The sequence below is a fragment of the Cydia fagiglandana genome, chromosome 19 (genome assembly GCF_963556715.1).
Source record: "Cydia fagiglandana chromosome 19, ilCydFagi1.1, whole genome shotgun sequence".
Lineage (NCBI taxonomy): Eukaryota > Metazoa > Arthropoda > Insecta > Lepidoptera > Tortricidae > Cydia > Cydia fagiglandana.
Genome location: NC_085950.1, coordinates 13,316,565 through 13,438,460, shown reverse-complemented (window position 1 = coordinate 13,438,460; position 121,896 = coordinate 13,316,565). Strand labels below are relative to the sequence as shown.

The following is a 121,896-nucleotide window of genomic DNA, read 5'->3' as shown; positions in this document are numbered from 1 at the left end:
TCTGGACGGCCAATGAAGGCGAGCCAGAGCTGAGAGTCCTGCGGGTCCCCTTGGGGTCCACTCCGACCGACGAAGACACGCCGGAGACGGAGACCCTGACCGACTCTCGGGAGCACTCGGGTCCGTGGGGTCGTTACTCCCCAACAGCTCGCCACAAGCTGCCCTGCGGGCTTATTATTATTATTATTATTAATACTAGAAATAAACATAAGCTCGCAGTGCCCTTCACACGGCTCCATAAAATTAAAAAATCATTCATGGGTAATTGTGTAAGATTTTATAATAAACTTCCAAACCATATTACTGAATTAGGGTCATTCCATGTGATTTCAACAAATTTGAATTAAAAAGTGTGCCGCATGATTCTAGATTTGCATAAAAAAAATTGAGGATATATTTCATGGTGGCAGAAGTGCTGAACCACCACCAGTTTATTTTTTTTATCTTTTAATTTCCAAGTTTTGCCCATTCGAAGTTAGCAGTGGGGTCAAATTCATGCTTGTACAAAATCAGACCTAAATTTTTTTCTATAAAAGGTAACGAAATAATTATTACTTTTTTTGATTAGGTAAGAAATGTGGATATTATACTGTATGACAAAATTTATCTGAATTAACTACAAAAAAAATGGTGACCACCCGAAGTGTACACCTAATTGGTCAATTATTGCAATTTTAAATTGGTTCTTGTGCCAATCCTGGTGCATATCAAATATTACTTTTTTCTGAAATATAAAGTACTTGCCGTGTTCATCTTGTAAAATTAATATAATTGTGTTAGATCAATTACTTCTAATAGAAAAATATAAGTGAAAATTGAGAAATTCGAAAAATGCTCGTGTTTGACTCTAAAAAAATCCATGTGGAAGATAAAATAAAAATTTGATTGTAGTCAGCAAATATAGCTGATATCTTCGTTAATTAGATTTAGAAAAAAAAGTTTTGTTATTTTGCCTATTTTTTGAATTTTTTTGTAGCAGGGCCAAAGTTTTATTTTTTTTTTATTTTCCCGCAAGTCGACGTCTAGCGCCTATTTTGCGTGACGCGCTTTGGTAATTTAACAAGTAAGAAATCATGTATGGGAACTGGTAGACCGGGCTATGAAATTAAGTGGGTTCTTATTAGAATTTGCAGGTAATTTGTTGAGCTGTTAGATATAAAGTTCATTTTGTTGCCTGTGGTTACAGTCAAAAGTAGGGTAAAGTTTTTTTTGTTTTGGATATCAATATGCCAATTGTAAGACATTAAACCCTCAGACTTTTGCTTAGTATTTCAAATCAGCCGGCGCTACGTTATGGTTCGTATAGACGTTACATTTTTTTTTAACGGTAATTTTTGATGAACCATCTACCTATATGGAGCAACCAGCTGGTAATGAAATAATATTAAAGTATGTTTACTGAGAAAAAGCATCGACGGCTTGAAGCAAGCATGTCATGTAAAATGTAAAAGTTTACAGTTTTAAATGAAAATGGCTGCAAACAAAGTTATTGCGAGCCTTATGTTTATGTTAAGATAACCAAAGATGAATCTATTATCATTATTATGTCTTAGCATGATTTGTATAATTTCGTTATGGCTGTAAACAAAGTATAATGTGAGCCTTATCTCTATGCTAAGAAATAACAAAGGTTTAAATATTTTTCTTAGCATTTGTATCTATCAACGGCTGTATTAATGAACTGCTTTCATTTTTAAAGACTAACTTTGAAATTCAATTTTAAAGGATGTTTAAGGATTGTCTTGGTATGAAAGTAACTGTAACATATAATATCACTGTATTAGATCAGTTTCATAAGGCGCATTTTGGCTAAATTTTACATGAGTAATTGTAAATCTGTATCTACTCTATTGCCAGTAAACTGCAAGCTGGATGAATCTGATAAGCTGTATTTACAAGATGAGTAATTTTAATCCAGACAGCTTTTAGAGCCACTTATGTACTTATTACTACTGTGCACCCACTCGGATGTATCTTACGCTTGCAGTCAGCTGATTTTGTATAGTACAGTCAGCAATGTTTTTCGACTAGAGTCATTGGCATGTCGCTAAACGGGTTCTTAAATATTTAGCTGGAATTCTAAATTATGGTCTTTGTTTTCAAAGAAGTAATGATTTAGATAATGTAGCTTATGCCAATAGTGATTAAGCAGATGACTGGTTAGATCGCAGATATACTGGCTATGTTATGAATTGGTGAATATGTGAATTTGAGTATATTGCCATGTATGTAAAGATATCTGTTTTGTTAAGAATTTCTTGTCCGAAATAATTGACAAACATTTTGATGTTATCATGTACATATTAATGACAGTGCTCATAAGTTGTTATTAGACTTAGAATATTCCCATAATAAAAGAACTTAACATATTGTTTTGCGATACAGGATAATAATTAATGTTTTTGTATTTATCTACAAATAGTGCTTGCTGATGTATTTACTATAAGCCTTTGTGTATTGAGAGACATATATGTTTTGTAAAGGGTTTAAAATTGAAATGTATCGAATGTTAGTGCATTCATTCACATTTGAAATTTTGTTTCTTCCTTTATTGATTTTATTAACATGTATGTACCTGTATATCACGGAGCTTTTTATTACAGGAGCATATAAGGAGGAGTGTTAGAAAAATAAATTTTTTCATTGTTGTCTATGCTCCTTCCTTATAAAAAGCTAGGTGACCATAGACTAATTCTCCTTTTTTCACATCTATAGCGCCTTAAGATGTAAGTCACCTGTGTCGTCCTAAATAATTTTAATTTAATCCTCAACTCCGAATTCAGTAATTTACAGTCGTTGTGTGATATTAACATTCTACTATGATATAATAATAAATTGTGCATGACAGAGGATTGTTTAATTTGTGTCCGCCACCATTAGAGAAAACCTTCCTGTGCATTCGACTTTGCTGAAAAAAAAACGTGATGAGCTTAAGGCTCGGCCGCCAACCTCAATTTCCTACAACTATGTAGGTGGTGTGCTGACGTGCCCAAAATGCGCTCGAGTATTTAGCAAGAAGATAGGGTACGTGAGCCACCTAAGAGCGCATCAGAGAGTGGATCAGCTACACTCTAATAACACGAGCTAAAAATTGCCTAGTCCAGAGCACACAGTCGCTGGGGCCGAAATCGGTCAGGAGAGCATCATCATCATCATCATCAGTAATAAAATTCAGAATTATGCATAAAAGTATATTTACATACAGAAAAACATACAAAAATTATATTGATCAGTAAGCAATAAGCTCAAATCGTGCTCCATACAAAGCAGTTCATAACCTAGCTATTAATAATTGTTGAACTTATATAAGCAAATTGGAAAGCAATAGTAAATATTTGATAAGACTAGTGTAAATGAATAATAAGGGCTTATTTAGACAACTAGCGAACTCGCATGCGATTTTAGTTACATTGCGAACCGTTAAGCTGACTGATCAAATAATGCGGTGTAATGAAAATCGCATGCGAGTTCTCGCACCATATAAATGAATCCTAAAGGTGGCAGGAAATATTTGCCTTGACATCTCAGGACTGTTGCAATGATTTGGCTTCAAAAAGTTCTACATTTTAAAAAGAAAATAAAATGGCATAGAGTATCTGTATGGTACCATTGCTATTGACAGATGACAGATGGACCAACAAAGTCACAAAGTGGCCAGGACCCCATGGCAAAAGGAAGGCGGGAAAACCCATAACAAGATGGTCCAAGGACATCATAGCCACAGCCGGAGAAAATTGGCTGATCACGGCAAAAGACCGAAAAAGGTGGAAAGATTTGGAGGAGGCCTATACCCCTAAGGGGTCCTTAATATAGCAAAATAACATCATAATTAAATACTATTTAAGGAAAAATAAAGGCTTAAATAAATAAAATACCATTGCTATTGTTTTATATTCATATTCATAAGCTATGACATATTTTTGGGGTTAATTGGATGTCCAACATAATATAATGCAGGTATGGCAAAAATCTTTGCAATTTTATTTAAATTGTTTTTAAAATTTGACTGCTTGTAAATATGAACTCTTTAAATAGTTAGTATTTATTGTAGAGTATTATTTTATATTAGTTTATAGAGTTAATATTTTATCTCCAATTTTTCTGGTCACCATAAGTCCCACTTAAGTAGGTAATCTAGTCGCTTGTTCAATAAAAGAATGTGGCCATGGAAAAAATAATCCTTGGTAACATATGTACAAGCTCCAATCACAAGCATACTTTTGATATCCTCTCCATATCAATTTCAAGATTTTAATAATATTAGCGTCTAATCTAAATAAAGAACTATCTAGGAATGTACAATTCTTGACAACGCCACGTAGCTATGCTTAGTATTCATGTCATAGTAGCCCACCGGCCCAGCGTCGCAGTCTGCGCAGCTCAGGTATTTGTAGTTGTCAACGGTGTGTGTAAAACCAATATTTTCGAATGTATACATGTTTTCTACGTGATAGAACTCGTTCACTGTTTCGTTCTGTATCTCACCCTCCTTACGGTTGTTGTCTTGCTGCATTAGAGGCAGAGCCATCTGTAAAACGAGATGTACAAGTTTTAAATCATAAATTTGAACTTGTTGGTGTAAAAACATTACTAATTTCACCGAAAACATGTAACAATAGAAAGCTGAAACGTTATATGTACCTCTTGCGTGATATAATTCGCAGATTTCTTGTCTAGAATTTTAGAACTGCAGAATTTGCATTTAACATTCATTTTGTTTTTTCCGTCTTCAACGAGATCTTCCTTGTTTTCTACGTCAGCCATGTTAAGGGATTTATGTGTCGAAATAGCAGTGCAATTACAATTTGGCCTTGTTCAAAAGTTTTATGCAAATAAATTAGTTATTGTAATAATTCCCAACCGGTACGACACACTTCGACGTGAACTTGAGAGCAAATTACATGTTAATGACAGTGACAGCTGAAAGGAAATTGACTGAAAATTTAAAGAGATAGCTGTTACACCACGAAGAATTAATAAAACATGTCTAAAACACATACAAATAGATACTTTTGGATTCAAAATGTAAACATAACTTGTAATTTATTATATGATTGTTTAGATGATACTTATTCCAATTAATAAAAATGCATAAGCTGAAACATTTTGTGATTAGAATCACTAAACCTATAATTACATTTCAAACAGACTTTGTAAACGCTATTGATTGATATTCATGAAGATTGTTCCGATTTTATGATTTTAATATTTTTGTCACTATAAAATAAATAATACAAAAGTGAAACTTTAAATCCTAACATATCAATATTAACATGCACACTGTAAACATAATTTCAACCAGGAGAATTATTACTTCAGTGTATATACCATCTTACTACTATCATTGTTATATTTGTAGCAATACCCATAAACGTAATCAATTGAATAACATCGTCGAGGAGTAAAAAAAAAAGTTAGGTTAGCAATACCATAGCAATACTGAAATAAAGAAATTCGTTGTACTGCTTTAATTTATCAATTTCTTTGTTAAAATTAAGGACAATGAGTTCTGGATTTATATCTGAATCCGAAATATTGGAGCAGAGACGACGTCGCCAAGAGGAATGGGACAAAGTTCGAACTGAAGACCAACCCAAAGGTAAACTAGCTTACCGATATTGTTTTGATGCGACTTCAGTGTATTTGTTATTGATGAAGATAATATTTCTGCGTGTTATTATTTTAAAGTGCAAGTCAAACGGTCTTCAATGCTATAGTGTTATTCCGAGTATTGTAACAAACCCTTAAGCTGTTAGGTTTGTAAAAGGTAAACGTCATATTATTTGCGTGCGTAATTTCTTTATCAATGCAACAATAATGAGTGATCAATCCGGTTAAAAATGTAATAATTGCTACTTTTAAACGCTATTATTTTTTCCTAAAAGCCAGCATCAAAACTTCAAAGGTTGGGAGATCGCTTTATAGCGATAATATCTATTCTCTATTTGTGTTGTTTTCATTCTGTATTATATTTTCTTCTTTTGAGGCGTGCAAGATAGAGTATTAGTACTGTATTGTATAGTGTGTCAATGCTTTGATAATCCAAGTTAATGTCCTTACAGAGGCCCCAGAAGAGCCGTATGACACCAGGCCTCTGTACCAGCGCCTTGAGGAACAGAAGATGAGGAAAGACGCTGAATATGAGGAGGCCCACAAACTAAGTATGTTACAATGTTTACCTTCAGTATAAATATACATATACATATCTTCAGTTACATACATACATACATCACTGGCTCAGTGACCCAAAGAGGATCTTGGCCTCTGACACAAGAGAGCGCCATTCTGCCCTATTCTGCGCCACTTCACGCCAGTTGGGTATTCAATACATATATACTTAGGACATATCTTCAGTTAAGTGGAAGTATTTAAAAAAAACCGGGCAAGTGCGAGTTGGACTCGCGCATGAAGGGTTCCGTACTAGAGATGCACCGGATATCCGGTTAATATCCGGTATCCGGCCTATCCGGCCATTATTTTACTATCTGGCCGGATACCGGATAGTGATCTACTATCCGGCCGGATACCGGATAGTAACATTGCTCGATTTTGGAGTAAACAAATTGGATTTAAGAAACAGACACGGTCATAATCGTACTTGTTTATTATCATAAAACAATTTAATCATTGCATTGAACTTGCACGCGCACTCATTTCGAACCTAGAAATGAGTCCGCGCGAACGTTCACTAGGAAACAGGTCAAACCTGCGGAGTGCGCACCTGAAAACCTGAAATGTTGGTATAGTTCCGCTGGCCGAATATCCGGTATCCGGCCAAACAACTATCCGTTGCATCTCTATTCCGTACCATAATGCAAAAAAAACGGTCACCCATCCAAGTACCGACCACTCCCGACGTTGCTTAACTTTGGTCAAAAATCACGTTTGTTGTATGGGAGCCCCATTTAAATCTTCATTTTATTCTGTTTTTAGTATTTGTTGTTATAGCGGCAACAGAAATACATCATCTGTGAAAATTTCAACTGTCTAGCTATGACGGTTCCTGAGATACAGCCTGGTGACAGACAGACGGACGGATGGACAGCGAAGGAAAAAAAAAAAAAAAAAAAAAAAAAAAAAAAAAAAAAAAAAAAAAAAAAAAAAAAAAAAAAAAAAAAAAAGCTTTTTACAATGAATAAAGGGCTTTTTTATTTTATTTTATTTTATTTATTTAATCAATATTATCATTAATGGTATTTTTCTAGTATTTTATTTGACATTATTTCAAAATTACACTTTCATACATAAAGTACCTACCATTACATAGGGCGTTGCTTAGTGCTAATAAATTTAAAAAGACAATAATGATGTAACTTATAACCAGAAAACATGATCCGAGGGCTGGATGACGACGAGGTGGGTTTCCTGGACCTGGTGGAGCGCAGCAAGGCCAAGGCGGCGCAGCAGATCTCCCTGCAGGAACAGAAGGAGATGCAGGAGTTTAGGTACTAGATTATTTTATTACTGAACTACCAGTCTGGCCTATAGTTCGTTTTTTTAGCATTAGAAAGAACTTGAAAGAAGGTAAGCGATCTTGGCATGTCTTTTAATTGAAAAACGCTTTTTAAAAATCAAAAACTATTACTTATGAAAGCAGAAGAATATAAATGATCGTATTAGATTCATAATTGTTACATATTTGCCGTAACTTATTTTTAAAATGTGTTTTTCAATTAAAAGACACATCAAGATTGTTTACCTAATTTCTAATGCTAAAAAAAACGAAGTATAGTGGGTCATTGGTTTGAATCCCAGTAAGGGCAATTATTTGTGTGATGAACACAGATATTTGTTCCTGAGTCATCAGTGTTTTCTATATGTATATATAAATACATTCAGTCTTTTACACTATAAAAGCACTTATTTATAAATAAGAACATGGTCTCATAGTAGCACATTAATAAAAAATAAATATATTATGAATAAATATTAGGGGACATCTTATGTAGATCAACTTAGCCCCAAACTAAGCAAAGCTTGTACCATGAGTACTAGGTGACGGTATATACATACTCATATAGATAAATATCTATATGAGTATGTATAGAAATACACGAACGAAAAATATGATTAAAATTATTTCATAATATGATATGAAAATTGTAAATGATTAAAATTGTTAAGCTAGTTTAGTAGTTTTACTTAACTGTATTATAGGTATATGTTACTGTGTCTTAACAGGGCGTCACTTAAACTAACCCAATAATTATGTACCACCTTGGGCCGATTGCATAACAAACTACAACTAATATTACAAGCGGAACTCCTTATTTAATAAGTGAAATTAGAAAAGGAGTTCCGCTTGTAATATTAGTTGTAGTTTGATATGCAATCGGCCCCTGGTTTGTGATATGCAATAACTGATTCTATTCTACGTCAATCACACGTTTATGTTGTACCAGAGAGCGCGTGTCAACATTGGCCGAGAGCGAGGAGCTGACGAGGCTGCGCGCGCAGCTCGCGCCGGCGCGCACCACTCCCGCGCAGCAACAGAAGAACAAACTGCAAGGGGTATGCTCGCGTTACACTACCATTAAGAATAAGGGCTGATTTAGTCGGCGCGCGAACTCGCATGCGATTTTAGTTACATTGCGGACTGTTGGTTACGTCCAATTCAACCGATCTATCAAAAACCGCAATGTAATGAAACTCGCATGCGAGTTCTCATCGTCTAAATGAGAACTTAGACGGCGCGCGAACTCGCATGCGATTTTACTTACATTGCGGACTGTTGGTTACGTCCAATTCAACCGATCTATCAAAAACCGCAATGTAATGAAACTCGCATGCGAGTTCTCATCGTCTAAATGAGCCCTTAGACGGCCGCGCGAACTCGCACGCGATTTTAGTTACATTGCGGACTGTTGGTTACATCCAATCCGCAACCGACCGATCAAAAACCGCAATGTAATGAAACTCGCATGCGAGTTCTCGCATCGTCTAAATGAGCCCTAAGAATTCGTTCATTGTTTATCGTGTCATATAAGATGTTAAAATGATACATAGTCACAACGGGTACCCTTGGTATGTATACATTACCAATATTACCATGTATCGAGGCAGTCATCACACGGGATTGTTATGCCATTTAGGGTTCTTGCTAAATTGGAAATTCTATAGCGTAAGTACTGAACACCAATTTAGCCAGGACCCTAAATGGTGCAACAATTGCGGAGCGTGGTGGTACCTGCAAACATTACAAGTATCATGTATCGAGATTTAAATTTCACAGAAATTCATTGTTCCTTTCAATTTGTGAATGTAGAGTCAACTATTGTTGTCATAGGTGGTGGTGAGGAAACGTAAAGCGAGCGAGTTGGAGGCAGAAAAAGGCGCCCCTGTGCCCCCGCCGGCCAAAACTAACGCCAATGTTACAGACAGGTAACTAAAACCTCATTTACTAGAAGAAATTTGTTGCAGGCAAAACTGTATCGCAGGTCCTGTGGCGGGACGTATCCATAGCAAAACCAAGGTCCATCCATAAGGTCAATTCTTCGTGATATTTGTCTTATATGTCAACTGCCAAGGACAAATAGATACCTTGCGTGTAGGAGGGTCTGTCATCTGCTGACATAAATTGAAAACTTAAACTTGACCTTCACATTTTTAACCTTTTGAACGCCACAGACGGCAATTGACGTCAACGCAAAATGGTGACAACGACGCCAAAGACGGCATTTGACGTCGATCGTTTTTTGATGGAAATCTACTGAAAAACACCCCACTTTTAGGTTGGCATTATTTATTCACAAAACTATATTTTACCCCCGTGACGTCAGAGGCACGGCAAATGGATGCGCCGTTTGGCGTTCAAAAGGTTAAATCCAATCATGCATGTGCATACATGCATAGAGACAATATCTTTTCACACCACCTATTCGGAAAAGAGCTTTTTCTTCCCTGCTAGGAGGGATCAAAGTGGCACTTTTCCTCCCTGCTGGGAGGGACCAAAGTAGCACTTTTCTGTTCAAGCACACTATTTTTAAATTTTTTTGTACATAATTTTTTTAGCTTAAATAATCTGTTTAAGCATCAGATCGTGTCAACACTAAGATTTCTTTATTTTCCTCATAGTTGATGTGAAAAGCAGTATGTGTCACACGGTATCAAAATTATTTCGTCTTGGGCGTTAACACTTGAATCCCTGATTACGCTCAGGATTCTACTTTAGAATCCCTCACTACGTACGGGATTCTACAATTGTAGAATCCGTCGCTTTATTCAGGATTCAATGTACGCCCTTGACGGAAATATATCATTTTGATCCCTTGTAACACAAACTACTATTGTTTTCCAGTGTGCCTTCCACCGAAGGGGCTGAAATAGGAGCGATGCGGTGCGTGGGAGTCCTGCCCGGGCTGCGACACTACGGCACGGACTCCTCCAGCGACACCGGGGACTCTAGCGACAGCGAACCAGTAAGTTCACTTTTTATGAAACTACGGCAAAGTGAAAGAAATGTTCAGAATATAAGAAGCCCCCCTTCATAGTCCAGCTTAATACAAATGATTATTGGGTAATTGAGACTTGTAGCGCGTTAAGAATGAATCTTTATATTTGTCAAAAAAAAAAATTACAAAATACAAATACAAATGCATTTATTTCATTACTTTTTACATCAGTTCTTGGGTATAATATATAATAGTTAGGTAGGTAATTAGTCCATCTTAGGTATATGGAGTAAGTAGGTAAGTATTTATCTAAACATTATGCAACAAATTGTGTAAGTAATGATAATGGTATGGCTTTAGATGTAGGTAATTGTTTTCATCACACTTGCTCGGTAAGCGCGCTATTCCACACATGTGTAGCGGGAGCTAAAGTCCATTTTACTCTCTTGGGAGCTAGCTTTTTAGGGTTCCGTACCTCAAAAGACAACAGCTTGATTAAGTGTGTGATGGTTGCTTCAGGAGGACAAATGCTGCAAGCGCGACCTGCTCGGCCGGCGGCCGTCCACCGACAAGCACAAGGAGAAAAGTTAGAAGCGCATAATATTACTATTCTTAGGGCTCATTTAGACGATGTGAGAACTTACATGCAAGTCTCTTACATTGCGGGTTTTGATCGGTCGGTTGAATTAGACGTAACCAATAAGTCCGCAATGTAACTAAAATAGCATTCTAGTTTGCGCGCCGTCTAAATCAGCCCTTACTTAGGCGGTGAAGTGCAGTGCTGGTGCTGCAAGTAAATGGGCTGAAGGAATCTGCACAGATGTAGTGCATAATTATTTTCCATCGTAATTTCAGGGAAACGTACGAACCGATTCGGAAATGAATTAGATTTCTACTAGACTTCAACAAGTTACGATATGGATACTTTAAAGATATTTGTAAGATAGATATGTCGAATTTGACGTTTCCGCGATTCTGGAGGTCCTCTTGAACGATTTCGACAAGTTATGACTTAGATATCCAAGTCACATCTAGTCGATATCTAATGTAGATCTAGTTGATCTCTAAATCGTGATTATCTCTAAATCCGAATAGGCCTGTATGTGTCTTGCTATTTCAGTCAGTCTCGGTACAAAAAGTACAGAGTTTGACTGAAGTAGCATGACAAATACGAACGTTTCCGAGAATATACGATGGAAAACAATTATGCACAACATCTGTGCAAGCGATGAATTAGGATAACAATTTCAGCTGAAATCGACTTTAACTCAATTTCGCCGAAAAATTAAACTTTGTTAAGGATTATACATGAAATTTAGTGGTTTTATGAAATTTTGCGTAAACGTTTTAAAAACTCGTCAGTCCTAGACGCAGGACCGGATTGAATTTATCTAATGACTAAATTTATTGTTGAATAAAATTTAACGGTTTAAGCTTTTTACTAAATTACAATAACCGTTTGATAAAAAATTTTGAGCAAAAAGTCCGGTCGAGACAATTACATTTTGATATACTTAGTTAAATTATGTTCTTATTATTTTTAATTCATAAAACTTAAAAATAATATAATATTGAAGAGGAGTCAATAATATAGTCTGGTAATCATTATCAAAAAGCGTCATTCCTCATTGTTATAAATGGTGTCATTTCGCAAGCCCAATATTACAGGGTTCTATGTTACATTTTCAAGATAGTTGAAATTCTACTTAATGTCACTATGACAATGTTCAAATTTCAGTTCGATAAAAGTGAAACATAGAATCCTGTAATATTGGGCCAGCGATTTAGTGTATTTCCAAACATTGCCGTACTTATTTACTAAGTAATGTTGGTATTACAACTGAGAAGTGTCTTTTCACAAGGACTTACTTTTGTATGTTGTTCATAGAGAAATAAGCCCTTTTGAAAAGACTCCTCAACGGGTGTTGCCCTTATTTTGTGGGATTTTCGACGGAGCTACTACTCTTATGGAGTAAATTATTAGTTCAAAGGCTGCTTTGAGAGGAAAGGGGACGGCCGCTTCTTACGCAGTCCCCATTTCCTCTCTGGGTATTGACATTATGCAAAATATTTTTGCATAACTTGACGCTAGATGTCGGCTACGAAATAACGCGCGTTTTGGTAAGAAAACTGAAGTACGGATACTTATTACTCTATGATTGGACTAATACTTATAAAGTAACGCCATTTACAACAACTATGGGGAACGATTTCTTTGCCATTAAGACATTACCGGTAAATTTTATTCATTTGTCTAGAGTCGCACCAAACAAAGTCTGCAGCGGATTTAATAGCCCACGCAGTGTAAGTGTTATGTATACGTCATAATTTCATAGAAGTTTGACGTTTAAAATACACTTGCACTGCGTGGGCTATCAAAATCGCTGCAGACTTTTTACGGTCTGACTATATAAAAATAGTTCGCTTTTTCAATAATAATTTAAAATCGTCACATCACTAAAAATTAGAACGTAAAAGGAAATAACATATACAAAATCACGGGTTCAAATATTTTCAAGTAATAAGCTAATTAAGTGCTGTGGTACGAGTATTATAGTTCATAATGAAGTTTTCCTAATGTAATATTATATTCAGTGGCAGTTTACAAAATTAGAATTGTAACTCGTTCAAGGCTTGTAGGGGGTTTATTACAATTTAGACTGTTTAATGTAATTAAATGTATCTTATTGTAATTGTTGTTTTGTTTGTTTTAGTTATATGCTTAGTTTTGTGTAATTTTACCATTTACGTATTTCAATAATTATTTATCGATTTATCCTAATTTTGTTCCTATTGTATGGTAAAATATACATTGAACTAAGTACGTATATTTTTACCCCACTATGGCAAAAGCTTTTGTTCGTTATAAATGGGTGTATTCCCATCTGTCCCCGCCGGGCACAGATGGGAATAGATACATTCATATGAATCAATCCCAGCTGTCCCCGGCTGTTGTACATACAGCAACACTCCTAACTGTACATCGGTGGACCTTATTACAAAAGGCATAAGGTCCTTATTACCAGTTAACAGTGTGGCCAGTGTGGGCCATGGTATGGCGGCGGTCACGTATGGGGCAGGGACAAATGGGAATACACAATTTGTTGCTATACTCATTAGTGAATGTAAAATTAGCTTCCGCATTTTCATAAGCAGGACCTAATTCATATAAAATATCGTTAAAAGATATCAAAAGTTTCCATATCAAGTACTAATATTACCATCTTTAACCTTTTAACCGCCATAGAATTTTTCATCGAAAGTTCATGAAGTTAGAAAGTATCATGAAGTTTCGTCTTATTTATCAGACCGCGGCGAAATGAGCCCGATTTTGTTTGTCTTATATATCAGTCTACGACGGTTAAAAGGTTAATAAGAAACCGGTCCAAATGAAAATTGCAAAAACCTGCAATTGTAGCAAATGTGTTAAGTTAATGTTACATTGACGTCATTTTGCTACGCAATTTGAAGTCAATCCGAACTGGGCCTTAACTTTTTGCGATAATTGTAACGAGTTTTTGCAATTTCCAGATGAGGAGAACGGGGAAGCTTCGAACGAGGGCGATGTGGTCGGAGATAAAAACAAGGTAAATAACTTATAAAGGTCACGTTTTTCTTTCACCTATTTAAATGTATTATCATTGTTGTTCATCAATATTTTTCCAGAAAAATAAAAGGCCTAAAGACCCCAACGTGATATCCGTAGACTCCGGCAGCGAGGCCGACGACGAAGACTTCATACGGTCCCTGCTCTCCGTACAATATCAAGCCAATTTCAAACTCGAACCCGCCCCAGAAGAAACCTTCGACACCTACGACTGTATGAACCAAAACTTCTACTGGTCCCAAGACTTCAGCACGTTCGCCGGCCGACAGGAACCTTACAACCTCGTACCCGGCTCCAAAATCAACTCCCAATCCCCATATGAGCTATTCACATCAATATGGGACAGAAATATAATGCAGAAGATCGCGGATGAAACTAACAAGTACGCCTGGCAAACTATCACCCCTAAATGCAAGACTGAAGGCGGCATACCGAACACTTCAAGACTTTCTAGGTGGAAAGATACTACTGTTGAGGAGTTGTATCTTTTCTTCGCCGTTTTGATTTTCATGCCGTTTTGCCACAGAGAAAAGCTTGCGGATTACTGGTCGACGGGCAGATTGGAAATGTGTAACTTCAGATCGCTAATGAGTAGAAATAGGTTTCAGCTGCTCCTTAGATTTTTACATTTTGTTGATAATGACACGCTCCTGGTTTCTAAAGTAACTGGAAACGAGAAGAAATTGGCTAAAATTAAACCTATCATAGATTACTGTAATATGAAATTTAGTAATCTTTACGTGCCTGGACAGTATTTGAGTCTCAACGAATCGTATCCGCTGTGGAAAGGTCAGTTTAATTGGGAGAGAAGCATTAAGAATCGAGAGCAATTCGGCTTTAAATCGCATGAGCTCTATGAGGCTAGGACTGGTTATTTATTGAAATTCCTCATAGACACCGGTCGAGGGACCGACGAGAGAGCGCACGCGAAAACCACCCTTAAACTCATGCAGCAATACTTAGACAGAGGACATTCTGTGGCTATGGATGCCACATACACACAAGTCCCTTTAACTCGGTACTTGAAAACGAGACGAACTGACGTCATAGGCTTAATAAACAAAGAGAGACCGCTCATCCCTGAAGTCATTAAAAATATAGATGACAAGAGATTACAGAAAGGCGAGTTACTCTCCTGGCAGAGCGGAGATATATCCATTATATCCTGGAAAGACGCGGAACTCACCACAATAGTATCTACATACCACAAACCAGATATGGTGTTAGTTGCTCAGAATAGCCTAAGTCACATGCTCCCGAGAATCCCCTTAGCTCTCCACGACTACAACAAATGTAACGTCGACAAAGACAAAAAGATGTCCTACACCATGGAGAGGAAACGAGGTCTCAAATGGTACATCAAGATATTCCGTCGACTTTTAAACTCCAGCATTCTAAACGCTTACGTCCTTTACCAGTCGAACTGTAACACTTCGAAACCTATAAGCCATAGGAATTTTCGTTATGACCTAGCTGAAAATTTGGCAGTTCGCTACGGAGTTAACAAGGTAACCGCCCAACCGGTTTCTAGAAGTAACGAGATTAGGTTAGACGGTAAAAACGACCATTATCCGACCCACACAGAAATGCCAAGTGGCAAAAATCGGAGAAGTAGGCGTCGATGCCACCGGTGCCAAGCGCTTGGCCGCCGCAGTCAAGTGACTGTCATGTGTGCCAAGTGCCAAGTCGGCTTGTGCATTGGGCCGTGCTGGAAGGAGTACCACACGCTTAAATGTTTGAATAAAGAGAAACCTAGGAAGAAAGGGAAACTTCGTAGATAATTGGCAAGCCAATAGAGTAAGAAATGGCTTAATACCACAGAATATAATGGTACTACCGTACAGAAATTGCTGCGTCTTGTGAGCGCGGCGGTCGCCTATAGTCCGACAAGAAATTGTAGAAAATAATTATTATTAGGAATACAGCCCATTCCTACGTAAGTGTCAAGTTTTTGACGTTAAATGTTTAAACATGGCAACAATTTAGTAGGGACATTTTTCAGTTCCATTTTATTTAATTTTTACTATTTTATGTGATTTATGTCATGTCGCACTATACGTAGTTCGCGTTACTGCAGTTCCAACTGACTTAAATAAAATATAAACTTAAATCCAATCACGATGTCTTTTCGTTTAGAGTTTGGTGAAATAATATTCGGTATATTTTGTAAAAAAATCTTATATTAAATATCACATCAAAATGACGTACATGAATTCAATAATAATTACAATTTACAATAAATTAAGTATATATAGTAAAAAAGGATATTTTACTTACATATGTTTACGTATTTACTTGATCTGGACACTACTGCTTAGTAATGATATGTTCAATAATACATACATAAGTTTTAAGGAAAATAAAAATACAAATTGTGAATTCTTAACAAATTATAATTCTGACTTCAATTTTGGCTTCAATCAATATACAGTTAACAGTAGACTTGTACAGTCGCCATCAGATATATCGGAGCGGCCAAGGCGCTCACAAATATCTGAACACGCCTCTATTGTCAGGGCGTGCGTGCGTGTTCAGATATTTTTGAGCGCTTTGACCGCTCCGATATATCTGATGGCCACTGTACCATCGCCCACACTGTTAACTGTACATCAATGGACCTTATGTCTTTCGTAATAAGGTCAAGTTTCCCGTTTACTTCCTATAGCTTTACCCCCTTATTCATAAACGTTTACTAAAGTTGACAAGCCGATAATAATCTTTTGTCCTTTTCCATTATACCGATACGTCGGAAAGGGACAAACGATTATTATCGGCTTGTCAACTTTAGTAAACGGGGCGTTTTCAGAAATAAATATCGAAAACCCGATTCTCACAGATCCCGGTGTTTTTGGGTTCTTTCAACTCAGAATCACTAGCATGTTTAATTCTGATGATAAAATAAAAAGTCCCAAAAATTTGTATGAAAATTGTGCATTCCACTACGTCACGCACATACAAGCACATACAAGTGAAAAAATGTTTCATACGTAAATGGAATGGACATTTTGGGACATCTTTTTTTAATGGTGGAATGGAGAATGCTGTCGATTCTGAGTAGAATGAGCCCAAGAACGTCCAGATGTGAATGAATCAGGTTTTCAATATTTATTTCTGAAAACGTTACTTATTAATAAGGGGGTTAGAGTTGAGGTCCTCGCTCTGGTCGTCCGCTAGCCCTAGTCGAGCGTGAGGTAGTGCACTTGGTCGAGGCGGGGCTCCGGCGGCGCCTGCACGGGGCGCGCGGCGGGCTGCGGCGGCCCCGCGCTCATGTCGGGCGACGGCAGGCTTGACGAGCTGGACTCCAGGTATACGGTCTCCGGGGTCTCTTCTTGCTTCTTCTTTCGTAATAAGGTCAAGTTTCCCATTTACATCCTATAGCTTGTTTAGGTCCTCGCTCCGCTCGTCCGCTAGCCCTAGTCGAGCGTGAGGTAGTGCACTTGGTCGAGGCGGGGCTCCGGCGGCGCCTGCACGGGGCGCGCGGCGGGCTGCGGCGGCCCCGCGCTCATGTCGGGCGACGGCAGGCTTGACGAGCTGGACTCCAGGTATACGGTCTCCGGGGTCTCTTCTTGCTTCTTCTTTCGTAATAAGGTCAAGTTTCCCATTTACATCCTATAGCTTGTTTAGGTCCTCGCTCCGCTCGTCCGCTAGCCCTAGTCGAGCGTGAGGTAGTGCACTTGGTCGAGGCGGGGCTCCGGCGGCGCCTGCACGGGGCGCGCGGCGGGCTGCGGCGGCCCCGCGCTCATGTCGGGCGACGGCAGGCTTGACGAGCTGGACTCCAGGTATACGGTCTCCGGGGTCTCTTCTTGCTTCTTCTTTCGTAATAAGGTCAAGTTTCCCATTTACATCCTATAGCTTGTTTAGGTCCTCGCTCCGCTCGTCCGCTAGCCCTAGTTGAGCGTGAGGTAGTGCACTTGGTCGAGGCGAGGCTCCGGCGGCGCCTCCACGGGGCGCGCGGCGGGCCGCGGCGGCCCCGCGCTCACGTCGGGCGACGGCAGGCTCGACGAGCTGGACTCCAGGTCTACGGTCTCCGGGGCCTCCTCTTGCTTCTTCTTTCGCCTGTTCCTGTAATGACACTCGTATGAAAAAAAAACAACGGGTTGCACTCCGGGAGTGCAGGCAGAAGTGAAAACTCAATGACATTGTAACAGTTTTTCGATCAGTCTTACGAAGCGTCTTACGTCTTACGCTGTCGCGAGTTTAACATTTTTTCCCCATCACAAAAAGTGCACAGCGCCGCTAAAGAAGTTTTCACTACAAGAAAAGCGTGGTTTATTTATAACAATTAAAGAGATATAAAATTTAACAGCGCCTTCTAGTGATTAATCGGTCACAGACCACAGAGCAACATAGACCTACGTGCCTATGCATAAAGTTCAATTTCAGTTTTGACACTTCGGTGACGTGGCGTCCGGGTGACTGCTTTTGTGTTTGACACGGCGTCGAAAAGGTTAAGGGGTTTAAGAATTTGCATCTGTTTATTTCTGACGTACCTCTTTGGGTAGGGCTGCTTGAGGTGAAAGGTGCGATAGTGCAGTTTCATACTGTTGCTCTGCGTGAAACGCTTGTCGCACAGGCTGCATTGAAACGGCTTCTCACCCGTGTGCGTCTGCAAATAGCACACCGTAAAATTTAGAATTAAGGAAAAATCGAAACATCACTTCTCACCCGTGTGTGTCTGTATATTATACCAGGTAAAAATTAGAATTAAAGAAAAATCGGAATGTTAAAACAGGCAAAACGGTGGAAAGTAAAGTGGCCTTATAAACACATAGTTCGTTTTATGGCAATAAAGGAATGAGGTGGAAATATGGATGCGTTCAGTGCATTATTATATAACACTTAAACTCTGGTTTCCTAGGATAGCGGTGCCGTCATATAGCGGCCGTCTCCATACAAATACTACGACATCCATATTTAGTATGGAGACGGCCGCTATATGACGGCACCGCTATCCTAGGAAAACCGAGCTTTACCCCAAAGTACAGACGTAAGCTGCGTACAGTCAGCAGCAGAAAATGCTAAGCGGGCGAGGTGTTTAAAATTACCTTGACACGCTCTTATTCTCTTAACAATAGAGACGCGTCAGGATCATTTTGAACACTTGGCCCGCTTAGCAACTTCTGCTGCTGACTGTGCAATACAAATCAAATCACATTGCATTTACAGTCTTATATTTTCAAATATGAAAGGATCTTATTCCACCTATCTTATTTCTTTGCTTAATGAGAGAGTGAGACGAAACGACAATGGACAAAGAAATTGGACAGGTGGAATACCACCCTTAGACACAAACAAGACGCCCTCTATAGTTCGTTTTTTTTTGCATTAGACATAAGGTAAACAATCTTGATGTGTCTTTTAATTGAAAAACACTTTTTAAAAATAAGTTACGCCAAATATGTAACAATTATGAATCTAATACGACCATTTATATTCTTCTGCTTTCATAAGTAATAGTTTTTGATTTTTAAAAAGCGTTTTTCAATTAAGAGACATGTCAAAATCGCTTACCTTCTTGCAGAGATGGGCATTTCGTAATTGATTCCTGATTCCACGATTACTCGAAATTACTTTGTAATCAGATTACCGATTCCCAGATTACTTTGTAATCTACAATACCAAATTACTAAGTACAATTCCATTTGAGGAATCAGGAATCAGTTTTTCTAATATTACAATTCCTAGTAATTGGAATCAATGTCGATTCCCCATTACAGGAATGCATTACTTGATTCCTTTCAGATTACATTTCGTACTTCTACTATCAAAAGTACATTTCGATAGTAGATATGTATAGATGTTGTTGATGTTGGCTGACTAGATATAAATGCACCTTATTTGAATCAGGTGAGCAGATTTCGAAAATGATAAGAGTTTTGGAATCCAACATGTCTGCCGTGCACTTTGACATAAAAGTCGTCATGGGTGTCGTTTTATAGGTTTCAGGGAGTGCCGGTTTCGAAAATGATGACAGTTTTGGAATCCGACATGCCTGCCGTGCACTTTGACATAAAAGTCGTCATGGGTGTCGTTTTATAGGTTTCAGGGAGTGCCAGTTTCGAAAATGATGACAGTTTTGGAATCCGACATGTCTGCCGTGCACTTTGACATAAAAGTCGTCATGGGTGTCGTTTTATAGGTTTCAGGGAGTAGCGGTTTCGAAAATGATGACAGTTTTGGAATCCGACATGTCTGCCGTGCACTTTGACATAAAAGTCGTCATGGGTGTCGTTTTATAGGTTTCAGGGAGCGCCGGTTTCGAAAATGATGACAGTTTTGGAATCCGACATGCCTGTCGTGCACTTTGACATAAAAGTCGTCATGGGTGTCGTTTTATAGGTTTCAGGGAGTGCCGGTTTCGAAAATGATGACAGTTTTGGAATCCGACATGTCTGCCGTGCACTTTGACATAAAAGTCGTCATGGGTGTCGTTTTATAGGTTTCAGGGAGTGCCGGTTTCGAAAATGATGACAGTTTTGGAATCCGACATGTCTGCCATGCACTTTGACATAAAAGTCATCATGGGTGTCGTTTTATAGGTTTCAGGGAGTGCAGAATTCGAAAATGATGACAGTTTTGGAATCCGACATGTCTGCCGTGCACTTTGACATAAAAGTCGTCATGGGTGTCGTTTTATAGGTTTCAGGGAGTGCCGGTTTCGAAAATGATGACAGTTTTGGAATCCGACATGCCTGCCGTGCACTTTGACATAAAAGTCGTCATGGGTGTCGTTTTATAGGTTTCAGGGAGTGCCAGTTTCGAAAATGACGACAGTTTTGGAATCCGACATGTCTGCCGTGCACTTTGACATAAAAGTCGTCATGGGTGTCGTTTTATATGTTTCAGGGAGTAGCGGTTTCGAAAATGATGACAGTTTTGGAATCCGACATGTCTGCCGTGCACTTTGACATAAAAGTCGTCATGGGTGTCGTTTTATAGGTTTCAGGGAGCGCCGGTTTCGAAAATGATGACAGTTTTGGAATCCGACATGCCTGTCGTGCACTTTGACATAAAAGTCGTCATGGGTGTCATTTTATAGGTTTCAGGGAGTGCAGAATTCGAAAATGATGACAATTTTGGAATCCGACATGTCTGCCGTGCACTTTGACATAAAAGTCGTCATGGGTGTCGTTTTATAGGTTTCAGGGAGTGCCGGTTTCGAAAATGATGACAGTTTTGGAATCCGACATGTCTGCCATGCACTTTGACATAAAAGTCATCATGGGTGTCGTTTTATAGGTTTCAGGGAGTGCAGAATTCGAAAATGATGACAGTTTTGGAATCCGACATGTCTGCCGTGCACTTTGACATAAAAGTCGTCATGGGTGTCGTTTTATAGGTTTCAGGGAGTGCCGGTTTCGAAAATGATGACAGTTTTGGAATCCGACATGCCTGCCGTGCACTTTGACATAAAAGTCGTCATGGGTGTCGTTTTATAGGTTTCAGGGAGTGCCGGTTTCGAAAATGATGACAGTTTTGGAATCCGACATGCCTGTCGTGCCCTTTGACATAAAAGTCGTCATGGGTGTCGTTTTATAGATTTCAGGGAGTGCAGAATTCGAAAATGATGACAGTTTTGGAATCCGACATGTCTGCCGTGCACTTTGACATAAAAGTCGTCGTGGGTGTCGTTTTATAGGTTTCAGGGAGTGCCGATTTCGAAAATGATGACAGTTTTGGAATCCGACATGTCTGCCGTGCACTTTGACATAAAAGTCGTCGTGGGTGTCGTTTTATAGGTTTCAGGGAGTGCCGATTTCGAAAATGATGACAGTTTTGGAATCCGACATGTCTGCCGTGCACTTTGACATAAAAGTCGTCCTGGGTGTCGTTTTATAGGTTTCAGGGAGTGCCGGTTTCGAAAATGATGACAGTTTTGGAATCCGACATGTCTGCCGTGCACTTTGACATAAAAGTCGTCGTGGGTGTCGTTTTATAGGTTTCAGGGAGTGCCGATTTCGAAAATGATGACAGTTTTGGAATCCGACATGTCTGCCGTGCACTTTGACATAAAAGTCGTCCTGGGTGTCGTTTTATAGGTTTCAGGGAGTGCCGTTTGACAAGTTGGATTCCAAAACTGTCATCATTTTCGAATTCTGCACTCCCTAAAACCTATAAAACGACACCCATGACGACTTTTATGTCAAAGTGCACGGCAGACATGTCGGATTCCAAAACTGTCATCATTTTCGAATTCTGCACTCCCTGAAACCTATAAAATGACACCCATGACGACTTTTATGTCAAAGTGCACGGCAGACATGTCGGATTCCAAAACTGTCATCATTTTCGAAACCGGCACCCCCTGAAACCTATAAAACGGCACCCATGAAGACTTTTATGTCAAAGTGCACGGCAGACATGTCGGATTCCAAAACTGTCATCATTTCCAAAATCTGCTCCCCCGAAAACATATATGATACAGTTTCACACAAAAAGTGTATTTATGGCTGGGAGAAGAACGATCAAAGGTATTTTGACACCGAGTAATGTAATTTAGTCTGAACAATATTACGTAATCAGATTACTGGAGTAATTGATTACGAAGGAATCACGATTACACTTGTACTTAGATATATTCAATTCCAAAGGAATCAATTACGCAAGTAATCAGCGGATTTGATTCCAGTAATTTCGATTACCAAAGGAATCGATTACTAAGGAATCATGATTACTGTAATGTAATGTGTAATTTAATTCCAAAAGGAATTGATTACGCCCAACTCTGCCTTCTTGCAACTTCTTTCCAATGCTAAAAAACGAACTTTAGAAGGAAGATCTTATTTTTATTTTATTTTATTTTATTTATTGAACACAATGTAAGCTTACAGTTATAGAACAAATCACTTACACGCTAGAAAAACAGATACATTGTCAAAATAGTAACAATTAAAACATACAAAAATATAAAAACATGCGCATAAAAATGTCATACAAATTAAAATTATAATTTAACGTACACTCTAAGAAATCAAGAAATTAAAATCAGAAATAGGGTAAAACAATAAATATTATGTTTCCTTAAATTTGACTGTTGATATCCAGACATAGAGGTTTTTGCAAAATAAAGTGATTGACCAAATGAAATATCGACATGTCTGTTATCGATGTTAACGTTATGTACTTAGAATTTTATTACATTTTATAAGAAGATAGCTACCGCGAATTACACAGCACGTTCGCCTTCTTGTTTGATATATTTTTGGCACTGTATACCACAGTTTACGTTTTAATTTTTATGTACTAAATATATGTAATAAAGAAATTATGTAGCGCTTTGTAATTGATTTGCATTATTGAAATTTCTCGGTAACTTACCTACAGCAAGTAAAAGTTACATATTTAAATATTAATCTATGACTTTCGGATAACAGATTTGTCGATGTTTCATTTTCTCAAACACCCGTTTATGCCACAAAATCTTCTATGCCTGTTGATATCCCAATAGATTTATACAGGGTGTTTGGTACATCGTTTGCCAAATTAAAACGGCAGATAGGTTCAGTCATTTGCTATCTTCTCATGCCTAGAAAAACAAAATTGGCCATGGTTTTTTTACTCCTATAGTTCGTTTTTTTTAGCATTAGAAAGAACTTCGCAGAAGTAAGCTTGTGGTTCCAAATTCGGCACTTTTAGCGGTAATACTTTGAAGTAAATTATATGTATAGACCATGCTACATTAGATAATTCAATAATTATTAACAATTAAAGGGCCAGATAAAAACTGCACGCTTGCTTCTGTGAAGTTCTTTCTAATGCTAAAAAAAACGAACTATACACTATAGTTCGTTTTTTAGCATTAGACAGAACTCCACAGAAGTAAGCGTACAGTTTTTATCAGGCTCTTTAATTGTTAATAATTATTGAATTATCTAATGCAATACGGTCAATACATATAATTTACTTCAAATTATTACCGCTAAAAGTGCCGGATTTGGAACCACAAGCTTACTTCTGCGAAGTTCTTTCTAATGCTTAAAAAAACGGACTATAGTAAAAAATTGAAATTTACGAAAAACTGGCATAGAAGTGAAAAAAAAATGTGCGCCAAATGAATAATTTCTAGGCATGAGAAGATAGCAAATGACTCAACCTATCTGCCGTTTTAATTTGGCAAACGATGTACCAAACACCCTGTATTAATAAATGCTGGTATTTGGTGAAATAAAGTTCTACCAAACAGATGTATTACCACTAGATGCCGCTTGAGGCCGACGCTGGAGTGGAACTGGCGGCCGCAGCTCTCGCACGGGAACACGGTGCTCCTCGTGTGCATGTTTTGGTGCACCGCCACGCTGCCCGGCTGAAAATAAATCACATACACAAACATAAAATAACCTACATAACCTCTTTACGTGTTCAACGAATGACGGAAACAACGAAATGTATTTTTGTAATTCTAATTCAGGTTTTGTTTACGTCTATTTTCTTAATAAAATATACTTATGTTTTGTGTAATAGTCTGTTATGTGATGGTTTTTCCCCTGGGCTCGAAATTGACGGTCACATTTCATAATTAGAAATCATCTTACAAAGTTTCAATCGGGAGGCGATGGCTAATTTTTAGCTATATGGATATATATATAGATCTAATAGCTAAGTGGCAGCTGACGTCCACGAGGGTTCATTACACATAGTCCTTAACGACTTTACGGGTTATCGCCTTGGTCGTGGAAGTCTGTTCCTATCCCGGGGTCTACGATTGTTTCGGTAATCGGCACCTTGTCACAGAATAAATAATACTACTACCTGTACGGTAGGAAACTTCCTACAAAACCGAAGTTTGACAGCGGTTCAGCGTCGAATCATGCTGTCCATTTTTAATGTATGGCACTATCCCTTTCTGTCGCACGCTCTTACCGCTGGTGGCCTAGCGGTAAGAGCGTGCGACTTTCAATCCGGAGGTCGCGGGTTCAAACCCCGGTTCCTACCAATGAGTTCTTCGGAATTTATGTACAAAATGTCATTTGATTAATAACCGGTTGCTTTTCGGTGAAGGAAACATCGATAACGCGGGGAAGAAGAGAAGAGGTAGTTTGTACATAATTACCGCGAGCGAAGCGCCGCAAATCTCGCAGATGTGACGTTCGTTGTCGGGGTAGAAGGAGGTGCGCGGGTGCTGCCGCAGGTGATGCTGCATACACGCTGTTTGTGTCTCGAAGTGTTTGCCGCACTACGAAGCAAGAGTTCATTCATTGGTATGATATTCCACCTATCCAATTTCTTTGACCAATGTGCATTGTACACAGTAACTTCTGGTTGCACTAATTACAAGATGTCAACGGTATGAAATCGCGCGCGATGACGTAAACAAACAGTTGCCAGTTCGTGCGTTTGCTAATTGATGCGTAAGGCATCCACATTTTCTAGTACTTTAGCGGATAAGTTCGGGCATTGATATTTTTGTTTTTTTTGTACCCAAATAGTAGTAACAAAGAATGCTGGTATTTTTTATTTTTGGCAACAATTACGTATGTTGATTTATTGTACTGGTAAAAAAGTAACCCTGTATATAATACACATTGGACTCAGATATTGCTGGACAGATGGAATACCATCCTTAGGCCCACTTGCACCATTCCACTAACACGGGGTTATGCGGTTAAACCGTTAACTCTGTGTCAAATTGTACTGGTAACTATGGTAACTCCAGGTTTAATCATTTAACCCCGGGTTAGTGGAATGGTGCAAGTGGCCCTTCGCAATACATTATCATGCCACTGAAATGAAATGTGGCTAAAACTAGACTAATGGAGTAGCGACCAGTTTAACAGCGGAATCAATATGCTAATTGTTATTTCTTTTACAACGGGGAAAAGTTGTTGTTTCATCACTCATGCTAATATTGATACCCGAGCAAGCGCAATATTCGAAAAGTGGAATCTTGAGTGTTGCGAGGGTTAAACAAATGTTGCCACCGAGTGAAACACAACATGTAAATTTTCAATCAGAAATAAATATTATCTATCTATCTAGACCGAGGGTATAGTCGAGGACGGTCTAGAACGCAAAATGACTAGTGTAATATTTTGCCTATAGCGCTTTTAGTCTACATCGCGAACGGTCTAGAACTTTTTTTTATATCACACAGGTAGGTTAGGTTCATTAGTTATCTTCAAATGGCCGAAGGTCAAAATGCACAGAATAAGGCTACCGCGGGGCTCCGTCGAAATCGCTATAGTACAGTCATTATAGATTTTGACCCGTGAATAATTAGTTCTTGGATTTTTTTTTCGTAGGTCCCTCAGGGGGGTCACTGGGAGTGTAAATTCAAAAAGTAGGCTGAATCAGGCTCCTGCGTATATTCGAAAAATGGTTTTTTTTCCAAAAAAAACGGTTTTTCTTCAATAACTCGGCCATTTTTGATTTTACAGTAAAACCGCAAGGACAAAAATTGTAGGAAATTTGATTCTCTACAAGTTAGTCCAGTCATTATATCCAAAAAACCGACCCTTCCCGTGAATAATCAGTCCTTGGATTTTTTTTCGTACGTCCCTCGGGGGAATCACTGGGAGTGTAAATTCAAAAAGTAGACTGAATCTGGGTCCTGTGTATATTCGAAGAACGGTTTTTCTTGAATAACTCGGTCATTTTTGATTTTACAGTAAAACTGTGAGGACAAAATTTTTAGAAAATTTGATTCTCTACAAGTTTGTTTCCCTTCATTTATGACGTAAAGCGTGGAACATAGGAGATAATGATAATATTTTGAATTTGTCGCGTTTTTCAGGTTTAATTTCTAAAATATGGATTTTGGGGGAAAAAGGGTGGGAACCAAAATTGTTCAGAATTTGATTCTCTACAAGTTTAGTCCTCTTCATTTATGTCGTAAAGTTGAAAATAAACGATATGTTGAAAATATTTTGAATATGTCGCTTTTTTTTAATTTTATTTCCAAACTATCGATCGTAGAAGAAAAATTGTGAGGACCAAACTTGTAGAGAATCAAATTTTCTAAATTTTTTGTCCTCACGGTTTTACTGTAAAATCAAAAATGACCGAGTTATTCAAGAAAAACCGTTTTTTCGAATATACACAGGACCCTGATTCAGTCTACTTTTTGAATTTACACTCCCAGTGATTCCCCCGAGGGACGTACGAAAAAAAATCCAAGAACTGATTATTCACGGGAAGGGACGGTTTTTTTGGATATAATGACTGGACTAACTTGTAGAGAATCAAATTTCCTACAATTTTTGTCCTTACGGTTTTACTGTAAAATCAAAAATAACCGAGTTATTGAAGAAAAACCGTTTTTTTGGAAAGAAACCATTTTTCGAATATACGCAGGAGCCTGATTCAGCCTACTTTTTGAATTTACACTCCCAGTGACCCCCCCGAGGGACCTACGAAAAAAAAATCCAAGAACTAATTATTCACGGGTAGGGTCGGTTTTTTGGATAAAATGACTGTACTACTAACGTAAAGATAAAACGACGGAATATGATGTAGGCATTTTGCGTTCTGGACCGTTCGCGATGTAGACTAAGAGCGATATAGGCAAAATGTTACACTAGTCATTTTGCGTTGTAGACCGTCCACGAATAACCCAGAGCACGGTCTACACAACTTTGACACCCAGCCACTATCAGTTACCAGTGAACAAGATACATATGTAACTGCGTCGAAATATCGGGATCTCGAAAACAATACAAAAGGTAATCACGGTTCATATCCCGGCCGATACGTATAAGGGTCGGTTGCACCAAACTGTTCGTATCGTTAAAGAGTTCGCTATATCTTTATGTATGGAAAGTTTCATAGTGGCGCGCCTGACGTTGATCAGTCTGTCAAATGTGGTTGGTGCAACTGGCCCTAAGTCTTGTGAAACTAACCATGAATCATTTACATCAGCCGTCGGCAACCCGCGGCCCGCGGGCCGCATGCGGCCCACCGACCTCTCGCTTGCGGCCCGCGAGCCTCCCTGGCTGTTTTGTATGTAATACTGACGAACGACAATGTCTGCTAAAGTCACAATTATTACCAAAGTGCGGCCCGCGTCCTCTTCGTTCTACTATGTGGCCCTTGGCTGCTAAAAGGTTGCCGACCCCTGATTTACATAATCTACCTGTACCTGATGACATGTGGTAGGTTTTCGGCGCTTTCTTTTCATTTTTTTCCGACGTTTTGTGTCTGAAGCGGTAAACTGCTCGTCTTCCGGTTTTCTGGAACATTCATACAGTTTAATTTGCCCGCCAAATACGTCAACAGAGGGCCTACCGCGAACCACATTCAACGTGTTGCCTCTCTGTCGGACTTGTAAATTCGTACGTAAGTGTGACAGGGAGGCAACACGTCGAACTTGGTTCGCGGTAGGCCCTCTGACGCGCGCGGCTACAACCCAATATCAACCTTCGTGCATTCCGCTAAGGTTCACAATTTAACGCCCTTATTCATAAAACTTTACGGGGCTGATTTAGTTAAATTATGTTTTATCCCTTTCTTACAAATACATAAGTCAAAATGACAGATAAGGACAAACGATTATTAGCTAATTGAGGTTTGTAGCGCGTTTATGAATAAGGGGGTAAGTCTGTCGTCATCAAGGCCTATTGACTTCCTTGTTATGACGTGACCCTTCATAATTGTACATGTGTGCTCCGTTTCTAGAGCTGTATTGCCAGTAATTACCATAAAAATATTTTACTACAGCAACATTGCTAGAACTGGCTTTGTCTATTATACGATTTCTAGGAACAAATCCAATTATTTTATCAAATATATTTTGATTTGTATTTTATGAAGTAGTCAAAGTCATATGTAAATTATTATTTATTTTTTGAAATATGTAAATTATCATCTATTTCAGTTTGTCTTTGTCTATGTTCATAAAATCTATGAAGGGTAGCCGTGCCTCTACCCTCCTTGATAAAATTTAAAAAAAAAACTTTGTCAATAGGCCTCTTTGATAGGCCTTGATTTGAGTCTGGCCGGTAAGAACATAGACAAGACAAAAGTCTGTAATGTCAATGCTGTCATTTAAGTCATTTAACGCCAAAAATATAAATTTTCATATAAAACGATTTATTCACTTGAAATATATTTATTTACCGATTAATTTAAAAATAAAAACTATTCATATGTACGAGCAACATATCTAAATGCGTCTTCGCACAGACTTAGTTAAATTTAAACCGTTGTCGCTCTTCCTTCCTTGCTGTATTATGTATCCGGCAATGGCGACTTCATCAACAATTCTTATCCGGATTATGAAAAGCCCTAATGTGTGTGTGGAAACCGTTGTAGTAAACCAGAAACAGCGATAATTTCAAGGTAAGAAATATATCAATCTTTAAATAAAAATGAGCGTACTAATTACCAAATTCAAATATAATAATTTAATCTTACTATCCCCGTAAGTCCCGCGGACGCTATATCGCGTCCGAAATTATAATCTAAATTCATCATAGATGTAAAACCTCTCATTGTTTACGAGTAAGCTGGTAAATTTAGACCTTAAGCCCCCTCCAGACTATGCGCGTGAATCGCGGGCGAAGCCGCGAACGCGAGTGTGGAGTCGATTTCGCAGGTCTGCATTCTGGACTCCACACTTGCGTTCGCGGCTTGTCCCGCGATTCACGCGCATAGTCTGGAGGGGGCTTTAGGAATTAGCGACGTTAGTAATTAGGAAGTTAGATTATATTGTTTGATTATACGTGACTATTTTGTTTTAGAAAGTGAATCATGGCTTGAGCGTGAGATAATAATATAATCCTGGCCCGTCATATGATTTCTTGGAAAAAGCTCAAAGGGCACGTGTCTGCTGCATATACAGACTAGTTATCCGGTGACCAAGAACGCTGCGTGGAGCTGTGGAGCAGAAATGTCCGATAACCGGATAGATGTAATAACAACTTGTAACCATTTGCTATATCAATGTATGTATTCATATATATTGCTCCTAACATATATACACTAATCCTAATAGGAATGAAAATATTTATATCTTAATAATACGTAACTTTTTGTAACCTTTTATATTTGACGAATTTTTAAATATAGTACCAAATCATTATCTTATAACGTATTTCTTTATTTATTTGTGATATGCTAATTTAAGAGCCCAACAACGTGCACACTAGCACCACTGCTAAAATAAATATTCGTGATTATTTAAGTTAAATTTAAATTTTACAGGTATTTAAAAAAGTGGCCGCTACTGACTGTATTGTGTATTTAAGTACCTTTTGAATACATCAAACTAGTTTTTATGTTGCTGGATTCGTCAATCTATGAGCTCAAAACAAAAACGGCCGCTTTAGTTTTGAACGGGTAGGTTGACGAATCCAGTAACATAAAATTAGTTTAATGTATTCAGCAGTGGCGCTAGTGTGCACGTTGATGGGCTCTTAAAAACCTGACCCCTACAAAAAATAAAATAATACAAAAAGAAATTCCCTCTCCGGGATTCGAACCCAGGACCATTAGCTTCCTGAACTGGATTACTGCCAATACCCGCTAGGGGCGCTAGGCTAAACGGGTTGTCAATTCTAATTACAATGGTATCCTACCGAGCGCTAGTAGTATAAACGAACTTTTGAAGGGGACATTTTTTTGTATGGAGTTATCGTTCTTCTCCTAGTGAGTATTATATTCTTTGGTCGTCATTCCCTAACACTACCATAATGTACTAGGTACAGTCGCCATCAGATATATCGGAGCGGCCAAGGTGTTCACAATATCTGAACGCGCACTCTAATGCCTTGACAATAGAGGCGTGTTCAGATATTTGTGAACACCTTAGCCGCTTCGATATATCTGATGGCGACTGTACATATGAAGTTTAATGGCTCCTCTACACGATGGGCCAACGCCGGCCACTCCAAGGGACGCATTTATGCGTTAGAGGGAGCAAGTGATATTGCTATCTCATTCTACCGCATGGCTGCGTCCCTTGGAGTGGCCGGCGTGGGCCTATCGTGTAGAGGAGCCATATGGTTATTTAATATTTAACCAAATTTCACTAAGCGTAGGTGCAGTCAGCAGCAGAAGTTGCTAAGCGGGCGAGGTGTTCAAATTTACCCTGACATGCTCTTATTCTCTTAACAATTAAGTTGCGTCTATATAATTTTGATCACTTCGCCCGCTTAGCAATTTCTGCTGGGGACTGTACCTACTCTATAATGTTAACAAACTCACGGCAAAATTCTAGAAAGTCATACATTTGTTATACGAGTGTTAATATTAGTAAATCTTATGTCTTCAAAATAGTTTATACAAATGTGGTTCATACCTCTTCAATTCTTTTGTTATCTGAAACAAGAAAATGATAAGATATTATTTTAAATTAAACACACAAACACTCATCCTGAACGTACCTACTTATTGTCTTTGAGCAAAAAGCAAAACATTAGAACAACGTTAATTCGACTATGGCGATTCGTACTAAAATAACTCCCTTCAGTTTAAAAAAAAAAACAACGGGTTGCACTTGCACTCCGGGAGTGCCGGCAGAAGTGAAAACTCAACGACATTGTAACTCAAATTTTAATAACAGCGCCATCTAGTGCAAAATGTCTGCAGCACTATGTATAATTGAGGTTAACGCCATCTAGCGTTATATCGTCGCATTAATTGAAACCCTTAAGCACATCACTGTGAGTACTACAGTTATATTAAAACCAGTTTGAAGGAAACTCACTATAGATCGTTTTTTTTGGCATTAGAAATATGGTAAACAATCTTGATGTGTCTTTTAATTGAAAAACACGTTTTAAAAATAAGTTACCGCAAATACGTAACAATGATGAATCTAATACGATCATTTATATTCTTCTGCTTTCATAAGTAATAGTTATTGATTTTTAAAAAGCGTTTTTCAATTAAAAGACAAGTCAAGATCGCTTATTACCTTCTTGCAAGTTCTTTCTAATGCTAAAAAAAACGAACTATAGATGGCATTTAAATCAAAATAGAAAAACACAATGACATTGTCCGTCACACGTGACGTCACGCAAGCGCCCTGCGCCGCCGAAACGAAACAGCAGACTCAGGCATACATTTTCGCCGCGCGGTAGAACGAGAGGGTTACGCCTTACGCTGTTTCGAGTTTAACATTTTTTCCCCACCTCAAAAAGTGCACAGCGCTGCTAAAGAAGTTTTCACTTAAAAAAAAAATAAGCTAACCTGCGTCAAACGCGGCATAACAAAGAAAAGATTAACACATCAATACAACATTCACCAAAATTGGCTCAATAGTTTTTGACGCTATGCTGCACCACACTAAATAAACATAGTAAAACCGACATACAAAATTAGTGCATAATTATTTTCCAAAGTATTCTGTCGGAAAGGTACGAACGTGTCTTGCTATTTCAGTCAGTCTCAGTACAAAAAGTACAGAGGTTGACTGAAGTAACATGACAAATACGAACGATCCCGAGAGAATACAATGGAAAACAATTATGCACTACATCTGTACACAGATAAACTGCTAAAAACATAAATCAATACATAAGTATACTGGGTAAAAACAGTGTGATACTTACTTTTGCCCGAAGTCGTTTGCCGAGGACTTTTCTAGGTATAGCGATCTCGTCTTGCAGTTCATGTCTGCAACAATATATTCAAATATAATTGACAGCAGTTCAAATTTGAACAAATAATATGACATGCAGTTAATAATCCGTATTATACTCACTCGACGCCTTCCGAGTGGAGCACGGAGTGGAACTTATGCTCCTCGTAGGCCTTCGGGGACTCGAAGCGGATGTCGCAGCGCTCGCAGTACGTCTCCACTTCCGAGTCGTCGCCGCTATCCGAGAACTGTACAGAAAGGACGCTTATGCTCTAGTTTCCTAGGTAGCGGTGATGTCATATAGCGGCCGTCTCCATACAAATACTGCGACATCCATATTTAGCCGTATTATTTCGTATGGAGACGGCCACTATATGACGGCACCGCTATCCTAGGAAAACCGATCTTTAGCATGCGGAATTTCGTGCATTTAACACGCGGGGTTCCTATCTCTAACTATAGGGTATTTGACTGTATTTTAAATAAATTATTTTACTTCATGCAAGAAATAAAGCACCAGAAGATTAATAGAGAAACGTAGATAGCAGTTATTTCTAGAGACAGTTTCTATTTAAAATCCCGTTGTCGGTTGTCAATAAGGCGCGCTTTTTCCATATATCTTCAATTAGAAATCAACCTTATCGACAAGCAACAATGTGGTACCTTTTGGTTGAAAACGTCACATTTGATCGTGTGACACATGTTAGTGTTTCATATAAATTCCATAGTAGCAAATCGTTTTGATAGTTCGAAAAAAGAAACGTATTTGACTTACTAGATGTAGTCAAATACCCTAAACACAATACTGAATTGAATCTTCGGATAATACTAATTCAGCATTCAGAAATCTAGACACGCGGCAGCGTGTCAAGCCAAGTTCAAGCAAAGGAACTGGCTAGCCAGCGCCAAGTGTAATATTACACGAACCACTTGGTGCCACTTTTGACCCTTCTATAACTCAAAACATCTTTAACGTAAACACATAAAACTACGTGTGTTTAATTATATCCATAAGGACATCTAGAAGCCCAAATTTCATGAAGCTAGCTCAAACGGTTATAAAGATATGAAGGTCAAAAAGTCGTAAATTTTAAGACTGACTGACATACCTATAGTACCTAAACCTAATTAACCTACTTCCAGATGACCTAGAAGGATGAAATTTGGAATCCAGCTCAGTTATTGTTTGAAAACGTAGGAAAAAATCTAAAAATTAAAAAAAAGTTATAAAATAGGGGGGGTCCCCATACAAAAAAACCATTTTTTATTGTGACTGACATATAAGTACCTAAACCTAACCTACTTCCAGATGACCTAGAAGGATGAAATTTGGAATCCAGCTCAGTTATTGTGTGAAAGCGTAGGAAAAAATCTAAAAATTAAAAAAAGTTATAAAATAGGGGGGGTCCCCATACAAAAAAACCATTTTTTATTGTGACTGACATATAAGCACCTAAACCTAACCTACTTCCAGATGACCTAGAAGGATGAAATTTGGAATCCAGCTCGGTTATTGTGTGTAAGCGTAGGAAAAAATCTAAAAACAAAAAAAAGTTAATAAATAGGGGGGGTTCCCATACAAATTTCTTTTTTATTGTGACTGACATATAGTACCTAAACCTAACCTACTTCCAGATGACCTAGAAGGATGAAATTTGGAATCCAGCTCGGTAATTGTGTGTAAGCGTAGGAAAAAATCTAAAAAAAAAAAGTTAAAAAATAGGGGGGTCCCCATACAAAAAACCTGTAATACGCGCTAAACAACCGGCCAACGGTGTGTCGTTGGCGGCGCGCGGCACCACATAATTAATACAAAGAACAGAAGTAAAAAACATGCAGCGGAAACACAAGAAAAAACATTAAATCTCAATACCTGCCTAGTTTTCTTTACAAAAAGTATTGATATCCCATCAAAAACATAAATGTAAAAAAGGAGAGCCAAGTTCAATACAAAAATTATGCTTGGCTGTGGGGTTCGCCGCAAAAAGAATGGAGATTTAAATGAGTGCCAAGTTCTATGCAAAATCCAAATATGTATTTATAGGAACAAAATAACATTATAAACAAGTATTAAACTCTATTTCTTTGCTTTATTGGATACCTATAACAATTGCTGTTATTTAAAAAAATGTGAGATCTTAAAGTAGGTTAGATTTGGCTTGGCCAGTTTTTATCAGAATTACAAAATATATATGTTGAATAACTTTATAAAATGACTGATGTAATGAAAACTGGCCAAGTCAAATCTAACCTGCTTTAAGATCTCGCATTTTTTTTAAATAAAAGCAATTGTTATAGGTATCCAATAAAGCAAAGAAATAGAGTTTAATACTTGTTTATAATGTTATTTTGTTCCTATAAATACATATTTGGATTTTGCATAGAACTTGGCACTCATTTAAATCTCCATTCTTTTTGCGGCGAACCCCACAGCCAAGCATAATTTTTGTATTGAACTTGGCTCTCCTTTTTTACATTTATGTTTTTGATGGGATAGTGTAAATACAAATGCAGTGCTCCTTAAACAGAAAAAAAGCCCTGCGATATCTTGCAGGGTGTAAACGTGTGCATGCTACTCATAGAGATTTGTTTATACAGCACAAAATATTAACTGTGATATCTCTTTACCTTTACTGTATTTGTATATACGTTTTCAAAAACAAAGACCGATTCCAGTAGACCTAAGTAGACAAAATACCTCCAGAAACTTGAGAACTAAGAATGAATTTTTGACCACTAAAAGTAAGGCAATAGCCTCCACGCTAGCCCCATGCGGATTGGGGACTTGACATACACCTTTGAATTTCTTCGCAGAAGTATTCAGGTTTCCTCAAAGTTCCGAAAAACTCATCGGTAGGAGCCAGGATTTGAACTCGCGACCTCTAGATTGAAAGTCGGACGTCATATCCACTCGGCCACCACCGATTCTTCGGATAATCTCAGTATTAAAGCTGAAGATTATAAAAAGAAAAGCCGTCAATAGTCCGACCGCTTAGATGAGCCCTCGCCTGCGCGGTACGGGGGCGACGGGGCGGGACGATCGAGTCCCCGCCCCGCACGTCGTCCTACCCCTCGCCCCCGCACCGCGCAGGCGAGGACTCATCTAAGCGGTCGGTCTATACTCACTACGTCGTGCTTGTGTTTGAGCTGCGTGTGCTGGCGCAGGCCGGCCTCACTGACAAAAGACGCGCCGCACGCCGTGCACACGTGCGCGCTGCGGTGCGCCGTGCGCAAGTGCGTGTAGTACGTCGACGCGTGTCTGGAATGACCAATAATTATCAATCTGCCCAAACATTTTCATCATTTTAAGTATTCTTTAATAGTTATTTGCTTTACAAGGGGGCAAAGTTGTTGTTTAACCGCTCGTGCTAATATTGATACCCGAGCAAGCGAAAGATTCCAAAATTAAAATTTGCCCCCGAGTGAAACACAAAATTTTTCACCACACCAACCCAAAGCAAATATTAAATGTAAAATATCAAACAAAATCAAACTAAATCAAATCCAAATTAATATTATTAAATATTTATCATCCAAAACCACCATTTAAAAGTAAATTCTACCAGCAAACATAAGAAAACAACTCAAAATTTGCATTTGATTACTTTGCCTCACATGTGAATAAAATGCAACTTTGCTATCAGTTTTTGAAGTGCAAAGTAAGCCTTTCCGAGCTGGTGTGGTGAAAAATAATTTGGGAATAATCTTACACATATTTATTTATTTAAACTTTATTGCACAAAGTATATACAAAAATGTACAAATGGCGGACTTAATGCCAAAACAACATACCAACATACAACATATCAACCTATTATTAAGTCTAATATCTGGGAGACCGAGCTTTGCTCGGGAAAAAATATGAAAACTCAAAAATGCACGTTTTCCCAGAGATAAGACTTAGCCAGATCGATTTTTCGCCCTGAAAACCGCTATATAGCAAATTTCATCGAAATCGTTAGAGCCGTTTCCGAGATATATAAATAAAACAAGAATTTCCGAGATATATAAATAAACAAGAACTCGTTTAAAGGTATTCGATTTAATGTTGCTATGATATGGTTGATAGTGTGATGTTTATTACAACTAATTACACTACAGAACTCGCTGTTTTGAGAAGGCATCCTCTCCAAAATATTCTACGGTCAAATGCTTTAGTATGATATTATTGTCTTATTATTGTATTTACCATCTACTTGCCTGAAACTGAAATTAAATTATTTGTTGTAGATACCTGAATTCCTCTTCACAATGAATACACTTTCTCGTAATTCCACTGTGATATTCTTCGTGTAATAGAGCTGAATTTCTGTGAACAAAAAAGAAACATTAAATCACCACACTAAAAATATACATACATAAGCAAGAATCAATATTAGTGCTCATCCTCATCAAACAAACACATCATGATCATCATGTCATTCATAGGATCCACTTGCTAGGGTTGAAATATACGGATTTTTGCACTAATGTTTCACAAACTGTATCTATATATGTCCCTGTCGGGATTCACACCCATAACCTGTTCAGGAATCCAGGAAGGCCAGTGTAGACTTGGCCCGAACGAGCCACATCTACACTGGCCGTTTTGTGCGCGAGGAAATTGCCTCGCTCGCTCTGTGTGGACCCGGTAAATATGTACAGACAGAGGCAACTCACTCAAGGTTGCAGACGAAAGGGCAGCGTCGGCAACGGTACTCGGTGAACTGCTGACGCACGTGCTACTGTCACTTGACTATATCGTCTGGCGTGGAGGAAACATGCAGTCGCGATATATGTAAACGACCAGTGTAGACGTGGCTCAGCCGAGCCAGGAAATTGCCTCGCTCGCTCTGTGTGGACCCGGCTAATATGTATAGACAGAGGCAACTCACTCGAGGTTGCAGACGAAGGGGCAGCGTTGGCAACGGTACTCGGTGAACTGCTGACGCACGTGCTACTGTCACTTGACTATATCGTCTGGCGTGGAGGAAACATGCAGTCGCGATATACGTAAACGACCAGTGTAGACGTGGCACAGCCGAGCCAGGAAATTGCCTCGCTCGCTCTGTGTGGACCCGGCGGCTGTATAGACAGAGGCAACTCACTCGAGGTTGCAGACGAAGGGGCAGCGCCGGCAACGATACTCGGTGAAGTGTTGGCGTAAATGCGCCCGCAGGTGCGACTCCCACTTGAACCGCATGCGGCACAGTCGGCACGAGAACGGGCCCAGCGACTGCAATGAAGGAATTAATGACATTTATTTCAGGCAACTTATTACACCTAAAAATACCTTAAAAGTAGCATATATGTATATTATACAAATATATCTTACTTAGTACTAACAAAACTAAATTATCTCTAAACTGCGATGAGTTACGTAAACCCCCAGTGTCAACCAGGCGGCCGTGGAACCGCTGAAATTTGATACCCTTGGGTCAAAATCACATCAAAAACCACAAAATAATTAAAACTAGCATTGTGTCGAGATTCCTACTCTGCGGCATTACGCATAATATCGTCTGCAACTTATCAGATTAATTTTAAAAGTCGGGAAACCCCCAATTCAATAACTTTAAATGATTAATTTTAATAAGTTACTGTATAAATACTTTAAATAAAATTGTAGGACCCACAGTTTTATTGCTGACTGTACTTCCTACCCTTAGCAAGTAAATCAATTACTTCTTCAAGGAATTGTGCTTTTCCATCAAGGAGTTCTTTTGGCTAACTTCTGACTGCATCATTAGTAGAGATGCAACGGATAGTTGTTTGGCCGAATACCGGATACCGGATATCCGGCCTGGACACTGGCCGAATATCCGGTATCCGGCCGGCGGAACTATACCTACATTTCGGTTTTTCAGGTGCGCATTCTGCAAGTTTAACCTGTTTCCTAGTGAACGTTCACGCGGACTCATTTGTAGGTTCGAAATGAGTGCGCGTGTAAGTCAGTGGAATTATTAAATTGTTTTAAAATAATAAACAAGTACGATTATGACCGGGTCTGTTTCTTAAATACAATTTGTTTACTCCGAAATCAAGCAATGTTACTATCCGGTATCCGGCCGGATAGCAGGTCACTATCCGGTATCCGGCCGGATAGTAAAATAATGGCCGGATAGGCCGGATACCGGATAGTAACCGAATATCCGGTGCATCTCTAATCATTAGAGCCACTGAAGGTTAAGTGGAATTGATAACATAAAATACATTAAATTCAATCAATATTTTTATCCTTGCATCAAGTCTTACCTCACTGTGTCTCAACTGCAGATGTCGACTCAGCATTTCCTTCTTAGAAAACCCCTTGAAGCAATCCTGACATTTGTGACTAGCTTTCAAATACTTCGGATCCTCGGCCCTCTCTCTAAACTCCTTAACCGCCTCTTCCTCAGTTAAACTACACTTCTTCCAATTACTAGCATCCAGAAACCTTGTGCGTCTACAGGTTTTATTTTTCCAAGCATCAAGTTCAAAGTCTTTGCTCTTTCTTCGCTCATCTATGTTCTTATTCTCTAATTTGATGACTTCTTTCTTAATATCTACGAATACTGATGTCGGACTATTTGGGGTAGAATCACTCTTAAGGCTATTGGCACAGATTGTGGCGTTTTCTATATCTCTTTGGTTTTCTGGTTTATCTTCTATGACGGTGAATGATTGAACTTGGTTCGTTACAGTCATTATTTCTAAAGATGATTCTAAGTCTCGGGCTTTTCGGTCAAATTTGTAAACGGCTTCATACGTTATCTGTAATGTACATTATTAAAAAAAATACTTATTAAAAAAACAGGCTGGTTAAGATGATTTCAACAGCAAATAACAGTGTCCTATTTTATGGAATAAGATTCTAAAATGGCTATGTAAGCAAGCCTAAGGGCCCCACATCTGGCGTCTTTCGAGCGTCTACAATTCTATGGCCGCTGCTCGACGCAACGTCGACGCAGCGTCGACGCAACGTCGACGCAACGACGTCATTTTCCATAGCACAGACCAGACGCCGATAGACGCCGACGCTCGAAACACGCTAGATGTGGGGGGGCCCTAAGTAGCTAGAGTTAGAAAAAAAAAGTCTGCAGAGATTTTGATAGCCCACACAGTGCAAGTGTTATTTTAAACATCAAACTTCTATTAAATTATTACGTATAAATAAGACTTACACTGCAACTATTCAAATCTGTCCAACAGAAATACATTTGTTAGTTGTATCTTTACTTTGGATGATACTTACCGGGCCTCTCCATAACATTTCTCTGAGAGCTTTCTGTCCACAATAACACTTCTCTTTGAATTTGTGGAACTTGTGCAGCATTGTTGCACACTCGTAGCAGAAATAATGAGGTAGAACATCATTCTCATTTACCTGTTGAAGGATGGAACTAAATAATATGAGATAAGGTCAATTGGGGTAAGAGAATCACTATAGCAAGAATACCCTTGTAGAGAAGAAGACACTTGTAGGGAATCCTCAGAGTAGGACCATGCCAAGTGGTATGTCAATTATGGAGCTTATAAGGATGACACCCGTAAGATTGTGCACCCGTAAGTTTACATTGTAACATGGGTTTGGTTAGGTTAGTATACATCCAAAAAAAAAATGGTCAAAAGACATCACAACATGGTACCCAAGAGACAGAAAAAGGAATGATGGTAGACAAAAAATGAGATGGGAAGACGAGTTCAGGCAGGTGGCTGGAGCCTTGTGGAGAAGACAGGCTCTGGATAGGGATGCGTGGAGAAATATGGGAGAGGCCTATGCCAAGGGCAACCAGACAAAACGTCTGCGGAGAAAGGCTAGCAGTAAGCAGTAAGTAAGTATACATCCACTTACTGACAAGTTAGTGCAAAGTTAGCGTAGTTAAAGTCTACAGTTTCTTTTGCACTACGAAAAATAAACAATGTTTCCTTTACCCCTGGTGGGGAACTGACTTATAGTCAACTTTAATATCAAGAAAGGACATAAGTAAATTGAATTATTATTCATTTTAATTAAGCTCCTAAACGTTCTTTATTGTTATAGCTGTTTTATAATTTCTATGTCCATGAAAATTACAGAAAATTGATTTGTAAGAAGATTCTAACATACTGTTCAAGTTCATAACCTAATTTGACTAATAAAACACTGCATATAGCACACATTGAATTACTGTTATCAACCGAAAGACAATATTATCGAGTAGAACAGATATTTGTTGAAAAATACTTACTTTTAATGCCATAACTTCCTCATAATAAGATTTGAGTTGAAATTGATCAAACTTGAACACTTTACACTCGGTTCGTAAACATATCCTACATATTTTGAGATCTGCCATATTTCAGCGGGTCACTTATGCATATTATTTACTGTGAAAAATGTTTAGAAATTTATACATACATAAATATTATTAATAAAACATGTAAATCGCCAATGCAATCAAGTACAAGTAGTAAACAGACAAAACCATTTGACAGTTGACAGTGTTGATTTTTTTTTACTAATTATGGCCTGGATACGAGTCCCTATCAGTCGCGCTAATTAGTGAGCCGATTTGCCGATAGATGGCGCTGTACATAATAGCTCCTCTACACGATGGGCCAACGCCGGCCACTCCAAGGCCCGAACGCTGTCTGTTCTCTTTGACGGCGCAGCAACTAGTATCATTTCTCTCTCATTGCTCTTTTAAAAATGTCGTTTGTCAAAAAAGGACAACCATACTGTGGACAAGATGGACTTCAAATCCAGTGGCCTATTTTATAAAGCTACAAGTTAAGCCCCCTCCAGACTATGCGCGTGAATCGCGGGCGAAGCCGCGAATGCGAGTGTCCACACTCGCGTTCGCGGCTTCGCCCGCGATTCACGCGCATAGTCTGGAGGGGGCTTTACAATTTACAAGCGGAAGTCTCTTTCTAACCCTATGTGTTAGAACGAGACTTCCGCTTGTAAACTGTAACTTGTAGCTTTATAAAATAGGCCACAGGTGTCCCCTTTTTAGGTAGACCCAGATTGTGTATGTGTGCGTAAAAACGTATATGTGTGCTCTTTTAGGGATGTAAAAAGTCGATTTTAATCATGTTATATATCGATAAACGCTACACAGCGGAACGAAATAGTATTAACATAATTACGAGTATACTAGTTTGCTATTTATTGTTTAAATTCGTACATAAGTTATAGATGTGTGTCAACTTTACCTCAGCACCTGCAAGCAGTGCCGGATTAAGATGTTTTGATGCCCTAAGCATTTCTAGACCATGGTGCCCCCTCTCCCTAGGGTCATCAAGATTACATTGATTTTTTTTGGTAAATTGAGAGAAGTTCATTGCCGCATTACAGCTGAGAATGGAAATCAGTCACATCATTTTATCACAAAAATTGACAGTGCGCAGCAGTAATGTTGCAACAGAGTACCTAATGCTGCTGCAGTCGCCACCCGAATGTCACCTTTATCATATCTTAGGAAGTGATTAAAACGCGAGGGAATCAAGCGCGAAAATTTTTCGATATAAAATCGCAATATTATGATAGACAGTTGTACTTTTTTACTTTTAGTATGGAAATTAGTCACATAATTTTATCACGGAAGTTGACAGTACTGCAGCAGTAACGTTGGAACAGAGTAATGTTGCTGCAGTCGCCACCCGAATGTCACCTTTATCACACCATAGAAAGGTATTTAAAACGCGAGCGAAGCGAGCGCGAAAATATTTCGATAAAAAAACGCAACAGCCATTACGGCATGGAAGTCAACTCTGTCAGGGAGATGAATGAATCTAAAGCGGTGACTATGTTTATATATTTATATTGTTTATAGTCTTCCCGCTTATAACTACTAGAACTTTTATTTGATCCCTTAATTCTTGGCCCACAGGTAAGTCGGCTATAACATTAATGTTAAAGGTCTTAAGGTGTTGTTTGGGACCGATTCCTGACAACATTAGCAGTTGTGGCGTGTTGAACACTCCGGCTGACAGAATTACTTCCTTGTCTGCGTAGATACTCATAACACCCTTTGAAGTCCTCACTATCACCCCTATGGCTTCCTTTTTATGATTCAGTATAACTTTACTTGCTAAGGTATTCTTCATTAAAAAAAAGTTTCGTCTGTTTTTAATAGGAATCAGATACGCTTCAGCAGTGCTCGTTCGTTTAGATTTTCCATTTATTTTATAATACCAATGGTAATTACCAATAATAGTTGTGTACGGATCGATTAACGTTTCTGTGCGCATTGTTTCGTGGAAGGCTTCTAGCATTATTGCATTATTTTTCAAAAATATTGTATTAACCGTATGGTTTTGATTGGAATTGAATCAGACCAAAATCGGTGCAGTAACCTTGATGCGACGATGGAACACTATATGAATACATACATAGGTTCGATTAGTCTACATAGCACATGAACTGCTAAAATCATAATACTTTTCTCAATCAGGTAACAAGAAGCATACAAGTACCAGGTACTACGAGTATACACAATCCCAAAAATAAAGGTTTACAAAGTTACATCTGAATTTGAATAGACCCCCGGAGCTCGATTCAAATTCAATAAATTTGAATCTGTTTCTGATACGACCTTTCCCCTATTTCACCAGCTTGACAGGTGCGACAATTCGACAAGTCTCATTGTTGCTGACGTCACAGGCATCCATGGGCTACGGTTATCGCTTACCATCGGGCGGGCCGTATTCCTGTTTGTCACCATCATTGTATTATTTAAAAATACTTTATTGTATCGGCAAAAAACAGGTATTTCTCTTGTGGTGTTTATAATGATAATGATGACAATTGTCACAAGATTTCAAAGAACTTTCGGTAATTCTTGACAGCAAATGAGTTCTGTGTCGGAATTTCGTGACAATTGTCATATTTCTTGTGACAATTGTCATTAGCTTCGCTAAATAAGTACTTATTTACTGGCGATATAGTGGAGTTTTTTTTAATTAACACGTTGGTGGCAAACAACCACACCGCCCGTCTGATGGTAAGCGGTTACCGTAGCCTATGGAGGCCTGTGACGTCAGTAACAGTGATGTCGACAAATGTCGCACCTGTCACGTTGGTGAAATAGGGCCATGACTATTGTCTTGGTGATAGGCGCGCATCCCACGCATGACTTTCACTTAATTTCGCATACACCAATCAGCGTGTGCTATCTTCAAGGTCGTGTCAAAACCAGTTCAAAAGCTTAACAAATTGTTAAACCTGAATTAGGTCACTGTTCTCTACCATTTGTTTGGAGCCACCGTGACTACCGTATCATCGTCCACACTGTTAACTGTACAATTGTAAACCTTATTACAAAAGGCATAAGGTCTACCAATGGACAGTTAAGAGTCCTGTTTGCCACGCGTTGCTTGGCAACCACTAGTCGATACCATTCCATACTTGCAGCGGTTTTAACGCGTAATTTCTGATCGTGGCCCTCATTAACTGTATTAATCTTGTTGAATATCGAAGGTTTCAGGTGAGTCCGTAACTTTTATTGTTTAAGTATAAATATTTCAGGCAGATTCTCTATTTAAACAACCCCGTACCTTAAATGTGCGAAATTCTACCATCGGACTTTTAGACGCACGGCCGGTTTCCATCCTTACTTGGTAGATATTCCGCCAATTCGCACTAAGCGCTTTGCTTCTACTTTCCTTATGCGCACTGCCAAGGAATGGAATTCCTTGCCGGCGTCTATATTTCCGTGCTCTTATAACCCGGCAACCTTCAAATCAAGAGTAAACAGGCACCTTCTGGGCGAGCTCGCTCCATCGTAGGCCACGTCTACGCCTCGGCTAGTCTGTGGCCATGAGTAAACCCATGCATAATAATAATAAAAAAAAAAGTGTATATTATTAGGTAAGGTCAGTTGGGGTTGACTTAAAGTATAGTTTATTTTGTTAGAGGCAAGAGAAACAGAAGACTCTGACCACGCTAACTTTGCACAATATATGCAGTAAGAGTGCATACTAAAGTGCCTATACCTATTAGCTCCATACTTGACGAACCACTTGGCATGAAAACATAGCGTGATCCGACTCTGAGAATTCCCTACCAGTGTTCCTCTTGCCCCGGTGTTTCTTTTACCCCATGCCCTTAATGTCTCATTCTGTCGGGATCGTCAGTAACTTGAAGTAGGGTTCAAGTCCTGCCGAAAGCGTAATTTTTAATATTTTTCTTTTAATACAAAATTTGGAATATCACTTGGAGAGAATAAGCCTGGCCATCCAAAAAGGAAACGCTGCCAGCCTCCTGGGCACCATAACAAACGAAGGTGACCTGGGGAGCATTTTCTATTTATAAGTTCTGTTAAATTTTAGTTTTAATTTTAATGTTGTTTTTATTATCACTTTATTTGTTATTGGTAAATATATATCGATCTTGGAGACGTATCTGCATGTTTAAAAAATTGATTCAAGTATAAACCTTCAACATTTATTCAGCAAATAGGCCACAAGGGCACTGTTACACGTCAACATTGAATTTAAATCATCATCATCATCATCATTAACTTCAGAGGTATTCTCTTGTCGGTGGAGTATCTTCCAGCTTTCCCTATCCTGCGCCAGCTCTTTGACTTTTTGGTACGACACGACCCCCACTTTTTCTTTCACTTGCTCCAAAAAGCTGCGTCTGGGTTTTTAAATAATTGCAACTTCATCAATTTCAGACGCAAATATGGGTCTAATGGACAAAGTATCGAGCTGGTTGGGCAGCCGGCCTCGCGTGTCGGCGCCTGTGCTGGTGCTGGGGCTGGACCGCGCCGGCAAGACCTCGCTGCTGAAGGCGCTGCGCCCCCCGGACCCCGCGGGTGCTGCGCCCGCGCCCGCGCCGGCGGCCGGGCTTACGCCGCAGATTGAACACTTTCAGAGTATGTTCATGATTCCCATGGTATAATAATATAATCCGCCTGGTACTCTCTTCCCGTCTTTTCGTGGTCTCGTGACTGACACAAGCCTACGTCATCGTGCGACAGCGCTATATTATAATACGCTATAGCGCTATATATAGCGGCCATATTATTGTGACGTAGGCTTGTGTCACTCTGGGAAGAGAAGACCATGTTTTATTAGACTATGATGATTCCCTTGTATCCCTTATCTTATTATTTTGAGGGCGCTTGCACTTCGAAACTTCCTGTGAAATCGCCCCCTCAAGAGCAACCTAGGTAGGTATTGCTTAAAAATCAATAAGCTTTTTCGACCATATCCATATGGACGATGCAGCTTAAGGGCAGCGCTTTGAATTATTATGTACCTATGTTAAAAGGTGGTATGAAGAAACACAAAAGTTTTCCGGCCTTTTTTCTATCACTCTTCTGGGAACGAGTTAGGGGAGATCTTAATATTTCAGGCGTCAAAATCATGCCAGTGCATCGTCTCGTAGGTAATAATTTTCTCGTGACCAATGATGTTGAATATTAAATTTATTGCCATATTTGAGGTGACATTTATTTAATCATGGCAATAAGATCACTCGAAACATTTCTGGTTTTGTCGGGTAGTTTTGAAAGACCCCCACACTAGCGTCTTGAGCTTCGGCGTCTAGTCCACTCCACGGCTGCTGCTGCTCGACGCAATGTTGGCGCAACTGCACGACACCATTTTCCGTAGCACTAATTAGACGCCGATGCTAAAAAACCGGGCAAGTGCGAGTCGGTCTCGCGCACGAAGGGTTCCGTACCATAATGAAAAAAAGGCAAAAAAAAACCGGTTACCCATCCAAGTACTGACCCCGCCCAACGTTGCTTAACTTCGGTCAAAAATAACGTTTGTTCTAGCTATCACGGTTCGTGAGATACATCCTGGTGACAGACGGACGGACGGACGGACGGACGGACGGACGGACGGACAGCAGAGTCTTACTAAGACTCTGCTGTCCGTCCGTGGGACCCTATTACTAAGACTGTCTTAGTAATAGGGTCCCGTTTTACCCTTTGGGTACGGAACCCTAAAAACACGCTAGTATCTCTAACTAGCCCTGCTAATATTTGCAGGCGGAGGAGTGTCGTTCAGTGCATGGGACGTGTCGGGCGCTGCGCGCGCGCGTGCGCTGTGGGAGCGCCACTACAGGCGCGCGCAGGCGCTTATCTTCGTTGTTGACGCCGCTGATCATCTGAGACTTGGTAATACAGTCTGCACCAATTAAATAGTGACTGCTGACGAGGTGAAATATATCGGAACACATCCTTATATCTTTGGTAACAATATTTGTAAAATTATAACGCTTTTTAGGGTTCCATACCTCAATCGACAGACGCCCAAGAAGAGTAAAAATTCGTCCTGGCATACTCGGACACGCCCGTGTCCTGATTATAAGATGATAATGATGCTGACTTTCCTCAACCAACTAACACTTTGTCTTTAATTAGACGGCACTATGAGCCTTTAAGAAATTGCTTATAGGTACGAGGGAAAAATTCGATCTATGCCGTTGTGATCCAGGTGGCCGAGCGGTTGCAGAGGGCGCTGGTTTGATTCCATCAGCCTTGGGCACTGGAGGCCTAGCGAAGGTGACAATCGTTATCGCTTCGACAACGAAACGCTTTGTGTCTCTCTATCACTCTTCCATATTAGTGCGACAGTGACAGTTGCGTTTCGATCGCTACGAAGCCTAAGCGATTGGCATCTTGGCCACGCGGCCTGATCATAAGATGATAATGATGCTGGCTTTCCTCAATCACGTGTCAGTACACTTAACACAATTAGAGGGCGCTATAAGCCCTTAAGAAATTGCTTATTCAAGGGAAAAATCCGACCTATTCCGCTGTGACCCAGGTGGCCGAGCGATTTTAGGCATCTGCCGCGATTGCAGAGGGCACTGGTTCGATTCCAGCCACAGAAATATGAATATATAAGTTAAATATGATTCAAGCTTTGGGCACTGGAGGCCTTGGTCACTATTTATTAATTGTCTTAAATCGTTCCAGTGGTCGCCCGAGAAGAGCTAGAGCTCGTGCTCGCGCACCCAGACATGAGCGCGCGGCGCGTGCCGCTGCTCGTGCTCGCCAACAAGTCTGACGCGGCGGGCGCGCTGCCGCCGGACCGGCTGGCCGTCGCGCTGTGTCTGGAGCGCGTGCAGGACCGGCCCTGGCACGTGTGCGCCACCAGCGCGCGCGACGCCACCACGCTGCACGACGGGATTGCGTGGCTAGCCAGACAGGTGCAATTCTTACAGACATGAGCGCGCGGCGCGTGCCGCTGCTCGTGCTCGCTAACAAGTCTGACGCGGCGGGCGCGCTGCCGCCGGACCGGCTGGCCGTCGCGCTGTGTCTGGAGCGCGTGCAGGATCGGCCCTGGCACGTCTGCGCCACCAGCGCGCGCGACGCCACCACGCTGCACGACGGGATTGCGTGGCAGGCCAGATAAGTGCAATTCTAAATACAACCCCATGGTATAATAATATACTCCGCCTGGTACTCTCTTCCCGTCTTTTCGTGGTCACGTGACTGACACAAGCTTACGTCATCACGCGACAGCGCTATATGATAATATGCGATAGCGCTATATATAGCGGCCATGTTAGTGTGACGTAGGCTTGTGTCACTCTGGGAAGAGAAGACCATGTTTTATTAGACTATGGGGAGCTCATGGCCTGGCCTTTCTTCAGGATTTTCCCGATCAAATGAAAATTGGTTGATTGATTGGTGAAATTGTTTTTTAGCGAAATACAGAAGGTGTTATGATTTTAGTAGCTGTATGTATGTGATGTTTGTGTGATGAGTTCTACCGAGCGAATATTTATAAATGAGATGTCAACCGATTCGTTCCCAAGTAACACAGAAGCAGGATAATAGAGTAAAATTATCATCTTATTCCAATTAAGATTGCATAAATTTTGTGTATATGCGGTGGAAATTACTAAATTCGGAATAAGAAAATATGTGGGCCTAGTGGGGCCTTTATACCAATAAATGCTGAATAAATTTTGCATAGTATCGGTTTTGCATATTAAAGCTGAATAATACTTATTTCTTACACAGTTACTTAGACATTATTCAGCTTAAAGCATTTGTGGTTACTAAAAGCTGCATAATAGCAGCATTAGCAGCAATTAGCTGTATATATTCTGTGTTGTATGATTTTAAGCAGACAATATTAAGAAAATTGTGGTAGTGGCTACTAAATGCTGAAAAGAAGCGTCGGTGAAGACTTTCAACTGTATAAAAGCGGTTGCAGTTTCTGTTTTAACGCTAGTTTTTGAATAAAGGTGGACGCTATTACTGAAAGCTGTAATAAAATCCACATTTTATTTGTTATTCAGTAGCTGCTTATATGGGTTAATTATGGCTTTTATTGACATAACGTCTGAATAATAAATACTAAAACAACACTTATAGTTAAGTTATAGCGATTTTAGTACACATATACTATATTTTCTTGCTAAAAGCTGCAAAATGAACGCAATGAGAAGCGCTATTCAAACTACTGCTTAGTATCAACAAGTGCGCAGTGGAGAGGGTTCCGTAGCTTTATACACGGTCAACAGTGCTACTTGAGTCTGATTGCTTTGAGCTTGAGCGTGTTTTTATTTTATTTTGAACGCATCAAGAATAAATACGCATATTCTTTAATCCAACCATTATTTAAAAAATCGAGGTTTAGTTTTCTTAACAATTCTCTTCGATTGGTTATTTTACACAAGATGCATAGTCCTTTTAATTAGAGATGCACCGGATATCCGGTTACTATCCGGCCTATCCGGCCACTATTTTACTATTCGGCCGGATACCGGATAGTAACATTGCATGATTTCGGAGTAAACAAATTGGATTTAAGAAACAGACACGGTCATAATCGTACTTGTTAATTATTTTAAAACAATTTAATCATTCCACTGACTTGCACGCGCACTCATTTCGAACCTAGAAATGAGTCCGCGCGAACGTTTACTAGGAAACAGGTCAAACCTGCAGAATGCGCACCTGAAAAACCGAAATGTAGGTATAGTTCCGCCGGCCGAATATCCGGCGGCCGGATACCGGATATTCGGCCAGTGTCCAGGCCGGATATCCGGAATCCGGCCAAACAACTATCCGTTGCATCTCTACTTTTAATGACGTAAAACAATTGCTAGTTACCATCGTAAACACTGTTAACTGACCATTTTCATACCTTACTGCAACGAGATAAAGTTTACCAATGGCCATTTAAGGTTGTTATTAGTTGGCAAACAATGAGTCAAATGCTAGTTATTCATATTGTTGCATTAAAAAGTTGTAGACTGGACTGGGTATGAGAAAAATAAAATAATCACCCTCACAGCGAAATCGATTCTCCTGTCGATTTTGAACAGACTGTTTTTAGTTTTCAAGTGGGTCTACTCATACCCATCCTACACTGTACTCGTACTCATACCTAAACAATACTGCCCATATCAAACTATACTTAATTGTACTCATACCCGTGATACCCGCTACTAATATGAATGAATGAATGATATACCCTCACCTTCGCACCTATACCATATTCATATTCATACCATACTCGTAACCATACCACTCATACTATATACATCTTCGTACTCACGTCGTACATCTTTGCGTTACCTTTACCTACTACATATTTGTCGGAACTGATAACGGAAAAAATAACTGTGTAAACTGCCGTGCCCCCAGATTTATCATATAACTTATATATTATATCGCGTTTATAATATTAGTGGGAAGTAGGATTGAATATTGCCCGTGTTACATACCTATAATGTTTTATCATCAAAGTAGTGAGGATCTATGTGGTTTTTACTATTTGTGAATAGAACCCTAATAGGCTTTAAGATTGAGAAAACAATTACTATTATACTGATGTTATTCAAAACTTGTTGTGTTAAGACCATTATTATCTAACATGTTGCTTAGTAACGCGAATAATGTGAATGCTTATTTAGAAATTAGCACAATAATAGCTGTGGCAGCAGCTTATATTCAGCACAGTCGGACGCCATTACGGTTGCTCACTTTCTAACCTCTACAATTATATAGGAATTGAAAATGAACTGAAAAACCCATTTTATTCATTTATAATACTAGTTTTATCGTAGCATAACTTGTTAAAGTACATTTTCTATCACTAAAACATCTAAACACCGCAGAAAAATTACAAATTTAAATGTGGAGTAGTAAATTTTCTATATTTACTTTTGAAACGGTGCATTATTTACGCGGCGCTTTAAAATTTTAAATAAAATGCATATATATATTAACAGTAAAGTCGCATGCGCAATGAAATTGAAGTTATGTAAACATCAAATAAATATATGGGTGATGTCCTCCTTATTTTGTAAGTTTTCACTGCAGAAACTACACTTTGACACGAGTTCACAAATTAAAATGGAAGACAAATCATTGATTTAACACAAATATCTGAATATGTTGTCTGTAAAAATGCACTTTGGAACCAAAAGCTTCATAACGTGTGAATAACTGATTCATTGTGTACAAAGCTGGATAACTTTGGTTTAAAAGCGGTATATAAGCTTTTGATAGCCTCTATACAAGTGTTATTCAGCGATTCAATGTGTGGGCATACACTTATATAGCTATTACATTACTGTTATTCAGAAATAAGCGGCGTGGGCACTGCCCACTTTGCGCCCAAACCTTCTGTATAACGTCTGTATAACGCTTATTCAGCTGTTATACAGCTACCTTATTCAGCATTAAGTACGGCATGCTCTATTATTCAAACAATATTCAGCTACGTTGTGTTACTTGGGTTTCTATGACGTGGGCAGGTAGGGTACAGTTTTAACCAACTTCAAAACTTAAAGAGGAGGTTTTTGGATTGAGAAATCTGTAATTTGGTTCAAAGATTTTCAAACGCATTGCCTATTAGTTAAAATTGTCCCAATAAATAATGAATTGAAAAAATAATGAGTTGAAAGGAAAGTACAGTTGGCCATAATAGTAGTTTATGTGACTGTACATAATGAAGGGCATTAAACACACGAGTGTGGGTTTATCAAGCGAGCTGAAGGCGAGTACAAAAGCGAATTTATCCCTATGAGGGATCTCTTCCAGTTGACCGATACCTAATATCAAAGACATATGTAACTTCGTATAAGACGAATAAAGTCTAAGGAAAAAACGTGCCTCGGAATGTGCTCGGAATTCAAGAAAAAGTCATTCTAGAATAGATGCCGCACACACCTTTAGCCTATTCTCGGCTAGATGGCGTGATGACTCCGTTTCATATTTAAAAATTTTAACACATAGATATCAGTGAATGAACATGGATCAAAATGATATAAAAATAATATAATCATTTATCCATATATACATTTTTTTGATAATTTTATACGTTTTCATTTTGAGTTTTAGTCGTGTATCGATAGATGGCAGTAAATTTACTGTGACTACAAAATTTACTATGACAGGACCCCTCTATGCCATCTATTCTTTTTGCTAATACCTACCGGTATAGGTAAATATGTAAGACTTATAATGTCCTATTTCAGGTACGTGAGCTTCACACGCCTGCGCGGGATCACTGAGCGACAGTGATCGACTCTGGAGTTCGGCACATTACTCGTTCTTTGCAGTGGAACCACAAAATAATACGTCATTGAAGAGGCTTAAGAGCCCTTCAACGTGCACACTAACACCACAACTAAATAATCGTGATTATTTAAATTTAACTAAAGATATTGAAAAAAGGGGGCCGCTACGGACTGTATTGTGTATTTAAGTACCTCTTGAATACATCAAACTAGTTTTTATGTTGCTGGATTCGTCAATCTATGCGTCCAAAGTTAAAACGGCCGTTTTTGTTTTGAGTTCCTAGATCGACGAAACCAGCAACATAAAAACTAGTTTGATGTATTCAAAAGGTACTTAAATACACAATACAGTCCGTAGCGGCCCCCTTTTTTCAATATCTTTCGTTAAATTTAAATAATCACGATTATTTAGCTGTGGCGCTAGTGTGCACGTTGAAGGGCTCTTAAAAAGTGACATTCAGACTGCTGCACTGTTGGAGCAATGCAAGGTTACATAAGGATTACTTATATTCATGTTGGCGATTAGGTTTGTGGTTCTATGAATCTGTGATACCTTTTGCACTTACATTTTCCTTTCACTTATATCAATGATAATTCTAGTTAGTAAGATTTTTTGTGTGTATAGGTACCTATATGTACATTTGCTGTCTTAAATATGGAATATATTGCAGTTATATTAAAATGTACAAGAAATAGTATCACGTTGTTTTATTCTAAAACACTGACAAATACAGTCGCAAGAAACATAATCATAATCATAATAATTTATTTATAAAACCAATTTATACGTCATTCATAAATAATTAGTAGTAGTACCTAAAGTAATTTACTAAAATACATGGTACAGTCGCCATCAGGTATATCGGAGCGGCCAAGGTGCTCACAAATATCTGAACACGCCTCAGGGAGTTAGAGTGCGTGCTCAGATATTGTGAACACCTTGGCCGCTCCGATATATCTGATAGCGACTGTACTTATGATAGTTATTACAATAACATAATAAACAGTATAATTATTGCGCCTTATAGGCAATAAATTCGTCAAAGCTATAAAACGATTGCTCGATAAGCCACTGCTTTAAGCGAAATTTAAAGCTGCCTAAGCTTGGAGCATCAAGTATGTTTTTTGGCAACTTATTGTAGACAGTGGGACCCATGACGTGAGTGAATTTAGATGACTTGGTCAACTTCCGGCTTATAAAATGCGAATATTAGTTATTTAAATTCGGTCTGTATGAGAATTACTACGCAATAACAAGGCTATTCCTCAAGCCACCTACGGAGCGGCAGCTCACGTCCATGAGGGATCATCATACATAGTCGTTAACCAATATACGAGTTATCGCCCGGGAGGCGATTGTTCATGGAAATCAGTTCGTGGCTCGCGGACTATAGTAGTTATTTTGCAAAAGAAAATCAACATTTCGTAGTTTAGGAGACAAATTGTCAAAGTTACATACAACTATTAAGCCTTCTCGTTTTTGTGCAAACTAAAGTTACAATAATATAAAATTTGTATCCATTTAATTCTTCCTATCACGTTGGTATCGGTGGCATTTAACTTCAGAGCACTTATAAAATGAGATAGTACTTGTTTGGTAAGGCTGTAACTTTTTATTACTACGTACTAAATATTTACGCTCTGATTACTATCAAATACGTCTACTACATTAACAAAATTTTGTCTCTGAATGAAAACTAGCTAAAGTTAACTCGTAACACGTAACGTAAACAACTATACCGATAATTTCATCTTAATCGTTGGGATCATTTGACAACAAATATTGTTGAATAAAACAACGAAAGATCCCTTGAAAATGAGAACCATTTGTATGGAAAGCAGAGCTCTGCGTCCTTTGTGCGTCGGGCGCGGCAGTAGCGAGCCAACCGGCCGAGCGACTACGCGACGTTGACGCTCGCGACCGCTCAGCGCGACCGAACTTCGCCACAAAGAAACTTTCGACCGCAGCTATATGTCGCTAATTACGCGGTGAACTTAAATGTGGGATTTATGTGGGTGTATCTTGTAGACACTCACAGATTTGTCAATGAGGGAACTCAAATGCAGTGAACTTGAGTGTGATGGACCGTCTGTATGAGTGTGATGGACCGTCTGTATGAGTGATGATTGGGTTTTTAGTGATATTCTAACCTGTTGTCTCTCGAAGTTTATCAAATAACAGAACGCAAACAGTGCAACTGAAAGTGGTAGGTGACCCTACTTAGGTAGGTATTTATAGTTTTAGGTGGTCCTTAGTATCGCTTACCTTAGTGTTTCTTCAAACAAAAACGTCACTTTCCACACTGACATATCCGATCCATATCGTACCATTAGCAAATGTTTGATGTACCTTAAAGTTCGAATCAGGTCGGATGTCAGTGTACGTTCGAATTGGCGTATTTGTTAAATAGATACTTACAACGGACAACTTGGAGTCAGCGTTGCCAACTCGGATTTTGAAAAGATGCTAGACTAATGTCTAGATTATGCCAAAATTATGCCAAAGATTTTTGGAATATGCTAAAAAAAATGCTAAAATGTCACTTGATAATACACACTTAAAATAATGTGGTCTCTAAAATATTCTGTAAAAAGGCGCAAAATTCAAATTTTCTACGGGACGATAACCCTTCGCGCCTACTTTTTTTTTTAAATTTGCTGCTTATTTCTACTGACAAGAGTTGCTTGACCAACTATAGTTGCCATTTAAAAAAATGTATAAGTACATATACAGTCCGTTGATGTCCATCCGCCCACAAAAGTCAAAATTCATGTGAAAATATGAACCACATAAGGCGATGGCGCATATTGTTGTTGCCACCCAACTAGCAAAATAGTCGCATAAGAATTGATTTACTCAGCCTGTAATCGTATAACAGCCGAGTTACGGTTGTTGAAACACCAATATATCGTATAATAGCGGTTATCTCGACTATTTAGCAATTTAAGCTAATTTGTGCTATAATCATGACGTATAAACGTTTACAGCACTATCTTTTAGCACTTTTATACCACCTTTTAAAAAATGCTGAGTTAGCGCTATTAAATCACTTTTATTCAGCATACTTGTTCTATAACAATCATATAACAGCGATAGAATAGCTAATTGCCTGAATAAGGCGCTTTAATACAACTGTTACTCAATTATCTTCTCTGTTGCTATAAAGGCCCAGTAAAAGCAATCCAATAACCATTTGGCAACAATGCTGCTGTAACAGCGCGCTTATATCATAATTCGAGTAATGGGGTTCAAACCGCTGTTATAGGAGCTGAAGTGTATTTACAGGTTTTATTCAAAATATACTCAGCTTAGAGTACTTTTAAAGAGTTTTGAACTACATTAACAGCACAAGTCAGCCATGTTGTCGTTTCAATATAGTCCGGTGGCCAACTGCATGAAACCCTACCTGACAAAAAAAAAATAATCCTACTCTGTAGGGGTAGCTGACTTTTAGTAGCATCAACTGCTCTTGGTCGGCCGCGGCTTAATTTGGAAAATTTTGCGCAAATGGCAAAATAGTGGCACAAAAAATCATCAAAAAAACCCCATCGTATAATAGAATGAAACTTGCATGGTAGGATGCCTTTGAGGACAGCAAAACAAAAGTGGTCAGCTACATCCTTTGTTGGCAGGTTCCTGTGTCCAACCGAATTTGTGGTACCACGTAACAGCTACAATTTACCTCATCGAAAAATCGTACAGAGTAGGATTTTTCTATTTTTTTATCAGGTAGGGTTTCATGCAGTCGGCCACCGGACTATAAATCCATAAACATGGCGACATCATGTGCTATAAGTGTAGCAGTAAACGCAGTTACTCGACTTATAGTCGAATTAATGAGATATAACAGAAACTAGATCGTGTAAGCAAATTTTTACTTATTTTAATTAATATTTTTTTATTGAAATTTAAGAAAATAGGCGGCCCATGAATATATATGAACCAGTGCCTTTGGTTTTGTCAATAAAGTATTTTTCGCGCTAGGTTTTACTGTATTACGTGTACTTACAGACAGTAAAAACTTATGTACACAATCACGGTAAAAATAAATGTCATGGATGACAGCAGTAAAAAAATACTTAAGTACCTTTTTGTTTTATTAGACACTTGAAGACGATTAGGCCTCAAACTTAATCAAATAATTGAAATATAATCGCTTACCTGAGATCGTTTTTAGCACATATTAGTTGAATAAAAGCATTTACTGCACTCTTACACATTTAAAATGCCGAGTAAAAGCAATTCGGCTACTTTTACGAAACATTTTTGCTGAGAAAAAGCAGTGCGGCTGCTTTTATAGAACACTTTCACTGAGTAATAGTAAATTGCTAATGTTTATAGAACAAATAGTCGAATAAAAGCACTATCGTTGCTATCAAAACACTAGAAGCGCTTTTATCCACTTTTACTCAACTCTTACAGGATCAATTTGCTTCTTATACAGCGCTTACTCGATTTTTATAACACTTTTAGTCTGTATAAGTGCGCCTTTTCGCGTTGAGTAAACGCTTACAGGACTTTTATTCGACTGTTTTTACACCGTTTATAGCACCAAAAAGCGAAAATAAAAACGTGCTCTCAACTTTTATAGCACCTTGATTTGCTAGTTGGGGCAAGTTGGTGAAAACGGCTTAGACTAAATTATGCTAAAAATTATGCCAGATGCTAAATGGAAAATTTTGGTGCCAAAGCGAGTGAAAATATGCCAGATCTGGCATCATTTATGCCAAGTTGGCAACACTGCTTGGAGTGCTACGGCGTAGCCCACCTCGAGCACACCGCTAGACCGCACAGTGTGAATCTCGTTTTTTTTCGGATTATGGACACTCTATCGGCGCTTTTTAGGGTTCCGTACCCAAAGGTTATAAACTGTCTGTCACCAGGCTGTATCTCAGAACCGTGATAGATTAGAAATTTATAATTAGAAGATTTTCACAGATGATTATTTCTGTTGACGCTATAACAAAAAATATTAAAAAGTACGGAACGCTCAGTGGGCGAGTCCGACTCGCATTTGTTCGGTTTTTATAGTTTTGGTGTTCCGTCCTGATGGTAGCTCCGTAGTGATCAGAATTTCTAAAACACTCCAAGAAATGTATTTTTCCGTAGTTAGTATTTTCGGGTAGTACCTAGTTACGAATCGTTCTCGAATGGCAGATATTTTCGAAAATCACAAGTCACCAATAACTTCCATCATGTCAATGTTAATTTTCAGCTATTTAATTCGTTTAACAAAGAATATTGTAAGAGTGTAAAGTCACCTGCAATAATATGTTAGGTACACAACGAAGGCCGCAAAAATATCTGATACGATCTTATATGTAGAGCCATAAGAGCGTGTCACATATTTTTGCGGCCTTCAAAGAGTATCATATTCATCATCATCATCATCACCTCAGCCATAAGACGTCCACTGCTGAACATAGGCCTCCCCCTTGGACTTCCATACGTGCCGGTTGGAAGCGACCCGCATCCAGCGTCTTCCGGCGACCTTAACAAGATCGTCTGTCCATCTTGTGGGTGGACGTCCTACGCTGCGCTTGCTAGTCCGTGGTCTCCACTCGAGCACTTTTCGACCCCATCGGCCATCTTCTCTGCGTGCAATGTGGCCTGCCCATTGCCACTTCAGCTTGCTAATCCGGTGGGCTATGTCGGTTACTTTAGTTTAACAATCCACAGTTAGGGTGACAAGCAAACCAAACCGAACCACCCTTAGTTTAGAATGGAGTTTTGGTTGTACTAAATGATATTATCCACCGTTGATGGAATCAACACTCAGTATGCAATAAAATCAACTGTTGATTTGACGTGGATGCGAAATCTGACAGTTGTACAAGTCGAATTTGGCCCCAGTATCATATTGTACAGGTATAACTTTATAAAGTTTCCAAAAGTACGTAACCTAAGCCAAACTGTATTAATCGTGACTCACATTCCCTAGAGTGGACGTGACAAAAACTTTGTCGCTTACTCTATATGGCCCTTAAACTTGGAGGCCAATTCAAACTAAGGTACATTTAGACCTCAAAATGATGTCATTTTGTTATCCCGTGCGTCTCGCTTGCGCTAATACATGTACGCACATGTATGAGTGAAAAGCGAAATGCACGCGCGAATGATAATTAATGATGATAGCAAAATATACGTCCGAATTCGCTTCTTGGTTTCTTACGTAATAAAGTAGTAGTAGTAGTAAAACACTTTTCTCAAACATGCAATGAAATATTGATGTTATGTTCCTTATAATAGGCTGCGAAGTATGACGTTTCAGGTGCGGCTAGGACAAAAGGTATTTAATGGAATTTCATACAAATCTTGCAGGCCTAGGCCGGCAAAGTCCTCTTTTTTAATTTTCATTTCACAGATATTTGTGACACAGCATCGTGGCATTCATCCATAAAAAAAACACTAGAGGCAGTATTGGTTTTATGGTTCGTAATGACACTGCCACTACGCCTATAAAAAAAAAAACAAAAAACAATGTTTGCTATAATTTGCAGTTTTATTTGTATAAAATCAACATGAACTTAATAAATAATACATTATTAACCAAATTTTATAATTTTAAATTATAAATTTAACTACACAAATAAAAACATTTAAAATATTTCATCTAAACGTTAGCGGTAAAAAGGTCTACTCAAACACGCGTAGTTATTTTTTTAAAATTGTTATGGAGGTAAAGTTGAAAATTTTTCATTCTGTTTTATTGGATTTATGGTGCGTTGTTGATTTTTTTACTTTAATATGAGCTCCGACGAAATAATGAAATTAATTGTAATCGTAGGTGTTGGAATTGGCAGCGTAAGCAGAATTGATTTTAAATAACTTGCTGCCTCTGCCGCCAAGTCAAAGACGAAGTATGTATATGGTTGCTTATGGCAATTTTATTATTTGATAAACTAAGAAAAATGGCTTACAGTTTATTAGAAACAGTTTTGTGGCATATTTTAAATGAATGTAACTACAAATTCGTCAACACTGTGGAAATTATACTTATTTACTCCATGCATAAAGCAACGATGTATGTGACACATGATATCAATATGAAAGACTATGTAAACTTATGTGACGAAAACGACAGTCAGACGGATACAAGGCGAAAAAATCAAAGATACATGAAAATATACGGGTAGTAAAAATACACGAATCGTCTAAAACATACGCGTGATAATGATATAGGTACGTGTTGGTTATATTTTGGGTGTAGTTTACTTTTAGTTTTTTCTATAAATAAAACTTGGGTTTCGTGGATTTTTTATTTTATTTATTTCATTGCATGTTTGAGAAAAGCACTATACATACCTCGGCGGGAAATGGGGTTGCCCGCGCTCAGACCTATCCGGCCTCGCTTCGCTCGGCCGTCTATATGTCTTCGGCCGGCAACCCCTTTTGTCCCGGCCTCTGTAGTAATGTACTATTATTGTACAAAAAAATAAAAACAAAACAGGAAAAATAACATTCGTCATTAGTACAAAGGCGAACTTAACCCTTTAAGTTAAGGGATAAATTATTCACACTTAGAATAGGTTGCGTATACTAATAGTCATAATAGATAAACATACTGCTGAGGGAAGTAGTGTCACCCAATGTATGGGACGTGCAAATTTTGGTATCGGATGAATTTACTTGGCACAGATGTAGTATACATAAAGCTAAACCAATCCAGCCCGGTAGCCATCCACCACGCCCTGGTGGGTAGGCAGGCAGGCATCCAAAGTTACACGCCGCATATCGGCTTCTATTTACCTACCATTTCCAGATAAATCAGGCGTGAGGAATTCATTTTTGAGACCTTTGCTGTACAGTTTAATAGAAAAAAAAATATTGACGAATAAATCAAAATCGGTGTGCTATTTTTTTATTCAACTATTACTATTATCAGCCGAAACTAGAAATGCTAGAAAGTTGAAATTTGCACACCAGGTTACATTTATAATGTGTACAAGAGATAAGAAGCTATTTTGAAAAATTCAACCCCTAAGGAGGTTAAAAAGGGGATGAAAGTTTGTATGGGGTTCATGTTTTATTTTAAACTAGGAATTTCAAACTTCGTTAAATGATATACTATTAAAATAAAAAAAACACCAATTTCAGCGTTTTTGAAAATTCATCCCCAAAGGTGGCAAAGTAAGGGGTTGAAAATTAGTATGGTGATCAAAATTTTTTTCGAATGTGGGGCTTGAAACTTGTAATATGTGCATATTATTAGAATACAAGAAAAGTTATTTCAGCGTTTTTAAAAATTCATCCTCTAACGTGGTTAAAAAGGAGTTGAAAGTTTGAATCCATTACAAATTACTTTGACTGCCCCCCCTGCCTACCTGCCAGGGGGTGGCGGATGTCTACCGGGCTCAAATAGCTTAGCTTTACGTATATTACATCTGTGCTAAGTGAATTCATCCGATACCAAAATTTGCACCTTATGACACTACTTCCCTCAATATACATAACCTGACATGCATCAAAAGGGGAAAAGGGTTTTATGACGGGTATTGGCAATTTTAATATTAAATGCCTGTGTTACACATGGTGTTTTCGTCGTCCTTGTAAAGGATGTATAAATTTTAAATTAACGGTTACAAACAGCTGTCAGCGCGTGTTTATGGCAAATTGGGTCGTTAAATTTTGGATTCAAAATATCGAATTTAACATTTTTGGTCATATCTCTGTATCTAGGTACCTATTTTACTATAAGAAAGACATCACCCCTCGAATTGGCAGTTATGACTGCATTTAAGTAGATACTTAAACTATATACTTCCCGAAGTCTCATTTTGAGAAAACTTGTAAATTAATAGGAAAAACAAATAAAGTCAATATACCTACTCAGAAAATTGCACAAGTATCGATTGAGTTATGAGACCTCTCAGGAGAACAGCCGGATTTCCGGACAGCTGAGCACTTAAAAATGGAATAGAAAAAACGACTACGCAGAAAACAAAAATGTGAGATTCCATATTGACGTTCTAGAATTCATTTTCCTTATCCACGAAAGATGAGTAACAATGCTCGCACTTTTAGCTCCCGCTGCGCTTCCTCGCCATTAGCTGTCGCAAAACAAGTCAAGAAAATTATTTTTATGTGTTGTATATATTTTGTAGAAAACATCTAAGCCAGGTCATTAACATTATTTTATGAATCTTTTATACGCTACGCAATTGCGCCATCTATGGTTAGCCTCGAGGTTAACCGGTTAAACCCGGAGTTACCTGTACAGTCACCTGCAATATTATGTTACTCTTCGAAGGCCGCAAAAATATGTGACACGCTCTTATGGCTCTTCAACTAAGATCGTGTCAGATATTTTTGCGGCCTTCCTTGTGTCATATATTATTGCAGGTGACTGTACCTACAATTTAACGTTGTGTTAACGGTTAACTCCGAGTTAGTGGCTAACCCAGGACCTCTATTCGACAAGCGACGTTTGACGTATCGTGTTGATCTCCCGTTGATGTGGGAAAAATCATGTTCTCGGATACGTAAGTACAATATCAAAATTTTACATTAGCAATCTACAGTTTGGTGACAACCACAAACCAAACCGAACCACCCCGAGTTTAGAGTTGAGTTTTGGTTGTATCAAATGATATTATTCCGGCATTGGTTGTCCGCGCATCAGCAACCGAACCGTAAGTAGTTTTTTAGATTTTTTGTTATTTTTTAGTAGTTATTTATTTTTACATTTCTTTCCTTTTATTTTCATATTTATTGTATTTTTATTTCAAAATTATGTATGGGTCATTCATTCATTCATTATTCACAGTTGATCGAATCAACATGAAAAAAAAAACAACTGTTGATTTGACGTGAATGCGAAACCTTTATTCTTTATTCTTCCATAATTGACACAATCTGACAGTTGTACATGTCGAATTTGGCCTCTGGATTGTGCAAGTGGCCTTAGGTACGTTTAGTCTTCGGCATACCAGTTTTATTGTAAAATAACAGTAGGAAACATCACACATTCTACATTTCTGGCCAGTTGGAGGCCCAACTAAAATTTTACAGATTAGGTTGAAAGTAAATAAAAACTTGTAAGAATACGACGGCTAATTGATTTGCCATTAATCCCCAGTAAGTAGGTACCGTAAAACGGGGTGAGTAGGTTTCGCGGGGAGAGGTGGGTTATGAATGGGGAGAGAATGTTTGAGAGAGGGTGAGAAGGGTTTTTAAGGCTACTGCTACAAAAATAATGTATTCCAATTTAAAATGGGGCTATAGTAATACGCATAATAAAAAAAATCGATCCAACAATCTTCCAAAATCACCTTTGTATGAAAAACCCTCTCACCCCAAATACGAGGCACTACGGGGTGAGGTGGGTTTTCCTCTTTATCGTCAAAGTTATGAAATGGAACTACCCAAAATAAAATACAAACGTCCGAACCAATTATATACACCGTTCAGTTTTCAAATGTAAAAATAAAATTTTATCGAGGTTTGAAAGTCAAATTTCAGCCAACTCACCCCATTTTACGGTAACCGGTGATTTCTACTAACGTTTGATATTCAACAACTGGGCACGGAATAGAACGCATTGATGTGGAAAACAACACAGAGCAGCGGTGCTCGTGATCCCCGCAGCGCTGTTCGGGACCGCTGATGCAAAATCACTGTGCGGTGCAAGCAACCATCTATATTCCACCCTGTATTGTATATTATGCACTCTATTGTTTAGTGGTATTGAAAATCACGTGAGTGAAACAGTAAAATTAGGTCTTTCACGCACGTTAGGTAATAATCGAATTTAAACTGTTGACACACTAACATTGAATAATTTTACGGTTTAGACTCACTTGTTTTTAGTCACTCGCGCGACATGTTTCGGAGAATCCAAGTCTCTCGGAGAGGTCAACGTTAGGCAATTTCATGGGTGAATCTTTGAAAAAAAAACCAACTGTCCACGGAGTAAAATTTAAGCATAACAGCGTGTTTAAGTAATAATCTAATCTAATTATGGTATAATTTAATTCGTAAATGAGTGAGTAGTAGTAGTAGTAGTAGTAAACTCTTTATTGTACAAAAAGACATATTAAAAATAACATACAATTAGGAAGAAGTACAAAGGCGAACTTATCCCTTTGAGGGATCTCTTCCAGTTAACAGGTGAGTATTGGTCGTCGAACGATAGCCGACCTCGGCGTGGCATTTGGTGGCTCCAAATAGTCCTAATAGCTCTAATGCTCTTATCGGTTAATCCTCACGCGCTCTGATTGGTCGTTTTCACTTGCATGATTTCATTTGATCGAGCCAGGCTTGATAGCAGATAAATGATACTTAAATCGATAAAAAAAGTTTTCATCAACAATTATTGTTCATTCAGTAAGTTGTATGCAATAGACTTAAGGTGACAGTCCATTTCCAATGACAGCTGCACTACTGTTCATTTTACTATGGAAATTGACAATGACAGCGACGCGTTCAGTACCGGTAGTGCAGCTGCGGTTAGAAATGGAATGTTGCAACAAGTTGGGTTGAATGATTTTATTCTTCACAGACTCATTTTCTGGTTAAATTTTGCAGTCGTTGGAGATTTTATAAATGTGTTATCGCTAAAAACTTTCGTCGTCAAGGTTTCTCCACACTAAACTCAACAATAGCATCATACTCGTACTATGAAGTATTTGAACTAATTAAATTATTTTCAAAAAATAATAATTATTATTTCCAGGGGGTGCCACAAGCCTTCAGTAAGAAGTGCATATACTTGGAAAATTTGACCTATGCCGCTGTGGCCCGTTAGCCGAGTGGTTCAGGCACCTGCCGCGATAGCAGGTCCTCTGGTTCGATTCCAGCCTGGGGCACTGGGTCACTTTTTTCTTAGTATATGACATTTATTTCAGTTTATAATAGCATCATAGATTGTTGACAGATGCTTTGTGCACTGAGCCTAAACTTAAAGCTTAATACACATACGAGTACCTATGCATCAATTCTGCACCAATACACTTTAAACTCTTGTGTTGCGTTGCGTTGAGCAGCAGCCATAGAGTCGCCTAGACGCCAGCGCTCCGAGGACGCTAGTATGTGATCAGTGGCGTAGCTAGCATGGGTGGCACCCGGTGCGGAAATTGTGTCTGTCACCCCAAAATTCAATCAAAATTATAAAATAACGAGTGTGGCCTGTAATATGAGCAAAATATTAAACTGTAGGCTGTACTCCTCATACTGAACAACATTTGTTCAGCGACTTTTAAAAATAACGTGTGGTTTGATTTTTAATACACTCTAAAGTTTATTCTAAGACGCAATGTATTGCGAATTTTGTTATGTTTAAGGCGTGACAGGCAACGTCAATCACAATGATATGGCGTGGCGATGGCGTCCATTGAAGATAATATTTATTTTGTATGAAAAATAGAGAGTCAAAATACTTCATAATTTTTAAAAGTTGTAGAAAAAAAGTGTCACCGTTTGAGGAGTACAATCTATGTTTTAATTATTTGGTCATGTTACAGGCCACACCCGGTATATTTAAAAAGAGTAATCGTAATTTTTGTTAAATAGCTCAGGATTTACTCCATCGCTTTCATTTTACGAATTTTTATAGGTGGCACTGCTGATGTTCACGGTCGGGTGTCACCCATTTAGGGGTGACACCCGGGGCGGACCGCCCCCGCCGCCCCCCCTAGCTACGCCACTGTGTGTGATGGCCTTTAACAATGCCTTTCATTACCAGACCCACCGTAGATCATCTCGAGGCCGCGACGGGTGGTCCAGCGGCAGATTGTACATAAATATTAATTGCCGGAATGAATCGCTTACCAAGTTTGTAGTTGAGCTGATTTATTATCCTGCACTTCGATTTGAATTAAATGGAGGCTTGAGTGTTTCAACCGCCTAAATTACGGTATATTTAGTTACGATTGAGTATTGTTAGGCAGTTCTTGATTGTTACACGCGCTTATTCCATTATGTTCGAACGTGTCACTTTGCAGTTCATGCATAAGTAATACTCTACACGAGTTTAACAATTGGGCTTAAATAAATATTAGGCGTTCATGAAATGCGTCTGGTAGAGAAATTCAATCCGGGAAACATTAAACTTGCTACGCACTACTACGTGCTACGTACTAGCACACTCACACTCACACGCGTATTCGGGAAACGAGATAATCACAAGATCTAGAAACGATATAGAGATCAACTAGATTTACATTAGATATCGACTAGATGTGACTTGGATATCTAAGTCATAACTTGTCGAAATCGTTCAAGAGGACCTCCAGAATCGCGGAAACGTCAAATTTGACATATCTATCTTACAAATATCTTTAAATTATCCATATCGTAACTTGTTGAGGTCTAGTAGAGATCATTTTCAGAATCGAGCCGTCAGTGCCTGCGCGACCTTACGCTACGAGCGTAGCCGATATTACCGTATGTAGCGAAAAGGGCCTACGAGAAAAGAATTCGCATAGAAGATCGCTGGTACGCTGGCACTGAATGTGTTAACCATACGACTCAGAGCACTTAGGTATTCCACTTCGATCGGACGTACCTATGCCTAATTTCTTCATCATCATCGTACGTCAATAGGTATGTTTCACTGCTCGCTACAGATTTTTCATTATAAGGTATACCATAGCATTTCAGATATCCCATGCTAGCGTAATTTTCACTGGGTTTTCAGGGGTCTGGTTCACATAATATATCTTATATTAGGCACATACATTCCGTAAAACTTTTGGTAAGATGCGATATTATTTTCATTTCCATTTATGAGTTAGTAAGTAATTATGGATTAGACAAGTAATGAAGGGCATCAGCAAAATGCAAATACAACAGATAATTATCGTAGCTAACATTGATTGTATCAGGTATTCTCACCCAAATAGGTGCCCAGCTGATCCACTAAGTAAATAAGTGTGAAAGTTAATAGCCCAATAACGCCAAAGCCAAATAAATAAGGTCAATACAGTGAGATTAGGCACGCAAACAAGATTTGTATCAGTATCCCTACGTCATCACAATAGAGGCTATAATGGCCTAAACATGCTCCGATAATTGTGTTAGTACCAGCTGGCTGTGAGGTCAGAGGTGGTATCGTTGGCAAACAGTTTAGTGAAATTATACGAGAACGTGGAAAATCTAGGCCACTTAATTGCGCCACAACACATAGCAACCTTGAGGCTTACTTTGATAATAATTTGTTATTATCAAAACAGGTTATGGATATGATATATCCGTCGACAGTGATATTTCTTCTACCAGAAATGTTTTTGGTTAAAGATTATGTCATCATCATGTTAGAAAATAGACCCCCTAAACACATTGATCCGTAAGCTACTGTTGTTGCGATAAATTGTCGGTATTTAGGCAAAATATTTCGTATAGGTAGATAAAACGACAACTTGTCGTTATAAGACTTATAATAATTTCTTTGTAGTTTTACATGCATGTAAAATGTATAATTATTGGTGCAATAAAGAATATTTACTTACTTAATAATTGAACGGGTGGCATTAGAAAACTTAAAAAAATTATGTTTAGGTATGTGTGTGGAGCAGTACACTTAAATAGATTAAGGCACTGGTTTACATAATGTTTATTAAACCAATTCTAATGCCGTAAGCGCTTAAATATGCCATGTGTTGTAAGTAGTCCCTATGAAGGGTCTCTATTGTTTCCCAAAAAGTTTTAAGTCATAATGTATTGTTTGTCCACAATTTCGTTAGTCATAATTTATTTTGGCCCAGAAACGTGTAACTTTTCAGGATTGCTATAAAACAAACCTAACATCTATAGGATAAACTTACGAAAATCCTGAAAAGTTAACGGTTTCAGTTGTATGACTAGTTTAATATACATTTTGACTGAAAACTTCATGTGAAACAAAGGGACCGTAAATCATGCCACACATTTATCGGCTTGTTAGTTTTATGAGAAGTGTTAAAAAAATAGCCTCGCGTACCTACTTTTCTGAAATGCCTCGAACCACCAATATATTTAGCAGAGATTTCACAAAAGGAAAAGAATAGAAAACTTTAACACATATTCAAAGGAATTGCCTTTTACGACTAAAAATCTCCATAATGCCAAACAGTTCTACTTTGAAGGAGACGTGATATCATAAAATTATACTGGGTATTACAACTCCAATATAACCAATACGAGTGTTATCTATCGAACCTAATAATTTATTGTTCTATAGACTGTAACACACAATATTAGAAGATCATACGTCCTACACTATTGTAACTTGAACGTTGTTTCCATCGGTATAAGATTGTGTTTACTACAACGTAATCTCAGCTTCTTCGATAGTTAAATGTAAATGAAACTAACTTACTGAGGCTAAAGAATTTTGAATTGTAAGTCCGAGTGGTAAGGTAGTGTTTTAAGCACCAAAAAGCGTTTCTAAAGCCCGCGGGTGCGATGATGCTGGGCACAGAACTATAGCAGAACACCAATTCACGAAACATTTTGTTTCAAACTTTGAATGCATACCTAGTCTAGATATCTCCTAAACCATTACACCTTATAAAACAAAGTCTCTCGCCGCGTCTGACCGTTTATGTGTAAGTATGTTCGCGATAAACTCAAAAACTACTCAATGGATTTTCATGCGGTCTTCATCTATCAATAGAGAAAGTTTTAGGTGTATAGAGTCTGGCTAGCCAAAAAAAATGTTGACAGATATTTTGTTGTTGTATCACCAAATGTCTATGATTATAAAAAAGCTAAAAGTCCGTTGTCAATTTATGTCATTCATTCAAATTGTTTGCGGTTTGTAAGGGGTTTATTTTAAATAATATTAATAATGTCTATACTGAGTGAGGATCGCAAACTTTTATTTAAGCTCGTAAATAATTACGACAATGTGCGAAGTCGACGTGTAGCGTTGTATAACGAAAAACTGCAATGTTTACAACTCCTAAACAAATGTAAACAAATTCAAATGTTGGTGCTCTATAAATATTTTGATCCTTACCTATTTAACATATTTAGCATAGTACTTATGAATTTGTTTTGGTGATGGATAATACGGTATTATCGAGCTAGGTCTTATTTACACTACATTTCATTTTTGCCTACAATGGTATATGGTGAGAAAGTGTTTACATATGTGTTTACCGTCGACTGTACGTTACATAGTGGTAGAAATTATGTGAGCTGACTTTGAGTGCACGTCAACGTATATTTAACTTATATCCTTAGGTACCTTACGTGTGCACGGAAAATCAAAAATATTTTCTAGTATCAAAACTATAATTCCTACTACACAAAGTTTGAACAGCCCAAGATTTTTTGAATTTCCCGCCAAAACTTTGGGTAACATTTCAGTAGCCCGACTCTAAGGTCGCCTCCATAAACTCGCGAACTAAATTGACATGAGTTTGACAAATAAAATGATACCAGGAATAGCAAAGAAAAAATAGTCACGGGTATATGTCGATAAAATGATATCGATAAGTAAAATATTGCACTTACTACCCATGTCATAATTATAAAGGGTTCACAAACGATTTCGATTAATATGAATGTGACGAGAAAAGTGGTTAATTCGATTGTAAGATTGTGTCGTTACCAATCAAATCAGGAGGTGCGGATGAGAAACTGACAAATTTCAGTGTCATATTAGTGTGCAACAACTTGCCGTTCTTTATTTCAAGAGCTCGGTTGTCGCCATAAATCTAAAATTGGTGATTTAATTTTATACATGTGGCCGGAAGATGAGATTGATCCATAATTATTTATACTTGGTCAAGCAGATTTTGTCAGTAAAAAAGGCGGCAAATTTGAAAAATGAAGGCGCGATGGGATATCGTCTCAAAGTAAATTTGAATTTCGCGCCTTTGTCTACTGACAAGATTTGCTTGATCTTGACCTAATTGTCAACTTAAACGTCTTCACAATCGAAGCCATAGGGATACCGCGAGGCGATTTAATTTTTGCGTCCACACCACTCGAATTAAATGAGAAATTAATCACATTATACGAAATATTTCCCCGTCTGGGCCGGCCTTTTTTGTATTTTGAGCCAAAATCACTTTTTCTATGTTATCACCTACAACTTAATTGTTACTCTAGCTGTAAGTTTTCCTAACAAATAAAACAAAATAAATATAATAAAATATTTATTTAATTACAATATGTTTATTCAATATTCAATCCTTGTCTCTATTAGGTACTATAAAATTGCACAATTTTGGAAATACCGACATTCTCTAATTCAAACTTTTTTGAAAATATCGATATGAACAACACTGGCCAAACTGTGGTATCATTTGTGCACATTGACCTGTCAATTTAGTTCGCGAGTTTCTGGAGGCAACTTGTAATTTGTTAAACTTTTGTGTAACCAGTGCGAAGCAGGGGCGGGTTGATAGTTAAAATTTAAACATCCCCGATAAAATCTTAGTAGAAACCTTCCTTAATTTTGTGTTTTACTTCTTAATTTTGTGTATAAGTGTTTGTTATGTCAGAAAGAAAGATTACATCTTCTGCGTATAGTATGAAATAAGCCATGTCATAATGGAGTCTGCATGCTCGTTAGACTAGACTAGAGCTTTCCTGACGCAGATCTTAATGGCATGCCTAAGACGCGGTCTAATGAATCCTCCGTCTCAGCTTCACTACAATATGTCTCTTGTGATAAGGTTGTAAGACGCAATTTCATGTGGCAGGGCTGGAGTGTTACCGGGCACAATGGGTGTCACTATGCCCGACCGAATATTAATAAAAGTGGTCAAGGGTGGGGTTGAAGGACGCATGGATCTGGACTATTTAAAATCTTCGCCGTATACTTATTGATAATGGTCTACCTATAGCAGACCAATGCTCAAACAGGCGCAAATTAGAACGTAGGTATACTGACATCGGAATGATATTTGAATCATGTTATTTAGTTACCGTGCGTCTCTCGCGCCTTAATACATGTTCGGAAAAGTACAATAGAATACAATACAAATACTCTTTATTGAACTTCTCATTACAGAAAACAATACAAATAATACAAGAAGAAGAGGTTAAACAACAGGTTAAAGTACGGTAATTAAATAACACGATTTTGATTCATTTGGATATCAGTGTACAGGGCATTTCAAAGCTAGTGCCCCAAACGTTGCTTTATCGATAGAAATGTAATTAATCGAGCTTTATTGGGAACCGTTGTTCCTTTTGCTTCAAGTGTCATAGCGGAAGCAGTTATAAAGTTGACCCAAAAATTTTTTATTAAGCTATGAGCTTCATCACATATGTTTCTTGAGTAATTCTAAGCATTTCAAGCCTGGGAGGCAATAAGAAATGTGTGTCTACTCGGATTTGTAATGGATTCAAACTTTCAACCCCTTTTTAACCCTGTTAGGGGATGAATTTTACAAAACGCTGAAATTACTTTTCTTGTATTTTAATAATATATCGTTTTACGAAGTTTCAAATTCCTAGCTTAAAATAAAACTTGAACCCCATACAAACTTTCATCCCCTTTTTAACCCCCTTAGGGGTTGAATTTCTCAAAATCGCTTCTTATCTCTTGTACACTTTATAAATGTAATCTAGTGTGCAAATTTCAACTTTATATCGTTTGTAGTTTCGGCTCCGCGTAGCAAAAATCTCCAACCAAATTTTTCACCTTTTTACGCTTTTCATGTAAAATTACTATGAAACTGAAAAAAACAAATATCAGCAATGAATTCTACGTCTTTGGTTTATACGAAAATGATACCAAACTTGCCCTTGTACCCACCAGGATCAGAATAGATTTTTTTAAAGATGACGGGAGGCGGCCGTCTTTGTACCCCACCCTCCCCCCCTCCCCAGGCTAGAAATGCTTAGAATTACTCAAATATCAGATGTGATGAAGCTCATAGCTTAAGGTGAGGTATGCCCGGGGAAAATTTTCAGATTCTGTCAAATTACCCCATTTCACACACAAGCACGCGTCACGCACACTACCTCACTTTACCGGGACAGGTCAGTGACCCATCCTGTTTTTTTTAAGATGCAAATGAGAGTATTTTGAGTTTCGTCTTAACCACTAGCCTCCTTTGAGGAAGAGAAACTCTAAAAAAGTTCCATTGAAAGAAGGAAGACAAAACAATATATTTTATCTTGTTCTCCTTGTCTGTTCATGTCACATGTGACGTACTTAAATGTAAATTAACTAAATAATCGAATTCATTAGATACTCGAACTAAATAAACCGAATAAATACAGAAGTCGTCAAATGAAAAACGTTATTTAGGTACTACTCTAATCAATAGGGCTTTCGATAAGGCACAAATCAATTCAATGACAATTTCATTAAAATCATATGTGTATTCCGATGATGTTATTATTATATAACTTACCTTAGCTTAGCTTCAGTTTGTATATATTTAGTTATACTACCTAGCTACTAAGAAAAAATTGCATGCTTCTTCAAGTGAAATGTAGGGGAGAGCGGGGACAAAAGTAACTGCGGGTGGAAAGTAACTATTGCTCTGTAGGTTTATCTAATAGACAAAATACCACTCCGCTGCTATTAAGTGATAGACAGTGGTGCCCCCTTCACTCAGTCAGCGCATTCAGTCGAAACGGTCGCCACGTGCTATTAGGTTGTGTGAGAGGACGCAACGTGATTTTTCGAATCTAAAGTACGTTTTTTGACTTTTAGTTATTTGATGTTTATGTTGTATTAAAATTCATACATTTTCTGAATATTTGCATATCCCCTAGAGTGGCATTGTCTGGCTCCCAGTCTCTATGGTGGCGGGGAGCCGGGAGACGGACAGTCATAACAAGCCGTTGAATGGCGGCGCCTCAGATTTAACGGTGGCTTGAGGTTGAGTGGCGCGGCCAATTTAGAAAAATATACGTCTAGTGGCGTGGCCTCCATGGGTGGTCATCGCGAATTTGGCGTGTGTTAGAAATATGACCATTTCTTTAAAAATATGTATGAATGATATTAATTATGTATCATTGAATTCAGCATAAAATGGCTTATTTGATTGTATACCAATGAATTTCATTATATTTATGTGAATTATGCTGGACTTGATCAAATCTCATAATACCAATTTTTTTTTCTTTCATGTATAAAAATACGTATAATTAGGAAATAAAACAATTGATTGTAGAAAAAGCAGCCTTTATGACAAAACATTACATTTAACACGATTCACACAGTTTATTTCACTTTTTATCACTGCGTATTCCATTTGTATACCTTTGTAAGGACAATGTTTTTAGCAAATAAATTTCTGGTTTCTAAATGTTCGCGGCTCGAGAGTCGGGTTCCGTAACTCAAAAAGAAAAAACGGAACCCTTATAGGATCACTCGTGCGTCTGTCTATCCGTTTGTCACAGCCAATTTGCTCCAAAACTACTGGACCAATTAAGTTGAAATTTGGTATACATATGGAAGTCTGCTACCCAAAGACGGACATGTAATATAAACAAATGAATTTTAAGTATAGGCGGCTATTTTAAGGGGAATATGAGTAAATTAGAAAACCAAGTTTTGCAAACCATATCGTGTTACATAATAAAAGGGCTTATTTTGAGGATCTATATATTTTTTTATAATTTTATATGAAACAGTTTAAAAGTTATTTAAGAAAATAGGCAAAAAATGACCGTCCCCCCCCCCTCCCTCTTATCTCCGATAAAATTGGGTCTAAAATTTTGAAAAAAAATACACAACCTTCTACCTCTAGATGACAGGAAAACCTATTAGAAATCTAGAGTCCAGCGTGAGTCGGACTTAAGAAAAAAAACGCGGTTGGGCTGTTTTAGGGACACAGCCGCAATTGTTTACGTCAGTGTTTTTCAGACTTTATGGGGTCACGGCCCTTTATGACCACTAAATTTTTTTCGCGACCCCCCTACCCCATCTCTACGTTTTGCTATCTATATATATAGAGCCTGTACGGAAAGAGAAGAGTCGTGCAGTCTATGGGATCCCATACATTCTACGGCTCTCTCCTTCCGCACAGACTCTTAACAAATTTGGAACCGCAGACCAGTGTTTGGAACGCACCTTTCTATCATTCACTCAGTTACATATGCATTATGGAACGCACTAAAATTAATGGATTCTTAGTAAAAATTGAGTTATGGACAACATCAGCTTTACACAGTACCTATGCAGTTTGATTCTTTCCTTTGCATGAAATAATTCAAGGTAGGTATATCATCAGATAACTCTGTGAACGTGGAAATTCATATTCCTGCTATAGCGGAGAGCTTGCAAAGTTAAAAAAAAATATTTTAAATTAATTCTCAAATGAAACACTTTTGTTTGAAAAAGTTTTGAAAATTTATCATCTGTGAAAATTTCAACTGTCACGGTTCATGAGGTCCAAATCCAAAAAGCGTTTTGATGAATTAATTCCCATCAGCAAGCTGGAAATCATTTTAATTTAATACCTTCAATTGATCCTAAATGCGAATAATCTGAGTTTGCTCCATCCCAGGAGGTGTAGATAAATTTTGGAAGCCTTGGGATATATGTTTTACTTTGGATTGACAAAACCACTCGATGTAGAAGGAACCCACCGTCAAATTTAATGACACTACCAGCAAGGTTGTTGTAGATCAGACACATTTTACCAAAAAAAAACATATTCAAGTGGCGGCCATTTTTTACAATGTTTGACTTTTCGGATCCTCAGATATCAATTTTTATCACAATTAGTGCAAATGATCCGGCGGACGTACCGTTTTTGAACTACAAGCAAGAAACTGAAACAGAGCAAAAATTTTTCTACTAGGTACTCCTGGAATGGAGCAAACTCGGATTACACTAATTACTAATTTATTAGAACCAAATGAAGGTATTAAGATGATTTCCGGCTTGCTGGGAATTAATTCCTGGAAAAAAACTAATTTGACTTGCCTAACAGATCTTAACTTATTTAACTGTTTAATAAATACGGTTTTCCTATCTACCTAATAATGATTTGTTTTATTGATATGTACGTTAACGACCATTAAAGTTTACGGGATTGGATTATTTGTAAATTAAATAAAATGAAGTCTGCTTTCCATAAGTCTGCTTTCAAAGCTGAGCTTCGCGACCCCCCTGGACATGTGCCGCGACCCCCCTGGGGGTCGCGACCCACAGTTTGAAAAACACTGGTTTACGTGAAACTGAAACGTGGTGCGGACAGCTAGTGCGAAGGTCGATGGCCAAGCTCTGCGTTGGGCCGAAGGCCTGAAGCATCCGAGAGAGCCCATACAACCATTTCCAGTCGCCGTTACGACGCGGTGTAGACACATCTTGTGTCGACACCGTCTGTTTCGGTCACAATTCCAGTCGCAGAGTCGTCGCCGTGTCGACACAGTTACCAGAAATGGGGAAGGGTCGACACATGACACAAAGTGACATAAAGTGTGGTCGCCGTGTGCACACATTGTTTCGAGTTTGCGACTACTTTATGCCAATATCATTCGTTCATTCGTTCATTTTGTTCCTGTCAAATGGAAACTGTCAGATGGAAAAATTGTTAAATAAAAATAAGTGACATTAATACGCCATCTCTAAAACGGATTACAAGACGTAATTATATATTGTTTGCATTTATATTACAATAGGACTAAAATTATAATGGGGAATTAAACTGCTCGAGTGATTTGATAAACTAAGTGTAATATAATCAACGCGCCACCACATTGTTTTAGTTTAGCCGGAAATGAAATTGTTTACTTCTCAGTGCCTGTGTTCATAACCATATTATTTGATGCATTTTTAGTACTTCGATGCGTATACTATACTTAAATAACAGAAGTAACGCTTTACATACTACGAAACTTGTTAATTATGATGTATAAATATGGTTTAAGACTGAGAAATATTGCAGTCACAAAGTAGTCGCAAATGTTTCGACTTTGTGTCGACTCTGTGTAGACACATGACACGCGCTGTCAAAAGTAATAACAAAGTTACTGGATTTGCAAAATGGCTCCTTGTGTTCATTTGTTTTCAGATATTCTCAAAGTGTAAAAATGCCGTGGTCAGAGATGGGACTTAATAGATTAACTGTTTATTCGACTAATTAATGGAATAAAAAAAGTTCATCCTCAAATTTTAATCGCAATTAGTTTAGTCGACCTATAGATAGAAATTGAATTAATCTGAATATTAATCGAATAAATCTCGGTTGGAAGTTGACAGGGGGGCATTTTTGTACGTAAAAATAATAGAATAATAGAAATGTCTTGCATGCAGATGGTAGCCAAACACTTTGTCATAAAAGTCGAGATGGGTGTCGTTTTATACGTTTTAGGGGGCCCCAATTTTGAAAATGATCACCATTTTGGAATCCAAAGAGTCATAAGAGTCGTCATGGATGTCGTTTTATAGGTTTTGGGGGGCGCAGATTTAGAAAATGATGACCATTTTGAAATCCAAAATGGCGGCCATGCACTACGTCATAAAAGTCGTCATGGGTGTCGTTTTATAGGTTTTGGGGGGCGCAGATTTAGAAAACGATGACCATTTTGAAATCCAAAATGGCGGCCATGCACTATGTCATAAAAGTCGTCATGGATGTCGTTTTAGAGGTTTTAGGGGACGCAGATTTCGAAAATGATGGCCATTTTGGAATCCAAAATGGCGGCCATGCACTATGTCATAAAAGTTGTCATGCGTGTCGTTTTATAGGTTTTAGGGGGCCCTGATTTCGAAAATGATGACCATTTAGGAATCCAAAATGGCGGCCATGCAATATGTCATAAAAGTCGTCATGGCTGTCGTTTTATAGGTTTTAGGGAGCGCAGATTTCGAAAATAATAACTATTTTGGAATTCAATATGGCGGCCATGCACTATGTTAAAAGTCGACATGGATGTCGTTGTATTGGTCATGGTCATCATTTTCGAAATCTGCTCTTCCTAACACCTATAAATCAACATCTATGACGGCTTATATGAAAAAGTGCACGGCAGACATCTTGGAATCCAAAATGGTCATCATTTTCGAATTCTGCACTCCCTAAAACCTATAAAACGATATCCATGACGACTTTTATGACAAAGTGCACGGCACACATCTTGGATTCCAAACTGGTCATCATTTTCGAAATCGGCACTTCCTAAAACCTATAAGATTATATTCATGACGACTTTTATGACAAAATACGTAGCCGCCATCTTGGATTATAAAATGATCATCGTTTTCGAATTCTGCACTCCCTAAAACCTATAAATCGACATCCGTGACGACGCAAGTTATCTTTATTTTCAGATCTAACAAATTGCTACAGAATACAAAGGACAAAAAAAGAAGCGAGGAGGTAATGAAACAAGCAAAAATACAGATGATTCTTCGACGCAATTGGATGCTTCTTAAATTGTGTCCAGATTTTTTTGTCATAAAAGTTTTTATTTTTCACATATTACTCTCACAAGTTCCGTGATATTTCGACCTTGTAATTTTTTAAGTAAATGTTTTTGTTTATCTATGAGAATCTCACTAGAATAATATAATCAAGGTATGTTTATATTTGATGATTGAAATAGTAACGCGAAAAAAAAAATATATTTGTGTCTTATATTCCTGCCGAAGACTTTTATTTTTCCTTTTCCTTATACACAAGTTTGGCCAAGTAATAAGAATTTAGGGCTCTCAATTTTATTTTGACTTCTACAACAGTAAAGCTACGAGGCCATGTTTGGTATCGTTTTCGTATAAATTCGCAGTACCAAATTTAGTTATGGTATCACATTGACACCATTCCAAAGTAAAAACATATAAACTTATTAAAATACTTTCTTTTAAACTCCTCTTCACGCTTAAACTGCTGAACAGTTTTAATTTAAATTAAGTAGGTACACATATATTTTGAGTCCCGAGACAGGACATAATAAGTTATCTCAAAAATCATCCTTTAAAGGTGTGAAATGAGGTGTAGGGGGGAATTCAGAATTGACTTCTTGAAGTTAATACTGTTTAAGTTTAGGTTTGAAGTCATGTTTTTTTTATCATTTTTAACTAAATCAAAGATGTAGACCATCCCAAATTTCATATAAATCGGTTCAGCGGTTATTGATTTCCCGTACAAATTTCCACGCCACTTTTCACACCTTCAAAAGATGATTTTGGTTATAAGATCTATCCTATGTCCTGTTCCGGGACGCAAACTATTTCTATACCAAATTTCAACGAAATCGGTTCAGCGGTTAAGCGTCAAAAGGAGTTTTAAAAAAACCGGCCAAGTGCGAGTCGGACCCGCGTGTTAAGGGTTCCGTACATAAAGTCCGACTCGCGCTTGACTGCACATTTCTAATAGGTTTTCCTGTCATCTATAGGTAAAGAACTATTTTGTGTATTCAGACGGACAGACATACAGACGTACGAGTAATCCTATAAGTTTTTTTGCTTTTGAGGTACGGAACCCTAAAAAGATTTTTTTTAATTTTGTGGAATGGTGTCAATGTGATACCTTAAATGGATTCAGCAACCCAGATTTATACAAAAACGATACCATACACGGCCTAGCACCTTCACTGATGTAGATATATGAAGATAAAATTCAGAGCCCTAAATAAACTTTCAAGAGCGGATATCTCAAAAACTATTCAACATATCGAAAAAATTGATTGAATAAACTTGTAACAAAACTTAAACTTGTGGAAATTAACTTTCATTTTGTATAAATGGCCATGTCGCTAAGATGCATAGTTTCCGAGATATAATCGAAAAACCGGAAAATGGGACCTTCAAACAAAGCCCCCTCTCTTCCTCCCGCTCAAGGGCTACGGCCGGGGACTTTTGATATGTTCACCTCCTAACTTGCCCAAACCAAGTTACAGAGTCAAAAATTGTGTTCCGAGCATTTCCCTCTACAACTTTTTGGAGCATTCGTTGGCTGACCTAAGTAGCTTATTGCATTTCTTTAAAAACTTTTCTGTAAAAGGTTGACGGGTGTTGGGTGTTTATATGGTTTTGGTCAATTATTATCATTTGCATCGCCCATGATGACTTACTAGAATTACTTACGAGCACACGAGACACTAATAGTAGTTTGTCAAACCTTGGTTTTCAAGAGGTATTTTATATTGACATTTGCTGTCACAAATTTGCTGTCAGATTTAGTCGCAAACCGCACGCAAAGTGCACACAAATGTGTCGACACCTTGTTACGGAAAAGTGTACACACGGCGACGACACTTTGTTTCGAAACAATTCTAGACACATTGTGTGGACTCTGTTACGACACATCTGACATTTAGTTACCACTTTGATGATTCTGCGACTGGAATGGTTATATGGGAGGTGCACCTCCACGCAAGGTAGAAGCATGAGCTTTAGGAGGTTAGTGCTCAATCAGAACAAATAATTGGTTTAAGTACGAGTAGCTAAGTGAGAAGGCTGAACTGCCGTAAGGACTGTATCGTTTATTATAAATACAACTTTACTTTGCCGTTTTTTCTGGTATTATGTTTTTATTAAAAAATTACACATATAGTTTAATTAGTGCTTTAATAATAAGTAACATTTCGTCCTGGGAGATCACGTAAAGCATATGGTTTGGACAATATTTACCCAATCCTCCCGAGTAACTACAACGATTTCGGACAAATACTACAAGAAAATTTACGGTTTGCGAACAAGATAAGTATTACACAAAAAAAATCGTACTATGTAAACAGCAATTACATATGATTCGTAAAGCGAAACATCTGGGCATAGTCTAATCATTTCTTTTAGTTGGAAAAAAAGTTTTGGATCTGTGCTTGGTGGCCTTTTTGAAAATATGGCATGTTACTTACGACAACCCCGACTTTGGTATACAATATAACCATCATGGAGCGTTTCTATCGACCTGTTCTAGCCATGGTTCAACGCCATGAATGTCCGTTAGGCTTTGGATTTCGGTAGATTCTTTTAGCTGTTTCCGTCATTTCCCTGGCGTCAGAAATTGACGGGAATCCAAAATGTTGCATAAAAAGTCGTTTTCATGTAAAGATAAAATACACCACATTTATTCTGTGGATGTTCAATTGAGCAATCATGAAAAGGACACTTAGATGGCATATTTTGGCAGCATATTAACCTTTTGTTTCTTTAAATCGTACTAAGGAATCGGTGAAATAGTCTCAAATTAAGCTCGATAGGCTTGTCCGAATTACATTTGCTAGAAGGTATTAAAATCATCATAAAGTCCCTAAAATAAAATAAATGTAAAACATTCTTATATCAGATATGTCTTAAAAATACCCCCAGATTATACCTTAAGAACATAGTAATACAAAATAATACACACGTCAACAGTTAGACCAGGTTTTATCTGTATTTATAATAAACGATACAGTCCTTATATCGCGACAATCGAATTTCGCAAATTGCGGGGATTTTTCTTTTACACCAATGAAACCGTAGGTAATTAGAGTGACAGAGAGAAATGCCAGCAATTTGCGAACTTCGATTGCCGCGGTTATAGCCCTGTTATCTTGAATTAACAGAGATACGCCTAACAATGAAAAAAAATGTAGGCACTATGCTTAACATAATACTTGAACAAAAAAAAAATGGGTAACTAACTATCCTAAGATAGCCAGCCGTGTGTGGACGAATTGAATAAATAGTTGAATGTACTTAAGAACTTCGCTTTGCTCGCTCGTTCAAAAATGTGTGCAGTACTGAACCCTTGGGACGCGAGTTCGACTCACACTTGACCGGTTTTTATTTTGATTTGATATGTCATATTATATTAAATTACAGCCCACTGTGTCTTGTTACTTTTGACCCACAACGTGTTACTTTCTGCACGCCAACGGGGCCATTAGTAACAAAAGACGATTTTTTTAAAACAAAATACACAATTATAATGTTAGTCAAGACGTTAATGTACAGAACATGCACTGACATTATATACTTACGAGTATGACTACATTAAACTCATCAAAATAATAATGGTTAACCAGAAACTAAGGTCAAAGTACATAGTGTTACGTTTCTCCCCGCTCTACCCTACGCATCCAAAATTACTGTCCACCTATGTTCATCACTATATTTTTTGCAAATAAATATATCGTTATCTTTATCAATAAATAAAGTCCTGGCAGGGTGGAAATTTCATTTTGGCGGATTCTTTCTCTCTGCATCTGACTGTACCTACAGCTATTACGGCATTTTTTTGGTAAACTTACGGTTATATGTTCAGACTCTGAATCTCTATAGTTAATATTTAAGATATATGGACATATCGGTATCGGCATATTTAAGATATATGGTCCTTGAACTACGTCCAAAGAGAGGTATGGGAATGGGAACTGAGAATGACATCTCGCTTTGTGTGGTAGGGCACAGCACAGCGGATGTCATTCCAGATCTAGAGCAGAGCTCAACCTTACAGAAATCTGCAGCCAAATAACACTAGCACTAGACCCTACTCATAGTGTCCTTCCTGCCGGTGAGTATGGTTGCCAGTTATCAACGAGGGGTGCGGAGTGTTAGACTCGGCAACGCGCATGGAGTTGCAGGCATCCAAAGGCTACGAAGATTGCTTATCATCAGACGGGCCGTATGCTTGTTTGTCATCGACGAAGTATAAAATTAAATATGCACAGAATATCATTGAACGAAAAACTTTGTTTTATTTTATAGTAAATTAGTATAACACTCGATACATAGGCAATCACAAACCAGGCACCGCAGTGGTTTTGGGCTGTAAGCCTCGTAGGCCAGTATGTATAATGTATATCTCGGCCTCACAAGCCGCAAAAACTCGCTGAGGCTAGACCATAGCCGTTTATTTATTCTTGATTTCATGAAGGTTTGCAGAACAGCACGTAACCGCATTATACATCTATCTTAGACGGACCTCACAGCAACAAAATAGGTGTACCACTGCACGATTTTCAAGTAGTACACGAAATATTTACATAATGTTCCGTATTAATAGGTAATATTTGAAGATCAAAAGTTCTCTAACATAAATACAAGATCACAACATTGTCATCACAGTTCATTGACGTTGACGTACAAAAGTACGTCAAATAGGTATGCAATATTAATACCAGCATAATGAAAATTAATTCCAATCAATAAGTATGAGTCTTCAAACTTTTTTCATTCTAAGCCGGGTTTCAAGGAGCAAATTACTTAAATGATATTGGAATCGTATTGTTTTAAGATAGTTTACTGCGTTTTTCAACCATTATGCCCCAACAAATCAAATCTAAGATGAGACTCGAGCTCCATGTGATGATAATTATTTACCCTGTTTTTAGTGTTCCGTACAAAACTTTGTTTACGGAACACTTATGGGATCACTTCGGTCTTGCAAATCAGTTAAATACGTTTTTCTCAGAGACCGTTTGACATAGATACCTAAAATTTGGAACAGTTATAGCAATTACCACCACTCATATTGTGAATAAGTCAAAACTGGTTATTTCTTATTAAAGGGGGAAATTTAGGGGGTTGAGAGGGGTAGGCTGAAACTTTTTTCATTTGTAAGAATCGTGTGGGGTACCATTAGAAAGCTTGCAAAAAATTGAGTCGATGGACTGATTTTGACTTCATTTTAGACTGCAATAGTTTCGTCAAAAAATGCATTTAAAGTTGCAAGTTTTCATACAAAAATTTTCACCTCTGTCCTGGCGAGTTTCGCGAAAACTATAGCTAACAGGCAGTTGACCAGTCAATACCCAACTTAAAGAATCATGGAGACGGCGGGAAAATTATCAGCTTAACTTTATCTTTATTAGTTTTTCAACTGCAGCTTGACCTTTGGTTGCTTAGGGCTAGCTAACTGATGCTTACACTGGTCAATTCATATTAGGCGAGAAACATCCTTAGTTAAAACTTTGGCATTGAAATTTATGACTTATGTCTTTGACACAAAGTTTAATTCTGCTTGCTTATTTTTGTGGGATATTTAATTTTATCTCAATAGCCTACTATAAGTATGAGAGAGATCTACAAAATACGACCTTATTATATTGCAAATAAGTTTAAATTTCGAACGGGCTTTCCAAGCAATGGACTAGGCATCTCAAAATACTGAAAAATTCAAATTAAGAATTCCGTTCTTGACTGTCGTTGTGTTTTTTTTTTCCACAATAGGACACATAGACTTAGTAAGGCGTATAGAGATAGTAAAGTCATTTAATATTTATGAACAGCTTTGGCCTCATGTATAGATTTTATTGAGAGTATCTGATTCGTCGAAACAATATACACAATATTCCTTTTCATTAAGTACCATTACATTTCTGTATTAATTGTATAATTATAATATCTATTAATTACATTCAGTACTTATGTATATTTTAGAACGGATCGGTGAGCAACAAGATTCAGGGCTATAACCGCGAAAATAGAAGTTCGCAAATTGCGAGCATTTTTCTCTGTCACTCTAATTACGCCTTCATTGGAGTAAAAGAGAAAGATCCCCGCAAATTGCGAATTTCGGTTTACGCGGTAGCCCTTCAGTCCTGTTACGAGAAAATAATTTTGGAAGAGTATATGACAGTTAAATTTAATATCACAGTTTTTAGAAACAAAGGTAAAATTGACGAAATATTTAAAGTAAGCCGATCTTGTTTTTTAGCAGTTCTAAATAATATTAAAGTCTATATATATGGCATAGAACTAGAAACAAAATCAAATAAAAAATAATAATGAGTTCTAAATTCAAATTAAAGGAGTATACATTTTAAGGTATTATAGGCCAAGCGCGCACCACGATATTAATTTTTGTGACACGATTTTAGAATCGCGCTGTAATATATCGCAGAAAATTCACTGCGCGCACTGCGATGAAAATGAAAAAGTCGACCAGTCGCTTGTCATGAAACGTGTCTTTAATATGCGATTGCTGTATGACTTTGAGCATTTATAACACAAAGGTGATCCCCGTCTATTTCCATAATTAAATGGTCAACATCTAGCGTCTCATTTTGAGACTCCATTGGAGATGCAGGTGCCGAGATGTTGGGGTTTGGAGAGCGGAATGCCGACTGAGATCCGGCCGGGGTGCAATTTTAATATCATAGTGCGCGCGGGGCCATACAACTCCGCATGCTGCAATTCACTTTGCGACAATCGCGTCGCGAACAATCGCGGAATAATGTGACAAATCACAATTTAAAAATCGCTGCGATTTTTTTGTCACAATTGCGCGCACTAACATATAAACACATACGTTGCATTTCTGCGACAAAATTATCGCAGGACAAAAAATCGTGGTGCGCGCTTGGCCTTACTCTAAATTATTATAAGGCTACAAATATAATGACCACCAAAAAATACTTTGGTACCCTAAATAAAAAAATCATGCTTACCAAAAAAAATTACTGAACACCAAAAAAATAAGGCCTAAAATTACAAATGTACCACCATTTTAATTACGACTGCACTTAAAATTGTATTTGAATACCAAATATATTGAATGATTACCAAAAATCATTAATTATCACCAAATCTTGAAGACCAAATAAATGCGATATTTTCACCTAAATAAACCACTGTGATACCAAAAAATGTATACATATTACCAAATAAAGTAAAATGATGCCAAAATTACTAGCCCCTCCCGCTCAACCCCCGTACCCCGCACCGCATAACTTAGGTAGGCATACTGAAATGCTACTAGAAAAGTATGTTAGTTTAGGTTTGTACTGCTATCAGTTAAGTGGGCTAGGTTAACACTGCGACCCTTACAGAAACGAATTGCTACTAGAAAAGTGGGTTAGGTTAGGTTTGAACTGCGACCCATACAGAAAAGAAATGCTACTAGAAAAGTGGGTTAGGTTTGAACTGCGACCCTTACAGAAACGAAATGCTACTAGAAAAGTGGGTTAGGTTAGGTTTGAACTGTGACCCTTACAGAAACGAAATGCTACTAGAAAAGTGGGTTAGGTTAGGTTTGAACTCCGACCCACACAGAAACGAAATTCTACTAGAAAAGTGGGTTAGGTTAGGTTTGAACTGCGACCCTTCCAGATAAGAAATGCTACTAGAAAAGTGGGTTAGGTTAGGTTTGAACTGCGAACCTTACAGAAACGAAATGTTACTAGAAAAGTGGGTTAGGTTAGGTTTGAACTGCAACCCATATAGAAACGAAATGCTACTAGAAAATTTTGCTTTGCTTTAATAGGATAGCAAGATTTAAAAATTTGGTTATAATTTTACATTAAAATGGAGTTCTAATTTTGGTGGTCATTTACTATTTTTGGGTTTACAATGATTATTTTGGTGTCATTTTATTTAATAGGATAGCACGATGTAAAAATTTGGTTATCAATTGACATTAAATTGGGGTTTGAAATTTGGTAATTATTTACAATTTTTGGGTTAATAATGATTAATTTGGTGTCAATTCCTTTAATAGGATAGTAAAATGTAATAAAATTGGTAATCATTTCACATTAAAATGGTGTTATAATTTTGGTGATCATTCATTATTTTAGGGTGGTAAAGTAGATTTTTTTGGTATTAAATTTTATTAAATCTGGTGATCAGTTAAATAGCAGCCTTATTATACATCAAGCATTCGCGAGATGCTCGACTTCGGTATTCAAACACAAAGCAATAGTACAAGAATCTAACTAAATGCAAAGGCCGAAGGAGCGATTCGAAGATCCGAAGCGTCCGAAAGACGCGCGCCTCCCGTAACTTTTCCAAGTATTTTTAAGTACAAGTGTCTAAGTCGCAAGATCCAGAGGCTGAAGTCGCATTGGGCCGAAAGCCCGAAGCATCCAGGAGGTCAGTTCTAAACACAGGTAATTAATACAAGTGTCTAAATGCGAAGGCCGGAGGCCGAGCTCCGCGTAGGGCCGAAGGCCCGACGCCTGCAAGATGTCAGTGGTTAAACACAGAACTGACAGCCTGGACGCTTCGGGCCTTCGGCCCTACGCGGAGCTCGGCCTTCGGCCTTCGCATTTAGATACTTATACTATTGTTCTGTGTTTAAGTACTAACATCCTGGACGCTTCGGGCCTTCGGCCCCACGCGGAGCTCGGCCTTCGGCTTTCGCATTTAGACACTTGTACTATTGTTCTGTGTTAAAGCACTGACATCCTGGACGCTTCGGGCCTTCGGGCTACGCGGAGATCGGCCTTTGGCCTTCACATTTAGACACTTGTACTATTGCTCTGTGCTAAAGCGATGACATTTTGCTAAAGCTCGGCTTTCGGCCTTCGCACTTAGACACTTTGTACTATTGTACTGTGTGTGTAGTTGTATACGGTATCCTAAAAACAGGCAAACAACCTCTGTAAAATGTAACGATGCGAGCGGTACGGCTACCATCAGTTTGGCATTGACATAAACGCTACCGTGGGCGTGAACGTAATTTACTTTCTATGCATCTCGCTCGTATTATTATTACATATTAGTGCGAAAGAGATATACCTATAGGAAGTAAATTACGTTCACGATATCGTTTATGTCAATGCCAAACTGATGGTAGCCGTACGGAACACTAAATGCCTCGAGCTATCTCGGACTTGGCCAAATTATTTTAAATACTATTTGTCTACTGGTATACTTTTTCGTATATGTATATGACTTAATGTCGAAATAAATGCGAAAACCAACTGTCATTTTAATTAAATTCGCGATACGTGTGCTTTGATCCGAGCCCAGCGGGCATCTGATCAAAGAAGTTGCGTGCACGGAACCGCTGATATCATATTTTCGAACTTATTTAGTGAATGTGAAATTTAAAAAAAAAGTAATCCTGGTAGTCGTTCAAGCATACAATTGCGCGTACATAAAAGCAGTTTTCATATTTCTATCTTTTGTGCACAAATTGTTACGAATCTTTAAAGTCCGTTTTAGACCTATGTTCGTGATCGTTTTCTATCGAGCAAAAGTCAAAAACTTAGGATTCTAATCGCTCCACTCACTAGAAAAAGCCCTCAAGTTTGCTAATTGAATGTATGGCAGCCGTATTGTGATCCAAAAAAGAGCTACGGCTTTTAAAAAACTCCGTTTTCTGAACTCACTGCACCTTTAAATTTTTTTTGGGTCATGTATGGCAGCGTTACATAACTGATTCCAGTATCACGTATGTATGCATGTGTGTCCGTCACGACCATTGCTTCAAATAAGTCAAATAACACAAGTTTATTTAGGTATGGCTTCGTCATATATATATACTTTCATATATCTACATATACCTACGTAGATGACTAAAGATTTAGTTTTACAACCAGCGTACGTGTGTTACTCGTATTTATTCCTCCGTCAAAATATATTTTACATGGCGCAGTCAGTAGGATCTTATTCCGACTATGTTTTCTATATTCCCACTTTTCCACTCTTTATTTATTTACAGCTTCGGTAATTAACTTTACAGCTAAAATTGACAGATATTATACCGACATGAGCTAGATTAGTTAGCTGAACTCGATTCCAAGCAAAGCGGGACAACTTGGAAACCAGTTTGCGAGAGACCAATTATTCGCTATTGTTCCTCCGGTACGCAATTAGTCGAGAAAGAGACGGGAATCGGGAGCAGAGGGGCTACTGCTAACACCGAAGTACGCAAATTGCGAGCATGTTTTTCTTTTCCTCCAATTAAAGCGTAATTAGATGGACAGAGAAAGCAATGTGCGAACTTCGGTGTTCGCGGTAGACCCTCGGATACGTGGCTTCAAGCGAATAGGGTACAGATTTACGCAGCCGAGGTTTATGTCTTTCGCGAGTAATTAAAAGTAAATAAGGAATGAATTTTATTAACTCACTGACAATCAGGAGGTTTGCGAACACGGCCTAAAGCATAATATCTTAAAGTTTATTTTTAACGAGAAATGTCGTTAAATCATGTGATGTTAATTAGTGTTTTAATAATTTTGTAATGAGTTCTGGCGTGGTTAAAATATTTCAAATCGGGGCGCGATTCGGGAAATGAATTAGAGATTCACTAGATATGAAATAGTAAAGATATGCGACGTTCCACGGCAAAAGGTACCTTATGGCGGCTGCAATAATATTGTAGCGGCGTTAATAATAGCGTGAGCGCCAATCGCCATAAGGTACCTTTTGCCGTGGAGCGTCACATATCTCTACTACCTATTTCATATCTAGTGCATCTCTAATTCATTTCCCGAATCGCGCCGTAGGTAGACACACACACACTCTTGTTGGCCGAGTGAAAACGAAGTTCTACGTTTTGGTTTCACTTGGGAAAATGCTTACGGTGTATGTCCGCATATTATTTCCTAGAAAACGTGGACGCAAAATTTGAACCCATTCACACTTATAAAACTACCTATGAAATTTTGAAAGTAGGTTATCTTAAGAATATTTTATTAGTCGTTTCGTTGTTTAAGAAACTTAAGACCATTGTTTTTTTAACCATGACCAGTAGCGTGGAGCGTCGTTGCATGGAAAAAAAAAATTGATTATCGATATGGAACCGGTACCAAAAGTTGCAGTTTGTCATGTAGATTATAGTGATTATATCAAGTTTCAAAATCAACATTACTTTTAGCCCTCTACTCAGCCGCTAAAGAAATTAATAAAGGCAAATTTTGATCAATTAATAAAATATACTATTTCACTAATATGAGTACATTTTCTTGAAATTATATAATACTTAATAAGCGTGTAATAAGTTATTACCAAAATTTTAGTGCATTTTTCAATATTTGGGTCAAACAGATCACTGTGTTACGTTCTTTCCTGTAGACATACACAAGAGTTAAGGGCTATAAAGGTTGATTTTCTTATTTAACCCTTACCCACGTAAAAAGGTCCTCCTTTTATTTACAGAACTATGATAAAATCATTAATTACATGCCCACAAGCAGTTAACTATTGCCCACAGGAGAGAAAAATGTACAGTTCGCGCGAACACGAACTGGCTGTCTAGATAATCTTATTTATTTTTAAGGATTTCTTATTTTTATATTTTTTTCACACTTATCACGAGCTCTGTAGCTCACAGGGCCACAAATCTTTATAATCTAACCTATAAGTTCACATTTCTCTAGCACGTCAGTGCAAGTTTAGATTGGCGTTGAAGGAGTCGTATCCAATCTGCAGGCATGTTTGCTCGAGCGATCTGCGGATCGTCGGCTATTACCCGTGAGATAACCTCGTCTCCTCTACCGCATCTGCTAGGCCAATTGGGACGTTGTTGTCTGTTATATGTTATATAATATTGGTTATTTACGATACAAGTAAATAACTAATCTCGACTATCGATTTTCAATCTGGAGCTCACAAGTTCAAACCCCGGCTCGTACTAATGAGTTTTTCGGAACTTATGTACGAAACATTATTTGATATTTACCAGTTGCTTTTCGGTAAAGGAAAACGTGAGGAAACCGGACTAATTCCAATAAGACCTAGTTTCCCCTCTGGGTTGGAAGGTCAAATGGCAGTCGCTTTTGTAAAAATTAGCGCCTACGTCAATTCTTGGGATTAGTTGTCAAGCGGACCCCAGACCCCCTTGTGTCGTGGCAAAAATGCCGGGATAACGCGAGGAAGAAGGATTTAAGATACAAGTGCGAATAATAGGAAATTCGAGAATTACCTATTCACACGTGTATCGTACAACGTTTTACTGTACATTATGGTCCTTTAAATTTTCGACGTAGGTAGTAAGTAACGTAATGAGCTTATTATAGCACCTGGTGCTGGTGTCATAATACTCATAATGTAGTACCAGACTGATGTACCGTAAAATCTATATAGGTATCCCATATTTCTATGAGCAGTTCTGGGGCTCCGTCTAGCTAAGTTGTGAACTAAATGTTTTTTGAAAAGAAACAGTGCGGTGAGGCCACGCCTGTAATATTATCGCCTAAGCGCCACTTGCATCATTCCACTAACCCGGGGTTAACCGGTTAAACCTGGAGTTACCATGGTTACCAGTACAATTTGACACTGAGTTAAAAGTTTAACCGCTTAACCCCGCATTAATCGGATGGTGGAAGTGACCCTAAGAAATTAATTACACGAACGGGTCTACCGCGATATGATTTCATTGTTTTTACCTTAAATTCCGACGTTTCAGCTGAGTTGCACCAGCTGAGGTCACGGAAAAACTGACGTTTCAGCAAAATGTCAATGGAGACCCGTTCGTGTGATTTTAAATAGAGTCAGACCAACAATAGTTTGCAGCGGATTTGATAGCCTACGCAGTGCAAGTGTAATTTTAAACGTCAAACTTCTATGAAATTATGACGTATAAATAACACTACATACTTTTTTTGGTCCGACTCTATGTGTACCAATTGCATTTCTTACATTTTAACTTACTTACTTACTTCGCTGGCTCAGCGACCCGAAGTGGATCTTGGCCTCCGACACTAGATTGCGCCATTCGTTCCTTTCCTGTGCGATCTGTCGCCATTCAGCCGCTTGCATGCCACTCATTACATACACATATACATTACATTACATTTCATTACATTACATTTTAACTACACGCACATATAAACAGACAACAGCTCGGTACGACATTGCACTAGTTGCTATTCACTCGCCGCGCGAATAAAACTCAATTCAGAGTATTCCGAGCTAACAGCTCGCCTTTCTATGTTTTAATCAACACTCGCACCAAATACTCCTACACCTCGGACACTCAAGTTTGAGCTTTGATATCAGAGAATTAAGGCTTCAAGGAACGAAAATGTGTCTGGATGGTTGGAAATTTTTGTCTCGTCCGCACGCTGTGGCGGGATTGGCGAAATTGGTGTTTGAATCGCATTAGAATGTCGCTACCCTTTGTTGTGAGCCTCTGGAGCTCTATATTTTAACTAAGATCTTTTATGGCTGAATGGAAATGAATTAGATTTACATCAATTTGAAATTCAAATAATGGAGGTATCTGATCATTGAGTTTATGTACTTGTAATAGCGCAAACACATTACTTTCATCTTTTGATTTCAAAGTTCACAGGCTTCAAATACTCGTGTTTATGTACTGTTGGAAATTATATTCTCAACTCTGGCAACACCGAATACTGTTACGTCCTCTTTCCTTGATGGCTATCTCTATGGCCGCTGTGTTTTGCTATCCTCGTATTTTAAATTATATTCTAATTAATAGTTAATTAGTTATCGTGTGTCGTCTAACCTGCCTGACAAACATGAACGTATGGTATTCTGAGAAATACACAGCTTCATATGCAGAACCGTGAGTGTTTATTATTATTTCCACGCCAACTCCTTTCCGCCACCACGCCACACCACGCCGTATTCCACTGCTCAGGCCCCGATCTTTACTACATGTACATGATACTAAAATACTATCTACAATAATTACCTAAATGGCGTGTGTCGTAAATGTGCCGAAAGGTACACAGTTACTTTATCGTTGTCACGAATAGCATCAAAACTAAACTTTATGACCATTTTCGTGCTCAAACGTGTTTATTGCACTCATGACTTTCCTTAAATTTCTAGGATGTTGGTGTACATTTGATTCGCATTATACCGCATGACATCGAGGACGCCGCGCGTTGTGTAAATTGTCGATATATATATACTGTGTTTCTCGTGTTTATATTTCTATGTACAATAAAGTAAATACATACATACATACATACATATACGAATAAACGATGATCAATAAAGTAGCACTAGTGACTGGATCAAGCCAAGGTATCGGTTTCGCTATCGCGAAAGAATTCATGAAAAGAGCAATAAAGACGGTGTATGTGACGGCAATGACCAAACAACTAGGTAGTGATGCCATTAGGAAGCTCAAAATTGAAGGTTTCAAACCTGAATTTCATTTATTAGATGTAACTGATTCAACAAGTGTCAAAAACTGTGCGGATTGCGTGCTACAAAGACACGGACGCTTGGATATACTGGTCAATAACGCAGGCGTTACCGCTAAAGACCTGGAAAAAACAACTTATGAAGACTCAGTTAGAGTTCTTAACACTAATTACTACGGTAACTTAACCGTGGAGAAACATTTCTTTCCAATCCTTAATGAGAACGCAAGAGTCATAAACATTTCCAGTATCTGCGGACACATTTCTAATCTCCGAAACAAATATTGGATCGGCAAGCTGACGAATAACAATTTGGAGAGAGCCGATATTGATGCATTTGTCAACTGGTTTCTAGACTCCGTCAAAAACGGGACAGTAAGGGCTGAGGACTTCTTCCAAACTGAGATGCTCGCTTACAGGATTTCCAAGATAGCGCTATGTGCGTTGACCATTGTGCAACAGAGAGAGATCGGTCGGAACATTTCTATCAACTCCATACACCCTGGGTTCGTGAAGACTGCAATTAACCGTGGAATGGGTTTTTATTCAGTGGAACAGGGGGCCAAGGCTCCAGTTTATTTAGCCTTAGATGTGGACCAGTCGGTGAAGGGACAGTACTTCTGGCCAAATAAGAAAACTGTTCTAGAAGCGATGGACTGGAGCAATCCTGATCTACCATTTTACTTTGACTACGAACTTTTCAGGAAAATCAATTTGAATATGAGGAGCTCCTCATAGAGGCTTCTGGTGACTAGAGGGCTGGTTAATATTTGCCCAGCGGATCAGCATTGCCATCCAATGGGGGGGCAATGCGGTCAGTCTTCTGGGCTGCGGAGCAACTGCGACTTAGGTCAATTTTTTTACTTATATGTTTTTAAATTAGAAATATATAAGAACGGACCATACTACAGTGCCATAAATGTTTATAACAAAATCCCCACTTATTGAAAAACAGACTCCAATTTCATAAACCGCCTTAAAACTATGCTGATGGATAAATGTTACTACTCAATAGCCGAATTTATGGAGGATGATACTATGTAATAAATAAATAGTAACTTGTGCAGATAATATAAATATAATTGTATTATATTATAACATATATATTTTATATTAATACAAAAAGTAATAAGTACTTAAAACGTAATGTAGTTAGTAAACCTTGTTTATAGGTAATAAGATTCTTCAAGTATTCATTAGAAGAGGCTGTTAAACTTAAAAGTGCAATTTAGAAAATGTATAAGTATTACTCTGTAGAGAAGTGCAATTTAGATAATGTTAATGTATAAGTATTATAATATCGAACCTAAGTATAAGTCAGTAGTAATAATAACCAAAACTATTGTTAACTATATTAACTAAATTGTTAACCACCAAAATTTTGCTACACCCTTTCCAGGGTCCATGTATTTAACATCTGTACTATGGTATGCAAATAAAGATCTCTTATCTCTCTCTTATCTTAATTAAAAAATTTGAATAACATATAATTCCTTAAATTGTTCCTTAAGGTTTGCTAATAATTTTAATTATATAAGTATGCCATTGCAGAGTCCACCCGAATAAAACTAACTTAGCAAATGAAATTACTTACTTAAAAAATCAACATTGATAATGTAGCCCACATAATCTTGTTCTCGTCGTATTTTTTCTTTTATTTACGATTCTAATGTATCGCGGTAGCCATTGTGTATGCCATGAGAAAACGATATTATACTTCATGACATTATTTATGGCATAAATAAACCATGACCAAATAAACCACTTACATGACTCAGTTTTTGTATTCGAAGGTTATTTTCGTAATTAATGTGGAGCGTTAAATAAACTTTCGGAATTAAGTTCAATCGTTGTAGTTAGCAATTTACGAATGCAACCTAGTAATTATCAAACAGTGTTTATTCGTTGTTCGTATTGATTACTTCGAGGTAATTGCACGTGCCACTCAACATTCGAGACCGACAGACGGACAGTGGAGTCTTAGTAATAGGGTCCCGTTTTTACCCTTTGGGTATAGAACCCTATAACGAATGCGAGACGGTATAAAACATTAAAACAATGCGAGGTAGCCGGAAAATTCAAAATATACGTGAGAAAAGTCTCTAACGAACGCAAAGTGAAGTTTGCGTAAAGTTATTATATGGTTTAAAGTTAGGGAGAGAATTCGTTTTGAGGCAGTTCATTTGACATTTAAATGGACAAAAAGTGTACCTTGTAAGACCATTGTCGACATCTAGGTTTAACATTTTATTTAACTTGAAATTTTCGTGTGCTGGTGAATTTACTTCCCGTACACAATATCAATATTTAATTGCATGTTTGAGAAAAATATTTTCATTTGTAGTTTCAAGTTATATAATATGTGTACATATTTAAATTTCTGTAAGTAACTTCAAGCAATACAGCAATCCAAATACAATATAATTTCGTATTCCAATGAATAAATAAAAACCCTTCGTCATTCGTATTGGACAGTGAAAAATTGCGCTTCGGGTTTGCTTATTCAATGGTCCTTTATTTACGTATGACGCTGTTATATTACATACCTACAATGTATAATATTCACACTACAGTCCGGGTTGCCATTTTTCGATATCATTGTTAATTTTCCCCGGATAAGGGTACCGTCGCCCACACTGTTAACTGTCCATCGGTGGACCTTATGCCTTTTGTAATAAGGTCCACCCATTAAGAGTATTGCTGTTTGTACAACATATTATTATTGGCACTATGATGCATGGTACCGTTTTTTGAAGTAAACCTTCCTAATACAAAAATGCTATTACTCAGTGGATAACTTTTTAAATGATGAAAGCTAGCCGCACTACTTATACCAAAAATTGTAATCAAACTAACATTGACATTCAACTTAATACGAAATTCGCTCTGACTAATTATTAATTATACATTAATTCAAAATATTAGACATAATAATAGCATGCATGGCCTGTAATGTACTTTAGTATTAAGAAATATAAGAAAATTTGTGTGCCCTGACAGGGTGTGATTGGAAGCTTCCTGTATAACTGTAATAATATCCCATGTACATGACTATACAAATAAACATCTTATCTTATCTTATCTTATCTTACCTAAAATGCTTAGGTTGTACAATTAACTCTGGGTAATCACCTAATCACAGGTTTTGTACATGGTTTGTCTCAAACGTTACTTCTTACGATGTTTGAGCTGAGATATCCTATGAGGTGAAACTAGAATTGTTATACTCTTGGAAGAGAACCCATAGTATCACAGCGTAGAATGCTTCGCATTTCGCATACCTCGATCCATCAGTTGATGACAGGTGCATAGTTCATTGTGTACGATGAAAAAACGCGGTGCACTAGAAATCGGGCTCATTGTGTGGGCGGAGTAGTTATTAGAACGGTAGGTACATTTCTCATAATCACGATGTTTTGGTTTGTAAATTGTGATGACTTCAAAATGCTGTATGTAAGTAGATTATATTTGTGTTGGAGACGCTTGGGCCGTGGGGTCAAGGCGCGCACGGCATTTATAAGGAGTTAGCCAAGCGCCTAATAGACGCAACGGGTGACCGGAAGGCTGGAGCTTACCTCGCCCAACGCATTGGAGTTGCGGATCAGCGCGGTAACGCCGCCAGCCTTCTGGGCACCCTACCGGAGGGCACAGACCTGGGGCCAATTTTTAATCTGTAGTTTTTTTTTACTTTTTAGGTAGTTTTAGTTTAGTAAGTATTTTTGGTTATTAGTTTGATTTATTTTTGTTTGTTATTATTATTTAGTTTATATTAATTTAATATTTGAGTTTAGTTTTTACTTAGTGTTATGTTTGTTTACTTTTTTGTTGTTATTAAATCACAAAAAAATATGTTGTACTTGTTGTTGAAATTGAAGGCTAGATTGAAAGACTTAGTTGCAGTTTTATAAAAAGGATTCGTATGATATGATACATAAGCGATGATCACTAGCAATAGTGTGAGACTGACTTTATCAAATCATATTTTGTAACTGGGTCTATCGAGAATTTCATAGACTTTTTGTCGGGTAATTAAACAAATCTCTGTTTTGACATGTTACTGGGGACATCAGTTAGCCGCGACCACGACCAATTTAAATTTAAATCAAAATCATATAATTTGTCGCCAAGGGTAACTTCATATATATAAATAAAATATGTATAGTATCTCATGTTCTCATGTAAAATATAAATGTCTCATGTATGTCATGTAAAGTGCCTCCTCATTTTCATTGCACTAAAGTGTAGTTTGAAGTTTGCAGCTACGGAATATAGGCTAGTAGACACGCTAACTATAGTTGGAAACATCTGGTCATCCGGAATGAATAACGATTGGCGCTCTAACTTGGACTGAATACCTAACAGATGCTACTGCAAATGCTTTGAACCTAATATTCCACTCCAGTCAATTCACACTTCAGATAATACATGTCCGTATAAAAATATAGGTACTGTTAAAGATCTTGATTGTGTCAATGATAAAAAAAACCGGGCAAGTGCGAGTCGGACTCGCGCACGAAGGGTTCCGTACCATAATGCAAAAAAAAAACAAAAAAAGCAAAAAAAAAACGGTCACCCATCCAAGTACTGACCACTCCCGACGTTGCTTAACTTTGGTCAAAAATCACGTTTGTTGTATGGGAGCCCCATTTAAATCTTTATTTTATTCTGTTTTTAGTATTTGTTGTTATAGCGGCAACAGAAATACATCATCTGTGAAAATTTCAACTGTCACGGTTCGTGAGATACAGCCTGGTGACAGACGGACGGACGGACGGACGGACAGCGAAGTCTTAGTAATAGGGTCCCGTTTTACCCTTTGGGTACGGAACCCTAAAAAACAACGGGTTGCACTCCGGGAGTGCCGGCAGAAGTGAAAACTCAATGACATTGTAACAGTTTTTCGATCAGGTCACATGTCCGTCTTACGTCTTACGAATCTTACGGTCACGTGACCTGTCGCGAGTTCAAAATTTTTTCCCCATCACAAAAAGTGCACAGCGCCGCTAAAGAAGTTTTCACTTCAAAAAATACGACTTACGACCTTTATTGCTTTTCTCAGTCAGTATATACATATATGTATAACCATTCAGACTTCATGAAGTTGAGTTGAAGTTCGTCTTATTAAAGAATTCCTTCAGCAATCCATCCTCCTGCGTCCAGGGGATTGAGCACGCAAGATTTATAGGAAAATAAGTAAGCAAAACTTATAAATCTATGTTAGTGATAAAAATCATAAACATAATTAAAAACAAACTTAGAATAAAATTAACCTAAAATGATGAATGATAAAAATAAAATGTAAACAAACAAAAATATTAACTACATACTTAATTAAAAGCGGCGTGGTGCGGCGAGCGGCGGCGCGTGCAGCCGCACCTAGGCGCCGCGAACAAAGGCGAGTCCCACGGTGCGATTTGGGAAATTAATTAGAGATTAACTAGATACTATATATAGTTCGTTTTTTTTAGCATTAGAAAGAACTCCACAGAAGCAAGCGTGCAGTTTCTATAGTAAAATATGTGACGTCCCACGTGGGGCGTTAATAATAGCGTAAGCGCCAACTATGACGGTTTGGCGCTTACGCTATTATTACCGCCGCTCCAATATTATTGCGGCGCTATGCGACGTAAGCGCCAGCCGCCATAAGGTACCTTTTGCCGTTGAACGTCACATATCTTTACTATATCGTCTCTAGTCAATCTCTAATTCATTTCCCGAATCGAGAATCAATTTCCAGAACCAAGAATTTCGGTTTGGCGGCTTTGAGTAGGTTTTAGTTTGATAAAACACATGCAAACGCACGACTTGAGCGCTACCAACACGTCCTTTGTAATTAGTTTAACCGACCCGCATTTGTTCCTCTATACGGCGCAAACTTCATCGGAATAGACTGGAAACAGCTTATCCGCACCATTTAAACCTTAACTCAATGCTATTACATATGACCAAGTCGTAAATACGTCTGTTTTGCGACAGGCTGTAGACAACGAGTCATTGGAACTTAGGTCGTATTGTGAAGACATAAGGATCTCGTCATGGAAGAGGCGAGACACCTGTAGCGTGTTTGCATAGGACGGGTCGCGGTCAGCTGGTATTCTTTGGGTTTGTTTTTCATATCCGAAAGTATTGTGATGAATCAAAGTCCTTCGTACAATCAATTACTTTTATTTTACTCCAACTTCTTACTTCAACACTCTTTGACAATATTTAGTTAACAAGCCGTAACCTTCGTGCTACATGTTACTGGTTCAAGCGCCAAGCGAGAATGATCCCCCCATCCCATGGTAAGTTACATTTTATACTTTTCCCTCATTAGAATTGGCGGGTAGGAGAGAAGGGTCATTTTCGCGACTACCCACAGATTAATTAACAAATATTCGGGTAAACACAAATCACATTTTTAATCACTACCTACTGAATGCCATAAGTTTAACATAACTCACGCAAAATAATTATAATTTATTCTTGAAATCTTATGAAATATCACACTCGGCCATCCGACTGCGTGCTACCTCCGGTGCACGATCAACAATAATATCACACTCGGCCGTGTTGCCTATTGCCTTTTCAATCCTATTTTAGTTAAAAGTAGTCTGTTTATACAATACCAATACTCTTCATTGTACACCAGAATACAATAAAATAATACAAAGAATTACAGCAACTTAAGTAGAGGTAAACTTCAAATTATTTAATTTATTCATGGTAGCAGGTATTGCAGATGTAAACGGTATTTATTCTTCAGACTAGTATTATTGTTACATAAAAAGGGATATTTAAATACCTACTTATACTACTAATCATGTAAAGGTTCACGAAATACATCGTCCACACTGTCAAACCCTTTACTTTTACTAAAATTTACATCCCCATACGATAAGTTATTTTACCTAATTACACGCAGGGTTATAGACACATTATTATCGGTACGTGCTTATAGAATATAAGCCCAAATTTCATTGCATTGATTTTAGTACTGTAACATACTTATTTTCAATTAAGTTCTACTTATAACAAACATGACGCGAGCAATAAAATTTTGCCTGATATAAGAAGAAAGAAACAACTTCCACAGCATGAGCGATAATAATTGACATTAATAATCGAATTTTTAGACCTTCCATAGTAAATGTAGGAACTGTTTATGGAAATAATATTTTGGGGAAGCTGCGTGATTACATTAACGGCTTAATTAGGTTTGTAATTAACAGATGCAATTATCTAATGATTTTTTTCTCTGAAATCAGATTTTTTTTTTTCAAATTACAATTAAATACTTTAGTTACAAACTTGATGACGTCCTCCACTGAAAGTCCCTCTTGAGCGTCGCCTTCTTCGTACTGGTCATCTGAGAGAGGCCCCCGTCGTCTGCGCCTACTGTGGTGACGACATCTGTCTTCAGGCCCCTCACGCTCGGCTGTCGCAGTCCACAGCGTTCTCTGTGGTAGATTCACCGTCGCTGACTTTCAGCGTCTACCGCTCGCGACTCTGCATCCGTCGTGCTCGTGACGACAGTCTAGGTGATCTCAGGGTGTCAATATCGGAATCCATTTTACCCTGTAATTAAATTTCAGTGCGCTGCATGATTGGTTGTTAAACTTGTTATCACCCTACGCCAGCGAGTTGTTAAACTCTTTAAACTCAAAATAAACTGTTTAACTCAAAATAAAACTCTAAACTGTTTAACTCAAAATAAAACTCTTTATACTGTTTAACTCAAAACAAACCGTTTAACTCAAAACACACAGTTTAACTGAAAACAAACAGTTTATTTCAAAACAAACAGTTTAACTCAAAACAAACAGTTTAACTCAAAACAAACAGTTTAACTCAAAACAAACAGTTTAACTCAAAACAAACAGTTTAACTCAAAACAAACAGTTTAACTCAAAACAAACAGTTTAACTCAAAACAAACAGTTTAACTCAAAACAAACAGTTTAACTCAAAACAAACAGTTTAACTCAAAACAAACAGTTTAACTCAAAACAAACAGTTTAACTCAAAACAAACAGTTTAACTCAAAACAAACAGTTTAACTCAAAACAAACAGTTTAACTCAAAACAAACAGTTTAACTCAAAACAAACAGTTTAACTCAAAACAAACAGTTTAACTCAAAACAGTTTAACTCAAAACAAACAGTTTAACTCAAAACAAACAATTTAACTCAAAACAAACAGTTTAACTCAAAACAAACAGTTTAACTCAAAACAAACAGTTTAACTCAAAACAAACAGTTTAACTCAAAACAAACAGTTTAACTCAAAACAAACAGTTTAACTCAAAACAAACAGTTTAACTCAAAACAAACAGTTTAACTCAAAACAAACAGTTTAACTCACAATAAACTGTTTAACTCAAAACAAACAGTTTAACTCAAAACAAACTCTTTAACTCAAAACAAACTCCTTAACTCAAAACGAACTCTCTAACTCAAAACGAACTCTTTAACTCAAAACGAACTCTTTAACTCAAAACGAACTCTTTAACTCAAAACGAACTCTTTAACTCAAAACGAACTCTTTAACTCAAAACGAACTCTTTAACTCAAAACGAACTCTTTAACTCAAAACGAATTAACTCAAAACGAACTCTTTAACTCAAAACTAACTCTTTAACTGAAAACTAACTCTTTAACTCAAAACTAACTCTTTAACTCAAAACTAACTCTTTAACTCAAAACTAACTCTTTAACTCAAAACTAACTCTTTAACTCAAAACTAACTCTTTAACTCAAAACTAACTCTTTAACTCAAAACTAACTCTAACTCGATCCAACTCTTTAACTCAAAACTAACTCTAACTCGATCCAACTCTTTAACTCGATCCGACTCTTTAACTCGATCCGACTCTAACTCGATCCAACTCTTTAACTCGATCCAACTCTTTAACTAGATCCAACTCTTTAACTCAATTCAACTCTCTAACTCAATTCAACTCTCTAACTCAATTCAACTCTCTAACTCAATTCAACTCTCTAACTCAATTCAACTCTCTAACTCAATTCAACTCTCTAACTCAATTCAACTCTCTAACTCAATTCAACTCTCTAACTCAATTCAACTCTCTAACTCAATTCAACTCTCTAACTCAATTCAACTCTCTAACTCAATTCAACTCTCTAACTCAATTCAACTCTAACTCAATTCAACTCTCTAACTCAATTCAGCTCTCTAACTCAATTCAGCTCTCTAACTCAATTCAGCTCTCTAACTCAATTCAGCTCTCTAACTCAATTCAGCTCTCTAACTCAATTCAACTCTCTAACTCAATTCAACTCTCTAACTCAATTCAACTCTCTAACTCAATTCAACTCTCTAACTCAATTCAACTCTCTAACTCTATTCAACTCTAACTCTATTCAACTCTCTAACTCAATTCAACTCTCTAACTCAATTCAACTCTTTAACTTAATTCAACTTTAACTCTTTAACTCTTTACTCTTTAACTCTTCAGATCCTAACTCTGACTTTCGACCACATCTATGGACTCTCTGGCAGCACATTACATGGCCACACTCATAAACAGCACAGCTACATGGCTGTAGACTCTAGCAGCACACTACATAGCCGCACTCATAAACAACACATCTACTTGGCTGTAGACTCCAGCAGCACACTACATGGCCGCACTCATAAACAACACATCTACTTGGCTGTAGACTCCAGCAGCACACTACATGGCCGCACTCATAAACAACACATCTACATGGCTGTAGACTCGAGCAGCACACCTACATGGCCTCGCCCATGAACAGCACATCTACATGACTATCGACTTTCTAGCTGCGCACTACATAACCGCACTCATAAACAGCACATCTACATGGCTGTGGACTTTCTGGTAGCACACGTAATAGATGGCTGCACTCATAAACAGATGCACTCCTAAACAGCTCGCCTACATGGCTCAAAATAATTCAACTAAATAATCAAAGCGATCACACATAACTGGCTCATTAGACGTTGGGTCTAGCTATAACATACCACCTCCAAACAAACCTAAATGGTACCCGTAATATAGTAGTCTTAATATCCATTTGCAGTGAACTCAATAACATATCTCATGTGGTTTGTTTGTCCTGTACCCAATGATAGTATCAAAAACATATATATTCAAACCACTAATCATAGGATCAAGCTCTTGTGTACGTAGTATAATATTAAATATATGTAGGTAATAACGTGGCAACTAGATCGTTCTTCGCGTACTCAGGCAATGGAACATCGGGTCCACGAGCAACATAGCACTTACAAGTTAACTAACTACACCATAACAACCTACATAGGTAACTATAACTAACCATTAAATCTGGTTATAGGGTACCGCCTATATGATATGTTACGATATATAGCTTCCCCATAGTTCAATAATTTAGCAATCAGCGCCAGAGTTCTCATATTAATAAAGCAGGAGCGATAACGGACCGCGCGCGCCGTGTGCATACCCCGCCATCAACTCAATATTCATTCAGCCGGTGACCGAAACAATAAAAATTATAAAACAATTCAAAAAATAAAATAAAAATAGTCTTGGAGTCGATGAAATCCCGCCCGTTCTTGTAAAGTTAGCACAGCCACTGACAAAACTGATTAACCAGTCATTTAATCAAGGAATATTCCCGGACTTACTTAATATCCATGAAATATCCATTATTAAACCCATATTTACAAACGGTGACGTAATCCATCCAAACCAATATCGACCTATCGCACTCTTACCCGATTTTATCTTAATAAATGGAGTCTAAGACAACTTTTTCGTAAAGTATTTTATCATTTACATTTTATTAATACATACAGAACACATAGTTTAGGATTTTTGGTGGACATGACAAAAGCGTATAAAAAAGTATCACACGAAATCTTACTCTGTAAATTGTACGGGATGGGAATACGCGGCACTCTGTATATTTGGTTCAAATCAAATCGTACCTCTGAGACCGTAAACAATGCGTACAAGTAGAACACTTAGATAAGGACCGCGAGGAACTAAAGACCGTGACATCAAAATCGCGTCATATTGTTTATTCCATTATGTCAATATTTCAGGGAAGCGTTTGTGGATGCCTACTATTTCTTGACCTGCCAAAGATAACACAGACACAACCTGCGTTATGTTTGCTGACGAAGCCTTTCTTCAAGATCATGGACTAACACTTTGTAATTCAGTGCAGACTGACATAAAGGAATCAAAAAGTGACACAACATTCAACAAAAACTGAAATCATTACTTCTAGAACACGCTTATTACTCAATTGACGAATCTATATTATCTATGCAAAACGATCATTGATTCCAACACATCGTATTGAATAGGGTTCTAAGTCCTAACAGTTACCTCCCATCATTAATTACTTATTTACCTACTATAACATTTTCACTTATTATTATAGTTAATAATAATTTTATTTGTAAAAATTGAATGACATGAGAAATTTACCAATAAAAATCTGTATAACAAAGACATTAGGGTCTGACCCGTCTGACTATGATGGTACACCACCTACATGGTAACTACACTGTTAATGACAACGTGTCATTAACCTAATGGAGCCCTTTATTCATTTCAGAAACCAATCAAAGGCGTTATCATGTATGACTTTACTTATTAGATCATTTAGCTCATACTATTTATTAGAATAGATTAAGATCAGTATTCGAAACTCACGTATATATTTAATATGCATGATGTAAATACTTTCATTTTAACGACAGCAAGTATTTAAACTAAATCTGCATGACAACAGAGCACTTCACACTGTATGTTTCTTCACAATATGGGCTATTTAAATTTAAAACCACTCTGTTAAATGAAATTGTTCCTTTAATGACAATAAACTTACCTACTTGCCTATAACCGTACACGTACAATTATACATGTTTGTATCTTAATTGCTAATGGATTCATTAAATATTTATCCAAATCGTATCCAATTTCACTATAATCGCGATCACGTATCGTATATGCCTATGCTCGGCTAAACATCGATATTACACAAAAAAATAACATACTACTACACTGTACACACTAATCGTAAGTAAGTATTCAAATTCTAAGACAACTTGTAACCACGGTCTTATCTTAAACATGGCTCTTGTAAAAAAAATAAGGTTAACTCGCTCATTACCTGTACCGATTTTGATTACCAGCAGTATTCTAAATTATGTAATAAGTCTGCATTCGTTACTTCAACTTGACCATGATCGCGAATCTACATGTATTCTTAATCAGGTTTTGAGGTTACAAGCATTGCAACTTAAAACTTACTACCATAACGTCTGAGTATATAAAATATGTATATGTATACTAGGTACTCACACGTTCTAGTCCTTTTATGGGCGCCGTTGATCACCGCTTCTGACTTGTGATGAATCAAAGTCCTTCGTACAATCAATTACTTTTATTTTACTCCAACTTCTTACTTCAACACTCTTTGACAATATTTAGTTAACAAGCCGTAACCTTCGTGCTACATGTTACTGGTTCAAGCGCCAAGCGAGAATGATCCCCCCATCCCATGGTAAGTTACATTTTATACTTTTCCCTCATTAGAATTGGCGGGTAGGAGAGAAGGGTCATTTTCGCGACTACCCACAGATTAATTAACAAATATTCGGGTAAACACAAATCACATTTTTAATCACTACCTACTGAATGCCATAAGTTTAACATAACTCACGCAAAATAATTATAATTTATTCTTGAAATCTTATGAAATATCACAGTATATTGACCGGGTTTGTCGAGTATAGTCTAGGCTTAATCAAGTGAAGTGCGAAATTAAGTTGGTCTTGTGAAAACGCGGTACGGATTCAGAATTATTTGGTTTATTCGATTGGTAAATAGATCTGCACTGGTTACCCTTAAAACCACATAGGTACTAATTCTGTAAATAACAGATAATAATTAAGCTGCCTGTATGATTGTGGCCTGGTGGTTATCATTGGTTTAAAGTGATTTTATGTAGGTACCTATACGCAGGCAACTCTGAAAGTTCTTAGAAAAGGCTACTTAGAGATCATATAACAAAAAGAGGCATATTATTTATGAAAATATAACTCATTATACTTTTTTTGAGGTATATGCAATTTGGTCGTTATCTGTGTTTCAGGATTGGTGGCAATTTGGAAATTGTACGTCGAGCGTTATTCCAATTTCGACCTAAGAATTTTTTTGTATTACTATTTATAACGATTTTCATTGTGGGCTCAGCCAACAACAGAGTTACAGTAGGCTTCAGTTATAGTTTCATAATGAAGACTAGTTCTTGTACGTCTGTTTATTTTTTAAATTACACATTTAATCGCTTTTGTAGTTATTCAACGGATGATCATAGAGAAGCACGTCATTCAAGAGTGACGTCAAAAGTTTACATCGCACAGTTGTGCGGTTAATAAAAAATACTGGCAAAAAATTGTATATTAGTAGTTTTTGATATCCCTCAGTATTCATATGACACTGTTAAAAAAATCTTGCTTAAATTATTTTGTGTCAAAAAAGCTTGAATCCCGATGGGTACCTCATGAATTTCATACAAAACCTCCGAGGACCTAAAATCGCCATACAAAAAAGGCATTGGAAGAATGAGCTGTGTGCGCTTCAGGGTAATCCTATCCTAATGAACATTTGTACGCGTGGTCAGAAAGAGATAAAGCACGCATTAAAATAAAGAGTAACGTCCTAATTACTTCAGCTTTTTCTATTCTAAACACTTTCAGTTTGCCCCTCGTATGTGTAAAATAGCATGAAATTTTGGGCCTACCACATATACATTACGGCGATCGCTATCATTATTTTTAGCTGTCCTACGACGCATTTCGCAACATTGTTAAGTCTTATCGTTTGCTATACAGGGTGTTTGGTTGGTACATCGTTTGCCAAATTAAAACGGCAGATAGGTTGAGTCATTTTCTATCTGCTCATGCCTAGAAAAACAAAATTAGCCATGGTTTTTAGGGTTCCGTACCCAAAGGGCAAAACGGGACCCTATTACTAAGACTTTGCTGTCCGTCCGTCCGTCCGTCTGTCACCAGGCTGTATCTCACGAACCGTGATAGCTAGACAGTTGAAATTTTCACAGATGATGTATTTCTGTTGCCGCTATAACAACAAATACTAAAAACAGAATAAAATAAAGATTTAAGTGAGGCTCCCATACAACAAACGTGATTTTTGACCGAAGTTAGGCAACGTCGGCCAGGGTCAGTACTTGGATGGGTGACCGTTTTTTTTTTACTTTTTTTCATTATGGTACGGAACCCTACGTGCGCGAGTCCGACTCGCACTTGCCCGGTTTTTTTTTTACTAATACGCAAGTAAAAATTTGAAATCTACGAAAAACTGGCAATGAAGTGAAAAAAAATGTGCGCCAAATTAAAAATTTCTAGGATAGTAAATGACTCAACCTATCTGCCGTTTATTTGGCAAACGATGTACCAAACACACTGTATTTGCGTTGTTGGCGCTGAACAGGACGAGAATAATTTCCAAACACAAAGAGGGCAAAATATTATCCTGCTAGATAATTTGTCCAACAGCGCAGAGGCGAGCAATATCCCCCCTCCCCCAACTTTCCCCCCAACGTTGTTTAGGGCTCGAATAGGCTCGGAGTAAATGGCGCGGTTCTGGTTCGGTTTAGCAGTCCATAGGAAAGGTTCGTTATTAGGTTATTGGATTTATGATATCTGGGTTGTATCTCTGTTCTGTTTGCGCCGGGGCTAAATAAATCTAAATAATTCAGCGGAAATTATATTAGCGAACTCGTAGCTTTTGTTATATTTCTGTAAGTTATGGCACGATACTGTGGCTTGGAGAAAAATGACGTCTGATAATCTTACCTTTACCTACCATCAACAGCTGAAATGATGACCACCTTTCTAATTACCTAACTGTAATTACCAGGGTTCTCTAGGTCACAGTCACATTAACTAGGTTGCTCTAATACTCTATTTGTCCGTACTTTCGCAAGCAGATACCAAGTAAAATTTTCGCAAGAAAAAAAAGCCGAATGAAGTTTCTTACGCATAATATTTCTGCGTGAATTAATTAACCATGAGCCAGCTCAGGAGCCAATATACCTATAATTATATCCTGCCCATAGACTAGGAATCCTCTAGACCGAGTTTAGAGCAATCATTTCATGCAACCGACCATGCCAAAAATGCGAGGGTGCGCGGGACGAGGTGAGCGAAATCCCGTGCCGTGATTAGTCCGTTCAAAGACACGGACGTCACACAAATACACTTTCGACTCTAACATGGAGTAAAATTACTGTATACGTGGCAGAGGGTATAGGGCGACTATGCTCAGTCTGGAGGATGATTTGTCTGTGATCCTGCCCCAATACATTATGCTGTCCTGCGGAAAACACTAAGTAAGATTAATTGGTATCTAAGTCATTCCCTGAAAGAAATAAATTTGTTAATTCTAACCATAGTTGATTTGTATTGAGAATGTAATGCCAAATGTATTGTAGCTTTACAGCTTAAATAAAACTATGCAATCACAACACCTTAGGTATATACAATAAAACAGACAGACAAACAGTCCCCCGCCGCGTCAGTCTGTTTGTGTGTTTGTATGTTCGCGATAAACACCAAAACTACTGAACGGACATGCGGTTTTCACGTATTAATAGAGTGGTTCTTGAGGATGGTTTAGATGTGGGTATAATTTGTTAACGTGCGAAGCCGGGGCGGGTCGCTAGTGATAATGATATGAGAGTATTTTCAATTACTTACCAGATTTTAAAACCAAAAATCACACATTTATACATAAAAATATTAACACTTTACTTTTTAAGCTTTATTCTTTAAATAAATACAAGTATAAGTTTACAGCTCTGGATATGCCAAAACACTTATATTCTTAATACATAGTCATAACTATCTCTAGGATCTTTATTTAACTTTACATATGTAGAGATTAAAAAAAGGCCTGAAACTATACTAATCTACATAGGTACTCGTAGAGTTAAAAAAACTACTTTGTAAATCCTGATAAGTTACTATACTAATTTACATAGATTGAGTTTAAAAACATCCTGGGGGCCGATTTTTGAAATTCGATCGTTCGATTTCGTCATTCGGAAATCGGTGGAGAACGGCAAAATGCTAATTTTTGAAATACTAGCGATAGAAATTGGGAATCGAGTGGTATTGACCACTCGTTTTGAATTCTATTAGTAGAATTTAAATGCCTAGTAGTGGAGATATTATTGAACGAAATACACGAAATCGAGTAGTCGAATTTCAAAAATCGGCCCCCTGATATTATGTTGTAAATTCGGCCACTTGTCTGCGAATAGGTATGTCTGCGTTTTGGACTGTAGCTATAGTTCGTTTTTTTTAGCATTAGAAAGAACTTGCAAGAAGGTAAGCGATCTTGACATGTCTTTTAATTGAAAAACGCTTTTTAAAATTCAAAAACTATTACTTATGAAAGCAGAAGAATATAAATGATCGTATTAGATTCATAATTGTTACATATATGCCGTAACTTATTTTTAAAATGTGTTTTTCAATTAAAAGACACTTCAAGATTGTTTACCTTAATTTGTAATGCTAAAAAAAACGAACTATAAGAACTTATTTAGTAATTCTATTGCTCGATACGTGGGTTATAGCTTTAGCGTTCCTACATTTATTATTAAGTTACTTGAACAGCAGCCGTGTTCTGAAACTATTAGCCAGTTATATCTCCGCTCGGTGGCCGTTTACCTAAAGCACCACACGGCCGTAACAAGCGTTACTGGCCCCCGGAGACCGAGCGAACGACTGGCGAGGAACACGCGTATTCGGGAAACGAGATAATCACAAGATCTAGAAACGATATAGAGATCAACTAGATTTACATTAGATAACGAATAGATGTGACGTGGATATCTAAGTCATAACTTGTCGAAATCGTTCAAGAGGACCTCCAGAATCGCGGAAACGTCAAATTTGACATATCTATCTTACAAATATCTTTAAATTATCCATATCGTAACTTGCTGAGGTCTAGTAGAGATCTAATACATTTTCAGAATCGAGCCGGAAGACTCCACTTCATAAAACTTTGGTACTTTGGTATCTATCCTTTTATGAAAGACAGAAATATTTTACACATGTTACTCGAGTCACATTGATTAATTAATTGATACTTCATTCATGATATTGTCTTGGCATACTCATACACGGTTCCAAAAACCCTTTAAAAAGTTAAGTTATACAAACTAGGGTCCATTCGAGTAATTTCGTATGTCGGATAAACCCGTCCCGTCCCTTTTCGGAATTACTCGATGGCTTACGAAATTCAAAATTAATGGACCAATTTTTGCCATTTAGATTACGGAACATTACATAAGGTCCATCGATTATGAGACTCTTAAATGTAGTGAAAGGAATCTCTGCTCTGAATCAAACTGATAGTGCTTGTTACGTTCGAACATTATTATTATTATTATATGTAAATGCACAGGTAGCTTAAAGCTGATACGTGCACATCAATGTCCACTTGTCTTTTGTAGTCTACGAAAGTGTTCATCGAGTTTGTTTTTAAAAGAGTTTATCGAAGGTGCACTGATCACTGACTCGGGTAAACTGTTCCACACTTTCACTACGTGGTAAGACAGGAAGTGTCGTCTGGCATTGGCATTGTCAAGCATATGAGATTATCAATCGGTGCCGCGTCCATAGGGGAGACCCATCGCTGACAGGCGCTGGCTAAAAGCAGATTGTCATTCATCATGTCCTGTCTAAAGTGCCGCCCAGCAGTGTTGCCAACTTGGCATAAATGATGCCAGATCTGGCATATTTTCACTCGCTTTGGCACCAAAATTTTCCATTTAGCATCTGGCATATTTTTTAGCATAATTTAGTCTAAGCCAAGTTTGCACTAAAATGGCAGCAACAATATGCGCCATCACCTTATGTGGTTCATATTTTTGTATGAATTTTGACTTTTCTCGACGGATGGACGTCGACGCACTATATAAAGTTAGTCAAGCAGATCCTGTCAGTAGAAAAAGGCGGTAAATTTAAAAAAAATGTGTTTTAATTTAAGTGTCTAACTTCAAGTGACTTTTTAGCATTTTATAAAACATATTCATAAAACTTTGGCATAATTTTGGCATAATCTAGACATTAGACTAGCATTCTTTTCAAAATCCGAGTTGGCAACACTGCCGCCCAGAATAACCGCAAGTAATCTTAAAGGATGGCTCACGCTAGACGGCGGTGCCCGGGCAGAGCTGTCCGACATGTTATGTTCTATGCATGGTATAATAATATACTCCGCCTGGTACTCTCTTCCCGTCTTTTCTGGGTCACCTGACTGACACAAGCCTTCGTCATCATGCGAAAGCGCTATATGATAATATGCGATAGCGCTATATATAGCGGCCATGTTATTGTGACGTGTCACTCTGGGAAGAGAAGACCATGTTTTATTAGACTATGGTTCTATGACGTTTGATCGGTGATCACGTGGTGCTTTCTTTAGAAAACGAAGCGCCGGAAGCTCCAGCCCGGCCCCGGCCCGGTCTAGCGTGAGTCATCCTTTAATACCTACCTACATAAATCTGCTAGGATAGTGAAGTTGACGGATTTAACTTAGTTACTGTTTTGTATTACAAAGCTACACCTAGTGGTCTACTGTTTAACTATGAGTCTAGTAAAATAATAGACCTTGGAAAGTACCTAAACGCTACATTATAACCGCAAATCAGGTGTACGAGTGCAAGTCGCTTCACAAGAGCTGGCACGAATAGAATAAAGGTGACAGTCCATTTCCAACGACAGCTGCATTATGGTAACATTCCATTTCTAACCGCAGCTGCCCTACCGGTACTGAACGCGTCGCTGTCATTGCCAATTTCCATAGTAAAATTGACAGTAGTGCAGCTGTCGTTGGAAATGGAATGTTACCCTTACTGTTCATTTTACTATGAAAATTGACAATGACAGCGACGCGTTCAGTACCGGTAGTGCAGCTGTGGTTAGAAATGGAATGTTACCATAAAATGAGTGAATGAATATGTGTCTCTGTGTATCACATTAACCAATAAAATGGTCTCTCTGACTGTATACCGATACCGTGCCACTCATGCAATGAAAGTTTCCTTCATTCCATTCGTAAATCAACCTACAACTAAATAAAATACTTTATGTAAAATTAGAAAAATACTTTCGATAGTTCCGATGAACAATTTCATATACAGGGTGATTTCTGGGTTGTGATCCAGAACCACTTTTTCTGTCTCTGTAAATGATCGATATTACCACATGGTAGTATTTGATTAAAACATAATTACTTTAATTATTCTTATTTTTCAAGTAAAATTAATGTTATACTAAGTAATTATGGTCACCCTATGACTTTTGACATACGCTGTATGGAAAGCGACAAGACGTCACATTGAGTAGGGTCACCAAATTGTATGCAATAATGTTTTTTCCTACTTGTCATCTGGAAAATAATAATCATTATTCTTGATAAACAATAATTGCAATAATTAACAACATCATTAGGCTCATCTTTGGATTCTGTATGATGTCTGGCTCTCTTGCTCCACGACCCCGAAATCACCCTGTATACAGTCTAGTATTTTTTCTAGCATATCTGTCTATGCATAATGTATCCTGGCCAGTTGCCGTGTTCTTCAACATGTAGTGACGGTAATTCGATTACGGAAATCGGCGCCATGTTCGCGATACAGCTGTGATTTATAGTTCTTCTTGATTACCACCACCACCCTGATGTATTCCTATCGTTAGTAGAGTGCAGGCGAAGAGAACGCCCAGAAGGACTAGCATATCTATGACCCCATGATCTACAACGGCTATAAGAATTTGGTGAGTATTTATGCTGGTTAGCTCGACGACTCAAATCACCGGCATTCGGCAGGCGAATGTAATAACACCCCTAGAGTTTAGCTACGTATCTACGAAGCATTTTATATCAGTCTGTGAGTTTGACTAGTGTAACTTAACTGTGATATTTGCGGATCCCTATTCAGCATTAGATCATACTTATACTGGTCTAAGGCGTAGCGGTTAGTTTTAAAAGTTGTGAATTTCTGAGGCGATCTTCAGCTGCCAGTAGATTACTTAAGTATTAAATGGGGCATTAAGCTATATTAAGTTTTCTTGGAGGGTTTAAACGGCTTTACATAATGCGTACTTATGTGGCACATAATATAGAGTGAACTCTTTCAAACTGCGTTCTAGGTAAACTTTATTGCTAGCTTAACACCTTTCAAAATAAACTTCTAAGATCATGAAATGAGGTCACTGCTAGAAAAGGGTAAAAATAATCCCCAAGGATGTCGGCAGTGTCTGGCAGTGATTACATGCATCTACTCGTAACTTTATCTTACCCAGTTTGTTGGTCTGCTGTATCGCTTGGACATTTCATGCTGTCTTTTAATACACAAGTAGACTAGGTATCGGTTCAAAAAATGTATTCCTAATGCTATTATAGTTTGTAAATTGTGATTTTTTCGAGATTTTCTGCTTCTAATCTTCAAACTCCTTTCGCAACAGGGTACAGGCGGCCTACGGCCTAGACAAGGTGATGATCGCTTGCGCTTCGCCATTCAAACGCTTTGTGTCGCTCTATCACTCTTCCATATTAGTGTGACACTGTCAGTTGCGTTTCGTTCTTTACGTAGCGTTAGCGAATTGCATTTTGTCTACGGGGTAGGGCATGCAGTACCGGTCCCGGTACCAAGAATTTCATTTCCCGGTTCTGGGCATGGCCGGAACCGGGATTCCCGGTTCTTCCCGGTTCTCAAGGCATCTTTTGATTACTTTTAAGAAATTGTTTCTGTTAGCGTACAATCTTTATGAATGACTTATTTTCATATAAATAATTGCATAAGAATTAATAAATGACTTATTTTATTATAAACAAACAATTGGCGTTCCAACCTATTTTACGAAATTAACCGGCACACATTGGCTCCGCCTGGGCCGAGCCACACGGCCGTAGCGTAGTCGATGCACTCAGCACTATATGACGGCACGGCCTGCCTGCACGAATGCCTACTTTACTAGGTTAATTTATCGGGTTATTTGGGTCCCCCGTTTCATAGCACCATTATTAAATGTTATATAATGTCCCGAGCTAAAGTACTAATACATTACTACTATTGAAATGGGAATAAATAGTCATATGATGAGAACCGGGAAGTACCGGTACCGGGTCTTCAGTACCGGTTCTTTTGATACCATAAAATTCCCGGGAATTCCCGGGAATATGAGAACCGGGAATTCCCGGGAGCATGCCCTACTACGGGGCAAGGATTAGAAATCGCGAACAGTATAAACGTCAACACGTGAAGATTTGCAAACTATATATCTAATGAGATGTAAGTATGTTTGGCCGCAACCCGCGCCTCTCGATCACAGACGACAAACACGACACATGTTTCATTCATGTCCACAAAACTCGTGTAAACAGTAAACAGTCAGCCGGCCTAGCCAAGGTGACAATCGCTATCGCTTCGACAACAAAACGCTTTGTGTCTCTCTATCACTCTTCCATATTAGTGCGACAGTGACAGTTGCGTTTCGATTGCTACCGAGCGTAAGCGATTGGCATGTTGGCTACGCGGCCTGTGCTCTCAATATACTCGAACCTCTCTGTCAGGCAGATAAAGGTATAGGTACCCAAATATTTCTAACTCAAGTATTATTAAAACGGAATATATCTAGGTCTCTAGCCTTACTTCACTCACTTATTAGTTATTAGTATTTTCGATAATAATGGTTACACCGTACACGATTGGGATAAAAATTCATTCGTTAGAAAATTTAGTCCAAATAATACCTACAGTAGACACCTAACTACACTTATATAGAGGTAGAATATCACTTGAATTTGTTTGCGCATTGGGAACTAGAAATCAAGAGGTCACATTTTTAATTATCATGTTATGTTACATCATGTACCTATCATCAAATTTAAATACAATAGATATTACAGCACTAAATTAGATTTTCGAAAATGTTTATCCGAAACTTGCCAAGCAATAGTTATTTGTTTTACAAGGGGGCAAAGTTGTTGTTTAACCGCTCGTGCTAATATGTATTGATACCCGAGCAAGCGAAAGATCCCAAAATTGAACCACAAGCGTAGCGAGTGGTTCGAAAAATGGAATCTTGAGCTTTGCGAGGGTTTCAAAGCACGAGGGTTAAACAAAATTTGCCCCCGAGTGAAACACAAAATTTTTCACCACACCAACCCGAAGCAAATATTAAATGTAAAATATCAAACAAAATCAAACCAAATCAAATCCAAATGAATGTTATTAAATATTTATCATCCAAAATCATCATTTAAAAGTCAATTCTACCAGCAAACATAAGAAAACAACTCAAAATTTGCATTTGATTACTTTGCCTCACATGTGGATAAAATGCAACTTTGCTATTCGTTTTTGAAGTGCAAAGTAATTCTTTCCTAGCTGGTGTGGTGAAAAGCAAATTATCTATTGAAGGTAAGCTGGGGTAAAACGAACATAGTTTATTTTGCTCAAGGCAAGACAAACAGTATGAGGATTCCATACAAGTGTCTTGCTCCAGTGGTAGTCTTACCACCTTATTTACTTCAAACTAATAAAACCAAAAACATTTCTCGTGGAAATTCTATACAAACTGAAAGCTTATTTCACGTGCGCTATTTCTCCACTCGCTAGTTCCCACAAGCCATCAAAACCCGCAGTTTCGTCGACGAAGGTTCAGACACAGAATAAGTAAAACCTACTAGTACTATAGTTCGTTTTTTTTAGCATTAGAAAGAACTTCGCAGAAGTAAGCTTGTGGTTCCAAATCCGGTACTTTTAGCGGTAATAATTTGAAGTAAATTATATGTATTGACCGTGCTACATTAGATAATTCAATAATTATTAACAATTAAAGAGCCTGATAAAAACTGTACGCTTACTTCTGTGGAGTTCTTTCTAATGCTAAAAAAAACGAACTATATACCGTACAGAAAGGACACTTCCTACAAAACCGAAGTTTGACAGCGATTCAGGGTTGAATCATGATATACCTTTCAAACTTATGGCACTATCCCTTTCGAGATTTAGGGTTGTCAAAATTCAAGCAATTATCTGTGGTCGTGCACGCAAAGGGACGTCAAGTTGTGTCAACCCTAATAATTGCTCGGAGCAATGCTGAGCCGAACGGAGCCGAGTTTGCACGAAGTCAGGAGTGTCTCCCCACTGGTTAAGACTCGTTCCCTCGTGGCAACGTTTATCTGTGAACATGTAGGTATGTACTTACGTTTACCTCCCTTCTCCCCGGCTACCTCATAACGAGGGTATGCATAATGATATTATGCATTGCGGCTGTGGATCCGTCGCAAACATGACACCTTTCTACTCAACCTACACGTGTACAGTCAGCAGCAAAAGTTGTTAAGCGGCCGAGGTGTTCAAAATGATCCTGACTCGACTTTATTGTTCAGAGAATAAGAGCGCGTCCAGGTAACTCTGAACACTTCGCCCGCTAAGCAACTTCTGTTGCTGACTGTGCATTTACAGGGTGATTCATGAGACGTGAGCAGGACTAATCCTGGACACTCAGTAACTGATAATTGACCGATCACCGTCGTATTTAGTTAAAACAACCACAATTTTTTCTATTTTTTAACTTTTTGGTGAGGGCAAATTTAATTCTCTACAATCATGGTTACCCTACAAGACCTAATTAATAAACATAAAACCTCTTTAACCGTAATGACAGCATTTGATTACGAAAAAAATAAACTGTCAAACTTGAGTGAGATACTAGTTTTCAAAAGTAACCAGACCGTGATGACAGTGATGACAATCAATTTGACACAGAATATCAGTAGTTTAGTATTCTAATTTTAGGGTGACCATGCATGTCGTAAATAAATTTATTAATTTTTTTTTCAACACGAGTAGAAAATTAACGTTAATCTCACTAATAATCATCGGTTGCATGAAATAATACTGATACGAAACAGTTACTTATAATTTACAAAAGGCGCAGTTTTAGTCCTGCTCACGTCTCCTGAATCACCTGTTATTGAAGAATTCACTTGGTTCTTGAATTACTTACAACCGTTATTTGGGAGACCGAAATTGAAATGCGGGCGGTATGAATACCTACCTTGCGTTGCGATCACGCTGCGTATCTATAGTCCGTTTTTTTTAGCATTAGAAAGAACTTCGCAGAAGTTCGCTTGTGGTTCTAAATCTGGCACTTTTAGCGGTAACAATTTGAAGTGAATTATATGGTATTGACCATGCTATATTAGATAATTCAATAATTATTAACAATTAACGAGTCTGAGCGCTGGTGGCCTAGCGGTAAGAGCGTGCGACTTACAATCCGGAGGTCGCGGGTTCAAACCCCGGCTCGTACCAATGAGTTTTTAGGAACTTATGTACGAAATATCATTTGATATTTACCAGTCGCTTTTCGGTGAAGGAAAACATCGTGAGGAAACCTGCATACATCTGCGAAGAAATTCAAAGGTGTATGTGAAGTCCCCAATCCGCATTGGGCTAGCGTGGGGAGTATAGCCCAAGCACTCTCGTGCATGAGAGGAGGCCTGTGCCCAGCAGTGGGACGTATATAGGCTGAAATGATGATGATGATGATCTATTTAAATGGGATTTTCGTCTCGGTTAATTTATATACCCTGTGATATAAAAAATACGACAACAGAGATTAAACAGAACAGCCGTTGGAGCTTTGACTTAATAATCTTTCGTCCTGCTTCCTCTACCCTGAGCGAGAGAGAAAGTCGGAGTCTATTTGTATGATAATAATTCCCTTTGCTCGCGTTAGGAGGCCCTGTCGTTACAGTTGAGAAGACGTGATAAGAAAAATGTGCTAAGAGACCTTACTTGCTTTTTATGTCGTATTTGTTTTGTTTGAATTTAACACACTAATATATAAAATACAAATTATTTCTACGATTAGCTTTTTCAACATTACAATTCCCAAGAGAATTATTTCGTAGTTATGGTCAAAATTAACAGACCTCTGAAGTCTGAAATAGTTTGAATACAAATCTGTTCAACCTTTATTTCTACTTTTTATTGGCCGCGGCGTCACGTGAATGGTCAAATTCACTATAGTTCACTAGTGTTTTGTAATTAAGTCATTATAATTGAGTCTGGAGCTCATGAGTAGTGATAAGTATGCGATTACCTATATTTACTTTGGTATACGAAACATTAATTCAACCATTAAAGTAGAGAAGTAGAAAACACAGTTAAACAATGACATTGTTTGGACACAATGTCCCACTGTTTTTTAAGGAACCGTGAAAGGGTAGGGTTTCCTATAAAAACGCCAGCTATAAGCCCCTCTGAAACTGGTCCAAGCAAAGCGGAGATACTAACACATTTACATACTAATAGAGTAAGTACATAGCTTTCGTATTAATTAGCAAGGCAGTTTTCTATATTGTGCCGTTCAGCACATCTACATAATCGAATTACTAAGCCACGGCCAAGAACACTTTACTTACTTGCTTTTCTGTATGTATTTGTCGTGGCCAGCAAGCCTATTATGGATCGCTTTATCCACATTTATCCACGTGATAAAACAATTGTCACTTTTTAACTCTGCGGGATAGAAAGAGACGGACACCGTTTTATCACGCTGTCACGTAGACAAATACGACCATCATATTCGTACTGATCATACAATTTGACCATTTCATGAATGCCATTTTAGAATCGATCGCTTCATGGTTACCTACTGCATTTTTCATGATATGGCCAACTGGACAAATCAGGTATGTTTTTAAGTTTTACCTACTATGTTTGTTCATTTCTTTCTTTGTTTTTATCAATAAATTATATATTCCAACTGGACCAACCGATAATTTTGTGAGATGATTGCCACATCGATTCTAAGATCAGCAAGCCTATTATGGATCGCTTTATCCACGTGTTAAAACAACTGTCGTGTATTGTAACACTAAAATTTCTTTGTAATTTTACATGTATGTAAGATGTATGGTTATTGGTGCAATAAAGAATATTTACTTACTTACTTACTTACTGTCACTTTTTAACTCTGCGGGATAGAAAGAGACGGACACCGTTTTATCACGCTGTCACGTAGACAAATACGACCATCATATCCAGACTGGCCACGACAAATAAAAGTAATAAATATTTGTCTAATCGTATGTGGTTTTAATATATATTTGTTATATTATGCCTAAGTTTAATTTGGAGCACTTGGTATTTTATAAGGTGAAAAATAGCAAAGGAACTACGAAAACACATCAAATTTGGTCTTCTAAAACTTACAACTCCCTCTTTGCTGTTGCTCTATTTGTAAGTTCTTTAATATCATGTACCTACATAGTTTCACTTGAAAAACTGAAGTTAGAAAGTCGGATCAAAGAGACAAACACTCCGCAGGCTCCGATAGCTATCCTTGGCCTTGCCCGTAAGTTTTTATGACGAGGGCACGGACACTCGCGGCGCCGGGCCGGCCGGCCGTCCGTCTGGGATAAGATGATTCTGTAAATTTGTTAGGTTAGGTTATTTACTTTGAATTTTTTACGTAGCGTACTACGTAGGCGAACAACATGCGAACGCGAAGCGAAGCGATGCGGCGCGAGGTGAATCAATCCTTTGATACCTATAGAAGTGCAGTCCTACGTGGGCCATCTCGTTGCGAACGCGAACGCCTTGGGTCCGCCGCGCCGCGCCGCGCCGCGTCACGTTCGCGAGTTGTTCACTTGTTACGGAACTGCGTTAGGTTAGGTTACCTATGGAAACTTCAAATGTGTTTAGGATAAGAGGCGGACAGACTGAAGATACAATAATATATAATATAGGTAGATACTCAATGGGTCGACGATGTAGTATCGGTTTTTTCTGTAAAAGAAAACATCTGTATACCTACTCGTATCACTAAATGAAGGTTTATTGCTCATAATTCACCAGGATCGCTTTTTCTGTCTATAGATTTCTTATTATAATTTCACCACACTTGCTCGTAAAGGCTTTATTTAGCCTTGAAAAACTGATGAAAAACCTGCACTTTATCCATAAGAGTTACTTTTAAGTGATGATTTTTGTATGATAAATATTTCACTGTCTATTTCAGTGTTCATTTAGATTGGATTGGATATAACCTATTTCTATTCTATTTTTAGGAGTTATATTATTACAAACGATAACATATGACTAAATTAATTCTAATTATTTAATTGGATTCCGCACAAAATGTAGAACTCGCAGAAACTTGTCGAGTAATGCTTCTCAAGTCACCCCCATTCCCCCCTAATTGGCTCTTATCTCGGGCAATTACGCGCGTGTGACTGATAGAGGTCGCACAAGTCGGCAAGTTTCATGGAATTCACCGTGCGTGATCAGCAAAACCTTTGTGTTGAGATAAAAACTGCCGTATTCGAACTTCAAGATATTCACAAGAGACGACACGTACTAGATCCATTCTAGATACGTTATAGTTTAGATATCAACTAGCTCTCTTTTGCAGCGCAATTCGGGCAACCAATGTCACTTTTACGTTAGATAGAGTAAGATATCTATTAGATGTGAATTGGATCTCTAAGTCATAATCCTGAGGAAATCGTTCAAGAGTATCTCCAGAATCGCGCAAATGTCAAATTTGACAGGTTAGATCTTAAACATATCGTTATCGTATCTTGGTGATGTCTAAAAGATATCTAATAGATGTCTATTTCAAAATCCGAATCGGGCCCGAAATGTGTAGTCAGCTAGTCTCTGTAAATGTCTTAAAGTTTGTCTTTACTCGACTGATAAAGGGTGGGTAAAGTTTTGAAGATCTACGGATTTTAACAAATGATAATAGGTATATGATGCAAGTATGATTAACTTGCAAAACATGGGCTTTAAAACAATGGGATCAGTAGGGTGTTTACCAACTAAGTTGATGTAACCAATAAAATTGTTATTGGAATTTGAACTTTACATAAAGGACACAAGAGTTACTATACTTGCGTGTAAAATACTTACTAAGTTTAATCGTATTCAACACCAAAGTGCATAATTTTGTTAAGTGCCTTGCCTTGCAAGGTTGTTATTGATTCACGATATTAAATTTTAAACTATCCTGAGTCAGTAGACTTTATTCTTTTTCAAATCACACGCATAAAAGAACACTTAACTGAAGTACCAAATAGTAGTAATAGTGTAGCTCAATAGGTCCCTAATACTTAGCCTGTTTTCTGTCATTGCACTTGCACTTAGAGGCCTCCGGGTTGGAAGGTCAGATGGCAGTCGCTTTCGTAACCACTGATGTCTACGTCAATTCTTGGGATGAGTTGTCAAGCGGGCCCCAAGCTCCCATGAGCCGTGGCCTAATGCCGGGATAACGCGAGGAAGGACACTTGCACTTAGAGGCATGAGAAAATTTAGAAATTGTTCATTTTCCCGTCATTTGAAATTCTCAGCGCTTTCAGCCAATCTGTAGGTTAATATCCGGAGTTTATTCATCAACGTGACTATAAATATTCCGTCGTCGCTCGTTTGTAATCAACGCTTTAATTAAGCCGTTATTTGCCACGTGATATAATTTCAATAGCAGTAATATGTAGGCCAACACTGTGTCCTGGGATGCGTAGTCTAAATTATATCCGTATTTATTAACCAAAATAGATGTCATATAAGGATACATCGGGGTTTTCGGTGCAGGAATGATTTCGTGTATTTATAACTTTGTTGATTGTAAAATAATTACCAAACTATGAATAAAACGTAGGTCCAAATGTGTTTAGAAATGTTAAATTAGTATCGTTTTTTACAGTTTTTACCTGTTATTTGGCTAGTGTAAAACATTCCCGCACCGAAAACCCCGATGTATGGATATAAGGTAGACGTCCGAGTGTCCGTCACTGTCCCATTACATGTCATCTTTAACCTTAAAGGCCTGCGCAAACCGGCGAAGCGCAGCGCAGATCACTTTAAAATTATCAATGTATTTTCTTCCCTATTTCAATTACCTTCAGGTATAAATTTAAATGCTTTGAAACCGACCTCGGAGCATCACGGAGGATTGTTACTCCGCGGCATCGAGGAGCACGCCAGAGGATATCGCGGCGGTAGGCGAGGGCATGCCGCGGTATCCCGCGGTATGCGCCGAGGCCTCCCGAGTGAGCCGGAGTAGCGCCGGGACGACGGGGGAGAACTCGTGCATAATAGTCACCAATCCCTTGTAATAGAGTACACGCGGCGGCATGCCGCGGCATCCCCTGGCCTGCGCCGAAGTGCTCCCTGGTGCGCCGACCACCAGCGCCGGGCTGTGCGGGCGCTCGCGGTGTGTCGGGGGATTTTACCTCGCTGGTGTGCGCTGCGCGGCGTTAATGCTCCTCGGTGATCTGCGCTGCGCTCCGCCGGTTTGCGCTGGTCTTAAGTCCTTGTCAATCGAGTTGACAGCAGGGTGTCATTTATTGGGCATTAGCATGTCGAGCACTAAGATTTTTACCTTATTGAAGAAAAGAAAAAGAGCCTTCAAGTAATGGAGGCCGGATAGGAACCGGCGTCTTTTAGCTATCGCGGCTAACGCCATGAATCCCTAGGCCACTTCGCCACGACGGAACCAGTCCCAATGTCTCGACTAATCTCTGATGATGATCTTATTATTAAATACTTATTGCATAAAAATAATTTAGTTTGTTCCGGAAGTTGTATTTTTATTAGGTCACAAATCATCCATTTATAGTTAAAGCCTGCCACAGAGCCCCATATTTTTTACAGGATATCCCCGTAAATTTATGACTCGATAAAATGTTATTACCTGCGCTGACCATAAACATGACGCTAATGACCACAAAAAGTGCTAAAATATCCTGTATGTCCTTTATCCTTTATATTGTTAAAGGCAGAAAGGAGAGTCGGTCGTTCACGAGGGAGATAAACTAAACATTGTTCCCCGCGCGGCGATTAAAACTTCGGATTCTATTCTTATTGCTACCTAGCCCGTAGTATCGTGTTGATTCGGATGCTTTCAGAGTACCTTTGAAGATCATACTATGCTGGTTCCCTGTTGTTGTATTAAGTCCAGTTGTTGTAGTAAGTTGATATATTCGCTATGCGTGGTGACAAACAGGTCGGTTACGGCTCGGCCGTCAAGTTGTGTCGTAAGAATAAGAACACTGGACGCGACCTTTGAAGGACTCTAAGTGATCAAAGAAAAACTTTTAGCTATGAAAACCTGCAACAATATATTGTGAAGTAATTATATGGTGTAGCCAGATCTTAGAATAGATTATTTCATGATGCGGCAATCATTTCATGAAATTATCGGTTTGCCACATGATGGAAACTTCAAACCTAACCTAACCATATCATGATCAATTTTAACACCTTCCCTAATATATTATTGAGGTAAAAATTAATAAATTAGTGAGGTAACTCGTAAGTAATTAACCATACTTTGCATGGGGACTTTCAATACCCTACCGCAGTGAAGATAAATGAAATGACTAAATTCTATGCGCTGCACACGACCATAGACCCTGAATTTCAAGTACATATATAATTTCAATCTAATATTTTGCACGCATGAAATAAACTTCCATACAGCAATTGCTACATTCTACGTTGTAGCTATGATTTGCAAATTCTTCGTAAAAATATGTTTGAAATAACATAAAAACAAAGGAAAATAAACCATCCACTGTTCATGAATAGTTTAATTTTGATTGCTTTTCGCTGCCGTCTAACGCAAATGAAATTAGACTTTACGACGGCGCGTGAAGGATGAATATTGGCCAAGTTTGGGATAATTTGCTTTAGCGGTTAACAGGTTTACAAAATTAAGTGAAACTCGTCATTGTTGTTATGCTGACGGAATAGGGTCTTGTTTAGTTTGTTTTTAAGCTGGGATAAGTTGGCAGGTTGAGGCAAGGCGACGACAGTTTGGGACTAATATTGGAAGCATGTCACAGCTCTCGTAAAGCTAGGTTATGGGTGTTACTAGTGTAACCAGTTGTTAATGGTCAGGGTGCCTATTAAATGATGAATAAAGGTCCGTTAGATATGTTAAGTACCTACTATGCATAGCTGTGGTTAGTGGTTACTCATATTTATGTGAAGAGTTGGACCGATGGATACCAGAATGATAACAGGGGTCCGATTCTAAAAAGCTAGTAACTTGTAATACAAGTGGAAGTCCCTTTCTAACAAACGCTGTCAAAAAGTGACATCCGCTTGTATTACAAGTTACAAGATTTAAACAAACGGGTCATGGACTATTTAACTAATCTTTTTATAACAGGTGTTACAGAAAGGCACCCATGCCGAGGGCTCAACATCAAAGGTT

The 121,896-nt window shown here is 38.1% G+C and overlaps 6 protein-coding genes across 6 annotated transcripts; 4 read left to right on the top strand and 2 right to left on the bottom strand.

The window, feature by feature from the left end:
• Window positions 1-3,179: 3,179 nt before the first annotated feature.
• On the bottom strand, window positions 3,180-4,893 carry LOC134674041 (guanine nucleotide exchange factor MSS4 homolog). The gene is made up of 2 exons (XM_063532090.1): window positions 4,642-4,893; window positions 3,180-4,528 (listed from the first exon to the last, which is right to left on the bottom strand). Exons 1-2 carry the CDS (start codon window positions 4,762-4,764, stop codon window positions 4,289-4,291), a joined length of 363 nt encoding a protein of 120 aa, XP_063388160.1. The 5' UTR covers window positions 4,765-4,893; the 3' UTR covers window positions 3,180-4,288.
• A 519-nt stretch (window positions 4,894-5,412) lies between these two features.
• LOC134673938 (PSME3-interacting protein) lies at window positions 5,413-13,084 on the top strand. The gene is made up of 7 exons (XM_063531982.1): window positions 5,413-5,599; window positions 6,063-6,161; window positions 7,325-7,445; window positions 8,403-8,511; window positions 9,287-9,381; window positions 10,298-10,418; window positions 10,911-13,084. Exons 1-7 carry the CDS (start codon window positions 5,503-5,505, stop codon window positions 10,980-10,982), a joined length of 714 nt encoding a protein of 237 aa, XP_063388052.1. The 5' UTR covers window positions 5,413-5,502; the 3' UTR covers window positions 10,983-13,084.
• A 761-nt stretch (window positions 13,085-13,845) lies between these two features.
• Window positions 13,846-15,917, top strand: LOC134673822 (piggyBac transposable element-derived protein 4-like). Its single transcript, XM_063531850.1, has 2 exons — window positions 13,846-13,978; window positions 14,058-15,917. Exon 2 carries the CDS (start codon window positions 14,214-14,216, stop codon window positions 15,777-15,779), a length of 1,566 nt encoding a protein of 521 aa, XP_063387920.1. The 5' UTR covers window positions 13,846-13,978; window positions 14,058-14,213; the 3' UTR covers window positions 15,780-15,917.
• Window positions 15,918-17,885: 1,968 nt separating this feature from the next.
• Window positions 17,886-40,930, bottom strand: LOC134674229 (zinc finger protein 91-like). The gene is made up of 14 exons (XM_063532289.1): window positions 40,705-40,930; window positions 39,729-39,860; window positions 38,750-39,247; window positions 37,603-37,730; window positions 36,750-36,824; window positions 35,642-35,774; window positions 32,639-32,763; window positions 32,487-32,550; window positions 31,232-31,251; window positions 28,073-28,163; window positions 25,049-25,171; window positions 24,191-24,301; window positions 18,489-18,604; window positions 17,886-18,060 (listed from the first exon to the last, which is right to left on the bottom strand). The coding sequence occupies exons 1-14, from the start codon at window positions 40,810-40,812 to the stop codon at window positions 17,886-17,888; spliced, it is 1,899 nt and encodes a 632-aa protein (XP_063388359.1). The 5' UTR covers window positions 40,813-40,930.
• Window positions 40,931-43,793: 2,863 nt separating this feature from the next.
• On the top strand, window positions 43,794-52,663 carry LOC134673720 (ADP-ribosylation factor-like protein 6). Its single transcript, XM_063531718.1, has 5 exons — window positions 43,794-43,944; window positions 45,139-45,339; window positions 46,465-46,593; window positions 47,398-47,630; window positions 51,924-52,663. Exons 2-5 carry the CDS (start codon window positions 45,147-45,149, stop codon window positions 51,957-51,959), a joined length of 591 nt encoding a protein of 196 aa, XP_063387788.1. The 5' UTR covers window positions 43,794-43,944; window positions 45,139-45,146; the 3' UTR covers window positions 51,960-52,663.
• Window positions 52,664-90,420: 37,757 nt separating this feature from the next.
• On the top strand, window positions 90,421-91,329 carry LOC134674146 (carbonyl reductase [NADPH] 1-like). Its single transcript, XM_063532201.1, has one exon. It carries the CDS (start codon window positions 90,430-90,432, stop codon window positions 91,327-91,329), a length of 900 nt encoding a protein of 299 aa, XP_063388271.1. The 5' UTR covers window positions 90,421-90,429.
• The last annotated feature ends 30,567 nt before the right edge of the window (window positions 91,330-121,896 follow it).

Coding starts and splice junctions, on each gene's coding strand:
- LOC134673720 (XM_063531718.1), top strand. CDS start 45,147: ATGGGTCTAATGGACAAAGTATCGAGCTGGTTGGGCAGCCGGCCTCGC. Junction 45,340..46,464: donor GCAGATTGAACACTTTCAGA/GTATGTTCATGA, acceptor TAATATTTGCAG/GCGGAGGAGTGTCGTTCAGT. Junction 46,594..47,397: donor CGCTGATCATCTGAGACTTG/GTAATACAGTCT, acceptor AAATCGTTCCAG/TGGTCGCCCGAGAAGAGCTA.
- LOC134673938 (XM_063531982.1), top strand. CDS start 5,503: ATGAGTTCTGGATTTATATCTGAATCCGAAATATTGGAGCAGAGACGA. Junction 8,512..9,286: donor AGAAGAACAAACTGCAAGGG/GTATGCTCGCGT, acceptor TTGTTGTCATAG/GTGGTGGTGAGGAAACGTAA. Junction 9,382..10,297: donor AACGCCAATGTTACAGACAG/GTAACTAAAACC, acceptor ATTGTTTTCCAG/TGTGCCTTCCACCGAAGGGG.
- LOC134674041 (XM_063532090.1), bottom strand. CDS start 4,764: ATGGCTGACGTAGAAAACAAGGAAGATCTCGTTGAAGACGGAAAAAAC. Junction 4,529..4,641: donor CGAATTATATCACGCAAGAG/GTACATATAACG, acceptor CTCGTTTTACAG/ATGGCTCTGCCTCTAATGCA.
- LOC134674229 (XM_063532289.1), bottom strand. CDS start 40,812: ATGGCAGATCTCAAAATATGTAGGATATGTTTACGAACCGAGTGTAAA. Junction 37,731..38,749: donor TGCAGTTGAGACACAGTGAG/GTAAGACTTGAT, acceptor CCTTCATTGCAG/TCGCTGGGCCCGTTCTCGTG. Junction 35,775..36,749: donor CATTGTGAAGAGGAATTCAG/GTATCTACAACA, acceptor TGGTCATTCCAG/ACACGCGTCGACGTACTACA.
- LOC134674146 (XM_063532201.1), top strand. CDS start 90,430: ATGATCAATAAAGTAGCACTAGTGACTGGATCAAGCCAAGGTATCGGT.
- LOC134673822 (XM_063531850.1), top strand. CDS start 14,214: ATGAACCAAAACTTCTACTGGTCCCAAGACTTCAGCACGTTCGCCGGC.